Below are 111,971 nucleotides of genomic sequence, written 5' to 3'. Positions count from 1 at the left end.
ATTTATATTCAAGCAAATTCTATATAATCAAACATGAAATTTAGTACAGTGTTTTCGATTCAGGCAAAGCAAATTTTGCTTGCTTGCTTTTGTTCTAGTACACTACACTACTCTGCAATGCATATATCATGCATGCACGGAGATTTTAATTAAGCTTCTCTAAATTTCTGAGCCCACCGAAATTTCGGGAATTTCAAGATCCTCTCGGAAATTTCGAAAGAGATTTGTCATACTTTCAGAAATTTCGGGAATATCGCAATCCTGGCGAACAAAATATTCGACAGAAATCGAAATTTCGGAAATTCGGCCCCGAAGAACTAGCTTTGCGCGAGTGAATTCTGCCGCCGTGCCGCCGGCCGCCGCAGACGGAACTCCTCGATGCTGCTCTCTCGTGTTTCCACCGGCGGTCCGGCCGGCTCGGACGCCGGCGGCGGCGGCGGCGAGCATCGAGCTGGGTCGCCGAAACAGCCCGATGTACCACGAACTTTCCACGAGCGCACTAACAGAATCTCACTGTCACTATAATAGGTATTGATGCCACTAGTTTCTGTGTGTTCTGTGATGGGGAAGTCTTCTTAGATCTAATTTTTTGGGTGTGTGCATTTTATGTAGAGACCAGGGGTGGATCTCAGTTGGAATGTATCATCTTGATGTATTTAACTGAGTCTTAATAAAGCTTCCATTATCTAATAAAAAATAGGGATGTGTTCTTTCCCTAGTTTTCTCGATTTCTACTCTCTCTTTTTCGCATGCATACAAGCTTCCTAAACTGCTAAATGATGTGTTTTTTCAAAAAACAAAACATTTCATATTAATCCAATAAGTTTTTAAGCTAATACTTACTACATCCGTACTAAAATATACTCCCTCCATACCCACAAAACAAGTTGTTTATGACAAGATTGTGTTTATAAAGGAGTGATTAATTAGGGGCTATTCTTCCCTATCTGCCCCTATTAAATGAGGGTGCGGGTGCATTCCATCCAAGAAACGAACAGAGCTCACATGGCTAGTGCAGCGAGGTAGGAGGTAGAGCGCCGGGGTTTGATACCTGGTGGGCGCTTTTTTTTTTTTTCTGATGGCTGATTTTGCATGGGAATTTTGGGACTAGCTATCTATCACATGACAGATTTTTGGATCCAAATCACACAGATTTTAGATTAGTTGGATTAGGCTCATTTGATCACTTGATTAGAAGAGTCTATACATGTATCAACATATATTAATTATATATATTGCATATATTTTATTTGTTAGATCTTTACATTGAAAAAAAATATATCACCAACCCATCTACTAAAAGTTACAGTGTAATTACACTATAGTTACACTATAAATACACTATAGTTGTAACTATAAATACAATTTATAGTGTAACTTATAGTGTAATTACAGTGCACTTACATGTCATATCAACTAAACTTACAAATATAATTTTAGTTATATAGGATTGTAATTTTATATTTTAAAGGAAATAACAAGTACATATTTACTTACACAACATTTTTACCAAAATTACAGTGCACTTACATATCATATCAACTGAATTTACGAATGTAATTTTAGTTATAGGACTGTAACTTTATATTTTATTTCTTCAATCTCTTCACCTAGCCGCAACGACGTGCAATGTATGTACTCATCAATTATGTGCCAAGCTAGATGTTGCTGGCCTCATACGTGCGTGGGAAGGAAACGCATCACAGCCGCTAATTAAATCATGCACAGACTAATCCAAGGGAAGTAAATCCGAGTGATTTCGAGCCAAAAATTTGTCACCAGATTTTTAGCAAAATCGGGAATTTTTGCATGGCGCTCGCCTGGGTATTTTTTGTTTGGGCGCGTATTTCTTGTTCGTTTTCACGGGTAGATGTCGTTTTAGTTCCACCATGCCTATTCGACGGAGTTCGGCACCTCGACAGACTCCAGCGACTCAACGTACTCCATGGCACGACCGAGCTCTGAACCCTAACTACAGCCGGGCGAGCGTGTGTTGCATGCAGGAGACGAAGAGGAAAGATCAAGCGCTAGAGTATTAATTTGTGCCTTGACGCGAGAGCCGACGGGCGGCGAGGCAAGAAATGAGGCGACATGATTAATGATGCCTTAGAGGAAGGATAATAATAAAGCCAACTGCTTACTTATAGTCTATCTATCAGCTCAGTTATATAGTGATTAACTCTTCACTCTAAATATATGGTCCACCTGTCTGTCTCACATATTTTCTTGGTTCCTGTGCCTAAGCTGGCTGTAAACTTATAACTCGCTTCTCATCTCTCTTCTCTCCTCTCTCACCCATCTCAGCATTCAGCCTTCTTATAGCCCTCTATTATACTTACTCTTAAGTGGAACGGACGGCGAGCGGAAGGGCAACGAGCGTCAGGTGCATATACATCCAAACTGCACCCCGCAGAGGAACGACGACTTGTTTTGTGAAAACAGGCCAAGAGCCCAGAATGACTTGTTTTCAGGGTACAGAGAGAGTCACCTACCCTCTCATCTCAACCAATCACAACCATTCTCTTCACTTACTTTTTCTTCTCCACCAATCATAACACTTCTTCAATTATCTATACCTACTTTCTTAGTATCCGTGCCTATCTAAAAAAATGCTTATATTATGGGACGAAGAAAGTATTTGAGTGTAGCTCAATTCTATTTTTTTTTTTGAGAAAATTGTAATCCTTAATTTGTATAGGCAAATTAGCTCAAAGGATACTCTCACTAATTACTATGAAAAATTTAATTACAAGTTCGTCACAAGCCCAAGGCGCGAACACAGGGCGGGCATAGCTTTCTTATCCACCTCTCTCTATCCTTTCCATTAAATTAAGTTTAGAATTTAAGTGTGTGCTTCATATGTATCTAAACTTATAAACTATATGAATGTTAGTGAATCTAGATAATGAATGGAGAGACCAAATCGTCTTATAATATAGAACGAAAGAATAATAATATTTATAAAATATCTACTATTATCGATACCTATATGCATGTCAAAAAAAATGCTTAGGATAAGATTTTATTTAACTTTTAAAACTCTAACAAATAATGACTTCTCAAATACTTACTCCCTCCGTCCTAAAATAAGTGCAGTTTTGCACTATTCACGTTCAACGTTTGACCGTTCCTCTTATTTGAAAATTTTTTATGATTAGTATTTTTATTGCTATTAGATGATAAAACATGAATAGTACTTTATGTGTGACTAAATATTTTTAAATTTTTTATAAATTTTTCAAATAAGACGGACGGTCAAACGTTGGGCACGGATATCCACGGCTGCACTTATAAACAAAAGGTATGTTCGTGGAATAGTCTTGAAAAGTACGATAATAACAACGTAACTTTGGAATGTTTCATAAATTTCTATATTCTAACATAAAAATCGATGGTCAAATTAAAGTTTTAAAATTTCGGCCAGCCTTATCCTAAAGGTTATTTACAAGAGTGGGATATACAGTGTAAGCGCCAGTATTAGGTGACATCGACCACTTTCGATAAAATTTATTGTTAAACTACTTATCAATATAAAATTTATTGTTAAACTACTTATCAATATAAAATTTATTGTTAAACTACTTATCAATATATTATAACATTATGGTTGAAGTATAATTAGTATACTATGACACTGATAGACACGTTATGACATCAAGAATATTTTTTTTTAGCCCGCCACTATATATTTATGAAAAAAAAGTACTAGTTTCCTTTCCTGGTTTTTCCAAAGAGCGGTCAGGCGCATAAAAGGAAGCTCTCGTTTTCTCAAGAGTAGGAAAAAAGAAAGGAGGATTTTGAAACTCTATGGACACAATATTGGGATATATATATATATATATATATATATATATATATATATATATATATATATATATATATATATATATATATGGAAATGAACATGCATGAGATAATCCAAGCTCTTTGCGGTTGCTGATGTGGATGATGAGCCCGAGTGTTGACACAATTAATGGCACTGTCAGCGATTATTCCACAGCTAAAATCTCTTTAAAACAGTTCAAAATATGATCAACTGAATACATTCAAGGTAATCCTATAAATTCTTCCACGAGCGCGAAAAAAATTACACATCATTCTATTAGAAGAAGCAAATTTAAGGAAATTAAGTTTTTACACGACGAACAGCCATATCGCCCAACCAGATACTCTCCCAAACAAGCTCCTAGACGAACTAGATGCAATTAAAATACAAAAACAAATTAAGTAGCAGATTACCATGCCGCGCGCGTTTTCATTCACCTAATTATAATTAATCGCAAGCCAGAAAATCACAACACATATATACTTAATTATGATCCATATTGATATCCAACCAGCCACAAACTCACAAATTAAAGTCTCACAACACAACATCAAAATTTTAAGAGTCGATCCAAAATTATATAGAGTTTTAGACTAATATTAACCAAAGCACATTCACCCCAGATCGATATCTAGAACGAACTTGATGAAGCAACCAAAGACGACGACGATAACTAATTAAGCTTGATCTTAATCCTCGCAACTTAACTGACCGTCTCATCGTCGATCGATATCGATCAAGATTCAAGATCAAGCCCTAGCTGGGGCGAGCTCGCTCGCTCGATCGATCGATCAGTTCATGGCGGCGAGGCGGTCGACGAAGATGGCGAACGCCTCGTCGGTGTCGAGCATGCTGATCCTGACCACCCTCCCGTCGGCGCCGAACTTGCCGCCGCCGCGGCTGATGATCTTGCGCTCGCGCAGGTATCCCTCCAGGTCGTCCACCCCTTCCTTCCCGCAGCGCAGCCACGCGAACGCTGCACCCAAATCAAATCACATCATCAATGGCGAAACAAACATCAGCTAATCATCAAGGTGCAGCAATGGCGGTGTCCGTACGGGGGTAGGCGGAGACGGTCTCGTTGGCGAAGGTGCAGTGGCCGGGGAGCTCGTCGGGGAGGGTGAAGATGCCGGAGGCGGCGACGGCGGCGCGGAGCTTGGCCCATCGAGACACCATCTTGCGGCGGGCGAAGTGGAACAGGCGGCCGCTCGAGTCGTCGTCGTCGTCGCCGGCGGCGGCGGCGCCGGCGGCGCGGTCGTAGCCGTCGGTGATGGCCTTGAGGATCTTGGCGGCGCGGAGCTGCGAGTCCTTGGAGACGCCGATGGTGTTGAGCTCGATGAACTTGCTCATCTTCTGCGCCACCGCCCTGTCCTTCACCAGCGCCCACCTAAAACACACCATCAAATTCAGCCAAAATTTGTTCGAATTTCAAAAGTATTCGTACGATGAAATTTGTGTGTACGTACCCGAGGCGGGTGCCGGCGTGGCCGGTGCACTTGGAGACGGTGAAGAGCATGATGTCATGGGCGGCGGCGCTGGTGATGGGGGTGTACTGCGGCCAGTAGTAGGCGAGGTCGTGGACGGCTACGCCGTCGCCGGACTTGAGCACGGCCTCGCGGATGCCGCCGTCCGGGTTGCTCGGCGAGCAGACGAGCTCGACGTAGGTGTCGCCGTCGAACATCTTGGCGTCGCCGGCCCACCTGTACAGCCCCGACTTGAGGAAATCCGTCACCGCCGGGTACGACTGCGCCCCGCCACGCCGCATCCACACAACACAAAAGATATATTGTGTCAAACAAAAATAAAGATTAAATCGTGTCAAGATCAATCGTACTTCCTCCGTTTTACAATGTAAGTCATTCTAACATTTCCCACATTCATATTGATGTTCATTAACATTCATACTTCCTTCTAGATAAATATATGTCTAGATTCATTAACATCAATATGAATGTAGGAAATGTTAGAATGACTTACATTGTGAAACGGATGGATTATTTAACTTTACCATTTCTATCATATCGAGTTGGTAATATCAGTCTATCTTGTTGATGTATTTCTTTTAAAAAAAATCGCAACCACTTAGATGATATGCGAACTATGAGAGAATGTCACCTCTCGAGAGTTTAGAATAGTTTCCCTATCAAGATCAATCAGAAAAGAGTAATTTTACTATATTTGAGAATGTAGTTAGAGGTATCACATTTACTAGCATAAAACTTATATTTGTACTTATCAATTTTTAATGTGAAATTTAATTAGGTACTTCTCAAAATTTTTAATGTGAAATTTAGGTATCTCAAGACACTTTCTCGAGGAAGAAATTTTATGGATATTGAGAAAATACCTCGTAGTACCTAAGTTTTACACTAGAAATAAGAATTTTGGTACCAAGTTTTATAAAATAAAACTTGGCACCTCCATGTACTTTCTTAAAGATATTAAATAAAACTACCTTTCTCAAGGACACTAAAATTTCTAATTAGAAAACGAAAAACTACCTTTTTCAAGGATGAATATACCACTAGAAAACATGGCATCTCCAAGTACTTTTCTAAAAATGATAAAACTACCTTTTTTCAAGAACTGTAAAATTTCTCATCTGGAAAAGGAAAAATAAATTTGATTGGAAGTGATGAAATCGGATGGATAAATTAATTACGGAGTAGTATGGTGCGGGGGAGACGACGTTCATGGGGGCGGAGGGGCCCGGCGGCGAGAGGGCGTAGAGCGCGGCCTGGAAGAGCTGGGTGGATCCGGTGCCGACGAGCACGTGGTAGCCGTCGGCGACGGCGTTGCCGACGAGGCGGTGGAGGCGGCGCACCTCCCGCTCCAACCCGGGCTCCAGGAACCAGCACAGGCTGCCCACGTCGGAGAAGTAGCTCATCGTCTGCCACCCCGGGATCACGATCGTCGCCCTCTCCCCGGCGCCGCCGCGCCAGAACGCCTCGTACATCATCGGGTCGCCGCTGCGCCAGCCATCACCAAAGAGATCAAGATCGGAACAAAACTCACTCGCCACGCCACGCCGCGCCACGCCGCGCCGCGTCGCGACGCGAGGCGTCACGTGTACAGTGCCATGCATGGACGAACAGGTGGTCGAGATCGATCGATCGATCGATCCACCGGCGGCGGCGGCGGATCAGGCGAGAACACTTACTGGTCGAGGTTGATGATCGAGTCCTTGGTCACCGGCGGCTTCCCGGAGGACGGCGCGACCTCCGCCTCCGCCTTCTTCCTCGCCGCGGCGGCGTCGTCGCCGCCGAAGTATCTCCGGCGGAGGTAGAACGCGAGCGCGGCGAGGTTGAACGCCACGGAGGCGACCACCCCGAGCCTCCCAGCCTGCGCCGCCATCCCGCCGCCGCCATCCTTGCCGCCGCCGCCGCCCATCGCCGCCATGACCAACTCACACTCACTCTCTCTTCTCCTCTCTATTTATAGATGGGGAAGTGGTTGGAGACTGGAGCTGAGATAGGGGTCCCCTATTTATATCTAAATCGCGTACACGTTTCTTCCTATTTTTAGCAAGCACGGCGTCGCCGGCGCCGGAATATTTTCGCCGACAAGGCTAGCGGCGGCGGCGGCGGCGGCCGGAGGAGATCTCGCCGGCGAGGGAGCACGTGGGGGGAGCGAGCGTTTCGATCGAGATCACGAGGAGCATGGAGAGTTTGTTCGATTTGTTTGGTTGCCCCGGATTAAGGAAAGAAAAGAACTCCATCGATCGTTAAACCTCGGTGATTAAGGTTAATGACAGTGCGCATCATGCAATAATGGCATGTGTACTTGATTTATTTGGAAATTTTAAAATTGGAAATTAGAGTTGGTGTAAAAAGTGTATATAGAAACTGGTTTTATTTGGAAAATTGGAATGCAGGCACAGTCATGCAGCCGGGGTTAATTAATTGGATCTTGTTGAGTGCTAACCTGTGTTAGAGGCGATGACTGCATGCATGTTTTTGTTTGGAACTTTTCTTTGTTTAGATTAGCATATGACTCAGATCTATTCGCGTGGATAAGTACAATTGCCATATTTTAACTTAGGCCCTTATTATATATATATTGGAAGAAGAAATTAAAATAGCTGCATATGCAAGAACAATATACAGAGAAAACTCTATTAATTTGATCTCCCTGAAAGATTATGCATATTATTGTTATAGAAACATTAGTTTTTTTTTCTTGATGAAATTTATATATCGAATCTTAGACGTCGATTGATCGTATCAACAACTTACATTTGCTTGGGTTATTAGTTTTTTTACGAGGAGCAGAGGTAGAGACGTAGAGTTGCATAATATGGTGAAAAGAAACGTGTGAGTATATCTATAAATGGTTTATAGTTAAGCAGATATAGTGAAAACCGACAAACAGATGTCGCCTCGTGCACTTTCCATAATTGGAATAATTAGAAAGAATGATATGTTCTTGGTTGGGGAGCTGTAACGTTCATTACGTACGTTACGCGTTTAACGTTTTGTATATTGGAAAGTAACCTATATTATAAGGTGGCATGCGTTTGATTTCCTTAAATTATACTAAAATAGATTGACAACCCCCATCGAAAGCGACAAAAAAAAACCGTTCCACAATTTCTAATACAACAAAAGCGCGGGAAAGAATAGAAAGAGTGGGCTTACTCTTACATCTTGTAATTATAAAACCTCTACATATATGGTCTCATCCCTATGCAAATAACCTTGGGTGGTTTTTCCATCGGTTCAGTGATGCTAGCAACCATCTATGAAATATTTTTATTTTGACAATGCATTTAGCAATGTATATATGAATTGAAATAGTCTGGCACCCAATTATCTACTAAGATATATGGGATAATGGTTTTGTTTGTTCAAGGAATAAATATCCAATATGGAGTGATAAAGCGGGTAAAGACATTGCACATTGCGTGACATAATTTATACAAGCTTCCAAACAAAACAAAGTGTAATCATCTTTCAGCATAACACCACCACTTAAATATACATGTGTTATACAAAACATCAAATGTACCCAAGAAGAGTCTGAAACGAAACGATATAAAGTACTATTGTGGGATAAGTCCATTTGACAATTCTAAACTCTTCACTTTATCTAAAACTCACCCCTAAACATAAAAAACACGTATTTGACAACACCCCCGCCCCTTGTCCAATCAAAAAATGGTTGGTTAAATATTGCTAAGTGCTAACCTGTTAGGTGGAAATGACTGCATGTTTTTTTTATAACTTTTCCTAATAAGCTATTCGTTAGATTAATTAGTATGGATTGGTTAGACTCGATATATTTGCATGGATAAGTACACTTGCTTCTTTTAACTTAGCCTCATTGGAAGAAGAAAATAGCTGCAAGAGCAATACATAGGAAAACTATTTTGATCTCTCAAGCACTAGAAATATATTGTTGTTAAGAAACATGAGTTATTTTTTTCTTAATGAAACATCTAGAATCTTAGACGTCTATTGATCAGATTAAATAACATAAATTGGCTTGGGTCATTAGTTGTTTTTATTTTTTACAAGGAAGAGCAGGGTTAGAGTTGTAAAATATATTTTTAAAAAAATGAGCATGTGAATATATAAATGAGCGGGTCATATAGTTAAAGCAGATATGGTTTGACGGTTCATATAGTTAAAGCAGGTATAGCGCAAATCGACAAATGGTGGGTGCCATTCATGCACTTTCCGTAATTGGAAAGAATGATGTCCTTAGTTGGGGGAGTTGCACGTTCGTTGCATTATGCATTTTTAACGTTTTGTATATTAGAAAGTAACCTAAATTATGAGATTGTGTGCGTTTGATGTCATTAAATTATGCTAGAGTCACTTGACAACACCGTCGAAAGCGACAAAAAAAACCGTTCCATAATTTCAAATGGAACAAAATCGTAGGAAAAGAATAAAAGAAGAGTATGCTTACTCTTGCATCTAATAATTATAAGATCTCTGTATATATGGTTTCATCCCTATGCAAATACCCCTTATGCACTTTTACCATCGGTTTTCAGTGATGCTAGCAACCACCTATGAAATAATTTTATTTTTAAAATGCAAGTAGCAACATATGAACTGAAATGTCTGGCACCAGATTATCCACCAAGATGGGAATTTATGGTTTAATTTGTTTATTCAACGAAAATAAATAGTAAATTGCAAATTGCACATTGCGTGGCATAATTTACATAAGTTGTCAAACAAAACAAGTGTAAAGCATCTTTGAGCATAACACCACTACCTAAATGTACACGTGTAATAGAAACATCAATCTGTACAGCAGAAGAGTGTGAAATGATGAAGTACGTTTGTCACACCCACAACTGTACATATCACACTTTCCCTGATCCTCGGCCTTTCTTTTCCATCAGATCTAGCTAGCTAAATTCTAAGCTTATAATGATCAAAACATGGTGTTGGTAGGGAAGCACCGATCGATGTAATGCACATATGCGTCTTCCATGTAATCGAAAAGATCACCGTGTTTGCGCTCTTAAAAAATCAAATGAAAACGGCTCTCTGGTTCCAGATTTTCAGATGTTGTGTGCGTATACGTCTTCTATGTATCGAAAAGATTATTATGTTTGTGCTTTTAAAAAATCAAATGAAAAAGTCTCTTTGGTTCCGGATTTTCAGTCCAAAGTTCATTAACGTTATATAACATGTCGAATGAAGTATTTAATTTATAGAAAAAGATCTCGATATACCAAAACTTAAAGTTGGTCCCGTTTGTCGATGCTTATTAACTATGCATACAAGTCAAAAAAAAAATTTCTAAGTTTCACAAAAACAAACTACTTTTTATTTGGACAGTTTTAAAGCCAAAAGCCATATATGATAGCAGCTTTTTTCGCTGCCGTTAAGATTGCTTATGCTTGCAGTTTTGTACTTTTGCATAACTCAAAAATCAAAGGCATATATATATACTTGGCGAGGTTGCTTCTCGCGTTTCAAATTTCTTAATTTTTGGCAGATAGCAGCTGGCCAGATTTTTGTGTTGGTAATCCAAAATGATGTAATAAATAACTAATAAAACAAGATGAAGGCAGGGAGAAATTCCTCCTCTACGAATTTAAAGTTACAACTAGGTCGCATCCGGTGGGAAATGACTCATTCCTAAGAAATTTATACATTTCAGTTAAGCTTACTGATGTAGAAAAGCCAAAAAAGAAAAAAGACTAACCCCCTAATATGTGCAAAAATTACGCCTAATTCGGAATGAAATAGCCTATGCTGATTAACCTTGCTAGTGAGAAATGTTACTAGAGAGAACAGTACGCATTGAACTTAGTCAGACCATCTAGATATAAACTGAGATGATGGTATGACCGCCATGAAGCTCAGGTGTTTGGAGTTCTTCACAAAGATTTGCTGCCCTTCAGAAACAGGTGATATTCCTTGAGCATCATCTCCCCGCCATTTACAGGGTCAAAGCTGTATCTGTAGAAACTGAATGTGCCAAAAAATTGTTGTTGTAATTAGTCGAAAATATTTCTCAGAAGACAAACCCATGACAATGCAATATTCAGCAAATAATTAATACATCATCAATATCTAAATAAGGTTTATGCTAGTATTGCACGGACTACTTCAGTCCAACCTACTTAACTGATGCTATCCCCTGTCTAACTACACAATGCTATGGCATTTTAAACAATAACCCCAATAAAATATAATCCACAACATAAACAATCAACACCAAAAGAAGTACATATAGGAAGGCAGAAGTTACAGATCCAGATTGACTTGAACGAGCATGATTGCTCAATAAAAAAACAAAGAAAGAAACAGGGAACTGCTTACATTGCATATTTCTTTTGTTATTTTAATTTGAGTAGCAAATTGCCAAAAATAAAAAGTTATGGTGTGCACAATCATCGTTTGAAGAATCTGCAGACTGGATCTTTTCAATCCCTTTTAGCAATATGAATTAATTCCCAACATGCTTATCAGATTTTACCAAAGAATATTGACATTATTTTGCTTAGACATACGTTTCTTGGGGGACGTTTGAATTTAGTAAGCATGTGAGTTTCACCGACAAGAAGGCCCCACATGTCACTGATAGAGGTGGTGGCCATCACCACTACTACCTTTTAAAGTAGTATAGATAGTCTTTGAGATGTGACTTTTATCATTATATTTTTAACTTTACATCACTGGAATTTATATAGGTTGCAATATGACAAAAGTAATTCTTCGTGACAAAATCTAGCTTTGATAAAAGTTATTCCGAGTTTTCACATATCTAGCTTTGGCAGTTTTAAATATTTTGATGTTTAAAAATTAAATATTTTTAAAACTTGGAATGTTAGAACAAACAAAATGTCTAAAACCCATTTCTTAATTATCCTCTGTTGTCTTTTGTAAAGAAAGAGTACCTGCCATCAAGACCGATCATCATTACAGTGTCTTGATCTCCAAATGCCATAATATACCGCGTGATTTCTGGTAAACGGAACTGAGCAAAAGACCATTCTGAACTGAAGTATTTCGGCAGAATCCCTGTAAATTTTCAATGTATATAAGGAATTTGAACAGGAAATACAGATGGAAGAGCAAAAAATATGTATCGTCAACCCCCATGCAGAAGATAAAATTGAGTTTCTTTTCTCTATCGGCTCGACTTTAAACTCTCAAAGCCCACATGCCAATATAGTTAACAAAGAAATAGTTTTGTTCTTTGTGTAGTGTATATGAAACACCCCCTATAGTAATGGTTGGCAAACTGTAGCAAAGTATGGCTAGCAACCAAACACCCCCTAAAGTAAACAAATGAAATGGGATCGTAATTTGTAAAGTTGTCGCGGCCATGTTAATGGTATCATGGTATTAGCACACAAGAAGGGGACTGTACCGCATTACCAATTAGAATCACAGTACCGAGCATAAAAGAAGCTATCAACTTTGTTATGAGCTATAAGATGCTAAATACATACATGTCCCAGAACTGAGACAACACAAGTTTTCTATGTAAAATGCTTTTGCAAGGAAGTTTCACCAAAAAAAAAAAACTAGTGAAGACAATATTTGAATAACTGACAATACTGTATTTTAAAATTGATTGAAATATTACAAAGAGATAACTTACTAGCCCATAAGATTCAAACCTTAATCAACTAACCTTTCATGAAAGACAGGGATGAGCTCGTATTGGATCCAATCTTTGTTTGTGTAACTGGAACCGTAGAACCATAGTTGCAATTGTCATTCACCTGTGCACCTGCAGTTGCAGACTCCCCCTTTTTTGCATCCTCCTCTGCATCTTTCACCCTCAGACTGAAGACATGCACCGTTCCTTTGTCACTGGACACTGCTAGCCACTGCACATTTGGTGACAGTGCAATGCTATATATCTCAGCTCTGTCAAGTCCTCTCCGCACCTAAATAGCAAGACAAGTACATTACTGTTTTTTTTTAAGGTAAGTACATTACTGGTTACTGCTGAACATTTGTAAATTACATAGACTATAGCAAGGAAACATTTTATGAGATCCAAAGATATAACAATGATATAACAAAAGAAACAAAAGATTATTTTGCAGCGCAAACAAAAAAAAAACAGCCTCACCTCCTGCACGCAGGTGCCGTCCCTAGTGTTGAATATCCTGATCAAAGTACCCCTAACACTGGCAGTAGCCAAGAGTGTTCCATCCAAGGCCATTGTCATGCACGAAAGGGGCGAGTCATGAGCAGCAATGAACCTGGTCTCCTTCAACCCGAAATGCTCAATGAGAACCTGCCCCTTGGACGTCCCAGGGCAGGCGAAAACGGAGGCGTTTGCGTGATGAGACAGGCAGCACAGCCCATTCGGGTTCGACACCGTCCTAGCCTGGTAGAACAGCCTCAGGTCCTTGAACCTGTAAACATTGATGGTCTTCTCAAGAACAACCACAAAGTAGTCCTTGGACAGCCTGACGGCTCGGATCTCGCTTGTGAAGTTGTACTTGTGGATGCGGCGTTCGTTGTAATCGTCCCAGAGCTGGAGCATGGTGGGTGGGAACTCGGTGTTGGACTCTGCACCTGCCAATCCGAATATGCTGGTGCGGAACAGCATCTCGGCGATTCCAATCCCTCCATTGGGGCCAAACATCCTCCTCATGGTCTCGTGGAAGGGCTTGCAACTGAAGACCCTGAAGCCATTGGTGGTTGCTGCAATGAAGCAGCTGTTGTCCTGGTTCCAAGAAACCGACAGCAACTCCACCCCACCGTCATCACTGCCAGATGCTTCTTCAACATAGCCCATAGGTGAAAAAGACTGAAGATTATGGCACGCAAGTGAGGTTAATCACCAAGATTCTGGCAGCAGAAATTGCCCCCTTCTTTTTTCAGAATTCAGAGTGAACCAATTGCTCCTGGAACAGTAGAGTAGAACTACGGCTTGTTCAGAGCACAAGAACTGAGCACTGTCGAACAATTATGCTCCTCAAGAACCTAAACCATATACATATAGAAAACATCATCAAGATGATACAAAGCTAAGGAAAGCTATCATGTACGTATAGAAAACATATCAAGGCCGTGTTTAGATTCAAAATTTTTTCGTCAAACTTCCAACTTTTCCGTCACATCAAATGTTTGGACACACGTATGGAGCATTAAATATACACAAAAAAAACCAATTGCACAGTTTATCTGTAAATTGCGAGACGAATCTTTTGAGCCTAATTACGCCATGATTTGACTATGTGGTGCTACAGTAAACATTTGCTAATGACGAATTAATTAGGCTTAATAGATTCGTCTCGCAGTTTACATGCGGAATCTGTAATTTGTTTTGTTATTAATCTACGTTTAATACTTCAAATGTGTCCATATACGTCAAAAAAAAATTGGCACATGAACTAAACACATGATAGAAAGCTAAGGAAAACGAGCACTAAATCAAGCAGAGATGGCCCTGAAATCTAAGATTTGATCTATGTAATAAATAACATCAGTTGCCACTCCAATACTCCATAGTCAATCCATACACACTACAAGAGATTAAAACCAATGCCTCGCCGCAAGAGCGCAAAAAGCAGGGGAAAAATCAGCCGCCGACGGCCGATCAACACCCCGCAAAAGAATCAGCCAACCGCCAAACCCAGAGGTTAACACGACGGGAATCAAACCTAACCGAGAGGGAGAGAGAGAGGGAGAGGAAGTAGGGGCACGTACCTACCTACCAACCTGCCTCCCGCCGCCGTGGGATCGGGAATGCGGAGGCGGCGCGGTCGCCGGCGGAGTCCGGGGAGCTCGAGCTATCGACGGAGGAAGCGAGCGGGAGTTTGGGCGGGGCGCGCGCTCGCGGCCATGGAGCGCTAGATGACGAGCGATGCCGTTCCGCTTCGGTGTTCAACTCGGGTTTGTTTGGGGTGGTTTCGTTTCGTGTTCGGGTTGTGATCCGGGTTCACTTCACACGGCTCCATGCAAATCGGTTCGGATTTCGGGAAATTCAAATTTTCTTTTTATGAGATCGAAAACACGAACCACTCGATCCTTCGATAAGTTTGACAAGAATAGACTGGATTTTGATTTTTTTTTTTGACAAATTTATGCAAATTTCATCGATTTTTATTGGGGTTCAGATTTCGCGAAATTCAGATTGTTTTTATGAGATTGAAAACACAAACCACTCAATTTTTCGATAAGTTCAACAAGATTAAAATGAATTTTATTTTTTTGGTAAATTTATGCAGATTTCATCGATTTTTATCAGGGTTCGGATTTCACGAAATTCAGTTTTTTTTTATGAGATTGAAAACATGAACCACTCGATTTTTGGATAAAGTTCAACAAGATTAAACTGGATTTTAAAATTGTTGACAAATTTATACAGATTTCATTGAATTTTATCGGATAATCAATGGATTTCATGATTTTCGTGAGTGAATTTTGATCTACTATCTGGATTATAAACATTGTCGTGACCGTAGTTTTTTTTTTTTTTTGCGTGATCTGTTTGAAACCAAGTATGTTTTCCGTAGTTCCGTACCACTTGTTAGCAGAAACAAACAATTTGTAGATAAACCTTTTATATACATATATTCTTAATAATTCAAAACTAAATGCTGTAAAAAGTCACAAAATCACATTTAAAATTTAAATTTTGGTTTATACGCGTAAGGATAGGCGAAACAATAGCACACAAACAATTCGGCAGGTTAATTACAGGAGTACACGGCTTTGCAATAAGTAAAGAGGATGAAAAACGGGAAGATGAACATTGCTGATCAGATATACACGATGCATCCGATATTTAAGAGTATGTATGTATAGATGAAATAAGCAGCAACTGATTAGCGACACGAAAGTCATCTGATATATATTTCAGATAAAAGATGTTCAACACAAGATAGCTTCAGACAAGGCGATATAGCACCAGACACTTGGTGATTCAGGGTTCAACAAAGTGATATGATCGCGTCTACAAACAAACAAAAAGGTCCGAAATTTCGTTTCCCACAGATAAGATTTCGTTTCCCACAGATAATATGGATAGATATATCTAAGCGGCTGAGAGGAAGGCCTTCCCGGGGGCACGAGCTGAGAGGCGACCATGGCAACCAAGTAGCTGCACCATAGAGACAGTATTGACAAAGATTAGATTATCCGCAACGATGCATACGAGAACAATTACAATAGCAACTGACAGGTCATAAAACAAAGCGAAAAAGGATTTTAACAAAATAAGTTACTCATCCTGATAGGACCCAAGATAAGCATTAGTTTAGAAACAGTGTGTTTACCTTAGCATTGACACCATCAGGCATGATTCTACCCTCGCTCTTGAGCCTGACGTATTCATCGCGGCTGAACTTGGTGAAACCCCTGAACAAGAAAGTGCAAGTTAGGAACGGAACACGATCTTATGGTACTCAGAGCACATCAGAAATTTAGATGTACTCTTATGCATCACCCTGTTTGATACTTACCACTTTCTACTCTCAATGATCTTTTGGCGACCAGGGAACTTGAACTTGGCACGACGGAGGGCTTCGCTGGCATGGACAGCATTGTTGGGCTTGCACCGCACAGAAAGGAGGACCTGGCCAATATCCACCCTAGCGCAGGTTCCCTGTGGCTTCCCGAAAGCACCCCTCATTCCGGTCTGGAGCCTATCTGCCCCGGCACACGAAAGCATCTTGTTGATACGGAGCACATGGAACGGGTGAACCCGAACCCTGAGGTGGAAGGCATCCTTTCCTGCAGACTTGGTCATGTACTTGTTGCACGCGATACGCGCAGCCTCAAGAGCCTCACTGGTGACATTCTCCTTCTCCCAAGAGACGAGATGCACACAGTGGGAGAACTCATCCACACCCTTCTTCTTCATCCCGACATCATAGATCCTGATCTTGGGGTCAGGTACACCACGGCAGTACCTTGACTTGGGGTACGGCTTGTTCTTGATCTGGCGATAGCACCTCGCAGGTCCTAACCAAGGCAAGCCACAAAGTCAAGTTATTTACTTAGAAACACCCTAAAGCACCTACAGCCCCATCACTGTTAATCTAAATACTATTCATAATTGATCGATGAACAAGCAAATAGTGAATATAGAAATGGTCATGAAAGAAACTAAATCCATTACATTAATCCAAATAATCATAATTGATCGATGAACAAGAAAATAGTAGATATAGAAATGGCCATGAAGTAACTAAATCCATTACAGGGATTCGCTTCAAACAACAAAATCACCACAAACAAGCCATTTCTAGCTAGGAAAAATTTATCTACATCTGCTAGCTACATCAGAATAGTTCATTTAGATTCACAGAGAACCACTAATCATATCATACTACCATTATCTGTGAAAATCAAAGATCGGTATAGTTCCCCCAACAATATTCACATCCATATTAAGTCCAATATGACTCCTTAAAGGTTGAGTAAGCAAACTAACGAGATATGCAACGAAACAACTACAAAATCTATCTACACCTAAATTCATCAAAGCAAAACACAGATCAACACCGGGAACAGCATCAATCCAGCAGCGCCCAGCTACTATGGATCTAAACCAAACGCCCAAAACGCGCCTGAAATCAGGGAGCCGCGGCGACCGATCCAGCGCAACCGTGGAACAAACAGCAAGACAACGAGCGGTAGAGCAGGAAATGGTTAGACTTACTCCTCCCCATGGCGGCGGCGGCGTGCGCGCGGCGGACGGCGGCGGGAAGAGGCGGGGATGTGCGGCTAGGGTTCGGAGGAGCGCGGCGCAGAGGCTTATATAGAGGAGAGGGGGGCTGTGGGGTTTGCGTCACGCGTGACCGATGGTGGGGATTGCGTGTTGGGCTTGAGGAGCCCATGGAAGCCCATTGCCATTGGGCCACCTCTTCCTCTCATTATTTTTTTTTCTTTTCGTTTTTTATGGGAGCGGATATTGCTGGTCAGAGTCCACTCGGCTGTGTTCTCATGTTTCCAACTCATTTCTGTTTTTTCGTGCCTACATTTCGGTGTGTTTTAAAATATTTTATAGAAAAATTACTTTAAAAATCTATAAAATAATTTTCTAGAGTTTTTTATATAATATTTAATTAATTATGCGCTGATTCATCCTATCATTTTGAATATTAGGGTATGTTCCCAACCCATACCTTCTAATACAGCAAAGTCATCAGTTGACAGTAAAATGTTAATTTTTTAAAAAATATATATGGTTTATTCAAGATTTATTTATTTATTAATGTGCATCATATAGCAAAGTGTGGAGCTTATATAACTCACCGTTTATATAACTCATATAGAAAGTTTTCACACGAAACGCACCGTTTAGCAGTTTGAAAAGCGTGCCACGAAAATCTTCATCTTCATCCAATTATCGTTGGAGAAACGAACGGGACCTATGTATGCTTAGAACATATATACTTAATTCAAGGTTTCGATCATCTTTTAAGTCAAAGCTCTCTAAGTTTTGATGAAAAACAAACTAACACATACAACATCAAATTAGTTTCTCTTGTTGTTAGTGTATTTATTTGATATAGTAGGTGTTAATTTATTTTTTATAAAGTTAGTTAAAGTTAGAGAGTTGTATGCGAGTGGGTCCCACCTGTCAGTGGCACATGAAGTCAGAGGAGCTCCTTCTAGTAGCTAGGCCCTGTTTAGTTCCCACACAGAAATTTTACACCCTATCACATCGAACGTTTGAACACCTACATGAAGTATTAAATATAGGCTAAAAAACTAATTGCACATATTGTGACTAATTTACGAGACGAATCTTTTAAGCTTAATTGCTCCATGATTTGACAATGTGGTGCTATAGTAAACATTTGCTAACTATGGATTAATTAGGCTTAATAAATTCGTCTCGCTGTTTACTGATGGATTCTGTAATTAGTTTTTTATTAGTGCCCGAACACCCCATGCAACATCCTATGTAATACCCGATGTGACATGCTGAAACTTTACACGCCTGGATGTAAACACCGCCTTACACCGGAGGATGTATTGGATTACGTTACCCAAAATCTCAGACGAATCCAGAACAAGTTTGAAAAAAAAGGAGAGTAATGTTTACGAACAGAATATAGAAGTGCAGTGCAGCATATAGCTTTGGTTTGTACACTTATTTCGTAGCAAAAAATGTTGGCATGTTGATGGGAATAGAAGGTTCTGACTTAAAGGCGTATAAAAACACGAAAAGAAGAATTTTTACGCAAGAAAACTGTTACAAGTATAATCAACGGTGTATAGTCAACAGGTATTTGGTCTTACTAGTATATTGGATTGGATGTGTGCGTCACTGCACTCGTGGATTGGTGGCCAATCTCGCGATACTTTGGCGTAGAGGCGCGCGCACTCCACAAATTCCGCTGTGCACACGCGCCAAAAAAGAAAAAAAAACAATTTCTGGAGGCGGAGGAGCCGGTCGTCCAACCCTTGCGGGGTCCGGTCGAGTCACGCGGCCGCGGCTGCGTCTCCGCGTCGCCGTCGTCGTCGTCGTTTCCAGAAACGCACGAGTCGAGCGGAGAATTCCACGAACCGTCTCCTCCTCCTCATCCTCTTCCTCTCCCTCTTCTCCACTGCCCCCGCACAAATCAGCTCTACTTTCCAAACGAGGCGGCGGCGGCGGCGGCGGAGGAGGATCAAACCCTCATTTGGTGGTGTTTTTTTTTTTTGCTGCGTTTAATCAAAGCCTCTATCTCTCTTCGACCGCGGGGAGATCCGGGGTTCGATTGTTCATCTCCTCCTCCCCCTCTCGTGCGGGCGTCGGAATCGATCCACGCCCCGCCCGCCCGCTCGCTCTGTGAGCCCAAGGTAGATTCCTCCTGATCCGTGGCCTTCTTCTGCTCCGACGATTCGGCGTGCTTTCTTGGTTTGCGACGTTTGTGGGGGGAGAGGGTGGTGTTCTTGGGGGGTTTGGGGAATTTGTGGGGGGGGGGGGGGGGGGGGAGACATGGCTCTTCATTTGTACCCTACTCTACCTTCCATTCCATTGGGTTCCATGGCGTTGGGATTTCGATCCTTGAATGGTGGTAGTTGGGAGAAGTAGTACTGTCATCATGCTTTTTTCTTAGTGGATCATCGGTGATAGTTTGTGGAACAAGAATTATTAGCAGAGATAATAGAGTACTTTTGGGCATTCCTCATGCTCCTAGGAGAGACAGAATTCGTCATCTCTGTCTTTTGTTTTCTGTGAATTATCCATAGGCAAGATTTCCTTCCTAGTATTTATTCTGGTAGGGATCATCCTATGCTAGAATGTCTGCGAGTTTTTTTCACTTGAATATATGATATCTTGTCCTATGCATTTGGTGTCCATTATCGCTTATGATCTATTGTTATGCCTTACTCAGACTTTAACCATGCCTTCCTAGATTTTAGTTTTCTCGCAGTGCCTTCATAGTTTTAGTAGCTCTTTTTCTGATAGACCATGACATGTTTATATCATTGTTTAGAGGACATTTTGCTCAGTGCTGTGCTAGCTCTGTTGGCTCAAGTTCACAATGGGAGGTTGTGTGGGCAAGGTGAGTCTTCTACAATCATAATTGATATTCAGCGGTTCATCATGGCTGTTAAATTTACCACATATATTGATTTGCGATGTTTCTTTTGTTTCTTTTCATTTGTTCAGGGACGACGACATATTGAGGAAGACAAGCTTGATTTCAAAGGTGGAAATGTTCATGTCATAACAAGCAAAGAGGACTGGGATAGGAAGATTGAAGAAGCAAACAAGGATGGGAAAATTGTAAGCAAGCTAACAATTTGCTCAATGGATTACAAATATATCTTTTGGTTCTTATGTTGTGCATTGGTTGGTGATCTATCAGTTTGCTTCACATTATACAACTTTATGAAGTTGATATCTATGCACTACTTATCACATGGTCCTTTCTCCTTTTTTTTTCTTTTAAAAAAAAGAAGTATAATTATCTAATGAGATTGAGAACAGACTGAAATCTGGATGAGAGTGAAAAAAAATCAGATATTCCAGTTATTAAGTCAGAAATGATCCATGAAAACTGCATTCAGATATTCTAGCTATTGCCCTGTGCAAAAAGTTGCCATTTCTTAGCATTCCCTGTTTTATATAGCTTTCTGTCTTTAGTCAATGTAAGATCCTTGTGTGGAGTAAATCATTTCTAGTTGTGCTGAGTGCTGACGTGTAGAACTGTTTTTTCCATTGTTCTAGTTTGTTTTTAGAAGATTCAAACCTCATTTAGGACTGTTTTATGTTGGTTTTGTTTCTCATCCAAAACAAGTTAAACAACATTATGCTGTACTCCCAGTTGTTCTGAATAGCACTTGCATGCTCATCCACTTAGTATTTCCTTTTTTTTTTCCAGCAGGATTTGTTTTGCTTATTTGTAGGATGCCTGTTTGTTTTTTGGCAATACAGACACAGCATTTACGACTCATCTGCTTTAGATGAACATTTTGTTGTTGGCTGAAATCTCGTAACAAGATAAAGTTATGAAAATTCTTGATGCAAACTAGTACCTTTGGCATACTCACTGTTTTGTTTTGTAGGTTGTGGCAAATTTCAGTGCTTCCTGGTGTGGACCATGTCGTGTCATTGCACCTATTTATGCTGAGATGTCAAAGACTTATCCTCAACTCATGTTCTTGACAATAGATGTTGATGACCTAATGGTAATTCTAACAGTTTGTTTGGTCAAATCTGCTACTGAAAAAATGATAAGTTTCGGTTTTTTATGAACCAAGAAACCCCTTATGTATGTGATGGCAGTCATTTTATCAATAGTATCATTTACCTGTATAACTGATTGTGCATCCTCACTAAATGCCATCGATTAAGGTTTATAATCAAGAATAGATTGTGTACTGAGTTCCAGATGTGTTGAGTTATTTGTTGAGGGATATCATACCCAAAGCATGACCTATCATCCTACTTATGGAGTTATTGCTGTCGACATACCATGAAAACTCTTGAAAAAAATAGTTTGTTTGATGTCTCTGTATTTTTTTTTTGGTAAAGCTCCTTATATATTGGAAATTATCATATAAAGGCTAAACACATGTTGTGCCTGCACTGTTAGCATTATAGTATTATAAAGAGCTTCTCAACACTTCTAAAATTAAGTAAACGGATGTAGCTTCTCACTTAGCATATCTATAAGTTAGTGTGCATGTTGTAATGTTCTTCCGATTTAACAACTCTCTTGTATTCTCTGCAGGATTTCAGCTCATCATGGGATCTCCGCGCAACGCCGACCTTCTTCTTCATAAAAAACGAGAAGCAGGTTGACAAGCTTGTGGGCGCCAACAAACCTGAGCTCGAAAAGAAGGTTCAGGCACTTGCTGATGGCAGCTGAACTTTATTATAGCGCAACGGCTAGAACTGAAACGAACTTGGCTTGTCTGTCCGGTCAAGTTTGTGTCCATGTGCTCCCTTGCAGCTTCTAGTGTATAGTTTTGGTGTCTCTGTTCAAACCATGTTTCTTTTTCTTTCTGAATTTTGCCCATGTGTCTGGCCACACACATATGCAATCTGTGAACTAAGAAGTTGTGATGTGTTCAGAGCTGTAACATAAGAGTAATGTACTAGAGTAGTTTTAAAAGACAGTGATATGGTTGTATTTTGAGCTATGAAGTTGTGCCAATAAATGAGTGGGTTTTTAAAGTGACTCTTTAATGATTCCTTTACTAGAACCGAACTATTTGTCATAAAATTCCCATGAAATTCAGTTTTTTCCTGACGAACGGACCTCGACGTTCAGACCTCAGAGCTACAGAATTTGACAGAAAATCTTTCTGATTTTCAAACGTGGAGCTCAAAGGTTTTAATTTCTGGAATTCGATATATATATGCTATCTTATAAAAACATACACCTGGGAACAAAAATTGAAGTTTTAAATTGGAAAGCATTTGGGAACCAAAGAAAAAAATTGAAGTTTCAAATTTAAAACCAGATGCCTCTCCTAGTTGTGTGCTACTACTTGGATGGCATTATCCAATTGGAGACTTCGAAAAATGCGAGTCGGACTCAGCAAATGAGGGATCCAATGACCGGCCTCCGCCGCAACGCACGGCCGTTTCGCCCCCCACTCCGGCCTACCGCCGCCCCAGGAAACACGCCGCACGCGCCACGGCCATCCGGGCCCCACCACCAGCCATCACTAAACCCTGTGCTTAAATCAATTAATTAGACCTTAATCACCCAGTGTTAATCCCACCTGGCACTCACAGTGCGCGTAAACGGGCGTGTCCAGCTCAGCACCAGCCGTTCCAAAATGTTTCGAAATCCCAAGCCGCGAGAGAATTGTCGTCTCGAATCCCAACCACGACTAGACGGCGGCATTTCTGTAAATAAAAAAAATCAATTAACGAGACACAGTGGTACTCCTTCGGTCCCATTTTAAATACAGTTATAGTAGTATTTCTGTTTCTAACGTTTAATCATTCGTTTTATTTAAAATCTGTTTATATAAAACATGAATATAAAAAAATATGATAAAACATGAATAGTACAACGAATCTAGAATTAGATGTGACATATTCTAATATAATAAATTTGAATAGAGGTATATCCAGATTTATAGTATCCGCTTTTTATTTATAGGATGAAAGAAGTATAACTTGGTTTTTTAAAATTTTCTTATAAACACTTTAAATAAGACATACTATTGAACCGACGCTATATTTCGTAGCTATATTTAAAATTAGAGGGCGAGGTAGTAGAAGAAACCGACGCTTTGATGGGTTTTGGGCTTTTGTGCTGCTCTTTTTTCGTAACTGGCTCTCTCCTCCTCTGCTCCACTGCTGCTCCGCCTCTGCTCGTGTGAGCCCCCAGCCTCCATTCCTGCCTGCCTGCCTGCCTCCTGCTGCTCCTCCCCGGATCGAAATCGATCTCTCCTCTTCCTCCTCCTCCTCCTCTTCTCCATCTCTCCAGATTCCACAAGCCACGCAGGATATGCTGCTCTGATTGATCTCTCTCCACGTCGGGGTAATGATCTCTCTCTCTCTCTTTTTCTTTTTCTTTTTTTTTTCTTTCTTCGTGTGTGCGTGTGTGATCTCCGGTTTGGTTCTTGGTGCCTGCTGCTATAGTCTACTAGTCTACTGCTACTTACCTTTTTGATTGTTGGGAGCGGGGATGATGGGTTGTGTGTTACTGTACCTGATCTGCGGGTTTCTCGTCCCGTTTCGCCAAGATTTTTTTTCTCGTCCCCGGCCGCGAGTTCGTGCTTCTTGCGGTCGTCTGTTGTTGCCTGTTGGGTGTTCGATCTATGATTCGCGAGGAGAATGAGTGGCGGTTTGTGCTTGTGTTGCAGTGACTGTTTCTTTTTTTTCTTTTTTTTTAAATACTATATTCTTTAGGGAGACCTGCGATTGGGGATCGTACAGAGGTTGATGCTATGTTGTGCGTATAAATCCAGTAAAAAGTTACTAGTTGACTCTTTTCAACCATTTTTCTGTATAATTTATATGATCTGAATGGCATCGATTCATCCATCTGTTGTTCTTATTACGCATGTCACCTAGTAATGAATGTGATCTCAGTTTCTTGAATTCAATGTTTATTTTTTCGGCTTGTTTAGAGCAGATAGATTTATTTGTTCTTGGATTAAAAAAAGGAAAAGAAAAGACCAAGCAATTCAGTATTCGTATCACGAATACGGGTTTATATGTATGTTGAGACTTAGGAATCTCTGAACCTGAAGTGCAAATGTGCAATATATGTTTGATCAAGATTTTCTCTTCCGCCGTAGACCATTTAATCAATTGTTGTCTCAATAAAGTTGGCAGATCATAAGGTGGTGACACTTTTCATCACTCGTCACCTCTTGATGCGTCTATCTAGGTGTAAGACTGATCAATGCATGTGTTGTGGATCCCCGGCCTTCAATAATATTGAACTGGTCGGTCCTGTTTATCACTTCTTTGGTGGATAGACATCGACAAGAACATTTTTTTGGTTGCAAGCTTGTGACATCTTGCTTGAAGCACAGAGTTTTGATCGATGTGGGGCAGAATTTGTGTTGCCCATTCTTCTTGTCTGGAGGGAGTTATCCTGTTGCCTGACCTACCTATCAGCAACACGCCTGTAGTTGCTGTGTCTTTTGCAGTTGGACGTGTGATAGATAACCAAGTGCCAGCCAATTTTATTGTGCAAATAAGTTTTTGACGATTTTGTAGTTGCAAGATTTGACCAACTTTGACTCCTCCAGTTTTTGGAGTATGCAAATGCACACCTTATATTTTCTTATCTATATTGACTTGAGAAAGACTGGGTTATAGAAACACATGATTTGTTTGTTACGGATGCTGTGTTATTTTTACACTCCTTATATAAAATGTATTTATTTTCAGAAAATAGTTGTACAGTACACTGGCAATTTACTTTACTATAAATCTATTATTGATCAGTTTGAAAGACGTTTCTTATATATTATTCGATTTCTAATATAGTGAAATTCTCGAAGTAGTATGTTCTTTCTATTTCTAAAAGAAGAAACATCACTGTCGTTAACTAGTACATGTTATTATGGGCTTTCCGACAGTGACACTGATAAGATCATGGATGATATGATACTTTTGCCTCCTCCATAGCTGTCAATGGTGTGGTCCCTGCGTTTCTGCATCTAATTGTCTAATTTTGCATATTGGACATCTTCATTAGTAGGATATATATTGGCATTCTTTGATAGGATTTAGCATTCTATTATACAAAGTGTGCAAGACCTACTCTTCTGTTGTCTAGACCATTGGATAATTTTATTTTCCCCTTTGTACATGCAAGTCGCTTAATGGGAGCTGAATATCAGAACATTGTTTTATTAGCAGTTTACATTTCTGGCTTTCAAGATCATTTAGTACTGACTATTGCCCTTTTTGTACTCCCTCCGTTTTTTAATATATGATGCTGTTGATTTTTTTTAGATACGTTTGTCCATTTGTCTTATTCAAAAAAATTATTTAATTATCATTTATTTTAATGTGACTTGATTTATCATCAAATGTTCTTTAAGTATGACTTAAATATTTTTATATTTGCACAAAAAATTTGAATGAGACAAATGGTTAAATGATGGTCGAAAAGTTAACGGCGTCATATATTAAAAAAGGATGTAGTACTAGATTACATTTTCCATGAATGTTGAAATGAATCAATGATTAATTTGAAATTTTGGGTCACTGACGTCTGCTTTAAGTTTGTACTACAGATAATGTTCCTGCTTTTTCTATCTTATTCTCAAGTGTATGTGCATTTTTCTCATTTCTCACTTGTTCTTGGAAATGCAGTCAGGTCTTCACCCTTGAGGGAATTTTCATTATCTTATTAAAATGGAGAAAATGCAAAAGACGCAATCAAGGAAATCCAGCTCATGGTGGTGGGATAGCCATATTAGTCAAAAAAGTTCTAAGTGGCTCTCCGATAACTTAGAAGGTAAGGAATGAGACCATAATCTTTTTCTTGTCTTACATGCTGGAATAAGAACATACTTCGTTTGCTAGCCATGAGATTTGTAAGATCTTGGTCATGATGGTTTCAATATTAGTCTCCAATTTAACTAGGATGCTAGTTATTTATTTCCTGAACATAATTATTCTTTTAAATGAACAGTGATGGAGACACAGATAAAAGAAACGCTGGAGCTTATTGAGGAAGGAGAAACCTCTGCAGAAAAGGCTGGGGTTCTTATTACTCACGTACAGAACTTTCAGCAGATGTATCGTGTTCTTGCTGAGCGATATGGCAATGTGACTGGAGAATTGCGCAAAAATATCCCATCATCTCTGCAATCATCTGTCTCCTTTGGCATCTCAGAATCAGATTCTGAGGCACAGTCTCCTTCATCACCAGAGCGTGACTTGCAAGAGAAGATGTCACAAAAGCAAAAACCGCGATCAGATTGCTTTGATGTTTCTATTGGCTCTGGTATGAGTTCTGACATATCCAAGAAGGGGAGTGATGGGTCTTCATCATCTTCAGAATCTGATTTAGAGCTTGATGAGGCTAAAGAAGAAAATGGCAATAGCATTTTTTATGCCCTAAGTCAAAAAATTATTGAGCTCGAGGATGAGCTTCATGAAGTAAGGGGTAAATTTGATGCTTCCGAGGAAAAGAACATGCGTTGCCATTGTAATTTTGGTGCTAACTCAGAACTGTCTGAACATGAGGAAAAGCAACAGGTTTCAGATGTGGAAACCAGTAGCCTTCAGAAGGATCTTGATGAAGTCAAAAGTGCAAAGGAAGCATTGGAAGCTGTTGTATTGGTGAACAAAGATGAAATTGATAGGCTGAAGGAATCAATGGTGTCGGCAGCCAAGCAGTTTGAAGTTGAACTTGCACATCGTGATACTGAAATTGATAAGTACAAGCAGGAGCTTGAGGTACTTTCGGAGAAGTATCTACATGATATATCTGCTCTTGAGGCTGAAATTGGAAAGCTCCAGGGAGTCATCAAGAACTTTGAAGATGACATTGCAAAAATATCACAGGAGAAATTGCTGCTCGAGTCTCGAGTTGAAGAGCTTGAGCAGTCAGTCAACAGCTCAAATTATTCGGTTTCTGAGATGGTTAAGCTGCAAGAACTAATGAAGGATACACAAGCAGAATTAGAACAGGTTTCACAGGAGAAAGAAGTGCTCAGAGAACGTGTTCTTGAATTTGAGCAACTTTTTAGGGACTTTGAGAATTCAGGCATGGAGGTTGCAAAGCTACCAGAAACCATCAAGAACCTGGGAGCCCAGATAGAGGGAACACTACAGGAGAAATCAGTACTCCAGGACAGGATTAAGGAGCTGGAGCAGGTTGTCCATGATTCATTGCAGAACCATTCACTGGAGAAGTCCTCTCTGAGTGCTGAGCTTTCAAAATTATCCGAAGCCAATGCTTCTCTTGAAGCCAAGTTGGCATCCGTGGAGGCAGAGCTCAAACAAGTTTACGACGAAAAGGCTAATGAATCCCTCAACAGCGAGAAGGAAATCTCCAGGCTGAATCAAGAACTGGCCAATGTAAAAACCGATCTGGAATTGCTGTTATCCGAGAAACCCCTGGTGGACAACAAATTAACCACTCTACTAACTGACATCACAACTCGGGATGAAACGATGAAGCAGATGGATGATCAACTGAATCAGCTTCAGCTTGAGCATTCCAAGCTAATGGCACAGGCCAATCTCGCCCGCAAGTCCCTGTCAGAACTGCATGCTCGGGTATGCGAGCTCGAGAAAGAGGTAGAGATGCAGAAGCTTGTGATCTCTGAGAGCGCCGAGGGGAAGCGCGAGGCGATCAGGCAATTGTGCTTCTCACTCGAGCACTACCGCAGCGGGTACCAGGAGCTGCGGCAGCTGCTGCACGACCAGAAGAGACCACTGGTGATGGCAACATGAACCAAAGCTAGTGATCCTGATGCCATCCTTCTCGGATGCTTTGTGGATGTTTTCTGTCAATGGCAATGCATTGCTTTCTTGTGTCTCTCTCTCTTCTACCAGTAGCTTTGCTGCTGCTCTAGAACTTGTGCACTGTTGCTTCTTCGGCTACTAAGAATTCTGTGTTGCGTTTTGCAATGTGATGGGATAATCAATATCGTTTCTTGTGTACTCTTGTTACTCTGGTTACTGTCGTCAGGTAATGGGCATAGTGATGTCTATCAATCTACATTGATCTTTGAAAGATGATATGAGTATCAGCTGTCAACTTTGTCAAATGTGTGGATTATCCTTGTGCTTTCCAATCCAATCAATGATGAGTTTGACAAGGCAGCAGGCACTTTGTTCTCTGATTTGATTCTTTTAACCTGTATTTTGATTCTCGTACGTTGTTCTTTTGGGAATGTTTCTCTTGTATTGTTGAGCAAAATCAACTAAAAAAGTGTAGGACGTGTGTGCCCAATCAACAATTATGTCATCATGGGTTTTTTTGGGATGTGTTGTCTGTTTCTTTTACTTTCTTTCACTGCCCTCAATTTTAACCTCACACTATACTGTTGTTTCAGAAGATAATAGTAGCATCTAATCCGATGCGAGGTTAAAGACAATGGGATTTCTCAATTTGCATAATCAGTAAGACAATGAAAAAAAAAGAGATTTTCTAACTTGCATAATCGTTTAGGTCAATACCCTTTCCTTTTTTTTTTTCGAAATACAGAAGTCATGTCATGTGGGAGGGCTGCAGTATAGCCGACCTCGTCGTAGGAACACAAGGGCAGACTCGACAGCGATCGTGGAGTAGGTTGCCTTGTTATCATCTTAGAGATAAGGCAGGTATAGTTAAATTAGAATTTTAATAAATCAGGATTGAGTTAGATCGAGTTTGTAAGGGAATAGGAATTGAGTTGTTTAGAGAGTCGCGACAATATAAGAAGTTGTAATCGTACTAAGGAAACTGGAATGAAGAATTAGGCCCCATTTGAAACAAAGGAAAAACAGAGAAATTTCAAAGGATTTACACCCTATGGGAAATAATCCTATTAGTCCCTTTGAAACAAAGGATTGATTCCTACCAATTCTTTTGAAATTCCTATGAAATGGACTATTGTAGAGAAATTTTGGAGAAAAATTAGCATGAGGTCTTACCTCATGTTTTCTTCTTTCCGTGTCTTGAATTCCTACGTTTTTCCTGCGTGACTATCAAATGGTAGCTTTGAAACTTTCGTGTGTTTTCAAATCCCGTAGGAATCCAATGAACATGACATTATATTCCTACGTTTTTCCAATTCCCGTGTTTTGACAATCTTGCGTTTCAAATGGGCCCTTAAATCAATCTCTGATTCTCCCTATATCTATCCTCCCTCAACTCCCTGAACCCATCAACCATGCGAGCCCTTTTCTCTATTTTGCACAATTCTTTCTTGAGAAAACCTTGTAGTGTCGTGCAGGATGGTCGTCCGTATTGATTTGCTTGGCGTTGGTGTTGTTGGCCTTTGCGGGGATGTGATGCTGCAAAGTCAAAGACTGAGGCCCATCGTTGTGGAGTCGGAGTTGCTGTGTCATTATGCCAGGTACAACAACGATGACACAGGTTTATGGTGAAGTCAGAGCTCCTGTGTTACTATTGTATTTTGTCGGGCTGACCGAAGGAGGTCATCCAATGTAATTAAGATGGAGGAAAAAATGTTTACAAGAAAGTTTTTCATCGACAGCGAGCTATTGAGGAAGGATGTGCACCAAAGCACACGCACCGACACCACATGCCAACCACATAAACACAAGCTATAGAGAGGAAAGTCGAACGCCAAACTAGCCACCGTATGCTAGACCGGTCGCCGCTGGGTATACAACAACACCACAGAAAGGATGGCATGCGTTCACTGTGAAGTCGAAGATGTTTTGTCACTAATGCACAAGCCTGACAAACGATGACATGTGTTTGGGTCCCATCGATGGCCTGATGTTAGTGGCCTGGTGTTGGGTTGTAGTTGTGCGTGCTATGGCTTTGTCTAGCTAGCAGTGGTGGTGTTTGTTGTCTAGGCTTTTTTACTCTCACTTATTGAAATATAATTGATAGCTCTTCTCCCGGTTTCATTTAGAAAAAAGGATAGCAAAAGGTTATCAGTTTGATCACTGCAAAGTGCTAATTAATCCAATTGTTGTAGGCAATAATCTCAGCAGCAGCCAAACTTTGGATAACAAAATGGCATGGCCACAACTCACAACATTTGGATTACAGAAAACATTGATGCTATTCTATAAACTAACATCATTCTCAGAACATAAACTAACCAATACAATTAAATAAATTTGATTTTAAGATTTTAAATATTCTCCAACTTGTAAGAGTAGTACACAATACACAACATATAAATTTGATTTTGAGATTTTTTTAAATAATCAATAGGGACAAATAATCAGAAGGATGGCATCAGACCTTTTCACTAACAATCTCCACCCTTGAAATAACTTTTAGTTTAAGAGAATTCTTTCACTCTAATAACTCATATTTGCTCTCAACTATGTGCCCAGGGGCGTAGTCAGAATTTTCTCAAGCCTAAGGCTTAACTAGTGTAATTTACATAATTTTGCCTTTATCTTACACATTTTGGGGTTTTGAAATGTAATTTGTAATGGATATCTGGCTAAGGAGTAGGGTTGCAGCCCTACTTGCCGTACTCCTATTTCCACCATTGGCGGTGCATAACTCAACCTTGTAGTAAGAAAACATCTTTTTCTTTTTCTTTGCCATCAAGGGATGCATTTAAATTTAGAATTAATTGGATCCATGCTATTATAACTTTCATACTTTTGAAATATGCATGCTACTACTATTAATCCATTTGAAGTCGTACAGAGCTCAGAGCCATTGTTATTGGTGAACTCGTGCCACCTCGGTCACGATCTCCACGCCAAAAGTTGTGGCGTTGAGATGTTATAGCTCATTGCAATTTGGGTTGTCACTGAGGTGACAATTCATTCTGCAATAAGTTTTTCAAAATAGTCTAATTGTCAAATTTTCAGCCGTTTGTTCCCAGCCCTTAATTCTAATCTTGCGCAAACTAGATTGTTTTAGAAGATAATAGTTGCATCCAATCCAATGTGAGGTTGACCATGCGATTTTCAACCTGCATAATCAGTATTTCAGTAAGACCATGACAACAATGCGATTTTCTAACTTCGTTACTTACTCCCTCCGTTTCAGGTTATAAGACGTTTTGACTTTAGTAAAAGTTAAACTGTTTTAAGTTTGACTAAGTTTATAGAAAAAGGTAGTAACATTTTCAACCCAAGACAATTTATTATGAAAATATATTCAATTATTGATTTGATGACACTAATTTAGTATTATAAATATTACTATATTTGTCTATAAACTTAGTCAAACTTGAAACAGTATGATTTTGACCAATGTCTAAACGTCTTATAATTTGAAATGGAAGGAGTAAATAGTCATTTACGATAATAAATGACCATCAATGATGTTTAGGACTGTATTTTATCATGCTTTTAAAAGTTTGACCAGCAATGATTTCTTAGTTTAGAAAAAAATGATATAAGTAGATTTCCTTGAAAAATATTGTCATAATATCATTAATTTAGTATATTTTAAAGTCATTCTGATATTAAATTAATGGCCAAACTAAAGTTCCAAGAGTTTCTCCAAATCTTTTTATTTGACTAGAGGAAATCCTATGTACACCCTACATGAAGCAAGAAGGTTGATATCGTGCAGGTAGAGAACTTCTGAACATATGCCTTGACTTGCTTTCCACCCTGGAAAAATGATCGCTTTTTTCATACTCGATCTGTGCCATCTATCAAACTTACTGTTGTTGGCAAGTACTTGAGATCTGCCCATGTGTCACATGAAACTTGTTTGCATGCTAGAATTAAAATCAGTTTCAGCAAATGCATGACTATGTTATTATTTAGGAAGAGCATAATTAGGTGCCCGTGTCCTCATATATTAAGAATAAATTACACAAAACCGTGGGTACAGTGATTCAAGTTGTACAAAATCATAAGGAGTATTGTCACGTAGCATATAGCCCCGGTTACTATGATGCTTTCACTAAACCACACAATTGACCAATTTAACGAAAATCCAACAAGTCGGTCTACACAAGTTCTCTCATCCACTGTACTTATGTCAACATTTAAGAGTTTCATGTCACATGTTCAGATTTAAATAGAATTTGTTAATATTGTTGTTTTGTGAAATACTAATACCATAATACTTGGGGTTATATGTAAATATCAAATTCCCCACAGTTTTATGCAAGTTGGATCACAATACTGGAGATTTATGCAATTTACTCATATATTAATTGATTAAAGTATAAAAGCAACTTCTACAGCTGCATTCGATGGATGAAATTCTAGGTTAGTTTAGGGGCACACAAAATGAAACATACACTAACGTATAATTAATCAAGTACAAGCAATTATTACAAACTTTAAAAAAGATTTATTTAATTTTTTAAAGAAAATTCTATATTTTCTTTTTTGCAAAAATGCATAGTTTGTAGTTTGATAATTGTTCTAACGGAAAACGAAGACGAGGAAGTTGTAATTTGGAGTTAGAGGATAGAACGAAGCGTAAGTAGTTGCAGACTTGCAGTTCTGTCCGCTGCCAACTTAATTATACGAGGACACAAAAGAAGAAACTAACAGTTGACATCTGTGGACCATTGTCAGTATGATTGGGCTAGTTAGTTAGACACTACTGCCTCAATACCTCATGCACAACCATTGTTTGACCAAGAACAAAAGAATCATTTTGGACCTAAGCTGAAGTATTATATTATTTCCGCTATTATGGATTAATCATATTCATGAAATCTAATATAGAGGTCTGGTTTTTACCAATCCATTATCTAAAAAACATTCATGAAATCTAACGGAATATTTTCATAACGCGTTAAGGCCACTTGTTATTTTCACCAACGAATGAAAAATTGTAATTTGAACTCAATTATTGAACAGATCCAAATATGTAGTCCCAAAAACTGAAGCTTTTGGTATGAAAAAACAATCGGAAAAGGTACTAGCATCAACGAGTTTTTGCTTGCAGCACATGGAAGGCGTCCTTTTTCCTAGCTGGACAGGGTATCGATGCAAAATTTCTCACATGTCAAAGGGCCAAAAAGCTAGGGCTTATGAGAAGACAACCATTCACACTATACCAAACCCCAATTCTTTTCCTCTTGATAGGCCAAACCACTTTTCTTGCATAATAAAAAGGACCACCAAACAGCACATTTAGCAAAGCAAAGGAATAGAATTAGCAAAATAATTGATCCTTTGCATCTATAAAGCTTTGCCATCACATTGTGGTTACAATGCTAATATGATGGTTGTACTTTGATTAACTCCCCAAGTATAAAAATGAACTGTAGTTACCTCACCAAAACATTGTTTATGAGGCACATGATCTGCTCCGGTACTATCACCAAACAAGCCTAAAACAAAGAGTACCATTGGATCTATGACCAGAACCCCATAACTTCACTAGAGAAACCTCTCATTTGATAAGACAGTAATTACGAAAAACTACACTACCCCACCATCCGATGATATAGATTATGCCGATCTAACTGTCAGAAGTGTTCTTCATGTATGGATAGCCATGTCTTTTTTTTTAATCTAGCTTTAAATGTTCTAAAATTTAGGCAGGGTCAACTGATCCACATGGTCTTTTGATTTCTTCTAGTTGGCTGTTCCCCTGTCTTCCTCCCATGGAAATGACCCCAAGAAGAAAAACTAAAATGAAGTGAACTAACCAATGGGGGCTACCTACCAACCTATTTGTTGTCTTGTGCTCCTCTATAATTAGACCCAGCTTTCAAGCAAACTACTCTGGTCAAAGTCCCATAATAGTCCAGAGTTGCATCAGATGATCATAGTTTGGGGCTAAGCACAATTCTAAACAATATTTGCATGTTCATCCCAAAGAAAAGAGAATTCACAATTGATTTGGCCAGTGTTTATGATAGTTCACTGGTTTTGAATTGGACTATTTTATTTACAGGGAATACTAACACCCTGATCTGAGTTCCTGCTTGTTCTGGTGGAGATTGGAACACTGCATTTTTCTTTTCAAGGAAGAGGCTGCACAAACTGACATCAGGGAATCCAGGCTGGTTTATAAACTGACACTATACATTTCTTTGCATGTGTTCATAGCCCACTAAGGCTCTATTTTTAATTTAGGCCAAGATAATGACCTCACATAACTTTAAGGATCCTAAAACATGAATAGTATATGGTTTAGTATTGATAATAGGACCATCCCATCGTTGGCATGTTTATAAAACTGTTGCTGCCTTTGATTTAACCTTTTACAACATTTTATTTTTCCCCAGGAATTTTATAATATTATATTGATATATAGTAATAAAATTATTATACTATAAAATGATTTTTAGTGACAGATCTAGCAACATTTAATGTCAACGCTAAAGCCAATAAAAAGTTATTAGTAGAATGAATTCAAATACTATCAATGAAAAAATGTTAAAAGAAGCAATGCTAGATCTATGTGGTTGTTTTGTCAATAAGGGTATGAAATAAGTCCAGAATGATTTTATTATAGCAAATAGACAAGACATATTTCTAGTCAAAGTAAAGTGTAAGTAACACATAACCATAAACGACAAAAATGACACAAACTTTATTAATCATGATAAAACCGATAAACGAGTGAAACAGAAAACTGTTCAAGATATATTTTCGTCTCAACGGTTAACTTTGACCCTCCTGTTACATATTAAAGGCAAACACCGCAACACGAAAACAAATCATCACCCTATAAAAAAGTCTCCAAAATCCTATAAAATTATATATTGATATAGTAATAAAACTATTATACTAATTTATTTACAGATCTATCAACAATAAATATCAACGCCAAAACCATAAATTCAAATAATTCAATTAAAAATTGTCAGACGAAGTAACGCCTAGCTCAACCAAATATATCTCATCACAAATTTACCGATAAGAGTATGGAATAAATCTAATATAAATATATAATGATTTAATGTAGCTATACGTTCAAATCGATAAGATGCATTATGTCGCTAGAAGCTAAAAAGAAGTCAAAGTACCATATTGTTGTTTGTGAGTGGCACATACTTTATTTAATAAAACAGACAAATGAGTGGAATAGAAAGCCATCCAGATATATATTACCGTTTCAACATTTAAATGTACCCTTCTGCTATATATTAAAGGACAAACACCGCAACATGAAAACAATAAAATGTTTTCGATTGGATGAATTCAAATTCTATAAATAAAAAAATGTTAAAAGAAGCACGCTTAACTCAAATGCACGGATCTACATCATGGTTTTATCAACGAGAGTATGAAACAAGTCATAATTAAATGTAGCAAATCGACAAGATGTATTTTTGGTCAAAGTAAAGTCTAAGTTACAAATCACCATAAATGGTATGGTATGCACTTTATTAATTAATCATGATAAAACATCAAATAAGTGAAACAAAAAACCGTTCAAGAAATATATTTATCCCGTTGATTAACTTTGACTCTCCTGCTACATATTAAAGGCAAACACCACAGTAAAAAAACAAACCATCACCCCAAACATTAAAGAAAAACTTCCAAAATTTTGGAGATAAAAGTCTCAAAAGGTGGGGACTATTTTTGGTGAGAAGAAGAAATAAGGTTGAGCAGGTCCACCAGCCCAACCCTTCAAATGAACCTCACAAAACCATAAGAAAATGCCAGACATTTACTCTCAGAGTCAATAGCTTCCACATGTGAAAGCCCCTCTATCTCTCACACCCTTCTTTGTTAGAAGAAGCAAGCCTCAAGTTATGTCGCTAGAAGCTAAAAAGGAGTCAAAGTAACACATCGTTGTAGTGGCACGTACTTTATTAATTACGACAAAACCGACAAATGAGTATACATAAAGCCGTCGAGATGTATATTACCGTTTCAGCGATTAACTTTGACCCTTCTGTTACATATTAAAGAAGAAACATCACAACATGAAAATAAACCATCATCCGAACATAAAAAAAAACCCTCCAAAATTTATCTTAGAGAGAAAATACTCAATGGAAGGAAAAATTTTTAACGAGAAGAAGAAAAGAAGCTCATCAAATCATAAGAAATATTTTGGGTGTTACATCGAACGTTTGACCAGATGTTGGAAGGGGTTTTCGGACACGAATGAAAAATCTAATCTCATAACTCGCCTTGGAAACCGTGAGATGAATTTATTAAGCCTAATTAATCCGTCATTAGCACATGTTGGTTACTGTAGCACTTATGGCTAATCATGAACTAATTAGGCTCAAAAAATTCATCTCGCGATTTCCATGCAAACTGTACAATTAGTTATTCATTTTATCCATATTTAATACTCTATGCATGTGTCAAAAATTCGATGTGATGTTTTTAGGAAAAAAAGTTTTAAGAACTAAAGCAGGCCTCACAAAACCATAAGAAAATAGCATGCATTTACTCTCAAAGAGTCAATCAATAGCTCCCAAATCTGAAAGCCTCTCTCTATCTTTCTATCCATCTCTCCATTCATTCATCTCTCTTCATTTCCAATCCATCTCATCACCGACGACGCGAGAAGAGGGACGACCTTCCCCCATATAAAAACTCCACCTTTGTCTCCTCCCCTCCCCCCTTCCCTCCCATCCCCCGATTCGCCACCGCGAATCCCACCACCCCCCGCAGATCTCCGCCTCGGCGCCATTGCCCACCCTCCACGCCCCCGCCAGATTCGCCCAGATCCACAGCCGGGTAAGGCCTCGCTCGATTTCTTGGGTTTCTTGGGCTTCTTGCCTCTCCGATGATCGAAATGGGATCTCTTCCCGCGTGCAGGTGCATCCGGCGGCGTGGCTGGGGCGCCCTCGATCGGGAAGCTTTGATCTTCGTACCCTTTTTGCGGTGGGCGGGCGGCGGGCGGCGGAGGAGGAGGAGGAGATGGGTGTCGGCGGGGAGAAGTTCCAGCTGGGGACGGTGGGGGCGCTGAGCCTCTCCGTGGTGTCATCCGTCTCCATTGTCATCTGCAACAAGGCGCTCATGAGCTCCCTCGGCTTCAACTTTGGTGGGTGTTGGGAGATCTGGGCTCTTCTTTTCCTTTGCTTCCCCCCAAGCTTCTTGATTGGTCGCTTGCGATTCGCGTAGATCTGTGATGCTCTGCGAATTTCGTAGGGGTTGTTTTCAGCGAGGATTGCTTATTGATTTATGTGCTTAGATCAATTGTTAGATTTTTTTTTTTGTAGTGTTTGATTTTTGTGAATTTGGCCGTGGTATTTAATTTAGAGATGGGGAGAGCATCATTGTAGAGATAGTGGTAGGATAAAATGTTTCTCGAACTCATGCAGTTCTGGTGAAGCTTTTGAACAAAAAAAATTTGCTAAGAGGAGTAGTGAATATGAAACTTTGATGGTTTTGATGGTGTGGATTAGATTCAATTGTTTATACTAGTGCAGTGAACAAGCTTTAGTAGCACATCTACCAGGTTGCTTGACGCAGGGGAGTAATATCCTTGTTTGATCTGGTGCTGCAATTTGAATTATGAACTCATGCACTGTATGTGGAACTTATTGTCAAGCTTGACTTGTGCCTTTTTTGTGCAGAACATAGGTTGACTTGTGTTGATTGTAGCCTCCTTTTTCACCTACCATTTTCTGTTACTTCTTTTCTCAAATGCATTGCAATGTATTAGTGTTTGTAGAATTTACATGAATATAAATGACACTAACTGTTTTTCCATACATGGAATTGTATTTTGCAGCCACTACCTTGACGAGTTGGCATCTTCTTGTCACATTTTGCTCCCTCCATGTAGCATTATGGATGAAGTTCTTCGAGCACAAGCCTTTCGACTCGAGAACTGTCATGGGATTTGGAGTGCTCAATGGCATCTCCATTGGCCTCCTCAACTTGAGTCTTGGTTTTAATTCTGTTGGATTTTACCAGGTACAAGGTTTGCGATCTTCTTTACGTTGATTCTTGTACCGGCCAGAATTTCCTAGTTAATTCACTGCAGTCCTGTGCTTATTGGGTGTCTGGTACAGTAGTAAACTAGTAGTGATACTTATTTTTGACCCTTGGTACAATGATAGCTAGAGGTACAGGTAAAGTAAATATCTTCTTGTTGATGTGTTGCAGTTTTATCTATTGCTGTTTGTACAATAAACTTATTACAGAAGGCTTTTATTACAGCACAACATTTTATTGCAAGCATTTATTGCAATTTATGTGCCCTTTCTTCCACACTAATCAATCCACCTAACTTATGCCGAAATGTCCTTTATGTCTAGATGACAAAGCTGGCTATCATCCCATGCACTGTTATTTTGGAGACTCTTTTCTTCAGGAAGAAGTTCAGGTTTGTGTTTTATACCTTTGTGCGCCCGTGTGATGATGTCTTGAGCTAACCCTTGTCTGAATTGACACTGTAGCCGGAGTATCCAACTGTCCCTTTCAGTGCTCCTCTTTGGTGTCGGCGTTGCAACAGTGACTGATCTGCAACTCAATGCTGTGGGATCCGTATTGTCCTTGCTGGCAATTATTACAACCTGCATCGCGCAAATTGTATCCTTCAACTTCAGCCCTTATTTTCCTCTTCCCAAAAAATGAAATTTTATGCATAATCACCCTGTAGTGAGAAAGTAGAATTTTCATACACGGTCAGGCTTTTATTATCATCTTTGGTCAGTCACACTTGATTCTGGTTTGAGTATTCAAGTAGGCAATACATCTTGTTTACATTTGCAATGTTAGATAACTCGATATTTGCCAACAGTATCTCTTGCGATGTCGCTCCCCTTCTAAATAAACAGAAGCTACTAGTGTAACTATTTTTTTGTTTTCCTTTTGATCACTATTATGGATCACAATTTTGTAGTACTCTATTTTGTTGTTGGTTTCTGTCATCCTTAACCAGCTATTAGATGACAAACACTATCCAGAAGAAGTTCAAGGTTTCTTCAACCCAATTATTATACCAATCTTGCCCCTATCAATCACTGACCCTCTTCCTTATTGGTCCATTCCTTGATGGATTTTTGACTAACCAAAATGTATTTGCATTCGACTACACATCCCAAGTTGTGGTAAGCAGTGAAACAACTTTCGAAGACTTACTTTGACCTTGTTTTATCTGATTCTGATTTTGCCCTTGTTTCTTATGCAGTTTTTCATTGTATTATCGTGCTTGATATCTGTCTCAGTGAACTTCAGCACTTTCCTTGTGATCGGAAAGACTTCTCCTGTCACTTACCAAGTCCTGGGCCATCTTAAAACATGCCTAGTACTGACCTTTGGTTATGTTTTGCTTCATGACCCATTTAGCTGGAGAAACATACTCGGCATCCTAATTGCAGTAGTTGGAATGGTCTTATACTCATACTTCTGCACATTGGAGGGCCAGCAAAAAAACGCCGAAGTCTCCCCACAACAGGTAGCTTCCAGTCTGAATTTTATTGCTTGCAAATGGTTCACCATTAGTTCTGGAATCGTTTCAATTGTTCCCACATATCTTATCAGCTCTTCAAAACGCCATATATTACAGGCGAAAGAAGGCGATTCGGCTCCTTTGATCTCAGACTCTCTGAGCAAAGTTGAGAACGGAGGTGGAGTGGTTGATGATGAGCCTCTCAAGGTACCGATGTGGAGCTCAAAGTACTCAAGGGCGTGAAAATACCTTCCTTCTAGATGGTGGCATTATACAGGATTCAATTTGGTAGGCGGATAGTAGGGTTGGAAGCCAACCCAGATTGTAATGAACATTCCAGTTACATTTTTGGGTTTATTTAACATTACTATCTAGTATCTACTAGCAGTAAAAGGGTTCTTGGGAAGATTTTACCTTCAAGATAGCAGATCTGCCTTGAAACTTAGACAACAGATATTGTATGAGTGTATCTGGATATGCTCCACATCTTTCTCACTGTAACTTCCTATGGGAACATAGATCCACAGATAGACTTCATTCTTTTGTACCAAAGATCCAGAGAACTAGAGATCTGCAAGGTTCAAGTTTGTGACTGTAAGTTTATTTTTACTTTGGACCCAGTGATGGAGCTTTTGTATATTTAGGACCAAGTGCAAAGAGGGGTTCTTTTCCAACAAGTTTTCAATGCAATAACATGGAACAATTGTTCTCTTCAATCATGTAATTTCCCATGTTCAAAACAATATTTTTGGCTGAGTGAATCGAATGCCGCATGAACCGATTATCCTTTATGTCTCGCGGGTTTTCATGACTGGTGTACAGACGATGGCTCAACATTTTATATCTATCAGAGGATGTAACCATCAGAGTAAAATGAAGTCCTAAAATAAGTTTATCTTATATTTATACACGAATCTGGATAGAGATAAGTATGTAAAAATGTTCATGGTTTTGAAAAACACCATTACTATTTAACTATTTAAAATCATGTCACTGTTGTTTCATAGTTATATGCCACTTCTTGACTCTTCTGTACACTTAATAGATTTTTTGGACCAAATTGCCCATCTTCTTATTCACCCCATCTCCCTTGTTCATCTTTTCACCGAAGATGTTCATCCCCACCGTCGTTGTCGAGGACGACGATGGCTGTACCCAACGCCTGTGCTGCGCGAACATCCCTAGCGACGAGCCCGAGCCGGCGTGGCTAGGGCGCTAGACGCGAGGCTACCAAGGCCAGGGAAGACCTCGACGAGGCGGCTCCAGTTCTAATTCAATATACCCTTCATCCCATAATATAAAGCATGATCAAATTTGGCATAATCTTCTCATATACTATAAAGTTTATTGCAACAATTATAACCATCTTAAAATAAATTTAAATGTCAATTCAATTATATTAATTTTAGCAAATAAAATTTAACTTATATTATAATAATTGTTGGTTAAATGTTTTTAAAGTTGAATTTTGGAATGTGTGCGTGCCTTATAATATTATAGGACAGAGAGAGTAATACACTTCTGCTCACTTTAGCTTGCAGTTCGGACAGACGCATATATAAACTTTTGGGACTACATTTTCTTTTTAATGAGGCAGCTGCGCGCTTACCAGATCTATCAAAATAGTGGAAAGAGCGGCGAGAGTAAGCAGAGAGAAGAAAAAGAAAAAAAAAACTATCGAGAGATGTAACCACCGTAAAAGTAGAGAAAGAACGAGAGCAAGTTGATTGTGTTTATGCACTGATGATGGATTTCTCTGGACTGATCAAGATGGCCCAAACAAAATGAGAGGCTTTATTGGATGAATAAGTTCACTTTGACTCGCTTAACTAGTGGTCGAATCTTATTCATATCCCTGAACCATAATACCAGATATCTTGACTCCTAAATTATTAAAATCGGTGCAACTTGACTTCCTCGACTGTTTTAGAGGACAGTTCCGTTGACACAGCGGTGTTGATTTGGTCTTCACTTCACGTGACGTTGACGTGGTATTAGAATTAAAAAAAAAAACTAGGTGAAACCCCGCGCATTGCTGCGGGAATTTAGTATGATAAAAAAATAACGTGTAATATAGTTAGATAATATCAGATTAAGTAAATTAATATGGTTTATGATCATTTAAACTTAAATTATAGAATGGTGATTCAAACGTGGAAAGTAAGGTGGTATGACCTTATAGAAGAAGAAAAGTAGTGAGATAGCTTGGACCGTAGATTAATCATCTAAAGGCTAAAAATAATTGATGTGATACGACTTAATTAGAGGAAAAAAGGAGAAAGATAATTTAGACCATAGATTAATCATTTAATCACTAAGTGAGGATAAACTATATAAGTATATAGGATATCATAAAACATAATAAAGATATACATTAAAACATTATGTGAATTATGTTGGATGATAATTTTTAACATGTTTGTATTTGAAAAGCTCTTAAATTATAAAAACTATAAAGATATAGCATGTTTGCATGATGTTTAAATGTGATGATTGTTAGTGGATGATGATGTGGCATCTTGTTAATTAGTGGATGATGATGTGGCATTTTGTTAGTGGATGATGATGTGGCATCTTTGCATGTTAAGCTTAAAGAGCTAGTGGGGGATAACTTTATAGTAAGATAGGATATGTGTGGGACTCATTTGTCATTCACACAAAAAAAATATTATAGGGCCCACGTATCATTCTCTCTCCTTCCCTTCTTCCTCCTTCTCTCCTCCTCCTCCTCTCTCTTTCTCTCCCCCTTTCTCTTCACCTTAGCCTGTACGTGGGGAATGGGGGCCGGATCGGTGGCGGCGAGCGGTGACCCACGCACGCCAAGGTCGAATCTTGCCAGTGCGTGCGTATGGTATCCCATTTGGACAGGATGATACCTCTCGTCTGAACGGACCTACCAGGTATCAGGCGATATATCTAAGATATCGTCCCGTTTGAACGGGATACCATCATGAAACATTTCCCTATTTCATATGTATATAGAAAAAAAAGGAGGCACATTCATCTAAAGAAATCCAATTCAAAAGGCCTTCTCTCATTATTTCAGGCCCAACGACCCAATAGCCTTAAAAAAAGGCCCAAAATCAAATTTACCTTAACTTCTCTCCTCCCCATTCCCAATTCCGTCTCCTCTCGACAGGAGGACGCGCCACCGCCGCCGCCGATGCGATTAGTTCTAGTAGTTAGTAGTTTAGTACTCCCTCCGTTTCACAATGTAAATTATTCTAATATTTTTCATATTCATATTAATGTTAATGAAACGGAGGAAGTACTTTAATCTAGACATATATAATACGAATGTGGAAAATGCTAGAATGATTTACACTGTGAAACGGAGGAATTACTTCCATATGTAGGCACATTCAATTTGTGTCATTCTAATCGTTGCTGTAAGCCTGTGAACCATTATTAATTGCAAGTGTTTCTGCTTACTTGCGAAAATGACAGGTTGCAACGCTCTGCCTGTCTGCCTGCATCTTGCTAGGTGAACGTGTCCTTTCAAATGCTATATCGTTGGGTAGCTTGAACAATACTTCACACACAATTCAGTGTCCATATGTATTGTTGATGGATCTATTCTCCGGTGAAATGCATTGTTAGGCAACTTGAGCATTTTCGTCATTAGGAACTTCTGACCACTCCTCTTATTATGGCAGTTGGAACTTCAGTTCAGATGGTGCTTTATTCAGTACTCAGTTGTCTTCCTGAGTTAATGACATAACAAAATCCCTGAATTTTAATTTCACCTTTCTTTTCTTTTTTTTTCTGGAAGCAAGTCTCATTCTTTGCTGTTGTGGTTTTCTGCATTATTCTGTCCCCTTTGGCGTTGGCCTGTTTTTGTCAGTCACAACAGTCATGACATACAAAATGCACCAGCAAAAGGGTGATGTCTATGTGGGTTGCTTTAAGTAGTTTAGCGTTTACCTCCCCATCCACTGATCCACATTGTTTTCTACTGTTCTACAGCTCTACTTTACCTACACAGGCTTTTTTTTAAAGGGAGTATATAAGCTTTGGCATGGTTTAGTTCCCAACTTTTTCTTCAGACTTTCAACTTTTCCATCACATCAAAACTTTCCTACACACAAACTTCCAACTTTTCCGTCACATCGTTTTAATTTCAATCAAACTTCTAATTTTAGCGTGAACTAAACACACCCTTTGTCTCGTATGTACAAAGGAGTCCTTACGTAATAAGTTTTTCCCAAAATTCCAAACTCCTAAAGTCTAAATATATACTCCTACTTTCACCCATGCTCTCGCTTCCTCCTTGATCTTAGCTAGGATTGATGCCACTGTTAATTGCTGCTTTGTAACAGAAAATTCTTACATTACGTCCGTACCATACTTCCCAAGATACCAGAATCACTAGAGTTCTAAGTGGTTGGTGAGTGTTATTGAGGAGTACAAGATTCCACCAGTGTTCGATAAACTTGTTCTTCTGTGCAGCTTCAGTGGCCTGTTTGGATGGAGGCTAACGTTGCCATAACTCGATTTGCCATAACTGTGGCAAGCCACACAAAGTGTGGCCAACAATTTGTTAGCCACAACTAGGGCAAACTTTGGCTAGCAAATGAGAGTATGACGCGTGGGCCAATGTGTTAATAAAGTGTGGCTTGACTCAACTGCTGCACGCAACCAAACACTAGTCTAAAAAATTGTGGCACGCCTAAGGTTTGGTGTGGCAAACTGAGGCCACCAACCAAACAGCCCCTTTAGACCATGTTTAGTTCAAAAAATTTTCTTCAAACTTCTAACTTTTTCATCACATTAAAAATTTCCTACACACATAAACTTTTAACTTTTTCGTCACATGGTTCCAATTTCAACCAAACTTCCAATTTTAACGTGAACTAAACACACCCTTACAGAGATGAAACTGTACACTGCTTGTTCCTTTGACTGGTCTATCATCTATTGAAGGCTTGAAGCAGTATTCTTGTATGGCAAACTAGCATGTGCTTTGTTTCTTGCTCCAGATGCAACACCATTTTACCCCCCTTTTTTTCTGTGAGAATTGCGATCTGGGCTACTTCAAAACTGAAAGGTACTAGTATGCACATCACATGCAGGTAGTGTTTTCCTGAAGAAACGTGTCCCTTTCCGTGCTGATGCAACGCAAACCCTTTTCTTCCATCAGAATTCTTCTTTTTTATTTTTTGCCTTCTCGGTGTTGGGCTGTTCGTCCGTTCATGTCGCGGATTCTCCCACCCTACCGACCCTCTTCTCCACCAAACACGATTGCTTGCAATTTGCAAATCTAACGTGCGGGCGGCAGGTCGATCGATGCAAAGCGGCAGCCGCAAACCGGTGAGACCTCGGAGAGGACGGGGTACATTTCGCTTGTACAAATGTTTACCAACTAAAAATAAAAAAGAATTTATGAATAGAACTTTTATATACACATTATTTTCGCGACAACGGCACCCTAGGCGTGGCGACGGCGCGGCGGCCGAGTGGAAGTGCGGCAGTGCGAGGGTCCGAGCAGCAGCGTGGCGGCCGCGTGACAGCGGCCGCGGTGGTGGCCGGCCAAGGGCGGTGGAGCGGCCTCCCCGATGGAGGCGCGGCCGACTGCTCGGCGGCAGGGCGCTGCGACGGTGACGCTGACTGTGCGGTGGCAGAGGCCGTCGCAGTAGCGTCGTTGCAGGTGCGGAGCTCGTCGTGGCGGTGGCGGCTGTGATTGCGGTGGGAGGGGGCACGGCGGTGACGACCGTGGCTGAGGTGGGAGGAGGCATGACGGCCTCGGATGGCTAGCTGAGGGCGTGGCAGACGGCTGCATCTGGCCGCGCGGCAGCGTTTGAAGGAGGGGTCAGAGACTGGCTTGGTGCAGAGAGGCGCAGCCGATGGCAGCGGAGGCCGGCTCGGCGCGAGAGGCGTAGGCGGTGGAGATGGAGGCCGGCTTGGCACGAGAGGCGCGGCCGATGGAGGGAGGCCGGATTGGCGCGAGAGGCGCGTCCAATGGAGGAGGCCGGCTTGGCGCGAGAGACGCGGCCGGCGGTGGAGAAGGCGACCTCGGTGCGAGGAGGAGCTGTCGGCGGATGTGGTGCGGTCTTCGGCGCACGAAGGCTGGCCGCGCGGGGGAGGGGGGCACTGTTGCAGTGGTCCCACATGTCGGCAGAGGTTGAGTGGTGGTGGAGCATCGATGCATCAACCGTGGATTCGCGGGTGGTGAGTAGCGGGTGAAAATTCAGCCCGGCCTTGGCCGGACCGACAACGATGGTTAATTATCCCTCCTAAGGGCATTGTCATGCTGTCTCAGCCCTCAAGGGTGGTTGCCGGACGAAAGCCCTATCTTAGCTTCTTTGAGCCCCGACGGACGACGGTGACGGTTTTTCCGTCGCTTCTCTTCTTGAAGGCGTCGTTTTTGGTATCCTCTAGCCAAAGCCTCTCGACTTTGGGCGATCTCGTTTGTGCTCTTTTGTTAGTCTAGCGGCAGTCGGTCACGCTTAGCAGCGGCCGGTCCGGTGTTAGCCTTCTCCTGGAGTTGTGTATTGGCACTGTCAGTGTGGGGGTGGTGGTATATTTTTTTTCCTTTTCCTGGTTACGACCCTCCAGGGTTGTAATCTTGTAATTTTTTTTCTTGCTCTATCAATAGAATCTCACACCGTCTCGTGCGGGTCGTTAAAAAAAATTATTTATGATTCAAAATTAAATGTTGTAAAATAAACTTCAATAAAATCTCACAAAGTTAACTGTATAAATTTAAAAGTTTAGCTTATAAAAGCAGAAAACAAATGATAGGACTGGACGAGTGATCGCGAAGCTTTTTCTTTGAAAGGGAGTAGGGTAAGTAAGGCTGTGTTCGTTGGTTGTGGTCTTGGGGATGAAACTAATCCCTCCGACACATAAAACGAAGCGATTTATTAGCGTATAATTAATTAAGTATTAGTTTAATTTATTTTAAAAAATAGATTAATATGATTTTTTTTAAAGTAACTTCCGATTTGGAAAACGTACGATTTCCGGAGGATATGAGTTGGGGAATAACACAACCCCGATCGCTCGTTGGCATCACGGCGGCAGGTTGGAGATCGCCGTTGTGTAGCTGGACCACGGAGGAGATGCCCGATGCGTTTCTTGAACTCCATGATTGATCATTGAACCCCACGACCCCCCCTGGGCCCACATGTCATCTGCCCACTGGCACCATGGCCCCACATACCATTTGTCCATTGTTGCCATTTTGTCATGGTCACCTGTCTCCTCTCTCTCCCTCTCTCTCTCCGAGTCCGTGCAGCAGTAATGGCATGGCAGATCTGGGCCGTTGATCGAGATGTCAACAGCCCTGCGGTGGGGCCGGCATGAGACAAAAACAATTCAACCGACGGTGTGGACTGTGGATCCGAGGGGAGAAGAAGAAGAAAAATAATGGGAATCAGGCGAAGCTGCCTGCTTGTACCTGTAGTGTACTGTTCGTCCGGTAGTGGGGGGTGGCCCACATGTCATTGGCACTGGTTAGGCTCCCTACCAACCTACCGAAACCACCACACCAGGTCAAACAATGACCAAAATATTAGTAGTACTACACGTGTAGAAGCAGGACGAAATGGGCCGATAGGAGAGCCGGATCTCCGAACGTGGACCAGCGCCAAAATACCACCCCCACACCACACGCGAACCGACGAAATGCAACATGACCTAACCCCCTAAGTACTGTTTAGTACTCACTCCGTCCTGTTTGGATTTGATATATCCTATTACTATAAATCTAAATCTAGACATGTCAGATTTACAGTAGTTCTAGGATCATCACATCTAACCAAAACTTACTATATTTTGAGACGGAGGAAGTAAATCACCACTGGAACAATAAATTTCTCATTGAAAACAAGCACCGACTACAAACGGGAAAAATCCAGTTTTTTCCTTTTAAGTCACCCCTGGAAAATTTTTGATAAGTTTGCTACCATCGAATTTCATGTAATCTCTAACTCCTACTGTTTGAATATATTTTTTTAATTAATGACAGCTGAATCGAGGGTTGACAAAACGTTGGAATTTCGTGAAAATCGACCGGTTTTCATAAAACCACTATATCACGGTTTATGAAAACCGATCTGTATTAGCCTGTTTTTTACCATGTTGATTGAAAGTCATCGGTTTTTATCGATTTTCTGTTGGATTTCGGTGAACCGGTGAGAAGCGATTTTTACTGGTTGAATCTCAAGATTGATTTGGACATAATTACCACATCAAATGTTTTTTCAGATATACTCCCTCCGTCCCATAAAAAACCAATCTAGTACTGGATGTGACACATCCTAATACTACGAATCTAGACATATGTATGTGTCACATTCGGTTTTAGATTTGTTTTTTATGGAGCAGAGGGACTATACCATAATAACAGTTTTTTTTGTGAGCTGTGAGGGGGCGGCCATGTCGGGGTGCATCAGCAGACGGCTGGCGGTGACACGAGCAATTTAACCGTTGCTTTGCCGATTAGTTGTTGTATAGTAGCTCTATTGCTGAATTTTTTTTCAACTAATTGCCTTGAAAGGCACTTCATTTTTTTTCCTACGTGTCTTTTTTCTATCTGACCGTGTATACGCACTAAATTTAACTATTTTATTTTTCTTATAAACACAGTAAAATAGTAAACGCTCATAACACACGCGCACTCATTCATATAAATGCACACAACCTATCTTTTTGAGCATCTTTCAAAGATTGAGTCGGCATATCTTGAGATTAATGAAGTCACCACATATACATCGTCTATCACTGAAAGAGTAACTAGACACAAATACAAATACCCGTATTAATCCAGATGGATTGATTTCACCACGAGAACCTAACGAGTTGAGTTACATCCAGTTCGGTTTCTACTGATATTAAGTATGGATCCATCCTATATTTTTATTGTGAATTCGCTATTGGTCTTGGCATAACGTGGACCTTAACCTAAATTACTTTAATTTAATTATTATAATCGTGCCAAGGGTGGAACGAAAAAAAAAAACTGAAAATCTCAGCGTTCATCGAGGATCTTATATTTATCCCCGTCTCCGCGCTCGTCTCGGCTCCTTCTTTGCCCACTTCCTGCCGCCGATTTTGCATCTCGCGAGCAGAGCAGAGCAGGGCGCGCGCGCGGCTGCTTCCGCCACATCCTGGTAAGGATCCAGATCCTCTTTTCTCATCCACTTTTATCTCGAATTTGTTTGCGTTAACCCTTAGCTTCTCCTTCTAGATCTGGAAGCAGCTTTTTTCTTTAACCTTGATGATACAAGTAGTAGCAGTTTGTTTTTTTTTTCCACAAAAATATGTTGGATCCGCCCCTTGTTACGCGTTTCAGTTCGGTTTGTGATACGAGGATTCGATTTTATTTTATTTTTATGTATATGTATAAGATGAGATTAAGAGAGTAAATGGTTTGAGGTTTCAAGAACCAGATTGATTGTTGAGTGTTGTTGGATTGATCGTCGCAGGGGGTGGAATGCTTGCCAAGATGCAGTCGCGCAGATGGATCTTGGCTTACCTTCTCGTCGTTCTCGTGAGCCTGCACGGTGGTGCCAATGGCTTCTACCTCCCGGGCACATTCATGCACACCTACACCCCTAACGAGGTGATCTCAGCCAAGGTCAACTCGCTCACCTCCATTGAGACCGAGTTGCCCTTCAGCTACTACAGCTTGCCCTACTGCAAGCCCCCGGAAGGCGTCAAGAAGAGCGCCGAGAACCTCGGCGAGATCCTCATGGGTGATCAGATCGACAATTCGCCATACCGGTTCCGAGTCAACGTGAATGAGTCCGTGTACCTATGCACCACGGACCCACTCACCAAGGAGCAGGCCGAGCTGTTGAAGAAGCGGGCGCGAGATCTGTACCAGGTCAACATGGTCCTCGACAATCTGCCGGTCATGCGATTCACCGAGCAGAATGGGGTGACTATCCAGTGGACCGGATTCCCGGTCGGGTACAACCCGATGGGGAGTAACGAGGATTACATCATTAACCATCTCAGGTTCAAGGTCTTGGTCCATCAGTACCAGGCGCAGGGTGATGTTGTGATCACCAGTGAGGATGGCGTTGCCATGGTGGAGTCAGATCGCAAGAGCGGATTCCAGATTGTTGGCTTCGAGGTTGTGCCTTGCAGTGTGAGGCGTGATCCTGAGGCGATGTCCAAGCTGAAGATGTATGACAAGGTTGATTCTGTCAAGTGCCCATTGGAGCTTGAGAAATCTCAGGCTATCCGTGAGAACGAGAGGATTACATTCACCTATGACGTTGAGTATGTAAAGAGCAACATTAAGTGGCCATCAAGGTGGGATGCATACTTGAAAATGGATGGTGCCAAGGTTCACTGGTTCTCAATCATGAACTCAATGATGGTTGTCTTCTTCTTGGCTGGTATCGTGTTTGTCATATTCTTGAGGACTGTCCGTAGGGATCTGACACGGTATGAGGAGATGGACAAGGAGGCTCAAGCTCAGATGAATGAGGAGCTCTCAGGATGGAAACTTGTGGTTGGTGATGTCTTCAGAGAGCCTTGCTGCTCAAAGCTGCTATGTGTTATGGTCGCTGATGGTATCCAGATCACTGGTATGGCAGTGGTTACAATTGTCTTTGCTGCTCTGGGTTTCCTCTCACCTGCTTCAAGGGGAATGCTCTTGACCGGAATGATCATCCTGTACCTCTTCCTTGGAATTATCGCTGGATATGTCGGTGTCCGTGTTTGGAGGACAATCAAAGGAACCTCAGAAGGGTGGAAATCTGTTGCTTGGCTGACCTCCTGCTTCTTCCCTGGCATTGTTTTCGTTATCCTGACCGTGCTGAACTCCATCCTGTGGGGCAAGAAGAGCACTGGAGCTTTACCTATCTCACTGTTTTTCACGCTCCTGGCCCTGTGGTTCTGCATCTCAGTTCCACTCACACTTATTGGAGGTTTGCTTGGTACACGTGCTGCAAGCATAGAGTACCCTGTCCGTACCAACCAAATTCCACGAGAGATCCCTGAGCGCAAGTTCCCGTCATGGCTGCTTGTTTTGGGTGCTGGAACATTGCCCTTTGGCACCCTCTTCATTGAGCTTTTCTTCATCCTGTCTAGCATTTGGTTGGGGAGGTTCTACTACGTCTTTGGCTTCCTATTCATTGTCCTTTTCCTGCTGGTCATAGTCTGTGGTGAGGTTTCTTTAGTCCTAACCTACATGCATCTTTGTGTGGAGGACTGGAAGTGGTGGTGGAAAGCCTTCTTTGCTTCCGGTTCTGTCGCCTTCTACGTCTTTCTATACTCCATCAACTACCTCGTGTTCGACCTTAGGAGCCTAAGTGGACCGGTCTCAGCAACGCTCTACCTTGGCTATTCCCTGATCATGGCCCTTGCCATCATGCTGTCTACTGGTGCTATTGGCTTCTTGCTGTCCTTCTACTTCGTCCATTACCTCTTCTCATCTGTTAAGATTGACTAGAGGCACCCACACTCTTGCTGCAATAGGATCACCTGAGCATGGTGATAGTTATCCCTTAGAAACATATCACACAATAATATTGAATTGAAAAGAAAAATGTAAACATGGCAACGCCCATGGCTTTTGGCCCTGATTAATTCTATCATTTAGCATAGCACAGTTTCTTTAAGTTCATGCTTATATTTTGTAGGCATGTCTGCAATGTTTCAGCTATGTTTTTTGACTTTGTAATACTATAATGTTTTGTTTTCTCTGGGCATTTGTGAGCAGCCTTTGTTGGAACACTTTGACAGATATTCAATATTAAAGAGCTATTCGATTACAGTCCTTATGTTTCTTCCCCTGATATTATACTGTTGAATGCTAGGTAACTGCTACTTGTTATGCTGCTTCCGCTTGCTCTGAAACTTGTAACGAGATAATGCTGTTGAGCAATTTTCTCGATAAACATGTATGTGTCTACATGAGTTGTTGTCAACCTTGCCGCTGTGAATACTCGTTTTCTGAATTCTGAAGGTTGTAATCAGGTCACAGTTTTTCAATTAGTTGCCACATGTTCTGACGTACTCTGTGACATGGACACATGGTTCACTGTTTCTGGTAAGCTGTAACAGTTGAACAGCATACACAGCTTCAAACCCCTCCAAGCCATGATTCCTTGAATAATTTATGCAGCGATCAGATATGGCTGCATCCTGTATTCCTGTATTCTGTTCCCTGTTCATGGTCTGCTTACAGTATTCTGATGTTCTCTTTCCATTTGGTGGATAATGTACTTGCATTCTTTCTTTGGTGTTGTATTCTTTTGTGAGAAATATGTACATCTACACCTTGTTATGTTTGCTTTTTTTTTTCCTGGTGCTACATTTGCATTCTCTGTTGTCCGGTATTGGATCAAATAGAGTAAAACATCAAACTGCTACATCTGACCTTAACGCACGGCTCTCCTAATTTACATATATTCACAGTTATATTTGTTGTAGAAGTTTAATTTGAATTTACATGTTTATATAGTGATGTATCTCATTAATTTATCTTGTTAATTCTTTTTATGACTAGACATGAAAAGAGAGGGATGTAAACACTTTTCCCTTTCTATCATTCCTTGCCTTTCTTGGCAAAGGTCTAACTACGGCTTTATTAGTTGTAATGCAGTCGTAAGATGCAGAAAAGATGTTAATTAATTAACAAGGTTGGTTAGAGTTGAAAAGATGTTAATTAATTAACAAGGTTGGTTAGAGTTTATTTTGTCTAGGTAGTAGGCACTGGATGGTGATGTTGTCTTTGTCCTTTAGTAATCGCAGTTATCAGAAGGTAGATCACTGTTCAGTTAATACAGTCGTAACCAGTGATACTAGAATGTGCCAATACTTAGTACAAAGATACTAGAATCCTTTTCTCATGGATCTAGCATGTGCCCATAATTTCTTGTATGCTTGGGCAATGTTGCATTTGTAGTTTCTGTTTTTTTTTTTAATAAGATCAGGAGACAGACAACTAAATTATTAATTAAATGGTTCATACTGTGCATGTCAAACTATCAGGATGACCAAACTTGATTAACTTGACATAGTGATTCTTACAAGCAGAAAGCAATACGCCATAGCAGTTTAATACATACTTCCTCCATCCTAGAAAAACCCAAAAGTTATTGGTTTTTTCTAGGACGAAGATTTCTACAAGGAGCATAAAAACACACAAAAAAAAATGCATCAGACAAAATCATCACGCAATACATCAACTGAAGTGAGTTAGTGACAGTCGGACAATAGTTTGCTAAAAGTACCATTCTGCCAAGGGAAAACCTAATGTCCATTTCTCTTTCCTCTTTTCATGTCATAATAATAGCTAAATCGTTTGCAATGTATGTATTTATACAAGAGAATGCACTGGCTTGTTTGAAGTTGAAAGCTCGCCCATGAAATTTGACTGCCAATTCATTGGGTATCTACTGACAGTTTTCTGATCAATGGACAGACTAGTGGATAATTTTCCAACTCCTTGTAGAAAGATCACTCAACCTTTGCAAACCCTCCTTCCGGTAGACTACTGTCATTGACTGCTTCTCGCACAAATCTACAAAAGCAAAATGGTAGTGTCAAATAACACGGTTCAGTTCCAATTGAGTTAATCCATCCAACGCCACTATTGTATTCTTTAATGTTGCGACCAAAATGGGAGAGAGCAGTACATCTCAAGGTAACTAAGCTAGCATGATTATGATCAATACAGCTTTAAAAGATGATTTAGAAATTGGGTCAGTGTTCAACCTACAAAACCAAAAGCATGCAGGATGCAAAAGATTAATGAATTCTCATTATTTTTGTTCTACGTAGCCGTGAATAGTTCAGTCTCAGCCTATATACAGAAAACTAACTGAAAGGTGAAGAACAAACCTTGTTAACTTTTCCTGAGATGATTGCAGGACGTAGATTGCAAGGATGAAGGATAGAACAAGCCCTGCATATATAAAAAGAAGCTATTTTAGGACACAAATATGAAAGCCATTAGAACTAGAAAACTATCACACTTTGCTATATCAGCATAGATGGCATCAGAACATAAATGTTCCGTTCATGATATAAGGGAAATCCCAAGAGTAGTATAGCATGGCAAACAAATGCTATTTGAGTTAAAACGAACTCACCAGATCCAAACAACACATAGAAACCTCCAGGAACATCTATCTCCGATTGCTCCTCCCTGAATGAAAGTATCATTTCAAGTCCTTGAATCAATTTCACCCTAGTTTGTTATGGTAAAGATCTCTTTGAAAGGTCATAATATTTTAAGTTACAAAGTAAGTTTTTACCATGTATATCTAACCAGAACATATTTTGGCCAATTCTGTTGATCCCAGAAATTCTTCCTTATGTCAGGATGATGTTCAACATCTGGATAACAAAATGAACATTGGCTAGCAATTAGGGAAATCGAGAAACAAAACAACAAAATCAGCCTGTGAATATAAATAATTTACTAGGTGAAAGAGAAACCACTCTAAAAATGATAGCTATCCTTGAAAAAGTCTAGTCTATTGGAAATTTGCAACATAAGTTATGTGCCCTTATACAGGGCCCGAATATTGTTGCGGTACTGGTAGAGAGAGAGAGAGAGAGAGAGAGAGAGAGAGAGAGAGAGAAGTCAGGAGCATTTGCTGAGCACTCCCAAAAGGGCTGCTCAATTAACACACCATCAGTTCACTACCAAAAGGTAAACAAAGTTGACTACTTGACTACACTAAGATAAATCTTTAAAGATTCCCCTAAACTCAAAAAGAAGAAGTAGCATGAGCATGATGCTGACAATGAGTTATATAAATGAACTACGTTCAGGAAGACAGACATGCAAAAGAACATAACATATTAATGAAGTGCTGCTACACATGAAATGTTTTGTTACAGAGTATTTGGCAATCATATATGTACATGATACTGCTTGCATGAAAAATAATAACAATACTAAATATGATAGAATTATATATGTTTAGACATATGCAAAAAGATATATCACGAGGACAGGTGATAACAATACATACAAATGTGAGGCATGTCCACTACTTTAGCCGTGACACCAAGTAAATCATTTCCAGAGTATTTCTGCGTAATCAAAGGTAGATCATATTAAGCATAGAGACAAGTCTTGCTAGAAAGGTATATAGAAACTATTAAGCAAGGACTCACCAAATGGAAATCAATCATTGGAACTTCAGAGCTTTTGCGATTTATGACATAAAGCCAAGGAAGGTGGAACTTTTCGTGACCAATTTGAAATGTTCTACAGTGTCAGAATCAGGTAAGATTGTAAAACACATATCCAGAAACACACTCATATACAGGTTGTAAATCTCATATGTTCATAACATTTCCAACCTTACTACCATTTACTCTTTTAGTTCTCTACAACAGTCAATTGAACTAAAAGTCAGTTCGTCTTAACCTTACAATGAGTATTATAACCTAGCACAAACTATGCAGAACACCATACCTTCTGAATTCTCTCTCTCAAAAATGAAAAATAACAAGAAAAAGTTTTAACAATGTATGATTTCAGTCACAAGATTCTGGTGTCACAAAATGATCACCGATTATGATGATAACCTTCAAAGTCATGCCATACAGCTTACTGGACTCACTGTTCTACTCAAACATTGTAGAACAGAAGTATAAATTTATCATCTAAAACATGAAGAACAGCAGAACATCCTACTCACATCTTGTAAGGATCTGCACCGGTGAACCCAGTCGGCTTGGGGATCGGCATCATAACCTGCACAAGAGAGACCAACCCACATCACCAAAACCACTCCCCCACACACATGAAACGAATCATAGATCTCGACCCTCTCTTTTCAAGAACAGACCCCCCTCTCTCACCTCATGGTTGACCGCGAAGGACGGGCAGTGGCGTCCCACCACGTCGAACCACACCGACCTCGACTGCAAACAAACAAAAACAAAAAAACCCACCTCGCAGATCAGATCGCGCCAAAGAACAACACAAATCAGCCTCAGAATCCGAAGGCTTTGCTCACTTACGCCGTGGTACTGGCCGGAGCGGAGCATGGGGACGATGTCGCCGGGGCGGTAGGCGGACGCGAGGGGGATGAGGAGGGCCGAGGAGTAGAGGAGGAGGAGGAGGAGGCGGTGGTGGTGGGCCGCGGCGGGGCTCCGGCGGGCGGCCATGGCGGCGAGGTGGTCGCCGGAGTTGGGGGTGGAGGGTGAGATTCGGGGGTTCGTTTTGGAGAGTCAGATTTGGCGATGCTTATTGGACTTTTGGCTTCACTAATCTTGGCCCATTATTCAGCCCAGTAATGATGCATTTATTAGGGATTTTGGCCCAATTGATTACTGGACCTATAAACATATGGAAATTCGGTTCTGTTTGTATTTATATTTTTTCTTGTTGAGGTAGGAAATGAACCTACGAAATTTGTACGACATAGGCAGCAGGAAGTTACACATTTTGATGTTTAACTTTTATATCATTTAGCATAGTTTTTCTTTTACCTCTATATGTATATTTCTGAAAAAAAATATAGCTATATGTATCACATTTTTTTTACCTACATCACACTTTCATAACATTTGAAATTCATTATATATATATATATTTTTTTTCAAATAACAGAATAGACAATGCTGAGCGTAGATTAGCTGGTTAGGTTTTTTACGATGAAACCTTTAAATCCTAAACTTAATATAAATGCTCGTATTTACAGCTAATTGTTCTATCAGTGGTATGTGATGTACTCGTCGACAAATCACATGTGATGACTTAGTCAACCTTAAAATATGTTGCACTAATCCTCATAAGTGCTTATAAGGGTACAGCACATATTTATAGGAATGAGTACGTGCACATGTATATAAAGGGTTCTTGGTTGTTGGAAATTGCTTTTCATTATTTGGTACTCCGTCTGTTTCAGGTTATAAGATTTTCTAGCACTGCCTATATTCATATAGATATTAATGTATCTAGACACACATATGTCTAGATTAACACACACACACACACACATATATATATATATATGAATGTGGTCAATGCTAGAAAGTTTTATAATACGAAACGGAGAAAGTAGTACAAACGATTAATTAAAGTAGCTATAGTTTACATAGGGCGCTAATAGAAAACCGTGCAATACAACTTCATAAACCACCTGATGTTAGTACACATGTTTGGCCTCCTAAGTCGTCCTATCATAGGTAAATATGTTATATATTTGGAACGGCTACCACAGGTAGTAGAGTTTAAAAGATTCTTTGACGTTTGAGTGGTTTTAGACTTTCAGCGGAAGATGCTGAACTATGTTCCTTTTACTTCATAGAATATTCTATATTTGACTGCATAGAGATTGTGGATGCGGTTGAAAGTGTGGTGGTGCTAAAGATAGATGAGGGCATATTTGATGCTGACATCCCCTACTTCCATAATTCACTGGTGGATACTATGGCATAAGAATTAGACCTATCATAGTCATGTTTTTCATTTAGTTTATGAGAAGATGAGGTTATCGAATTTAGAAAATAAACTAAAAATCGGAAGTTAGAAAAACAAACTTTTCTATATTCTCAAACTGCTTTTCAGAATCTTTAACTCTTTCAATCAGGCTTTTAAGCTTAGTTCGAAAACTCATTTATTTTATTTAACTCTCTCGTTAGCTGAGAGTAAACTGCTAAACTATTTATTTTTTACAAAAGTTATTTTAAAATCATTTTTCTAATTTATAATGATCAATACTTGATTAATGACATGTCGTTAATGACTGCAAGTAGAAAGCTACCGCCAAAATCACGATCGAACTAAGCATAAGCCTTAGTAGTCATTAGTACTCCCTCCATCCTAAAATAAGTACAATTTTACACTGTTTATCTCTAACGTTTGATCATTCGTTTTATTTAAAATTTTTTTATGATTAGTATTTATATTATTATTAGATGATAAAACATGATAGTACTTTATGTATGACTATTTTTTTTTAAAAAAATTTAAATAAGACGGATGGTCAAACGTTGGACACGGTTACCTACGACTGCACTTATTTAGGAACGGAGGTACTACACCGCAGGTACTTAATATGTCATTTATTTCGAATGGTTTTCTAGATATATACTCATAAAAAAGTCCTTTTATATCTACTTTAACCCTTACGAGCGGCAAGCTTTGTGACAATCGAGAGAACACCTCAATTTTTTTTTAAAAAGGTAAAATGAACTGTTTTTCCAAACATTAATTTTGTTTATAGCTGATACACAACTCTTCTCTCCCACAAAAAGTGGAAAAAAAAATTCACAACTCTTCATCCTAGAATAGATTAGGCTATTGCATGGACAAACCATTATCCAAAGAAAAAAAAACTACCGAAAAAGTATAGAAAATCCACTTCTTAAGCTTTTTACTAGTGGCTAGTATGATTTTACAAAGGCTGATGTAAAAAGAAAAAGTTAAAAAATTAACGTAATTTCAGGTCTTATTTGTGGTGCAACAACCATTCAACCAACACAGCTAGCAACAAGAGTAGAAACAAAAATTCCCCTCCTATTTTCTACCAATCCCCAGCCATAAAAATTAAAACGAGAAAAAAAAGAAATAATCCCCACAAATAATAAATGGATAAATAAAATCGAAATAGAAAAAGAAAAGAAAAATCCAAAAATAAAACCCCCTCCACTCCCATCCCGTTTCTTCCTCTTTCCCCTTCTCATGGAGTCGTGTAGCTTCCGCACCGCCGCCTCGCCATCGCCATTCCCCTCGCTTCCCTCCTCCTCCCGACAAGCGCCACTATGCTCCAGCCTCCGATTCCCCGTAAGAAGTTCCCTCCTTTTACGGCGGGTTTATGGAAACTTTTGGGGTTTTTTTTTCTGATGTTTTTGTGATTTTTTCTTTGGTTGTTGCAGAGACCAAGAAACGGGAGGATGGTGGGGGTGCGGAGGAGGGCGTCCGGATTCGAGGCCTTCCCTCCCCTACCTGGTAAGGTGTTCGTCGAGGAGGTGAGCTTTTCTTGGTTTTTGTTTGATTCATGGGTGTAAAGATAAGAGTTTTCTTGGTTAATTTCTTGTTTGGTTTCAAGAACTCTGGCTTGCCCTAGGTGCAAATGTGGTATTAACTTCGATTGGGGTTGGATTTTCTCTGTGCGACCTCCGGATTAGGCAGGGATTCAGCTTGCTCTGATGCTTCTTTAGAATACAAACTGCGCATCTTTGGGAGAAATTAGTGCCATTTATATGGTTCATGGGTTAATTTCCATCTTTTCTTATCTTGGTTGTACTAATAGGGTAGAAAGTTAGCTCATGCTTCTTCCATTTCGGAGCATTGGCGAGTTTCCTCTAAAACAGAGCAAGTGACTAAGTGAGTTTCATTTGAGTTTGATGGTTCCCTTTGGTGAATTATCCCCAGTATTGCTGTTCTTGTAGTTGGTGGGTTCGAGGATGTAGTACTCTTAGCTAAGGAGTAGATTTTTAGTTCTGTTGCTTGGAATCTTGGTAGTCAGTTAATTACCATATTCATATGCTTGGATCACTTATGACTAACATTTCTCAACGTTCCCAAGCTATGGTTTATATTGTTCCATTACATGATACACTCTTCGAGGATAAGAGCTGTTTACCTTTCATTTTTGTAGGCCAGGACTAATTAGATGTGCATTTGTTTTTTAGGAAATTGGAGCTGAATATGGGCAAGGTTTTGAGACATTTAGGATGGATGGACCACTCAAGGTCGATGTGGTGAGTATACGTCATTTAACTTACATCGCAATTTTTTCTATATCTAGCATCCTGTATTACTTCCTTAAGTTACATTTTATATAAGTTTCCTTTCATTGTTTCAGGATTATCTGAACGAAAAATTGCAAGAATGCTTCCTTCAAAGGATAAGACATGCTATGAAGCCAGATGAAGCATGTGGGCTTATTTTCTCATGGGACAACGTAATTGTGAGTTTTTCTTTTTTGTTCTTGTGCTAGTTTGTAATAGTGCAATGTCTACTAGCCTACTAGTGATATTTATTTCTTCTAAGTGGCACATTAGGCCTTCTCATCTGCAGTTACTCGTTGTGATGATCATTCAAACAAATTCTACCTTACGTGTTAATAATTTAAAATTTGTTTCTGTTTCAACTTCATTACGGGATGCTTTGTTTTTCTGGTTTGAACTACACTGGTTGATTGGTAGAGAAGAACAAGAGTCAGCTTCCTTAAGTCCATTCTTCTCAGTAGTTTATAGAGCTGTTACAATGGGGAAACACCTTTAATCACCTAGGTGGACATCCACCCATTTGTTGCATGTCAACTAAATGGGTATGAAAAAAAATCAAAAAAAATTGACAAGATATATTCATATGTAATATATCACCCCACAAACATGCAAGTTCAAATTCGACTTCTACAAGTTGTAATAAAAATAACAAATCAAACTCTGATTAGTATACGTATATTCACAGTTAAATTTGTTATTTTTGTTTCAACTTATAAAAGTTGAATTTTAAGTTGCATGTTTTTGTAGTGATATATTTTATATCAATCTATCTTGTAAATTTTTTTGAAATTTTTTCATGATCATTTAGTTGACATGCACTAAATGAGTGGACGTCCACTCAAGTGATTAGAATCCACCTCCGTTACAATGCCCATTGTTGCATCTATAATTGACTCAGATTTGTCATCCTCTTCTGTTCTCTTAGGCTGATACAGACTCACTAAAGTTGGATGCCTGGAGACAGCTTGCTTTGGAAGAAGGTATACCTTTAAAATAAAAATACAGTGTAAAGTTTTATGAAACATACTATTCCTATAATGTTATTGTATGGGTCCTTTTCTTTTTTCCGACAATGCAAACTGTAGAAATCATTTTCTTACTCGTTTAAGTTCATATTTTGCCTTCACATTCAGATTCTCAGTGGTATATTGTCTGCAAGGTCTGAGGAGCACATACATTAACTTACTATAAATATAAGATTCTTATTGTGCAACCTTTTATGACTTCTCATTCAATTTTGACTGAATAAAATCGGTCTAAACTACTTATTTGTCATTGAGGTTTGTGTTTACCTCACTGCCAGGGATGCTACCTTGATATTGCTAATAAATTTATTTCATGCAGGGAAGGATATCCCAAATGCTGGTCATCTCCAAAAGAGTATTCTTCATGGTGCTGCTGACCATGTGCTTAGAAAGGTATGAGTTTTCTTTATACATACGGAAGGTCTATGTTTTAGAGTTGATACCATGCTTGCATCATCAATTAGCTTTGGTACTTTTTAGTAACACTAATTTGCCACTGAAAGTTATTTTGCTGCAAACAAAATAATAATAATAAAAGCATACTCTTTGTTGGGCACATTCTTTCTATTGTGCATATGGCTTTCCTTTTGCAATTTGCACCCAGTGGCAACTCTACTTGTCCTTATTCAGGTTTTATATTGGGCAAAAGATGAAAGTCAAATGGAAAGACTGAAGGCACGGCTTATAGAGTTATACTACGAAAATCTCTTCAAAGTAATTATTTCTACGCTTCTTTTGGGATAAAAGATGGCTTAAATTATACATAATTGTTTCTGATTAAGTGTGTTCATTTCATTCAGCTTGATACACCAGTAAATGGATTGCGGGAATGGTTGGATGCTGTCCAGACAGCAGGCATCCCTTGTGCTGTCGCATCGTCCCTGGATAGGAGATGCATGATTGAAGCTTTGGATCGAATGGAACTAAGCAAATATTTCAAGGTTCTTTTTTTATATCATCCTAATTCCCAACTTTTACCAAAACATTATTTTCTGAAATACATTCTTCGAATACGATGTATATCAGAAGTTAATTTTATTCATTCCTCCTTTATATTGCAGGCAATTGTGACTGACGAGGATGATATGGAGTCAATAGCACATAGGTTCCTCTCAGCTGCTATGAAGGCATGTTTCTGCTCCACTTCAAAATATTTAGCTGTTTTCAAGATATATCGCTCACATGTTTGTCAAATCTGTTGTTTCTCACCAGTTGGATCGGAAGCCCTCAAAGTGTGTAGTGTTTGAGGATGACCCGAGAGGCGTAACCGCTGCTCACAACTGTACCATGATGGCAGTTGCACTCATTGGTGCTCATCCTGCGTATGTAGTTCTCTCCTTTTTTTTTCTTTTTTTGGAATAATATTCTTTGAAATTAGAGCACAGTTTTTTCCGTTGCTTTCAGATCTTTCTGTTGAACTACATAGCAAATCTTGGCTACTTACCTGTGGAATATACATTTTGTATGACATGTAGGTATGAGCTGGTACAGGCGGATCTCGCCATCGCAAAATACAGCGAGCTCTCGGTGATCAATCTCAGAAGGTTGTTTGCTCATAAGGGGTTAAGTTTCATGGACTTGCAGAAGCAGATCATCGAGAGGTCACCTCCAAAGAGGAAGCTGACAGTAGACACCATCTTCTAATGAATTCTTTACCTCCCAATACTGAAAAAGAGAAAAGAAAAAAGCACCATCCTCCTTACTGTGCTGTGTATATAGCATTCCATGTTGGTTAGATTACATAGAAAGCTGATGTTAGATGATCTGTTGTTGCATACCTCCATTCTGGATAACTAGTTGTAAACTGATGTTTACCCATTTTATTCATGATAAATACCAGTCTACCAAAACAAAGGCCCCGTTCGAATGTCATGAAAATGGTGGATTAGATTTTGGATTAAAGTGGCACGTTTTTTAAACTGCTAAACGGTGTGTTTCGTGCGAAAACTTTCTATATGAAAGTTGTTCTAAAATATCAGATTAATCCATTTTCAAGTTTGTAATAATTAAACTCAATTAATCACACGTTATAACCATATCGTTTTGCGTGAAACACTTAATCTTCATCTTCAGATACAGACATATTGGATCCAAGTACTGCAAATGAAATGCCGTCGAGGGCTTAAAACATTTTCCCCCAAATACAAAGCACACCATACAAAGCCACAAAAACATGCTAAGGTCCAAATGCCTGCAATATAACTATAGAATATAGATAGATCAAAAGGAAGGAGATTCAGTTTCAAATTTGATACGAACCCCTTATTATTTGCAAGCAGGAAATTAAGATCTAAGCAATTACAATTTGTTCTATTGCTTCAGTTGAATAAGATGGAATACATTTGTTCTATTGCTTTTAGATTTTCTTTTTGTTGAACTGTACCACTAATCTTTGCTTCTTACTACCATTTTGCACTTGCTGAAGCAAATATTCCAGAGGTCGCCTCCTAGCAGGCTAGGAGGAAGCCTTTTTGCAACCAAGGACAACTTCAGACTTCTGTGCTAACTATTACCTAACATAAACATAGCCATGTAACTGTAGGTATTAGGATTTCATAATGTACTGTGTCAGCTGATAGTAGACAAGACAACCAGCCCCATTATTTTGCTTATACTAATCCATATGGCTTATTAGCAATAAAAAATAATTTGTGAGTATACATGTCCTTAACGATTCAAAAACAAATATTGTAAAATAAACTACAATAAAAAAATCAACTTCTTTTGACTTACAAGCATAACATAAGCGAAATGATGCGGCTGGACATCTTCTAGTGAATTCTTACCCCCATTGCCGCCTAAAAAAACGAAGAATTCCTATGAGCTTAGGCTGTATATATTCATTTATGGATATAGAGAACGGATTTCTATCCAATATAAAAAAAACACAATTCCATGTCGTTTAGATAACATATTAACATAGCTTGACTTGCTGATGCTAGATGATCTGTTGCGTAGCTCCATTCTGGATGCAGCAGTTGTAATTGTATGGATGGTTTACAGGGAAAGATCAACTGCTAGAACCATGCTGCTGCTGCTGTTGACCTGTTGTAATAAGCTGACATTAGCAGATGATCCATTTATTCATGATAAATACCAGTCTTCCAAACACAGACATGGACATGCTTCACAAATATATGTATTCTTAAGTGTTCGCAGCTGGTATGGCAGACGTACGTAGTATCATGCTAATGCTAGCAGGACAGAAAGCAGACAGAAAGAGACTGAAAGGCAGCACGGCAGTTGAGCAGAGTTATATTCCTGTTGACAGTAACAGTTAATTTTGGGATAGTTTGGATGAAAAGGGATTAAGCAAACACTTGGGTCTTGGGCAAAGAAAACAAGGAAAACTCCTGTTTTTTTTTTTCTTTCTTTTCAGCCACAGTATCCGTTCTCTAGCTCCGAGCCCCCTGTTTCTCCGACACCAGTTTTCTTTGCCCAAGTATTTTCTCAGACACCTGAATGTTTTTGCTCTCTCCCACCTCACCAAATGTTCTCTAATTTATCCTAAATATTTAGCTGTCAGTAGTTTGGTTCTGCTTTTGAATCTTAGCGTAGGATTAATTGAGTTTTAATTATTAAAAACTTGAAAAATAGATATATTTGATATTTTAAAACAACTTCATATAGAATTTTTTTTTTCACAAAACGTATCGTTTAGTAGTTTGAAAAATGTGCTAATCGAAACCGAGGTAAAATCTTCATCTTGTAATGTCATACCGGGTCGATGGCGACTGCTGCTTCAAGAAGAGCATCAAAGCGAAAAATAATTCATTTTGCGAAGAACAATCAGTAGTTGATAGCTGAGTTAGTAATAGTATTAGGCAGCTTCTCTTTTCAACTCTAGTGAGACTGTGACATGAAAAATTAGAATTGCAGAGCAGGTGAAGTCGTGAAGATGCAGCAGAGTACATAACACAATGGCGTTAATCATGTTAGGATTCCACATTCAGAGAGTGAGCTAGAGCACACCATTTATTTTTGCGCAGCGATCATCGATGGATAGACGGCGGATTCGGCGAGATGTGGAGATCGAATCTGTCGCCGACGACTCTGCCAATTCTGTCCAGGTTAATCTCTCTCTTCTTAGATGAAAATTGCATGCGATTTACTGTTGATGATGAGTATGTTTAATGGTGATTAGTTCATTGAATAATAGGCTTATTATCAATTGCATGGTGACATGGTGTAGAACATCAGGCTGGTGATTGACATCGGCGACAGGACGATTCAGGTCCCTCTCAATGGCCACACCGTCGCGCAGAACATCGGCCGTCAGGCTGCCGCCGCCGTCGCCGGTGATTCGTCAGCCGGCGGTGTCAGTGAGAAAGCAGGCGGCGGCGGCGAGGAGTGGCTGCAAGAACAGGACGGCTTGTTGTGCATGCGCGGGTGGCTGATGGCGGTGGCCACGCTGTTCGCTGCCATGGCGTTCCAGGCGGCGCTGCAGCCGCCGGGGTGGATGCCGAGGCCGCGCGACTGGTTCGCGGCGCTGCTCGCCGCCGACCCGGCGGCGGCCGCTGTCACGAGGGACCAGGCCGGGAAGGCGATGCTGTACCTGATCGTCAACACCTGCACCTTCGCCACGTCGCTCGCCGTGCTCTTGATGCTGCTCGCCGTGGGCGGCGGCGGCGGCGGCTGCGCGTCGAGGAGGGTCACCGCGAGGCTGATCGCCAACATGATGACGGCCGTCGCGCTGTTCGCCGCGGCGACGTTCGCGCTCTGCGCCGCCGACGACTACCGGCTCATGGCGTTCGTCGGCACCGTCGTCGCCGTGTACGCCGCCGTCACGGTCGTCTTCGTCAGGTGCAACCTTGCTCTGCCGTTCCGGAGAGGCGGCGGCCATGGTTGTTATAGCTGGGTGCTAAGATTGTAATAAGACCAGATAATACTGGGCCGGCCATGCGTTTGATCCAGCCATATACACGCCGGCGCAACGCACAATAACGAGTTTTGTACCACATGGAAAATTTACAGCGGTGGAGAGCCGCATAAAAGAGGACGCGGTCGTGTTGCTCCCGCCGAGCTTTGTTGTGCGAGCTTGTCACCCCAGCTGTGGGGGGCGGGAGTTGGCAGGATTGGCCGATGTTGGGAGGATCGAGGGTATAGATAAGATATCCCTCCTCCCTGGTCTCGTTGGGTTGTTGAGGCACAAATGCTAATTCTATTTGTCCGGACTAGGGGGAGGACTATAGGTGTCATCAAACCCCAGGCCTGCGTTGTTTAACGTCGGTGGCCTCCTGGTTGCTTTAACGAGAGAAGCCCACGGTCGTATCCTGTCCAAACTTCTCCTTTTTTTTTATGATGCTATTTTTTTTTTTACTTTTCCCTTCAACTAGCAAGTGTATCCTGTCCAACTCTCCTCTTTTCTTTTTATGATGCTATTTTTCTTTTACTTTTCCCTTCAACTAGCAAGTGGGGTGAAGATGACAATTAGAATTGCAGAGCAGGTGAGGTGAAGATGCATGAGCAGAGTACAAAACAATGGCGTTAATTATGTTAGGATTCCACATTCAGAGAGTGAGCTCGAGCACATCATTGATTTTTGTGCACAGATCGATGGATCGATTGATTCTGTCGCCGACGACTCTGCCAATTCTGTCCAGGCTAATCAACTCAGCTCAAGTGCTTGCAATTTACTGTTGATGAGCATGTTCAATGGCGATTAATTAGTTCATCAGGCTGGTGATCGACATCGGCGAGACAGGACGATCCAGGTCCCTCTCAATGGTCACACCGTCGTTCAGAACATCGGCCGTCAGGCTGCCGCTGCCGTCGCCGGCGGTGTCAGTGAGAAAGTCGGTAGTGCTCGGTGGTAGCGGCAACAGCGGGGCGGCTTCGGCTTGTTGTGCATACGCGGATGGCTGGATGGTGGTGGCCACGCTGTTCGCCTCCATGGCGCTCGAGGCGGCGCTGCAGCCGCCGGCGTGGATGCCTAGGCCGCGTGACTGGTTCGCGGCTCTGCTCGCTGTACCTGATCGTCAACACGTGCACTTTCGCCACGTCTCTGGCCGGGATCCTCATGGCTGATGCTGCTCGCCGTGGGCGATGGCGGCGGCGGCTGCGCGTCGAGGAGGGTCACGGCGAGGCTGATCACCAATTAACACGATGACGGCCGTCGCGCTGTTCGCCGCGGCGACGTTCGCGCTCTTCGCCGCCGACGACTACCGGCTCATGGCGTTCGTCGGCATCGTCGTCGCCGTGTACGCCGCCGTCACCGTTGTGTTCGTCAGGTGCAATCCTGCTCTGCCGTTTCCGGGAGGCGACGCCGGCCATGGTTGTAGCTGGGTTTCAAGATTGTAAACGCGTCTATGCAAAATTGGGTCATTGGCTTTGTATCCAAACCACACAAGGACACATTGATTCTGCAAAATCACGATGAGACGAAACATAATAAGACCGGATATGATAATTTACTGGGACTGCGGGCCGGCCTGTGTTTAATTCAGCCACAGCCCATATTATTACACGCGTAATGCATAAGAACAATGTTTTGTACCATATGAGAAATCTACATCGGTTTAGACCAGTATAAAAGAGGACGCGATCGAGATGCTCCCGCCGAGTTCGGTGGTGCGAGCTTGTAATCCCAGCTGCGGGGGTGGGAGTTGGCAGGGTTTGGCCGTTGTTGGGGGATCGAGGTATATAGGAGATATATTTCTCCCCCCGGGTCTCGTGCCGGATGCTAGCATTCTATATCGACTTTGGCCCAGGAGGATTGTGGATGTTCATCCAATTGAACCCAATTGAGGCTTAGGTTGCAACTAGTTTGTGAGTACCTTGCGTTGTGTTTCGGGTCGGCCCTTGAGCCGCCTAACGAAAACGTATAGGTGTCTCCCTTTCTACTCACGAGAGAAGCCACGGCTCTATCCTGTCCAACTCCTTTTTTTGTTTTAAATTTATGGTACATTCTTATTTTCGCGCCCTTTCCACTGACGGGATTATCCACGGATTTGATCCGAGGATCGACCTAATACTAGTGCATGAAGCGACAACTCATGAAGTTTGTTAAGTTGTAACCGACTTCATACAAAATTTTCAACACAAACTTGAATTTGTTCCATAAACGAACCACCATGTACCTAGATTTGAGCAGCTAGCAAGCCTGAAAATATATTTTCATAAGAGTACATTCTGTTATGGTGAAACAAAAATGTTTTAGGAGGCGCATTCGCAAGTATTTGGTTGTGGTATGGGTAATTATCTGTTTTCATATATTTGGGAATTCTATGCTTCATAGAAAGCTTTCCAATAAAGATTGGAAAGAAGTAGAGGAGAGGTTTAAAAAAAACTATATTGTTGGAAGAGCAAATTATTATCTGCAGGTAGTAGGCCAACTTTTATTAATTCAGTGATGAGGAGCTTACTAATATTTATGTTGACCTTTTTATGATCCTTGGGGAATTTAGAAAACAAAACTTGATTATAATATATGAAGATTTTTTTTTTGTCAATGTGGATAGGGTATTATAAACTTGGATGTGCAAACTAGATGTTTGCTCAGCAAATAGTTATTCAAATCCCCTCTTTCTATAAAACTAATGCCTACTAAACATCTAAAGCTTAACATGCAAGCATAGTATTTATTAGCACTCCTGAAACCTACATGCAAGCATGCCACATCAACCCATTAAACACACAAAACTCAACATGCAAGCATATAGTACTTATATCTATAATTTATTTCATTCCAAAACTAAACATACGCATGCTAATTCATTATTCTTAAATCATTTTCATAATATTTCAATCCAAATCATTTTGTCATTTCTCCAATATCTAACATATCTCCCGCAGCAAAGCGCAGGGCATCATCTAGTCAATAAATGATGAAGGGGTATGGCAAAATATCCTTAGAAACAAAACTGATGAAACAAAACTATTTCTTTAGTTGAAAAGAAATCAAGCTATTCTCACTTTTTGTTAGGTTCGATGAAGGTCAAACATGAGTTCATCTTTAGGTTCTTTTCTGTTAAAAAATGGAACTCAAATTCGTTTAAGGGAGATGTGTGTCTTGGACGGAAAAAGCCTTAAAGAGCAGTATCCAATGCTATAGGAAAAAGTTCGAATTACCTCTATGAACTGTTGGGTGAGTACGAATTACTCTCCTAAACCACAAAAACATACGTTCTTCACCCTCAATTTTTCATACCAAACGAATTATCCCCTTGACTCGCTCTGAAGCGGTTTTGATCCTACGTGACGCACACGTGTCAGTCCTGTCAACATAAAAAGAAATAATTAAAAAAGCAACATGACCCACATGTCAGTTATGCTTCTTCCTCTCTTGGTCTCCTCTTTGCTGACTCATCTCGGTCGCCGTCGATCTCTGCCCGCCGCTAGCCACCTCACGGGCCCTAGCCCCAAAACCAAGCCCTTGTCGCTTGTCGTTTTCGTCACCGCCGCCGAGACCTGCCACACCCGAGGCCAGAGCTTGTTGGGAGGTGGCCATGGTGGCGGGAGAGCCGGTGCTCGCGGACAGACTTGAGAGCAGAGAGGGCTTGGAGAGAGGTGGAGGTGGCCAGTGGGTGCGCCGAGGTTGTCACGGTAGTAAAGGGAACCACCTAGCGATGGCCACCCGTGGAGGCTGCCGAGGAGGGCCACACCAGGTGACAATGGGGAAGAGGTACGGGGCCTCAACGCGAAGATGGAGGGCCAGCTAGAGGCGACGCGACAAGGAGTCATCCTCACCCCATGAAGGGAGAGCAAATCCAACGTGTTGGTGAGCACTCGTCGATCTTTACCGCTTTGTGCTACGAAAGGAGCGTCACATCCCCCACGACCGACGCCGAGACAGCCAGCGATGCCATGGCCCACCACTGAGGGTAGGAGGAGGATGCTGCCTGTGCCGTGGCGACGAGAGTGTGGTAGGATTGGGATGGCGGGAGGCGGCTGTGGGCATTTATTATGAGCACAGAACAATATAGAAGTAGATACTGTTGTAGCCTTCACGCAAGGGTATTTCAGGGTACCGTATCCACTAGGAACATGTGTGTACTAGTCTTCGAGTTATATTACCCAAGGACACAAGATATATGGTAGGCGAGGATAGAGAGGATTCCTATGGTTACTTATCTTAATTTAATTTAGGGTGAATAGCCAGTTTAGTCCTTCAACTTTTGCTCAGAGGTCAAATTAGTTCTTGATGTTTTATATTGTCCAAATAAATCCGTAAATATTATCATACGGCTTAATGTGGTCCTTAGACCTACTTAAAATACCATGTGGACATGCCACATCATTCATGCATATAAAGTTAACATTTAAATGTCCATTTTAACCTTACATTTTTTATAAAAAAACAAAGGGAAAAACAAGAAGAAGCAATCATAAAACAAAGGTAAATGCCAAAAAAAAAAACCAATGCTACATCTTTTTGCCAATGGCCAAAACTTTTTTTTGTTTTTTTTCTCAATATTTTTTTTATTTCCTATGAAAACGTAAGGGTAGAATGGATATTTAAATATTGAATTTGCATGCATAGATGATGTGGCATGTAACATGGCATTTTTAGAGGGTCTAAGGACTATATTAAATCACACAACGGACTTTAGGGACTTGTTTGGACAATACAAAATGTCAAGGACTAGATTGATCCTTAAGCGAAAGTTCAAGGATCATGTTGGTTATTCACCCTTCAATCCTATATACTTATACATTTGATCCCCACTAACTAGAATTTCCTGCCCTCTTAGTGATCCACGTCACCTGTTTTAATGGCAGCCATCGGATAGCAGATCACTGGCTCCTCAAGGCACCTCTTAGTTTTCCTATCTCATCGCATGCGTGTGATGAATTAATCAAAGAAGCCCACTAACGTTGAAACATCGGATGTCCCGTTAATGCTGAATCATTGTGGAACCTAAGCTTTTGTGACAACACGCTGCATGCACATCGAGAGCCTTTCCTCTTCCACATGCATGCATGCACTAAATTTTCTACCGTAACTGAAAAAGTAAGGTGGACAGTCATTCTTCAATTTCCATGTCTTTATATTCATCTTCTGAGATGGGCATCACAGATTCATGGGTCGGATCAATATGCATGATCGGCAAACGGATTGTAGCAGTTCCCGTCGTTTTCTGAAGGAATGGAAATGGCCATCATGCGATTCATGACCAAAGTTTGCTCCATGTAGTTTCTCCATTTGGTCACTGCCACCTGAATCCAACCGTAAGTTCATGTTACCACTTTCGTCATCCCCTCATTGCCCATGATCATGCTTTAGCCATGTCAGCATACTAACATGCATTTGTTGTGTTTACTTTTTTCCCCTCATATCTATTGTTATTTTGTACCGTTTAAGTAGAAGGGGGTGCAGTTCAGTTTTTTCTCAGCATAATATTGATGCAATGTGTTTGTTAATATTATTACAATCTTGCAGGCTACACACACTATTGTACGATTGCATTTGTTTGTTATATAGCAGTTTAAAGAAACATGCGTACATATCAACTACTCCCTCCGTAATCGTAAAGGAAGTCGTTAAAATTTCTATAAAAATATTTATTGAAAAGTGATATATGTATACTTTTATAAAAGTATTTTTCAGGACAAATCTATTCATATAATTCTTACATTTTTAAACTCAACAACTTGAGAGTTATTCATGATTCATATTCCCACGGTTTGTCTACATTGTCCTAAATGACTTTCTTTACGAGTACGGAGGAAGTAGTTACTATCAAGCATTTAGCCTACATTTTATTTTTGAGATTTTTCGTATTTTATATCTTCGCTTGAACTTTTCTTCTTTCTTCATGTGATTATTCATTCTAATTTTATAGATCCAATTGCTCTTAAATTTTCGCAGCAACGCGCGGAGTATCGTCTAGTTTAAGATAGAACTCTGTTAATTGCTTCGGGCACCAGCTTACCCCCAGTCTGCCAAAGAGATTCTGGCCTACAGCTTTATGATATATCAGAATATGGTGGATTACAAAGGTCAGAGAGGGTAATCACCACTTGCCGCTTACCTTTACAACTCATGGAGCACCCTTAAAAAAGGTAATATTAGATATCACGTTTATGCTATTAATTACAGCCCTACAGGGAGAGAAACCGCTTACAACAGGTCAACCTTTAGCTGAACAGAGCAGGGCAGTTGCAGCAGAGTTATGTGTTCACAACACTATCCTTATTAGTCTTCTTGTTGCCAGTAAGGGTTTAGTTAATCTAGGGACGGATTGATGGAAGGTGATTAGGATAATTAAGTTCCTAACCAACCTAGAAATTCGTAATCAAACACTTAAGGCTAAGGGAATCAGAGGAAGCTGTATTGATCGTAGTGGTGCTAATTAATTTTCAGCTACCTAAATATTCTGGCCCAGCGGCGGATCGAGGCAGCTCCCGGGTCTCTTGTTAATTTTACACCTCGCTAAACCTCACTAAATCATTTCTAGAGAGTCTCGTCTTAATTAGTATTTTGCTGCTAGCAGTTTGGTGGCTGGGTATTGGTCAGCTACTCAGCTTCTCTAGTCTTGCCAATTCTAGCGAAACTGTGACATGAACAACTTAGAATTGTAGAGCAGGTGAAGATGCATGAGCAGAGTACATAACAATGGCGTCGTATACAAAACCGTAATCAATCACCCAAGGATTGTACATCTCGTCGATCTATGCAGACAACTACTCCTGCCAATTCTGTCCAGGTCGGGTAATCTCTCTCTCTTATTCTTAGCTGCAAAATGCATGGAATTTACTGTTGATGAGTATATTTAACGGTGAGTAGCTCATTCCCTAATTAAGCTAATTATGTTTATTTATCAATCTGGACACGTAGAGTAGAACATCGGGCTTGTGATTGACATCGGTGAGACGTACATGACCGTCGTTCAGAACAACGGCCGCCGGGCTGCCGCTGCCGCCGCTGCCGTCGCGGTCGCCGGCCGCAGGGACACGTCAGCCAGCCGGCGGTGTCAGTGAGAAAGCCGGTGAAGATGGCGGCGGCGGCGAGCAGTTGCTGCAACAACGACCGGACGGCTTGTAGTGTGCATGCGCGGCTGGCTGATAGCGGGTGCGGTCATGCTGTTCGCCGCCATAGCGTTCGAGGCAGCGCTGCGGGCCGGGCCTGCCTTTAAGCCTATCGGAGACGCAATTCGTATAGACAGAAACGAAGTTTTAATTTGTACCATACAGAAAATCTACAGCGGTTTAAACCCATATAAAAGAGGAGACGAACGAGTTGCTCCTACCGAGCTTGGTGGCACGAGCTTGTCACCCCAGCCGGGGGGGTAGGAGTTGGCAGTGTTTGGCCGTTGTTGGGGGATCGAGGGGGTATAGGAGATAACTCTCCCCCTCTCGTGCACGGATGCTATCATGATGTTACATCCGGTCTTAATTGAGTTACTATTGGTTGAGGTCCCTACGTTCTAGGCTGGACGGCCCTCGTGCCGCTAGATTATGACGTCTAGGTGACTTCCTTGCTCACTAAGAGAAGCCCTACTGCCTATGCTGCCAACTCCTCTTTTTTTTTAAGCACAAATGCTGATTAACTGTTTTTTTAAGCACAAATGCCATTTTAACGGCCCTCGTGCCACTAGACTATGACGTCTAGGTGACTTCCTGTTCACGAGAGAAGCCATACTGCCCTATGCTGCCAACTCCTCTTTTTTTTTTAAAGCACAAATGCTTATTAACTGTTTTTTGTAAGCACAAATGCCATTTTACCTTCTTATTAACTGTTTTATATTATAAGTCGTTTGATTTTTTTTCTAATCCAAATTTATTATGTTTGACCAAGTTTATAGAAAAACATAGTATTATTTTTACCTTCTTATTAACCGTTTTATATTATAATTCGTTTGATTTTTTTCCTAATCCAAATTTATTATGTTGACCAAGTTTATAGAAAAATATAGTATTATTTTCAACATAAAACAAACATATTATCAAAATATATTTAATGTTAGATTGAATGGAACTAATTTGATAGTTTAAATGTTGCTAAATTTCAGATCAGTTTACCTTTAAATTAAAACAACATTTACTTCCCATAGCCATGAGGTGACAAGGAAGTTTGGCCAGTTAGAAAAAAACATAAAACTACATTTACCTCCCTTAACTACGAGGTGAGTTTGATTAAAACCCGGTATAAAGACAGCTAACTATTAAAATCGGATCAATTTATCTTTCAAGGAGGATTGGCCAAAGTTAGAAAGAAACTAAAACAACATTTATGTGGGACCCACATGTCAGGGTGCTCTCTTCCCTACCTGCCTTGCTTCCACGGTCTCTGTGTGCTCTCTTGATGCAAGCATGGACTATAGAGGCAGAACGGAGACGAAGGCGAAGCTTTTCGGCGATGTGCATGGTGGCCGTGCTAGGTGGAGGAGGAAGTGGAGGCGGTGCTCGATGTCGGGAAAAAGTCGAGGCTCGACAGCCTTCCGAGGTCTTCCCCCATGCTGTCCCAGGTCAGCCCTGACATGACGGACGCTGGCCACTCTCGTGCGGGTTCCACTGTTGTTCCTCTTTACGACCTCGAGTCCGAGCTCCTGCGTCGAGCCCGCCCATGTCATCGTCCCTGCGACACCACTAGGTCGGCATCTCACCTACCAAGCTCGGACCCTAGATCAACAGCCGCCTATGCTTCTCGACAACCGCTGTCACTGATGCCACCGGTGCCCCACCGCACAATGGATTTCTCCTTGATAGTAGCGACCTCTCACCTACCTCTTCCTCCCTCCCTCCAGATTTGCCACTATGGTTGAGCTTGTGCTTGTGACTCACTCATCGAGTAGCCGAGTTCACCACCACCGCTTCCTCGCTCCTCAGTTACAGTGTGTTCGCTCACCTCCGCCGTGGTTCGGCAGAGTACCCTCTAGCCTCTAGAGCCTATGGCTTGCTCCGACTACCCACACCACGCCACGCTATAGCTCGCGTCCCTCAGTTCACCGCCCGCTCCCTCCCTATCGAATCTGAGGTGCTGATGGATGGCCATGGCCAACACTTGCCGGAGCTCTTCCTCCGCTGGTGTCTGGGACAACAAAGATAGAATGGGGAATGTTGTGGAGAGTGGAGCTTGATAGGTGTGGCCAACGAGTTTTTTTAAAAAAATTTTCTAGGTAGATGCCACGTAGATCGACAAGTCAACACTATGTACTAGGTCAATATCTACCTCATCCAAAATTGTTGTAAAAACTGGGGGTGGCAATTTTCCCGTTGGGTCCGAGGACCCGTCCCTATGGAGCCGGGACGGGGTAGTACTCTTACCCGCGGGTGAGCGAGGTAGGGACCTAATAACAATCCAAATGGGAACGGGGATTAAAAGTAACCCACGGGTGATCCGACAGGGCCATGTGTTGGGAGCTACCTCTTTAAAATATCCCATTTCAAGAGAATAGGCCCCTCTGGCCTATTCTAACTTCCCCACATAAAACCTCCTAAATCCCCTCACCCTCTCCCTCACCCGGCGAGGCGTGACTGCCACCACGCAGCTGCGGCAAGAAGGCTGGCCACAGTTGCTCCTCTGCGCTGGATCCCCTTGACACCAATTTTGACTCTTCACCGCGACGCCGTGCCTCCTATTCGTCATGCCGCCACGCCTTCTCGTTGGTCGTTGACTCGGCGGCGTGCCTCCTTGTCGGCCGCCGACTCTTCACGGCGCCGCCTCGCCTCCTCATCACTGAGTCGCCTAGACACCGCACTACCAGCCGCCATCCAGCCCCTAGCCAACTTTGCAGCCCCTGATGTGGTGTTCTATCTTTTATTGTGTTGAACATATTTTGGTGCTCAATTGATTTCATTGTGAGATGGGGTTTTCTAGCTTGTATTTGTAATTAGATCTGGCTCTTTCTCTAGTTTCAAAATATGTATTGTTTATCCTAGTTTGTTGTGTTACTATTGCTCATTGTGTTTGTTGATTCGAGGAAGATTTGACTCTGTGCAGGGCCGCGGATGAGGATTGATCAATTTCGCCCTGTTCATCCCTCTGGGGCTGGGGTCGGGGAAACCCGCAGAGGAGCAGGGCGGGGATGTTCATGTCGAACCCGCCCCGTTGCCATCCCTAGTAAAAACCATCGAGAGAGTTAATTTGCATTGGTTTTAATAGTTGAGGGAGTCTTATATCCGGTTTTATGGTTGAGGGACGCAAATCAAACTCAGCCTATAGTTGAGGGAGGTAAAATGGAATTTTTTCTTTTTGTTACTATGCTGCATTGGACTTCGGCCTAGGAGGATTGTGGATGGCATCTAAACCCAGCCCAATTGTGGTGATAGATTGCCTCAACAGACAAGCCATGGCTCTATCCCGCCCCAACTCCTCTTTTATTTTTATGATTTTTTCTTTTAACTAGCAAGGTCTGGTAATGGTTTCTTACAAAAAAGAATTCCATGTTAGATAACCTAGCTCTGATGTTAGATGATTTGTTTGCTTACTTCCATTCTGGAGGGCTGTTTTATGCAGCTGCTGTATGGATGGTTTACATGAAGAGAAGTGCTACAACTATGCTGCTGCAGCGCTGCTGTTGTTTTAAGCTGACATTGGTACATTGCCCATTTATTCTTGATAAGTACCAGTCTACCAAACAGAGACATGGTCATGCTTCTGAAATATGTTCTTTTTGTGTGTGTGCGTTTGTGCAGCTAGTATGCTGCCATGCTAGCATATAGAAAGAAACTAAGGTCCCCATCGGTTGGTCTAGTCTTATTATAAGCCATAACGGTAGGGGTAAAAATGGTACAGAAATTTCTGAGATTTCCCGGTGCCGTTTCTAGTTTACACCGACCGTTTCAGTCGGTATCGGTAACTGGCAGTGGTGGAAATGGAAATAGTAATATCTTCTGGAAATGATAGCAGAAATGGGATGGAGGTTTTTCCGACCGTTTTGTCGGTAACCTTATTTGTACGGTAATTTCCGTCAAAATTCCAAAAAAAATTCCGAAAGTTCTCTAGCGGCTCAGCCTGCCCAACCCATCGGAAGCTCATGAATGAAGAAAGTCTAGTAGGCTTGCAGCCCATAAAAAGGGGAAGTGACCAGGGAAAATGTTGCTAACCCTATGACGTGGCAAGTGGATTTTGTTGATTTTGGTCTCCTCGACTTATCGATATTGAAATATTGTTGAACTTTGTTTATATTGTTCGTGAAACTTATTATCATATCATTAATCATCATATAACAATGTTATGTGGAGTGTGATGATGCAAGAATAAAGTTAAAAAGTCATTTACATGCATAGTTAAATGTGTGCTATGCCACGCTCCGTTGATTCCGACATGAATTTCAACTTCCGACCAATATCGATATATTTCGTTCCGACGGTCCCGTTTCCGATATACTGATATTACCGATATCGTTACCATTTCCGGGTCTACCGTTCCGATTCCGTTTTCGAGAAAAATATATGAAAATGGTAATAGGGTTTTTCCGACGGTTTCCGACTGTTTTTATCCCAACATAACGGCTTATTAGCGATTAAAAATGATATGTGAGTAAAACGTTTGTATATATGTTTTTAGTGATTGAAAAGCCAAAGTTGAAAAAAAACTATGTTGAAAAAGAATCAAAATCAAATTCAAAATCAAGTTTTAAAATATAAAATTTGGTTTTGACTTATAAGCCATAGGCAAACGATGAGGCCACAAGGCAGTTGAACAGAGTTCTGTCGACACCACAATCCTATTTTTGTTGACAGTAAATGTTAATTTAGGGACGGTTTGAGTGTACGAGGGTTAGGCTGAGTTCCTAATCCAATTACAAATACCTATACAAACACTTGGGTGAAGGGAATCAGAGGAAGCAGTAATGACTAATGACCAATGTGGTCTCTAGCTCTGTGTCCCATCTTTTGTGCGCAATCAAAACACCGTATTTGCACATTTTCTGGCAGCCACCGGAGTTTGTTCTCCTACTTCACCAAATCTTCACCTACTTCATAATTATTCTGCTGTTACTAGTTTGGTATTCCTTGCCAAAACTGCAATATCATATCTAGCTAAACTAGCTAGACTATCACATGAAGTCGTGAACAAGTTACAATAGCAGAGCAGGTGAAGTACATGCTGAGGTTGACCTTTGGCAGAATGAGAAGCTGTGCCAAACTGTATTCAGTCATCCGAGGTCTGCATATCATCGACCGGCGGCGGATTCAGAGAGAAGTGGAGTCTGGAGAGCCAATCTGTAGCCATCAACAGAACAACTGTCCAGGTTAATCTCTCTTTTCTTAGCTGAAAGATGCACGCAATTTACTGTTGAGGAGCATATTCAAGGTTGATTAGTGTATTGATTAGCGATACGTCAGCCAGCGGTGCCAGCGAGATCGAAAGCCGCCGGTGGCTGATGCCTGATGGCGATGACCACTCTGTTCGCCATCAGGCACAGGCTTCGGTTTGCAGCCGGTCTCCTCCAAATCTTTTTCCGTTCCAGGCGGCGCTGCAGCCGCCGGGGTTGGTGCAGGCCGGGCCAAGACGCACAAGGTTTAAGCACAGGACAAGTTTTGTACCACATAGAAAATCTACGTAGCCTTAGACCCGTATAAAAGAGAATGCGATCGAGATGCTCCTGCTGAGTTCGGTGGCGCGAGCTTGTCACCCCAGCCGTGGGGGCAGGAGTTAGCAGTGTTTGGCCGCTGTTGGGGGATCGAGGATAGAGGAGATATCTCTCCCCTCAGGTCTCGTGCACGGATGCTAGCATCATAATCAATGGAGTTGCCACTGGTTGAGGTCCCTATGTTCTAGGCTGGACGGCCCTCGGTGCCGCTAGAAAATGACGTCTAGGTGACTTCCCGCTCACGAGAGAAGCCCTATGCTGCCAACTCCTCTTTTTCTTTTTTAAATTGACGGTCCTAATCTTTTTTGTAAGGAATTTTTTTATTAACTATAGCAAAGAAAAATTTGACCATATTTATCATTTAATACACGATATTCGATCGGCCGGTAATTTGACCATATTCTTGAGGTCCCTATGTTCTAGGCTGGACGGCCCTCGGTGCCGCTAGAAAATGACGTCTAGGTGACTTCCCGCTCACGAGAGAAGCCCTATGCTGCCAACTCCTCTTTTTCTTTTTTAAATTGACGGTCCTAATCTTTTTTGTAAGGAATTTTTTTATTAACTATAGCAAAGAAAAATTTGACCATATTTATCATTTAATACACGATATTCGATCGGCCGGTAATTTGACCATATTCCTTGTGCCGCTGGACTCTAACATCTAGCCGACTTCCCGCTACTCATGAGAGAAGCTACGACCCGATATTGCCAACTCGGGATCGAAGGTATAGGAGATATCTCTCCCCCAGGTCTCGTGCACGGATGCTAGCATCATAATCAATCGAGTTGCCACTGTTTGAGGTCCCCACGTTCTAGGCTGGACTCTAAAATTTTGACCATATTTATCATTTAATAAACTACTCGGTGTCGACATTAATACGACGCAAACCAAATTAGAATATATATATATATATATATATATATATATATATATATATATATATATATATATATATATAGCTAAAAACCAGCAACGATCGGAAACGGTACCTCTTAAACGGAAATGATACTTGGCCGACGGTAATTTCCGTGACCATTTTTACCCCTAACTATAGCAAGGTTAAAAGTTTGATCATCCCGTAAAATTTGTTAGTCTTCCCAAATTGATTATCATGTAACTTATCTATTTATTTATTTCTGCATTAGTAAATGGTATCGTTGCATGCCATAATTTTTTTTATATATGCAGGAGTAAATATGTCGTTTCATGTCTATTCGTTTATCTGTGTAGGAGCTGCATGCTAGTGAGTCTGTATGCCAACATGCATTTTTTATTAGCTATAGCAAGGTTAAAAGTTTGATCATCCCCTAAAGTTTTTTAGTCTAACCAAATTCATTATCATCTAATTTGTATCTATTCGTTTACTTGTGCATTAGTAAATGATATCGTTGCATGTCACACTACTACAAACAAGATTTTTCCAAACGGGCATTTTGATTTTTTCCGTGTGGTTGTCCTGCCCGCCTGAAGCCCATCGTCTGGGAAAATCGGCATTTTCGCATGCGGGCGGTCCAACCACATGGGATAATCGATTATCCTGTGCGGTTGTGTTATATTGACTGCACGGAATCAAAAACAAAAACAAAAATAAAATAAAAAAAATGAATTCGGTCACTCGCTACCACCGCCGCGCCCGGCTCGCTGCCGAGTGTTGGCAGTCGTTATCGAGCAGTTTCGACCGTCAATATTACAAAAATAGAGGAGAACTAGTGATGCTTGCAATGCATATAAATGCTAGAGTAATAATATTCCACTAGTATCAGGTTGTTAACGACCAAATTTGGTAATCTAAGTATCGGAGATGAAGATAGGATCGGAGTGTGATCAAAGATGGAAATCGGAACAGAGCAGAAATTAGCTAAAGTCTGAATCGGCTGCGACCAGGATCGGCAGAGTCCAAGTTGGACAAGGTTAGCCGATTGAGCCGAATCTGACAATATGACACGGCATACGTTGTCGGGTTGAGTTGACATGCTTCATGAGGATTGCCACGCATGGATAGAGTCCTGAGAAGGCAATTGTATCTATTAATTAGGATATTTCATGTAATTTCCTTAGAGATATGTTTGGGCAAAAGTCTGCCGCAAAGACTTATGGTATCTTAGAGTTTGTTAGAGATGCGAGTTGTGTTCGACATGGACATATTTTGTAATCTCGGGTATAAATAGACCCCGAGTCCCATGTAATAAAAATAACACACGTTCAATACAATCTCGGCGCATCGCCACCCTTTTACTTTCGTTTTGTTTCGACGAGTTCTTGCTTTCGGGTTGAGCTGCATCGATTTCGATCTTCAATTAGAAGTAAAACTTGTTATGGCGGCTTGCGTTCTCAGGATTAGTGCTTCCATCTTTATGATACTCTAATCTTGTTTATGTAATTCGTCGAGTTATCATATATCTTATATAATCTCTGGCAATATCGCTATCTAACGTCTAATCGGCTAACGTCTGTTAATAGAAGACAACCGATTAGGTTAAATATCGACGTGCCAACACGTTTTGTGGGAGTCGTTATCAATTCATCAGACAACATCAAATTGATGCATAATATATGCTTGGATTATATGACATCAGACATTTAAGATATCGGATTACACAATATTCTATATTTTATTTATCTATGGAATCAGATAAATAATCACATTTTTTTAACACACCCATCAGAATGCAGATTTCAGAACCCCTAACACGCCATATGTATTTCAGATAGAAAAATACATTGTACAGATTACAAAGGGATATCAATTTCCTTGCAATTTGAACAACAAAAAAAGGTGTCAAATTAGAGCTTATAGCATGTGCAGTACAATCCTTGCATACTCTTAACGTTTTACAGAGATTAAATATTTCAGATTACAATACACCATCCTCTTTTCTTTTGAATTTTTTTAAAGATAATGACCATCCTCTTTTGATGCATTTACAGTCCTTTCAGGTAGTACATGTACATATCCCTCTTTTGTATTTTTATCAGAAACTAGAGAACCACCATCATACAAAATTCAGTTGTAAATGAGAAGTGCACAGGTTCTGCTTTTATCCGAAACCTGAGTATCAGGAACGAGAACCCTCTTCGTCATACTGCAATGTTCTCTCTAGTGCCAAAGTTTGTGTTCTCAGGCATGCGTAGTTCCTCCAATTGGTCATTTCCTGAAAGTAGCACAAGACTAGTTAGGTTGATGCATATAGCTTTCATACTTGTTGATTTCATAACAGCTCGGGTAATGCACACGATATCATACCAGCAAGCCCAATCGCATCAATCAATGGTGAGAGATCTGAATATATGATACTGCATTGGGGACGAAATAAATGCCCCGGCCAATAGTATATGAAAGCGCTAGCAACCACATTCACGGCGGACGGTGGCGGTGGCCTCCTGCTCGAGGATGCAGATGGCAGGGATGATGGGCGACGAGCCGGCGATTACACCTGTGGAGGCGAAAAGCGGCGGCGGCTCTCAGGCGGTTGAACGAGGAGCAGGTGGCGGACGCACCCGACGCTTTCCGGCGGCGGACGAGAGAGATGGCAGTTGAATCACGACTTCACGAGCACCATCTGCACCGGGGCTGCACAGGCTTCGGTTTACAGCCGGTCTCCTCCGATTTTTTTTTCCGTTCCAGGCGGCGCTGCAGCCGCTGGGGTGGTGCAGGCCGGGCCTGCGTTTAAGCCCATATAAGACGTGCAAGGTTTACACACAGGAGAAGTTTTGTACCACATGGAAAATCTACGTAGCCTTAGACCCGTATAAAAGAGAATGCGATTGAGGTGCTCTCGCTGAGCTCGGTGGCGTGAGCTTGTCACCCTAGCCGTGGGGGGCGGGAGTTGGCAGTGTTTGGCTGTTGTTGGGGGAATCGAGGGTATAGGAGATATCTCTCCCCTAGGTCTCGTGTACGGATGCTAGCATCATAATCAATCGAGTTGCCACTGGTCGAGGTCCCTACGTTCTAGGCTAGACGGCCCTCGTGCCGCTGGATAATGACGTCTAGGTGACTTCCCGCTCACGAGAGAAGCCCTACCGCCCCCGCTGGATAATGACGTCTAGGTGACTTCCCGCTCACGAGAGAAGCCCTACTGCCCTATGCTGCCAACTCCTCTTTTTCTTTTTTAAATTGACGGTCCTAATCTTTTTTAGTAAGGAGTTTTTTTATTAACTACAGCTAAGAAAAAATTGACCATATTTATCATTTAATACACGACGTTCGATCGGCCGGTAATTTGACCATATTCCTTGTGCCGCTGGACTCTAACATCTAGCCGACTTCCCGCTGCTCATGAGAGAAGCTACGACCTGATATTGCCAACTCCTCTTTTGTTTTTTAAAATTGATGGTATGGTCCTAATTTTTATTAAGGAATTTTTTATTAACTATAGCAAGGAAAATTTTGACCATATTTATCATTTAATAAACTACTCAGTGTTGACATTAATACGACGCAAACCAAATTAGAAAAAAAAATATATATAGCTAAAAACCAGGAACGATCGGAAACGGTACCCCTTATACAGAAATGATACTTGGCCGACGGTAATTTCCGTGACCATTTTTACCCGTAACTATAGCAAGGTTAAAAATTTGATCATCCCTTAAAATTGGTTAGTCTTCCCAAATTGATTATCATGTAACTTATCTATTCATTTATTTCTGCATTAGTAAATGGTATCGTTGCATGCCATAATTTTTTTTATATATGCAGGAGTAAATGTGTCGTTTCATGTCTATTCGTTTATCTGTGTAGGAGCTGCATGCTAGTGAGTCTGTATGCCAACATGCATTTTTTATTAGCTATAGCAAGGTTAAAAGTTTGATCATCCCCTAAAGTTTTTTAGTCTTACCAAATTCATTATCATCTAATTTGTATCTATTCGTTTACTTGTGCATTAGTAAATGATATCGTTGCATGTCACACTACTACAAACAAGATTTTTCCAAACGGGCATTTTGATTTTTCCGTGTGGTTGTCCGGCCTGCCTAAAGCCCATCGTGTGGGAAAATCGAGATTTTCGCGTGCGGGCAGTCCAACCGCACGGGATAATCGATTATCCCGTGCGGTTGTGTTATACCAACTGCACGGAATAAAAAAAAACCAAAAATAAAATAAAAAAACAAATTCGGTCACTCGCTGCCGAGTGTTGATGGTTGTTATCGAGTAGTTTCGACCGCCAATATTACCAAAATAGAGGATAACTAGTGATGCTTGCAATGCATATAAATGTTAAGAGTAATATTATTCCACTAGTATCAGGTATACTAACCTTTTACAGAGAATGACCATAAAGTGGAGGAGAATCGACATTAAATCAGATGATAAATCAATCGGACCATGTCGAGAATCAGACTTATGAATGAATGGGCCAAGAACTCAGAATTGACATGGTGAATTGGGCCAAAATTCATAAGTCTACAAAGTGAAGCAATGGAGGAGGCCGCCTGCCCAGTTTGGGCCAGGTTGGGCCGGCTCCTGGTTCGGCCGAACCTCCCTCTCCACCGTTGAATGTGGGGTTTGGTAGGGACGCTCCAGATTTTCTCCTGATGGCGGTTGCGGGATACTTCAGACATTTCGCAGCGGTTACAATTGTCATACCTGCCTATAAAAGGAGCTCACTCTCTTCACTTCAACACACACCTCAACCAAGAGCTCTCTCATTTCTCTCAAGTTTAGTTTAGTAGTATCTAGCTGGTGGAATAGGAATAGAGTAGAAATCAGGAGTCCGGAAGTCTTCAGAAGAGTTCGGGTATGGCTCTAGTAGCTTTTCTCTTCTTTTTTATAAGCCTTGTACTTTTATTAGAATACTCTTCTGTATACATTTATGGTATTGAAATACTTTCCGAGTATATGAATGCCTACTTTACATTATGTTCATGTTATACTAAATATACGGCTAGCTTATGTAGGAGATGCTTTGGTGTGGGTATAATGTTTGCATATGCAATTACTCTATATCATGACAATGATATTAGAATAGTATATGGTAGTTTAGACGTGGTGTCTAGATTACGGGATATCATTATTTGGGGTTATATGTTGCGGATGAGAGGTGGGCCGCTGATGATGACAGCTCAGTACGGGTATTCCTCCGCGCCTGTATATAATCCTAAGTTAATTCCCTGGGGAGGGTATTCCTCCGTATTTAGCCCCGGTTGTATGGTCATGACGGGCTGTCGTAAGGAACTCGACAGTCAGGGGTGGCTTCTCGAAGTACCAGGAGGGCATCGGATAGAGGGTATTAGCTAGTATATCGGTTAACTAGAATATATGTATACTATGTACACTAGAAGTATAGGAATAGATTTTCTTTCTCTTTTCTTTCCACTTAGCTAGATAATATATTATTAGAATGAGTAGTTGATGCTTGTGTGTCACTCTACCCTTGGATTATCTTAATCCCTACTTAGAATATGATTATCACAAGTAATATATAAATTATTAGTCAAGTTCTCTCTACATGATCTTCCCACGGGATAAAATAAATACGATACACTTGGAATACTCTCGGGTGAAATGCTACAATAGTATATCCGTGCGCTTGCGGATAAACTCTGTAATCATAATATACCAGGAGTATTTCTGTGCCATTACTGGGAATTATATTTCTAGTAATGTCGTTAAGAAATACCAACACCGAGCCGCCGCCTCGTCGACGTCGTCATCTGGGTCGCCGCCGCGCCCGGTTCACCGCCTCGTCATCGTCGTCGTCGTCGTCGGTCGTGCGCACGCTGCTCCTGGCCGCCACCGGGGAGGGGAGCGATCCGTGGCGGGGGAGTGCAGCCGGTCGCCGGATTCGGGCAGGGACGGCCGCTGCCGCCAAATCCGTGTGGGGACGGCCGCTGGCCCGTCGTCGCCCGCCCGCCCGCCGGATGCGCCGCCCATGCGCTCCCGTCGCCACCGGGGAGGGGAGGGGAGGGGAGGGGAGAGGGATGGGAGGAGCCGCGGCCACCCGTCGTCGTCCGCCCGCCCGCCGGATCTGCCGCCCGCGCGCTCCCGTCACCGCCGGGGAGAGGAGGGGAGGGCAGCCGGTTCCCGCGCCAGATCTGTGGCGGGGGGAGGCCGACACCCGCCGTATCCGTGCGGGAACGGCCGACACCCGCCATATCCGTGTGGGAACGGCCGATGCCGTGTGTCGATGCAGCCAGGGCGCCTGCCGATGCCGCCGCCATCGATGCCGCCGCCTTCGCCTCCCTTACCGAGGGCGCCGGTGTCACCGAGGAGGAGGGAGAGGGAGATGGGAGGATGGGGAGGAGGAGAGGGAGAGGGAGAGGGAGGATGGATGGGGAGGTGGTGGGGAGGGTGCATTAATGGCAGCGCGCGCCTGTGACGGGAGAGGATAAGGGTGAGCGCGTGGGGTGGGCTATTTTCGTGTGCGGGTAACTTAACAGGCTTATTTTCGCGTGCGGGCCTATTAAGTGGCCCGCACATGAAAATAGATTTTCCTGTGCGGACAACGCCCTGATGCCTGTTTTTCATTTTTCTGTATGGTTGCACTTATGGGCCGCCTGGAAACAAACTAGTCTGGTGTCCAGGAAAATCTTTCGTGTAGTAGTGTCATGTCCATTCGTTTATGTGTGTAGGAGTAAATGTATTGTTACATGTCTGTTCATGTATTTGTGCATGAGTAAATATATAATATTGTTGCATGCCCCACATGTATGCTAGTGTACGTTTGTCTGTCCACATGTATGCCTCACGTAACACCTTGATCGATGATGTTTAATTTCAGATGTAAGGATGTTGTTTTCCTCAGTCTCTTGTAAATATAATGATTAATTTGGAATGAAGAGAATATTACTCCACTTACAGTGGAGAGGACGACTGCTTCGGAATAATCACATATATGCAAATTTCCTGTTGTTTGTAAGACTGCCCATCTTGGTCAAATTCATATCCAAGGCCGAAGGCTCAATCTCCAGGCTAGTACCATCCCTGTTATGTACATCCGTTCTCAAAGGGATAAAACTTTGATAGTGGTGAGTTTTTAACACTAACACTACCGCTAGCTAGTATTTTCTTTATGGGTTAATTCGATACATGCCAATACAACTTCGCTTGTTTTGGAAAATGTCGCTCCAATTCGTAAAATTGGAACAATGCAATCGTAAATCTCTATTGAAATCAGAACCATGCCATGCTATATGTCTGAAATGCATATTAAATTGTTTGTTTCCTACTGTATTTTAGTATGGACCAATATACCCCTATCTCTATAACCCGGTTTTCTCCCCATCCCTGCTCGTTTGCTAGCAAGGCGTCAGTGTAAGCTAGATATCAACGTGTCGGTGATGGAGCGACCAGCTTCAGTGGCGAACCGAGCAGCAGAGGTGGCGTGATGACGCTCTCTCTCGTGGTCCGATCTTCTGGTGAGAGGATAACTCTCGCTTTGATTGACTACAACGTTTGTGACGTACGTGGCTACCAACCAGAACAAGTCCAGGACGCTATTCAATCACTACACCACAAACGATGTCGTAACAACCGTGACGCGCATTTGATGATCCCTGCAATGCAAATGAGTGAACACTGTAAGAACAAGATAAGATGCAATCTAAATATTGCGAATAGGTAATTAAGCACAAAGGAATAGTTAAGATTGAAGTGGTAGATCTAATCATCCCGGCAAATCAACACACGAACTATTAGGAGATCTGAATCTATAGTGGCCGACTAATCGAGGGAGGACTAGACAAGGTGCATAGCACTTGGCAAAATTCAATTAAACAAAACCCAATTGTTTTGGAGGGTGTACAAAGCTATTTATAGAGGAAAATAAATTTAGGGTTAAGTGCTAATTCGTGGAGATGGAAGGAGACACCTCCAAGATGGGCCTAGTCTATTAAAGGCTCAAGGCCCAAGTTTGGTTTTAGCAACAGCACTTTTTTGTTTTGACAATCCCTGTTGACTCGGAATGAATTTGGATATGAGACCAGATGTGTTTGAAAGGTTACGAGATAGTTTTGCATCAAGTCCAAGATCACCCAAATCAAAGTTGTCATGAAGGCGCTAGGTCCGTTTGAAGTCAGTGTTGTCTCCGAAGGCTGAAATGAATTCCAAAAATCGTTGGACTTGAATATATTGCAGAGCCTCCATTCATCCAATATATTCTTTGCAATGCTTTATATTTCTCATGCTTGGTTGTATGCATATACTTGATGGCCATATCATGGCGGTTGTAGACGGAGCAGCAACGAGGGCTGTGACGGAGAGAGTAGCAGCGGTCGTGTCAACTGCATTATCCAGTGGAGAAATGGGCGTCGACGACCGAACAACCATCGTTGATGGCGGCGCAAGTAGCAAAGGCGGGGACCGCGGCGGTGCGAGCAGCAGCAAGAGCGGCGGAGCGAGTAGAACCACAATAATAGGTACTTGGAGTTGCATACACTGAAAGTCTGAAATGCTCTATAATTACTTGCAGGTTGATAATAAAAACAAAAAACAACCTCAGATCTCGGAATTGCCCATGGAGGAATACAAGTGCGCTAAGAGATTAACATTGTAGTTGCAGAAATGATAGAACAAGAAGCCCTTGATAAATTAGAGCAAACTGGTGGGAGCCTAGCTGGAAGCCCCTATAGATCAGCAAAATCTAGTGCAACATCAAGATGAGGATGACGGGTGAATATACTATTGTTAGCGGCGGTGTTTGGCAATTTTCGTTACTAAAGACCGGGTCAAAGGAAGATTTCACACCGTGATTTTAGAAGATTTGGTTGGTAAAATTATCCAAGTTTTGGTAAGCTTCGGAGATAAGGAGTCTTGTAATCTCTATAACATCCTCCCTATGCCCTAAAATATAGTAATATGATGTATCATATCTAACTAAAATATCTTATATTTTGGGACGGAGGAAGTAGCAAGTAGATGAAAAAAAAGCTCTGAGCTCGTTACTTAGATCGGCTTGTACCGAACTCGGCTCGGATCGACTCAAATTCACAATCATGATTAATGAGCTGAGTTGAGCTGTGGGTTTAGCTCGTGAGCTGATCTAGCTCCTCTAGAATCATCATTTCAAAATACAAGCAATTCTATGGACGAATGTAGACAACTCTCTATCTAGTGAGAAATACTTATATTTGGAATACAGGGAATGCAGAGAATATGGACGATCACTGTATCATATATGTATATAAATATATATGTATATAAATATATATATATATATATATATATATATATATATATATATATATATATATATATATATATAGTAGCTCTACTATACGAGAGCATATCCTATGCACACAGGCCCTCGCGTGTACACACCGTGTACACCAACTAAAAATTATCACAAAAAATTCTAGGAAAATTCATACATATACTTTCAATAGTATTACATCTACGTGCAAAGTCGCATCTTCAAATTCATTCTACATAGAGAATAACAAAAAAGATAAAATTCTGACAAAATTGCAACCTTAAAACTGTCAGATTTTTTTTTGTTACGGCTAAAATATAATGAATTTGACGTTAAGATTTTAACCCTAGGTGTAATACAATTGAAAGTATGTGTATGATGTTTTCTAGATTTTTTGGTGATATTTTTTAGTTGGTGTGCACGTGTGTACACGTGAGTATACACCCCTCCCCTAGAATAACTATTCTACACCCCCCTCCCCCCTCCCGTCCGTCCCCACCTCCCTTTCCCCATCCCACGCGCGGCCCCTCCTCCCGATCCGCTTATTCTACACCCCCCTCCCCCCTCCCATCCGTCCCCACCTCCCTTTCCCCATCCCACGCGTCCCCCTCCTACCCCCTCCCGTCCGTCCCCACCTCCCTTTCCCCATCCCACGCGCGGCCCCTCCTCCCACCTCCCTTTCCCCATCCCACGCGTCCCCCTCCTACCCCCTCCCGTCCGTCCCCACCTCCCTTTCCCCATCCCACGCGCGGCCCCTCCTCCCGATCCGCTTATTCTACACCCCCCTCCCCCCTCCCATCCGTCCCCACCTCCCTTTCCCCATCCCACGCGTCCCCCTCCTAGAATAACTATTCTACACCTTATTCTACACCCCCTCCCCCCTCCCATCCGTCCCCACCTCCCTTTCCCCATCCCACGCCTCCTAGAATAACTATTCTACACCTCTCCCCTTCTCCCGATCTGCCTCTCTCCCCCTCTTTTTTCGTTTTTCTAACTATTGTTTTTCTCTCCCTCCTCTCCCCCCTCTTTTTTCCCCCTTCTCCCGATCTGCCTCTCTCCCCCTCTTTTTTCGTTTTTCTAACTATTGTTTTTCTCTCCCTCCTCTCCCCCCTCTTTTTTCCCCTTCTCCCGATCTGCCTCTCTCCCCCTCTTTTTTCGTTTTTCTAACTATTGTTTTTCTCTCCCTCCTCTCCCCCCTCTTTTTTCGTTTTTCTAACTATTCTACACCTCTCCCCTTCTCCCGATCTGCCTCTCTCCCCCTCTTTTTTCGTTTTTCTCTCCCTCCTCTCCTGCCTTTTTTCTTTTTCTCCTGATCCTTCTCTCCTCCCTCTTTTTTTGTTTTCTTTTTTTTTTCTCTTCTCTCCCTTTGCTTCACCTTGAAAGAAAATTAAAAATTAAAATGATAAACCAAGACTTGAACCCATGATCTCATGTTTCATAGCAAACTCTTCTAGCCAATTTTCCTTATGATACTATGTGATTTGATCATTGTTTGCTTGCTTTGTATGTATGTCCCTGGAAGACTATAGCCAGAAAAAAGAAAATACAGCCACACCACGTATCTACGTCTGATCCTACTGTTAGAACAAAACAAACACACAACACACTAGAGGAATGGGTCTTCTAAACGACGCCTCCAAGGAGGGAACGACGCCAAGCGTGCCGCCGTCGCTCGTCCTAGATCTCCAGGACATGGTTTTCACCTAAAGAACCCATTGGGAGAGGGGAGGAAACACAACAACGCCCCAAAGGGAAAGCGGCACCCGCAGGCGTCACCATTGCTGGCCCGGAGGCTAGATTTTCACCCGAGTTTCTACACTCCCGCACTAAAGAGCATGTCAGGTTCAAGCCGCCATCGCAAAAAGACAAATGCTGGAGGGAAAAACGTCGTAGGCTTCAATGCTGCCTTCATGACGCTACCGTCGTCGCCGCCTCGACCGACTACCTGTGTCAACAAGCCGCCGGTCGCATCATCGTCGCCTTCATCCTCCACCTGTAGTAGCCTCGCCGCCACTACGCCCATCGGACTGGCCAACCTCAGTCACCGGCCAAGGTTGAGCCATCCACCGACCGCACCCCGCCGCTGGGCAGCACGCCTCTAGCCCTTTGCCGTCGAGCACCAGAGGCTCCCCCGCCGCTGTGCCTCGCCGTCCTCCGCCGTGGCCGACCGCTTCACCTTGTCGCGCTGACCTCGGTAGCATCGCCGTACCGGCCTCGCCGCGGTGGCTGCTGCCAGCACTGACGCCTCCTCACACCACTCTAGGCGTCATCACCGTCACCCTTGTCGCACTACCGCTCTGGCCTCGCACCCCGCCGCGCTGCAGCAGCCTCCGCCGCCAAGACCGCGCCTCGTAGTCACCGGCTTACCCGCACTTCGGCCGGATCCAACCAAGGGATGGCCAGATCCGGTGAAGACAACGCCGGATCTACCGTTCGCTGCCTCTCCCGCTCCTGAGAGGGGGCGCTGCCACGGAGAAAGCCCCGCCACCGCCATCATAGCTCGCCCGCCGGCTTTCCGGCGGCGAGCTCCGGCGCAGCGGCGAGGTGGGGGAGGGGGGCAGAGGGAATGCGACAGCGCTTGGGGCTTTTGCCCCCCCCCCCCCCCCCCCCCCCCGGCGTGTTGGCAGCACATGGGCGACGTGGGGGGGGGGGTGTTAGCTCTGAGTTTCATGTGAGCTCTCTCGTTAGCCACCCTATCTAGCACATTCATGTGAGCTCTCTACAGAACTAATTCCTCTTTGATTCTTTTTATTCCACACCCCAAATCAACATTGGGCGACCAGGGCGAGCAGGCAGCAACAGAGTTGTCGTCACTTCATGGTAGATAAAAAAAAACATAGGATGGAATTCTGCTTGTTGTCTGTCACTGTGACGCAAGATGGAGATGGGCGAGAGCGAGCTGCGAGCGGAGCGCCGTCGGCGGTCAGGGACTCAGGGTCGCGCAGACTCCACGCTCGTGCCGTCGTCGCCCGTCGCGGTGATGCGATCAGGGAGAGAAAGCGTCAACATCCGCCAGACCGAAGAGGAAACGACGCGTGCGACGCCTCGCCCTCGATGGCTCGATCTCGATGATATCGCGTCTTACGGTGTTACCAACTTACCATGTCATCAGGGTTCCAGTTCAAGAGTTAACATAATGTACTCGTATTTACGGTGACTTTTCTTGTAGTGACAGGCGACATATATACTTATGGTGTTCGCTCGGCAGGTCTGACTCCGTGTGATGTCCCCTCCTGGCTGGGCTGCCCTCTCTCCCCCATATCGTGGCAGCTGGCTCCAGGATTGGTGGTCATCCTCCAGGGTATGTTTACCTGAGCACCTCCATAGCGGCTTCGACTCCTTGGTACTCCTAGTCTCCTGGCAGCTGTGGAAGGAACGAAACTCCAGGGTTTTCGACTCTGCGCTCGCTTCAGTCGCAGTGGTTCTGGAGTCCATCCGCTCGGAGGGCCAGCTGTGGTCTTTAGCCGGGGTTGCTTTTTTTGGGATTTCTTGGGAGTGTAGCGTGGCTCTGCCCCCTCCCGCTGTTTGGAGTTGCGATTTTAACCGTCGTAGTAGTTCCTAGCTTCAAGTCCCTCCCCCCTTAGGCATAAGCCAGTCTGGCTGATTGCTTTGTGTAACAAAAACTCTTTTCCTGCTAATATATTGACGTGCAATTCTTTTGCGCGTTCGCAAGAAGGTGCCTAAAGAGATTGAGTGGGTGCGCAAGGTGTTTGTTACTGCTTGGTGCTTGCGTTGCGTTTGTACATGGCGATCATACGTCATCAGCCACCTGCGCTTGCATGTCCTCCCGGGTTGCCTCCGCCGCTGCCTCGATCGGCGGCGAGTCGGCGGGAGCACTGTTAGCGGCGGAGGTGGCCGTGGCGAAATCGAACACCCGGGCGCCTGGAACGGCACGCGGGCGGCGACCGTCATCGGCCACCCGCGCTTGCATGTCCTGCTCCTCCCAGTACTCCCTGCTAATTGAGTATCCATCGATCAAAAAAAGTTTAAGGGTGACGCAGAGAGCTTGAACATGAACAGAACCGATCGATACTACCCTCTATTACGCCATGATTCTGCTGTTTCGACTAGCTCCTCCCAGATCGATCTCTTCCTGGTGAAAGATTTTCTCAGCCGACTCATGATCAGTCGAACGCTCAACTGAATGTTCAGGTTTCGCAGAAATTGGATGGAACGAGATCGATCGACGAAATCAGCAACAACACCAAAAAAACGGTGATCACGAACAGCGCGGCAAACATGCAAGGTCACTGGCGGCGCGCGGCAGATAGCCAAACAGAGTCAGGATATGTACGCCTGCGTCCGCAGGATGCATACGCATATATATACACCGGCTAAATTAAAATTTAGTACCACATGGAAAAACTACGTTGATTGAGACCCATATAAAACAGGGTGCGCTCGGGTTGCTCCTGCTGAGCCTGGTTGCGCGGGCTTATCTCCCTAGCTTTGGGGGGGCAGGAGTTTGGTAGGTTCGGCTACTAAGGGATCGAGGGTATAGATATTCTCTCCCACGAGTGCTTGCTATATGGATCGAGGTATAGATATCTCTCCCACAAAACAGCTCTAACTACCAACTCTTTTTTTTACCCCCTATATGAAAACATGGCTCAAGATTTAATTACTTAATTACTTGTTAGTTTATACTACTTCTCTTTTTACTATATCACATCGTTGATTTTTTGACAAATATTTAACATTCAACTTATTTAAAATTAATTTGATGATAAATAAAATAAAATAAAATAAAGGAAAAAGTACGAATTACCCCCACCACTATATGAAAACATGGCTCAAGATTTAATTACTTGTTAGTTTATACTACTTCTCTTTTTATTATATCACAGCGTTGACTTTTTGACAAATATTTGACATTCAACTTATTTAAAATTTATTTGATGATAAATAAAATAAAATAAAGGAAAAAGTACGAATTACCCCCTGAACTATCGTGGTCGACCGAATTACCCCCCGAACTCAAAACCAGATATTTTACACCCTCAACTACTAAAACCAGATAAATAACCCCCCTACTCAATCTCTGGAATGGTTTTGATCCTACGTGGCATACATGTGGCATTCAAGTCAGCAATCCTTTAAAAAAATCCGGTGGGGCCCACCTGTCATATTTCTCTCACCTCTTCTCTCTCCTGTCTTGCTCAATCCGCACCCCCCTCTATCTCCTCCCGGATTCATTCCCTCCCCTCACTAAAGCACGCAGTGGTGGGGCGAGCGGGCGGCGGCGGCGGGCGCGGCTGGGCGAGCGGCAGCGGCAGCGGGCGTGGTTGGGCGAGCGGAGGCGGCTGCGAGAACAGCTGGGCGAGCGGCGGCGGCTGCAGATGCTAGACTCGCCGGCGACCTCCGCCACGGGCCCCCACCCTGGCACCACCGCCCACCATATCCACCCCTTGTCCACCTCCACCATGTCGAGGTCCACGTTCGTCTTGGTCCGCCTCGGTGTGTGGGCGAGCGCCTCGCCGCCGTCGCCCTCACGCACCACTGGGAGCAGCAGCACGATCGTCGCCTCAGCAACCTCGCCGTACATGAGCTGCATGGGCACAGCGGGGCGCGAGGCGGCGGCGGCGGCGTTGTCGGCGTCTTCCTCCTCCTCCCCGGCGGCCTTCCTCCTTGCGCGGTCGAGCTCCAGCTCCACGCGCGCCCTCGCAGACTCCATCTCGACCACCTCCAGGGCGCGCTCCAGCTCCGCCACGGAGTCCTCGGCACCTCGACGCCGCTCGTCGCTGGCCCTCGCGCGTCAACCGCCCGCGACACCGCCCCTCACCTGCCCTCGCGCGCCGACCGCCCGCGACGCCGCATCCCGCTTGCCCTCGCCCGCTGACGGCCCACACCGGCCCTCGTGCGCTGACCGCGACGCCGCACCCCGCCTGCCCTCTCCCGCCGACGGCCCGCGTCGCCGGCCCTCACGCGCCGACCGCCTGCGCCGCCACCCCCCCCCCCCCCCGGCCTCCCCTGGTGTGACGGCGCCAGAGAGAGATGGGAAGAGGAAAAAAAAAGAGAGGAGAGAGTATTACAGGTGGGACCCACCATGTTTTTTTTAAAAAAGAAAATGCTGACTGGGTTGCCACGTGTATGCCACGTAGGACAAAACCACTCTGGATTGGGTCGAGAAGGGTAATTCGTCCGGTATTGAAAGTTCAGGATGAGTAATATCCGGTTTTCAAGTTAGGAGGGTAATTCGGTTGACCGCGATAGTTCGGAGGGTAATTCATACTTTCTCCTAACATAAATACATTTTTTTAGAATAAGATAAATGATCAAACATATCTCAAAAGGTCAATGATGTCATGCATTATAAAAACGGAGAGAGTAATTTCTTACTCTGTTTTAAAATATAAATATTTATATTTTTTTAGCAAAATCTTAGTTAAGGATAATATTATATTTAAGTCATCAGGTACAAATTTAAAATATTCCTAAAATGTTTATATAATTTTTGGAACCGACGGGATGCAGAATAACATTCAACATAACAAATACTACCAGGAGTATTTTCCCTGAATTATTTATTTCAAAATTAATATGCTGGCGGCATGTTGTTTCCATCGATAATTTGTTATGATGTTGCTGTGATATAGGAGTATGTGTCAATTTTCAGCAGGCGTCGTTTCGTTTGCTCTCTTCCGCCTTGCCGCCACCCGAGCAGGCTGCCATGTGCCAACATCCCGTGTGGTTGTGAAGAAGGCAGCGTAGGGCTGTAAAGTGGCTGGTGCCACAGCGATAGTGAGCGTTGGCTAGAACAAGGAGGAGAAGGATGGTTGAAAGCGTCCGTGCCGCTGTGAGGATACAGACTGTTGCTGGCATCTCGACTTGGCATCCTTACGTCGGGAGGGGCCAGATCAGCGCGGCGGAAGTCACCTCGTACATCGATATGTAGCGGCCTAAGTGAGGGCGAGTCGATGATGGCATAAATGCCTCCGGATGTTAGCACTATTGGGAGCTCGCTACCGTCGGGTTGGAGGTCAACTCCAACATCGCCAAGGTGGTCGATCTACGCCGTCAACATCCTCAGTGACGAAGCGCGTTCTTATGGCGTTGGTGGCTCCAACAAGAATGGAAGATATGTCATGCCCGTTTGTAGTGTAGGCGGTGGCCAGAATGGCTGTGTCTGGCATAATAGCAAGATTCGGGGTCTCTTTGGTGGCCAAGGCAATTTTAGTGAGGAGCGACTTTGAAAAGATAACAAAAGGTTGATTCGTAGTGTCAGCAACATCTAGCCTAAGTGCAACTAGATCTGAGGTGTTTGTGCTAGAATCCGTTTGGGTAATGGCAAGTTGAGTCAGAGGGCTTTTCTTCTTCAATTGGATGAAGTTGGTGAGCAAATGCACTAGGGGCCGAGAGCCACTGTATTTTTGGATCCGGTCTCATTGGTAGGGGCAGTGTGTGGTGAAGGAGCTGATCAAAGGCATATTAAGAGCAGTGGAAATTTCAGTTGACGAGGCAGATTTACCACAAAATTCTTAATTAGTAGAAACCGCATAAGTAAAGAACAAGTACATTATCAAAGATTGGATGTCATCCAGCCCAGCCCAATTTGCTGTTTGTTGGGTTCCCAATGCGGTGAGAGGCCCTACATACGTCTCCTAATTTTGTGCGGAATGTGCTATAGGTAGTCCCATTTAGAATTATTTTTAAAAACAAATGCGACACAAAATTGATTGGAACTCCAATTGTTAGTCGTTTCTATCAATTAAGTTGATCGGAACTCCAACTGTTTATTTAACGTTTTCTACAGGCTAGGTGCTAAGTCTGATAGTGCCTGTCAACAAAAGATGCATCATTTGCCCACTGCTAAAAATATCCTAGTATGGACACCTCATAAAATCGACACATATAAAGCATTTCCTATCCATCCTGAGATTATAAATCGTACAAATAAATATTTATATGTGCCCTTCTTTTAAAAAAGTCGGCACATATGAGGTTGCCATCGTATTTGTGCCGGTATTTTTAAAAACCGTCACATATGTGTAATTGTGTGTACCAGTTCTTTGGAAAAAAACCGACCATGGGTCGAAGACAAAAAGGATATCTACCTCGACTAGCTTTCTCGTCAAAGACCTCCCTCACCCCACCACCTCTATCCCTTATCTCCATCTCTCCCATCCTCCTCCACTACTTTAGCGACTATCCTCTGGGGTGAATTCGATGTTCCTGTGATGATTTTGTGATCAGGAGTTGGAGAAGGAGCAGTGGTGGCCGTTAACGGAGCCGATGTTGTACACAACCAACCGTGTAATGTTTCAGAGAATCAGTTACAATTCTGAACTGAACATTCTTCAACATATTTGATTATCAATCAAGCAGAAATGTTAGAATGGAGAATCTGAACCTCAACTTGGACAGAACCGACATCCCCCGTAGTAGAGTCATTGTTGGCGATGGGCTCGATGAGACCCACAGCTTGTTAATCATGCTGAGCCATTCGTCCTCCGTGCACAATTAGTAGTTGATGCTCCGGCCTCTACCCTAAGAAATTAGTTTCACATGTGAAAATCGATTTTCACGTACGGACTTCTTAATTAAGGGTCCGCACGCGAAAATAGGAGGCCAATTTTTACATGTGGATGTGAAAACGGTTTATCTGTAAACTGAATAGCTCCTCGTCCAAAAAATCGTTTCTCTACTAGTGGATAGTGCTAAGTTTGATCAAGTTTATAGAAAACTATGGTAGTATTTTCAACATAAAACAAATATATTATCAAAATATATTTAACGTTAGATTGAATGGAACTAATTTGATATTTTAAATGTTGCTAAATTTCGTATCAATTTACCTTTCAAGGAGGTTTGGCCAAAGTTAGAAAAAAAATTAAAATAACATTTAGCTCCCTTGACTATGAGGTGATAGGGAGGTTTGGCCAATGTTAGAAAAAAAAATTAAAACAACATTTACCTCTCTTAACTATGAGGTGAGTTTGATTAAAACCCTGTATAAAGACTCCTAACTATTAAAATTGGATCAATTTACATTTTAAGAAGGTTTGGTCTAAGTTAGAAAAAAATTAAAACAGCATTTTATATGGTATCCACGTGTCTGCAGGGTGCTCTCTTCTTACCTGCCTCCCTTCCACGGTCTCTGCGTAGAATGAAGAGGCAGGAGCAGAGTACGGAGTACATAACAACGGCGCCGTGTACCAAACTGTAATCAATCGTCCAATGTCTGCTCATCATCGATCTGTACGTGTAGAGATCTCGATGGACCGGCGGCGGATTCAGAGAGAAGTGGAGAATCAATCTGTGACCAACGACGTTACCAGTAGTTTTCTCCAGGTTAATCAGATCACTTCTTCCGAAATTTTGACAAATTAATCCTCTAAGAAAACTTATTTCAAAAATAGACCGTGTCAAAAACTTATTTTAAAAATAGGTCACCGACTCAGCGCCGTACATACTGACGCTGATGTATAACTCTTTCACGTCATACATATTGGCGCTGACGTTCCATCCGAGGTGGCAAAAAATTACCAGGTTGTAAGTGGTGAGTTGTTGGCAAATATAAACTAGAATTCAATACTGCATGTATACTACTGGTGGGGTGGTTAGATGCTAATTCTCTCACTGCATAGACCACGGTTTGAGTCTCTCGCTTGCACTTTTTTCAATTGTTTTTTTCATTTTTTTTCATTCACCAAGTCCAACACTTTTGATACTACACATTTTCCTTGGAACTCCTTTTATATATTTTAAGTATTAAATGCTATATACTACCTGCTCTCGTATTTTTATTATGGTTTTTTATCCTAAGTATGGAAATATGTACTATATAATATATGTTGATATTTACCTCCTAATGTTTATTTAAAAATTATCATGTCTTATGTTTACGTAATGTTCTTGTTTTAAACATAAAACATATGAAATGCTAAATGCTGTATACTATCAAAATTTTATCAACATCTTTCCCTTTGATGACTATAAGTATTAATGCTATACAATATATGTTCTCACATTTTGTTGTTTCTAATTTGTAAGACAATACAATATTTTATGAATTAGAAACTAATAATATAGTATACATAGTATTGTAATTAAAGATTAATATTAGATATTTGTATTTTGTTTTTATTAAAATATATATAATAATTTCAAATATATATATAAGTTAATTATACTTAATATTTTGTAATATATAAGAATTGGTTGTAAAAAAATAATCAAAAGATTGCAGAACTTGGGACTCGAACCGTGGTAATTGAGGTGAAAGAATTGGCTTCTAGCACTGGCACTGGTGGAGAAACTATCTTTGTCGGTCGACCAAATTCCACAATAGTCCCGGCAATAAAAACCGGGACTAAAGATTATCTTTAGTCCCGGTTGAAAAGGTTAGAGCTACTTTTGATCTTTAGTCCCAGTTGGTACATCTTTAGTCCTGGTTAAAAAACGGTAGGTGATGTCAAAGCCCTCTAATATCTTTAGTCCCGGTTGGTAACACCAACCGGGACTAAAGATCGGCATGTGGGATTGAGGCGCGGAGAGATCGAGGCGTGTGGGATCAAGATACATATCTCCTCCTCACCTCCTCCCTCCCGGTTCTATATCTCTTCTTCTCCTCCCCTTCTCCTCTCCACCGATATCCTCTTCTCCTCGCTATCTTACACGCGGAGGATCCTCTCCTCCTCCCCCTCCTCTCCTTCTCCTCCCCGATCTCCACCAGTGTAGCCACCACACCAAGGAAGCACATATGACAGATCCGATCCAGCAACCAATTTTAGATAGTAAATAGCTCAGCACCAAACTGAATGGCGCTGACTTCTTCTGACCTGGCCAATTTTTGCCACCTCGGATGAAATATCAGCACCAATATATATGGCGCTAAAGAGTTACACCTCAGCGCCAATCTCTATAGCGCTGAATTGACGGTCTATTTTTATAATAAGTTTTTAGCATAGTCTATTTTTGAAATAAGTTTTCTCAAAGGGTCAATTTGTCAAAATTAAGGTTCATTTTTAGCTGAAAGATGCATGCAATTTACTGTTGAGGAGTTTATTTAAGGTTGATTAGTTTGTCGATTAAGCTAATTATGTTTATCACTGCACCGTGTATGCATGTAGAACATCAGGCTGGCGATTGAATTGGCCGGTCGTCAGGCTGCAGCGGCGGTGGCGGTGTCGGTGACGGCGATTCGTCATCCAACGGTGTCAGTGAGATCGAAAGCCGCCGGTGGTGCTGGTCACTGCAACAGGTTCCGGGCTTGTTCGCTGTGACCACCCCTGTTCGCTAGCTGGCATGGCGTTCCAGGCGGCGCTGCAGCCGCCGGGGTGGTGCAGGCCGGGCCTGCGTTTAAGCCCATATAAGACGCGCAAGTCTTACGCACAGGAGAAGTTTTTATCACATGGAAAATCTACGTAGCGTTATACCGGTATAAAAGAGGACGTGATCGAGATGCTTCAGCTGAGCTCGGTGGCGCGAACTTGTGACTCTAGGTGCGGGGGGCGGGAGTTGGCAGTGTTTGGCCGTTGTTGGGGGGATCGAGGGTATTGGAGATATCTCTCCCCCCACGGATGCTACCATCATAGATCCAAGTTGTTGGGGGGATCGAGGGTATTGGAGATATCTCTCCCCCCGGGTCTCGCGCACGGATGCTACCATCATAGATCCGACTTTGGTTGAGGTCCCTACGTTCTAGGCTGGACGGCCCTCGTGCCGCTCACGGATGCTACCATCATAGATCCGACTTTGGTTGAGGTCCCTACGTTCTAGGCTGGACGGCCCTCGTGCCGCTTGATTATGTGATGTCTTAGGTGACTTTCCGCTTACGAGAGAAGCCCCACTGCCAATACTACCAACTCCTCTTTTCTTTTTAAAATTGATTATTTTTTAATTAACTAAAGCAACTTTTCTTTTTAAAATTGATTGGCCTAACTCTTTTAGTAAGGAATTTTTTTACTAACTATAGCAAGGAAAATCCTCTTTTCTTTTCAAAATTGACTGTCCTAATTTTTTAGTAAGGGATTTTTTTACAGTCTCAGGTGACTTTCCGCTTACGAGAGAAGCCCCACTGCCCAATACTGCCAACTCCTCTTTTCTTTTTAAATTGATTATTTTTTAATTAACTAAAGCAACTTTTCTTTTTAAAATTGATTGGCCTAATTCTTTTAGTAAGGAATTTTTTTACTAACTATAGCAAGGAAAATCCTCTTTTCTTTTCAAAATTGACTTGTCCTAATTTTTTAGTAAGGAATTTTTTTATTAACTATAGCAACTTTTCTTTTTAAAATTGACCGTCCTAATTTTTAGTAAGGAATTTTTTTATTAACTATAGCAAGGAAAAAAAATCATCTTTTCTTTTTTAAAATTGACTGTCCTACTTTTTAAAATCGAATGTCCTAATTTTTTAGTAAGGAAATTTTTTATTAACTATAGCATGGAACAATCCTCTTTTCTTTTGAAAATTGATTGTTCTATTTTTTTTAGTAAGGAATATTTTTATTAACTATAGCAAGGTAAAATTTGACCATATTTATCATTTAATAAACAATGCTCGATCAGCCGGTAATTTAACCATATTCCTTGTGCTGCTGAACTATAACATCTAGGTAACTTCCCGCAACTCATGAGAGAACACACGGCCTTATATTGCCAACTCCTCTTCTGTTTTTAAAATTGATGGTATGCTCCTAATTTTTAGTAAGGATTTTTTCTTATTACCTTTTCTTATTAACTATAGCAAGGAAAAATTTGACCATATTTATCATTTAATAAACTACTCAGTGTCGACCTTAATACGAAGGAGAGCATAATTAGAAAAAAATATATATAGCCAAAAAGTAGTAACGGCCAGAAACGGTACCCTTTATACGGAAACGACACTTGGTCGATCGGTAATTTCCGTGACTACTTTTACCCCTAACTATAGCAAAGTTAAAAATTTGATCATCCCTTAGAATTTGTTCATCTTCCCAAATTGATTATCATGTAACTTATCTATTCATTTATTTTTGCATTAGTAAATGGTATCCTTGCATGCCATTTTTTTTGTTTATGTTTGAAAGAGTAAATTTGTCGTTTCATGTCTATTCGTTTATCTGCGTAGGAGTAAATAATATCGCTGCATGTCTATGCATTTTTTTATTAGTTATAGCAAGGTTAAAAGTTTGATCATCCCATAAAGTTGTTTAGGTCTTACCAAATTGATTATCATCTAATTTGTATCTATTCGTTTATTTGTGTAAATGATATCGTTGCATGTCATGTCTATTCGTTTATATGTGTTGGAGTAAATGTATCGTTACATGTCTGTTTGTTTATTTGTGCATGAGTAAATAATATTGTTGCATGCCCCGCATGTATGCTAGTGTAAGTTTGTCTGTCCACACATATGCCTAACATAACACTTTGATCGATGATGTTTAATTTCAAAAGTAAGGATACTTTTTTCCTCAGTCTCGACATCATTCGTAAATATGCAGATCAATTTAGATTTAGGGAATATTACTACAGTGGAGAGGATGACTGCTTTGGAATAATCACATATATGCAAATTTCCTGTTGTTTGTAAGACAGAACACATCTTGATCAAATTCAAATCCAAGGCCGAAGGCTCAATCTCCAGGCTAGTAGCCATCTGGAGCCCGGCTTGGAGCTCGATCTCCCTCTTGACAATTGTAGTTCCACCATCGAGCAGCGTAGCGTGCGGTGGACTCGGCCTTCGGAGAGCAGCGACGACGATGGTGGCCTCGGCCTCTCCGGTGCGCGGCGGCGGCTTAGTGTACTTTTCTTTTTATTCAATTTCTGGGGTGAATTAATGCGATGTTCCTGTGATGATTTTGTGATCGGGATCAGTTGGAGGAGCGGTGGTGGCCATTAACGGAGCCGATGTTCTACACAACCAACCAGTAATGTTTCAGAGAATCAGTTACAATTCTGAACTGAACATTCTTCAACATGTTTGATTATCAATCAAGCAGAAAAGTTAGAATGGAGAACCTGAACCTCAACATGGACAAAACTGACATCCCCCGTAGTAGAGTCGTCATTGTCGATGGTCTCGATGGGATCCGCAGCTTGTTAATCCTGCTGAGTCGTCGTCGTTGTCGATGGTCTCGATGCTCCTCTACCTAAAAAATCGAAGTTTCACTAGTCCACTCTGAATGTTCTAGGCTAGGTTCAGCTACCAGTTAAAGGATGACTGCTCTCGAGTCTTGAGTATATGCAAATTACAGGTGTAAGTTAAAATGTGAGTCTCGCTCGTTTCTTAACACATATGTGAGGGTAAAACTAACAGAATAACAATCATATTTTGTGTTGGTCGAATCTCGAATGTGACATTCTTTTAGTGCTCTTACTGTGAGATTGATCAGAAATCGATTTCCCTCTCGATGGGGCTGAGTTTATGGTTGCGCACTACTGCACTTGTGCTCATCCATTGATTTTCTCTTCCTTGTAGCCTTCTTCCATGACGCCTGACGAGTTTAGTTATCTTGAACTGCATTATTCCTACCTGATGTCGGACATATTTAACGACCATTATTTTCTATTGATGCTTCCCATTGTTCATAACCCAAGAGGATTTCAATATCTTAGTATTTGTTAGTTGTTGGTTACTATTGTTTATCAACTTCTGATCTCTCTAGTTTAAGAATGCTTAGAAGGTTTCTGCATCTCTACGTTAAGAAAAGAAACTTCAAGAATCACACATGAACTTAAACTTAATTTTAGTTCAGACAAAAACCTAACTTATGCTTCATGTAACAAGTAAAACTGAGAGTGCTCTCTGCTGGTTACCAATTAGTTGTACCAAGAGCAATTCCCACGAAACCCTAGCCGCCACCAGCAGAGCTTGCTGCTGGCTACGACGTACGATTGGATCTTTGAGTAGCCGACGCGGCAGAGTATCAACTGCGCAGGGAGGCAACAACAGCTTAATTTGATTCTGGTTTATCTGGTTTCGCAGCTGAAATTCGATCGACGAAGTCCGCGAGACAAGACCAAACGGTGATCAAGAACAGCGTACATAAACCATGCAAATTAAATCACTTCGCGTGCAGTGGTGGAAACCAGAGATTTTAGTACCATATTGGAAAATTAGGTTGGTTGAGGCCCACATAAAAGAGGAGGGGCTCGTGTTGCTCCCGCCGAGCTCGGTGGTGCGAGCTTTGTAACCCCAGCTGCGGGGGGGCGGGAGTTTGGCAGGTTTCGGCTGTGCCTTGGGGATCGAGGTAGCGATATCTCTCCCCACCGGGGAGCCCCAATCCCTTGGGTGCCTTGCATAGGCAGGCTGCAACGGGAATAACACATCAAACAACCAGCATCCTTGCAGGTTCTCCCGTCCTGCTTTGCGAGGTCCGGTCAAACGGCCCCCACCTGCCAACACTCTCTTTTTTTTTTTTGGTTTATATATTTCTGATAAGGCCCCACCTGCCGCTGCAACAAACGGTGATGTTTGAGAGAAAGAATTATGCGTAAGCTTCTTTACTGAACATGTTTTAAACATATATCAGTATCAATCAAGCAGAAACGTTAGATTGAGAGAGAGAGAGAGAGAGAAAGAGAGAACCAGAACATGAACAGAGGTTTCTCCATGCCATCTACGACTTGTTCATCCTGCTGAGCCATTTTGTTTGAGCGCATGTATTTAGTGCGGTTTATTTGACGGAATAGTGGTTCGGTACTGCGCCATGCATGTGCCATGATTCTATTGTTTCCACTAGCTCCTCCTGACGATGCCAATTCTCAACTGAATATTCGGGCTTCGCAGCTGAAATTACATGAAACGAGATCGATCGATGAAGTCGGCAACAAGACAAAAACGGTGATCACGAACAGGCACACAGCGCGTCAAACATGCAGGGTCACCGGCCGGCCGCGCGCGGCGGATGGCCAGCAGAGAGTCAGCATGTGCACCAGGCACCGGCGTGTCCGCACTCCGCAGACTGCAGTGAATCAATTTTTTTAGTACCACATGGAAAAACTACGTTGCTTGAGACCCATATAAAATAGATGCGCTAGTTTCGGCACTTGCCGAGCCTGGTTGTGCGAGCTTGTCACCTCAGCTGTGGGGGGTAGGAGTTTGGCAGGGATGTTTAGCATCCTCTCCGACTTCATCACAGGAGGGAGGTTGGGTGCAGTCCAGCCCGCCCATAGGCCGGGTTGCCACCGGTAGAAAACCCTTGTTTCTCAATCCAGGTGTCCGGCCGGCCCTGTGCATTGGTGATAACATCAAGGTCTCTCCGGACATACGGGCCTGCCAAACTCCTTTTATTTTTCTTTTTTAAAAAAAGAAAATTATACACCACAGGATTTTTGACATCGAAATATCACCATTTACAATCACATCTTGAATTTATGAGTTATTTATCCATAGTATAAATATTACTTCTATGTAAGTATAGATTTTTAAATTTTGATATAGGAGTATGTAAAATTTGTTAACGGTATGGTTTTGAATCATACAATGGAAAAGTGGAGGAATAGAAAAAACAAAGGATTTTGATAGAAATGCAAATGCAAAACTGAAGACAAACGTAGGAAAAACGCAAGGCCCTAAACCAACACATACGTGTGGTTTCACGTGGGATACTCTGGACCGCTCTAACAAATAACCATGCATATATCTACCACCGTTGGGACAGGTTTACTATTCCGGTATGCATAAATCGAGGGTACCAAATTAAATTTCAGGAATTTTGGATATTTTTGAACTGAAAGAAAGAAAATTGAATGAATTAAATTTTGCTAAATTCACAAACAAAAATATAAAAAACATCGGGTGAAATAGTTTCTGAATGGTGGGGTATGATATTTTGGAAATTTTGAACCGAAATTGCGAACCGTCCATGAGGACGTGCATTAATCGTCCCTACTAGAAATCTAAATTTGCCAGAGCGACACTGACATGTAATGGAGAAATTTCAGCCAGCGGGTATGTATGCATGTAAAGACTGGACGCACCATGTACAAATTAATTGATTAATTCTGTCTGAGTCAAGGGGCTAGGATCGAAGGAGGTTTCATGCATGTAAGAACACCAGCTAATCGGTGGAAGCCCTGGTGATTGACTGACTACTGGCCATGACTGGCTTGACAAAATGTAAACGCCCATTGAATAATTGCAGCTTCACTGGAACCTGAACTAGGGTTACTTGACTTGCCCTGCTGATCAAATTTGAGTCTAGACTACGAGCTACTGTGCCCCGTGCCTGCCTAGCTACTTGCCTACTTCAAGTTGCCAGGTTGGTACTCATGTCCTAATCATCAACCTGAACTTGACCAGCAGCTAGCTCGCCATCGTCTTCGCTGTCAACACAAGTTGCATCTAAGAGCCTGTGTTCTCATCAACCGGCTCTTTATATATGTTATGTTCTGCGGCACATATGCAGACTACTCGTATCTATACTTCTTCACTTCTTCTCTACATTCACCCAACACATCCTCCTCTCTTCTCTATGACTCCACTAATCAACATATCTCTCGGCCTTATTCTCGTCTTCCTACACAGCACAACTACAATCTGTGCTACAAATGATGTTCTCAGGGTAGGCCAAGCGCTCACCGTTGGCGACAAGCTGGTGTCAAGAAACGGCAAGTTCACGCTCGGCTTCTTCCAGCCAAGCAACTGTCAGTAAGTCCGGCAACATCATCTCCCCCAATTGGTATGTTGGTATATGGTTCAGTAACATCTTGGATTTTCCTAATGTATGGGTTGCTAATAGGGATAAGCCAGTCACTGAACATCAGCTCAATCTAACACAGCTGAAACTATCTAGAGATGGCAATCTTGTCATCTCGAACAATACCACTGGATCCATACTCTGGTCCACTGACATTGTCAATAGGACATCATCAGCCACCACCATGAACAACACTACTAGTGTTGTCCTTTCGAATGATGGAAACCTTGTGGTAGGAAGCTCATCGGATGTGTTGTGGCAGAGCTTTGACAACCCATCAGATGTTTTGCTTCCTGGAGCCAAGTTTGGGTGGAATAAGCTCACTGGTTTTACTCGCCAGATCATCTCAAAGAAGAACCTGATTGATCTGGGTCTTGGCTTATACCGTGTTGAGCTTGGCAGTAAAGGGGTTTCACTTAGGCGCCGTAACCCCTCTATAGTTTATTGGTCTTGGTCATCGGAAAAATCGACAGATAAGTTTATGCTTATTTCATTACTAAAGCAACTGATAAACATAAACCCACATATTAGAGGTCGGATTGATATCAAACATGTTGATAACAATGAAGAGGAGTACTATACATACACATTGTTGGATGAATCATATTCCATATATGTCGTGTTAGATATATCTGGACAGGTAGAGATAAATATTTGGTCGCAACTCACACAATCTCTGCAAAAGGTATATGCCCAGCCTGCTGATCCCTGCATCGCATTCGGTACCTGTGGGCCTTTCACAATTTGCAACGGTATTTCACGCCCATTTTGTGACTGTATGGAAAGCTTCTCTCGGAAGTCACCTCAGGATTGGGAGCTTGATGATCGAACGGCAGGATGCATGAGAAACACTCAGCTGAATTGTGGTAACATGACAAGTTCGACGGACGTATTCCATGCCATAGCTCGTGTAAGATTGCCCTACAACCCCCAAAGTGTGGACAATGCTACCACTCAGAGCAAATGTGTGGAAGCTTGTCTTAGCCACTGCTCTTGCAATGCCTATTCCTATGAGAGGAGCAGATGCTCTATTTGGCATGGAGATTTGCTTAGTGTAAATATGAATGATGGCATTGATAATAATTCTGAAGATATTCTTTACCTTCGCCTTGCTGCAAAAGATTTGCCAGGTTCGGCAAAAAACAGAACAAAACTAAATGTTGGTGTTGTTACAGCTGCAACCATTACAAGTTTTGGATTGGTAATGCTCATTCTGCTCTTACTGATTTGGAGGAACAAATTCAAGTGTTGCGCTACACCATTATATGGAGGTCAATGTAGTGGTGGTATTGTAGCCTTTAGATACCACGAGCTGTGCCATGCTACTAACAATTTCTCAAAAAAGCTAGGAGGAGGTGGCTTTGGTTCTGTTTTTAAGGGAGTGTTAAATGACTCAACTACTGTGGCAGTGAAAAAGCTTGACGGTGCTAGTCAAGGAGAGAAGCAATTTAGGGCAGAAGTGAGCTCAATCGGATTGATACAGCATATCAACCTAGTTAAACTGATTGGTTTCTGTTGCAAAGGTGATGAGAGGCTGCTTGATGTCCTTCTATTTCAGAGCAGTGAGACTGTCTTAAATTGGACCACTAGATATAACATTGTAATTGGAGTTGCTAGAGGACTATCCTACTTGCATCAGAGTTGTCACAATTGCATCATACATTGTGATATTAAGCCAGAAAACATACTTCTCAATGCATCATTTGTTCCTAAAATTGTAGATTTTGGAATGGCAACATTTGTAGGAAGGGATTTTAGCCGAGTTCTAACAACTTTTAGGGGAACCATAGGATATCTGGCCTTGGAGTGGATTAGTGGCGTTGCTATTACACCAAAAGTTGATGTTTATAGCTTTGGTATGGTATTGTTAGAAATCTTATCAGGAAGGAGGAATACAAGTAGAGTATATATTGCCAATAGTAATCTTGTTTCTTATTTTCCTGTACATGCTATTACCAAGCTTCATGAGGGAGATGTGCGAAGTTTGGTTGACCCAAAGTTACATGGTGATTTTAGTCTTGAAGAGGCTGAAAGAGTTTGCAAAGTTGCATGTTGGTGCATCCAAGACAATGAGTTTGAACGACCGACAATGAAAGAAGTTATTAGGGTTCTTGAAGGACTACAGGAGCTAGATGTGCCTCCGATGCCAAGACTACTTGCAGCAATAACAGAATGCTCCAATGTGTCTCAGTGTGATAGTACGTTCTTAAGTAATTTGTAGTCAATAATAATATTTGTTTCATAAAAGGTTGATGTTTTGACCTGATTGGAAGGAATAAAGGAATGCAATCTTGCAAATGCCAAATTGTGCCGCCACCCTATGTTGTTGCCTCAGCCGTCGGCCTCCCCTCCGGCCATATCTAGGAGAGGGAGGGAGGGGAGGAGAGACTACGGTTGCCACGCCCTCTGCTGCTGCCTCAGTCGCCACCTCCTTTGTTGCCTCAATCTCTGTCCTCCTCACCTCTAGCTAGATCTAGGAGGGGAGGGGAGGGGAGGGGAGGGGAGGGTCACCACCGCCGCCCTCTGCTGTTGCCTTAGTTGTCGCCCTCCTCCCCTTTGGTCAGATCCGGGAGAGGGAGGGAGCGCCGCCACCGCTGCACCCTCTTCCACTGCCGCCACCTTGTGCTGCCGAAGACAAAGAGCTGGGTGAAGGAGAGAGTGAGAGTGAGGGAGAGAGCAGAGAGATGGAGAAGATGAGTAAGGGAAGAGATGGAGAAATGAGTGGAGCCATGGAGAAGAGGGGATCCTCGGTTGTGCGATCTTTTAAGCTCCCATATATTTTTTTTCAAACAGCGCGCTACTGCACTTCTAATAGATCCACGTACAAAAATACAAGCCGCCTGTAAAAACTGATTTTTCAGGCGGGGCTACAGCTATGGCAGCTCTGTTATTTTTCCAATCGGTTTATAGGTTAAAATTTTCAAGACACTTTCTCTTTTAATTTTAGTTTTTTTATTTCTTATTTATCTTTTTAGTTCTAATTTTCATGACACCTTCTCTTTTAATTTTAGTTCTCTTTTTTTATTTTTATTTCTCTTTTTAATTTTAATTTTCATGACACCTTCTCTTCTAATTTTAGTTATATTTAAATTTTAATTTTCAAGACACTTTCTTTTTTTAATTTTAGTTTTGACGACACTAGCCTAAATTGATAGAAGACATTTTCTTTTTTAATTTGAATTTTGACGACGCTAAATTTATTAGAAGAACTCCAATTTATTTGTTTATTTCTCTTTTTAATTTTAATTTTCATAACACCTTCTCTTTTAATTTTAGTTCTCTTTTTTTATTTCTCTTTTTAATTTTAATTTTTCACCTTATCTTTTAATTTTAGTTTTGACGACACTAGCCTAGATTGATTGATAAAACTCCAATTTCTAATGCTCATCTTTTTTTTATTTCTTATTTCTCTTTTAATTTTAATTTTCATGACACCTTCTCTCTCAATTTTAGTTCTCTTTACCTTTTAATTTTTAAGACAATTTCTTTTTTAATTTTAGTTTTGCCGACACTAGCTAGATTGATTAGAAGAACTCAAATTTATTTTTTTATTTCTCTTTTTAATTTTAATTTTCATGACACCTTCTCTTTTAATTTTAGTTCTCTTTTTTTATTTCTATTTTTAATTTTAATATTCATGACACATTATCTTTTAATTTTAGTTCTCTTTAAATTTTTGTTTTGACGACACTATGAACTCCAATTTCCGATGCCCCTCTGTTTTGTTTCTTATTTCTCTTTTTAATTTTAATTTTCATGACACATTCTCTTTTAATTTTAGTTCTCTTAAAATTTTAATTTTCAAGACACTTTCTCTTATAATTTTAGTTTTGACGACACTATCTAAATTGATTAGAAGAACTCCAATTTCTTTTTTATTTATTGTTTCTCTTTTTAATTTTATTTTTCATAACACCATTTCTTTTATTTTTATTTCTCTTTAAATTTTTAATTTTCAAGACACTTTCTCTTTTAATTTTAATTTTAGTTCTGATCTAGATAGATTGATCAGAAGAACTCTAATTTCTTATTCATCTTGGTCTTTTGATCGTGGGGTTGCGCACAACAGCAAACGGATCAGCCGAAGAAACGTTCCAGGGCAGCCCGCCTTGTCTCTGCGAGCCGCTGCGCCGGAGGGGATCAGAAGCCTTGCCTCTGCGAGCCAGACGGCGGCGTTGTGCAACAAGATGCCTCAACTACGACGATGATCGGCCACCTAATGATCGGTGGCGAGGATTAATTACATGGATGGTAGAGGAGGACACAGCTTTCAACCCTAGCCCAGAGGCTGCATATGCAGATGGATGCAGTACGAGAAGAATTTTGCTACGTCGAGTTTGGAGAATTCTGCAAAACAACAGTCCTCACGAAACCAAAAGATCAAATAGTCCCACATTGAAAATTACAGCGCCCGACACTACATAGAAGAGGACGCAGTTTGCATCTCTCCTGAGTTGGCAGGTTAGGTATTGTTGGAGCGGATGCGAATAAATCGCATCCTACCTTTGGCCCAATTTAAGGGTTAGCCCAACGCAAGGCCGACTAGAAAATCGAAGTGTCTAGTCAGCCTATATATATTTATTATCTATACCTACTGGTAGTTTTTTCGTCCATCGTTTTTTCTTCCGCACGTGGTTTTTTTCTCATGCGCGGTTTTTTTGGCCGGTTTTTTGTCCGAGTCCTGTTTTATTTTTAGGCGCGGTTTTTTTGTCCGACGGTTTTTTTTCGCGTGCGGTTGCTTTTGTCCGATTGTTTTTGGCGGGCCTGGTTTTTCCCCACCACGTCTGATTTTTTTTGGTGGGCCTGGTTTTTTCCCACCGCTGTTTTTTTTGGGAGGATTGAATAACAAATAGTACTATACAATTACATGGCTCAAGAATTACAACCTAGGAATTACATACAGAATCCAAGAATAAGAATTACATGGCCAAGTAGAATACAAACATCTTCTCAACCTATATAAAGAAACTGAAAACACAAACAAGACTCATATGTACACACAATATTTGGTGTGGATATTTTGTCAACCAAGCTCATCACATGCTACACAATCTGGTCAAACATGCCCTGTTCAATTAACTGGTACAACATGACAAAGGAGGCAAGAAGATAGGGAGCGATATGCACAGATGACTGATGAGAAGGAAAAAATACTTAAAAAATGCCATGAAGCCTATAAACGCAAGAAAACTTCAAGTGCTCTTGCAAAGGTGAAGAAACAGGATCAATCAAGCTCATCACACTCTACACAATCCGGATAAACCAACCATGTTCAAATAACTAGTATATCATGGTTTTATATCTCCACTATATCTACTAAAGTTATACATTATATGCCTACAAATATGTTTTAATACGATTTAATTTCAAATAAACATGAAAATGGTACGGATGATTTCACCCCTCCATTAGGCGAGTTTGAACAGCATATGCAGAACAACAGAGAGCAAAACAGTTCCTACAAAATCTAAGTAATCATACACAGGTACATACAAACCGAATCATCCCAGAGTTTGCAGTTCTACAATCCTATATTAAGGACAAAACTAACCCCAATCTAGGCAGACATAGGACTTGAGCACCCAGATAAACTGAATCAGAGATGCTTTACAGGAGATGAAAATCTACGATGTTTAGATAACTGATAAGTTTACACCTAGATCAGAAACCCCAACAAGCAAGAACACACATCCATATTCCCCAGGCCCCACATGCACATACACACACAAAATTATGTCTAAACATGTAACCAATAAACTCAGAAAATGTTAATCAACCGAGAACACACCTGAAATCTTTAGTGCCACCACTCGGTTGTGCTCTGCTCGGTCCACCTTCGTCCACCAGCTTGAACCCTCCTCTCCGGCAGGACGGACAGTTAGCAAAACAGACATCTTACCTGCCAGTAAGCAACAAGATTACTCCTATGCAACA

At 41.6% G+C, this 111,971-nt stretch overlaps 10 protein-coding genes and 2 pseudogenes across 12 annotated transcripts; 8 read left to right on the top strand and 4 right to left on the bottom strand.

Annotated features, from left to right (window-relative positions):
* Positions 1 to 4,182: 4,182 nt before the first annotated feature.
* On the bottom strand, positions 4,183 to 7,260 carry LOC127774429 (tryptophan aminotransferase-related protein 1). The gene is made up of 5 exons (XM_052300672.1): positions 6,987 to 7,260; positions 6,489 to 6,795; positions 5,293 to 5,570; positions 4,885 to 5,213; positions 4,183 to 4,802 (listed from the first exon to the last, which is right to left on the bottom strand). Exons 1-5 carry the CDS (start codon positions 7,223 to 7,225, stop codon positions 4,618 to 4,620), a joined length of 1,338 nt encoding a protein of 445 aa, XP_052156632.1. The 5' UTR covers positions 7,226 to 7,260; the 3' UTR covers positions 4,183 to 4,617.
* Positions 7,261 to 10,818: 3,558 nt separating this feature from the next.
* LOC127774569 (autophagy-related protein 18d-like) lies at positions 10,819 to 14,231 on the bottom strand. Its single transcript, XM_052300832.1, has 4 exons — positions 13,385 to 14,231; positions 12,938 to 13,196; positions 12,195 to 12,318; positions 10,819 to 11,262 (listed from the first exon to the last, which is right to left on the bottom strand). The coding sequence occupies exons 1-4, from the start codon at positions 14,057 to 14,059 to the stop codon at positions 11,172 to 11,174; spliced, it is 1,149 nt and encodes a 382-aa protein (XP_052156792.1). The 5' UTR covers positions 14,060 to 14,231; the 3' UTR covers positions 10,819 to 11,171.
* Positions 14,232 to 16,094: 1,863 nt separating this feature from the next.
* On the bottom strand, positions 16,095 to 18,054 carry LOC127774774 (60S ribosomal protein L10-2). Its single transcript, XM_052301066.1, has 4 exons — positions 17,933 to 18,054; positions 16,731 to 17,232; positions 16,545 to 16,626; positions 16,095 to 16,369 (listed from the first exon to the last, which is right to left on the bottom strand). Exons 1-4 carry the CDS (start codon positions 17,940 to 17,942, stop codon positions 16,304 to 16,306), a joined length of 660 nt encoding a protein of 219 aa, XP_052157026.1. The 5' UTR covers positions 17,943 to 18,054; the 3' UTR covers positions 16,095 to 16,303.
* A 1,604-nt stretch (positions 18,055 to 19,658) lies between these two features.
* LOC127774839 (thioredoxin H4-2) lies at positions 19,659 to 22,894 on the top strand. The gene is made up of 5 exons (XM_052301129.1): positions 19,659 to 20,064; positions 20,706 to 20,774; positions 20,882 to 20,998; positions 21,781 to 21,903; positions 22,449 to 22,894. Exons 2-5 carry the CDS (start codon positions 20,754 to 20,756, stop codon positions 22,584 to 22,586), a joined length of 399 nt encoding a protein of 132 aa, XP_052157089.1. The 5' UTR covers positions 19,659 to 20,064; positions 20,706 to 20,753; the 3' UTR covers positions 22,587 to 22,894.
* Positions 22,895 to 23,959: 1,065 nt separating this feature from the next.
* On the top strand, positions 23,960 to 28,877 carry LOC127774134 (protein NETWORKED 4B-like). The gene is made up of 3 exons (XM_052300417.1): positions 23,960 to 24,218; positions 26,516 to 26,660; positions 26,838 to 28,877. The coding sequence occupies exons 2-3, from the start codon at positions 26,558 to 26,560 to the stop codon at positions 28,607 to 28,609; spliced, it is 1,875 nt and encodes a 624-aa protein (XP_052156377.1). The 5' UTR covers positions 23,960 to 24,218; positions 26,516 to 26,557; the 3' UTR covers positions 28,610 to 28,877.
* An 8,432-nt stretch (positions 28,878 to 37,309) lies between these two features.
* LOC127774688 (UDP-xylose transporter 3-like) lies at positions 37,310 to 40,894 on the top strand. 2 transcript variants are annotated; one of them, XM_052300973.1, is made up of 8 exons: positions 37,310 to 37,438; positions 37,520 to 37,745; positions 38,439 to 38,623; positions 38,968 to 39,035; positions 39,109 to 39,241; positions 39,601 to 39,762; positions 39,843 to 40,109; positions 40,221 to 40,894. In XM_052300973.1, the coding sequence occupies exons 2-8, from the start codon at positions 37,622 to 37,624 to the stop codon at positions 40,344 to 40,346; spliced, it is 1,065 nt and encodes a 354-aa protein (XP_052156933.1). In that variant the 5' UTR covers positions 37,310 to 37,438; positions 37,520 to 37,621; the 3' UTR covers positions 40,347 to 40,894. The 2 variants fall into 2 exon arrangements, with proteins under 2 accessions (XP_052156933.1, XP_052156934.1); XM_052300974.1 differs by having other exon boundaries at positions 40,196 to 40,894.
* An 8,155-nt stretch (positions 40,895 to 49,049) lies between these two features.
* LOC127772570 (transmembrane 9 superfamily member 12-like) lies at positions 49,050 to 51,834 on the top strand. Its single transcript, XM_052298503.1, has 2 exons — positions 49,050 to 49,216; positions 49,532 to 51,834. Exon 2 carries the CDS (start codon positions 49,540 to 49,542, stop codon positions 51,508 to 51,510), a length of 1,971 nt encoding a protein of 656 aa, XP_052154463.1. The 5' UTR covers positions 49,050 to 49,216; positions 49,532 to 49,539; the 3' UTR covers positions 51,511 to 51,834.
* Positions 51,835 to 53,206: 1,372 nt separating this feature from the next.
* LOC127772573 (uncharacterized) lies at positions 53,207 to 56,273 on the bottom strand. The gene is made up of 9 exons (XM_052298508.1): positions 56,049 to 56,273; positions 55,887 to 55,949; positions 55,724 to 55,779; positions 55,194 to 55,287; positions 55,049 to 55,109; positions 54,323 to 54,404; positions 54,158 to 54,213; positions 53,907 to 53,970; positions 53,207 to 53,586 (listed from the first exon to the last, which is right to left on the bottom strand). Exons 1-9 carry the CDS (start codon positions 56,193 to 56,195, stop codon positions 53,523 to 53,525), a joined length of 687 nt encoding a protein of 228 aa, XP_052154468.1. The 5' UTR covers positions 56,196 to 56,273; the 3' UTR covers positions 53,207 to 53,522.
* A 2,398-nt stretch (positions 56,274 to 58,671) lies between these two features.
* LOC127772571 (5-amino-6-(5-phospho-D-ribitylamino)uracil phosphatase, chloroplastic) lies at positions 58,672 to 62,647 on the top strand. Of its 2 annotated transcripts, none has more exons than XM_052298504.1 (11): positions 58,672 to 58,818; positions 58,911 to 59,003; positions 59,670 to 59,738; positions 59,843 to 59,947; positions 60,694 to 60,748; positions 61,113 to 61,186; positions 61,424 to 61,507; positions 61,594 to 61,734; positions 61,855 to 61,920; positions 62,006 to 62,115; positions 62,269 to 62,647. In XM_052298504.1, exons 1-11 carry the CDS (start codon positions 58,717 to 58,719, stop codon positions 62,435 to 62,437), a joined length of 1,068 nt encoding a protein of 355 aa, XP_052154464.1. In that variant the 5' UTR covers positions 58,672 to 58,716; the 3' UTR covers positions 62,438 to 62,647. The 2 variants fall into 2 exon arrangements, with proteins under 2 accessions (XP_052154464.1, XP_052154465.1); XM_052298505.1 differs by having other exon boundaries at positions 58,674 to 58,818; positions 58,911 to 58,983.
* Positions 62,648 to 64,749: 2,102 nt separating this feature from the next.
* Positions 64,750 to 66,062, top strand: LOC127772572 (uncharacterized). The gene is made up of 2 exons (XM_052298507.1): positions 64,750 to 64,863; positions 64,986 to 66,062. Exons 1-2 carry the CDS (start codon positions 64,792 to 64,794, stop codon positions 65,664 to 65,666), a joined length of 753 nt encoding a protein of 250 aa, XP_052154467.1. The 5' UTR covers positions 64,750 to 64,791; the 3' UTR covers positions 65,667 to 66,062.
* A 154-nt stretch (positions 66,063 to 66,216) lies between these two features.
* Positions 66,217 to 67,093, top strand: LOC127773388 (uncharacterized; annotated as a pseudogene).
* Positions 67,094 to 105,812: 38,719 nt separating this feature from the next.
* On the top strand, positions 105,813 to 108,258 carry LOC127773387 (G-type lectin S-receptor-like serine/threonine-protein kinase At2g19130; annotated as a pseudogene).
* Positions 108,259 to 111,971: the final 3,713 nt, after the last annotated feature.

The sequence above is a fragment of the Oryza glaberrima genome, chromosome 5 (genome assembly GCF_000147395.1).
Source record: "Oryza glaberrima chromosome 5, OglaRS2, whole genome shotgun sequence".
In the NCBI taxonomy this organism is placed as follows: domain Eukaryota; kingdom Viridiplantae; phylum Streptophyta; class Magnoliopsida; order Poales; family Poaceae; genus Oryza; species Oryza glaberrima.
Note: the sequence above shows the minus strand (reverse complement) of the source record. Positions and strands in the feature narration are given on the sequence as shown.

Excerpts from the sequence above, each read along its gene's own strand:
- LOC127772570 (XM_052298503.1), top strand. The coding sequence starts at position 49,540 with ATGCTTGCCAAGATGCAGTCGCGCAGATGGATCTTGGCTTACCTTCTC.
- LOC127772571 (XM_052298504.1), top strand. The coding sequence starts at position 58,717 with ATGGAGTCGTGTAGCTTCCGCACCGCCGCCTCGCCATCGCCATTCCCC. Across the intron at positions 58,819-58,910 it reads GCTCCAGCCTCCGATTCCCC|AGACCAAGAAACGGGAGGAT; the intron begins GTAAGAAGTTCC and ends TGGTTGTTGCAG. Across the intron at positions 62,116-62,268 it reads CTCATTGGTGCTCATCCTGC|GTATGAGCTGGTACAGGCGG; the intron begins GTATGTAGTTCT and ends TATGACATGTAG.
- LOC127774569 (XM_052300832.1), bottom strand. The coding sequence starts at position 14,059 with ATGGGCTATGTTGAAGAAGCATCTGGCAGTGATGACGGTGGGGTGGAG. Across the intron at positions 12,319-12,937 it reads ATCCCTGTCTTTCATGAAAG|GGATTCTGCCGAAATACTTC; the intron begins GTTAGTTGATTA and ends GAAAATTTACAG. Across the intron at positions 11,263-12,194 it reads ATGATCGGTCTTGATGGCAG|TTTCTACAGATACAGCTTTG; the intron begins GTACTCTTTCTT and ends TGGCACATTCAG.
- LOC127774688 (XM_052300973.1), top strand. The coding sequence starts at position 37,622 with ATGGGTGTCGGCGGGGAGAAGTTCCAGCTGGGGACGGTGGGGGCGCTG. Across the intron at positions 37,746-38,438 it reads CTCCCTCGGCTTCAACTTTG|CCACTACCTTGACGAGTTGG; the intron begins GTGGGTGTTGGG and ends TGTATTTTGCAG. Across the intron at positions 39,763-39,842 it reads ACTACACATCCCAAGTTGTG|TTTTTCATTGTATTATCGTG; the intron begins GTAAGCAGTGAA and ends TTTCTTATGCAG.
- LOC127774774 (XM_052301066.1), bottom strand. Across the intron at positions 16,627-16,730 it reads ATCATTGAGAGTAGAAAGTG|GGGTTTCACCAAGTTCAGCC; the intron begins GTAAGTATCAAA and ends TTTCTTGTTCAG. Across the intron at positions 16,370-16,544 it reads CTGATGGTGTCAATGCTAAG|CTACTTGGTTGCCATGGTCG; the intron begins GTAAACACACTG and ends TCTATGGTGCAG.
- LOC127774134 (XM_052300417.1), top strand. The coding sequence starts at position 26,558 with ATGGAGAAAATGCAAAAGACGCAATCAAGGAAATCCAGCTCATGGTGG. Across the intron at positions 26,661-26,837 it reads GCTCTCCGATAACTTAGAAG|TGATGGAGACACAGATAAAA; the intron begins GTAAGGAATGAG and ends TTAAATGAACAG.
- LOC127772572 (XM_052298507.1), top strand. The coding sequence starts at position 64,792 with ATGGATAGACGGCGGATTCGGCGAGATGTGGAGATCGAATCTGTCGCC. Across the intron at positions 64,864-64,985 it reads ACTCTGCCAATTCTGTCCAG|AACATCAGGCTGGTGATTGA; the intron begins GTTAATCTCTCT and ends GACATGGTGTAG.
- LOC127774429 (XM_052300672.1), bottom strand. The coding sequence starts at position 7,225 with ATGGCGGCGATGGGCGGCGGCGGCGGCAAGGATGGCGGCGGCGGGATG. Across the intron at positions 6,796-6,986 it reads TCGATCATCAACCTCGACCA|CGGCGACCCGATGATGTACG; the intron begins GTAAGTGTTCTC and ends TGGCTGGCGCAG. Across the intron at positions 5,214-5,292 it reads CACGCCGGCACCCGCCTCGG|GTGGGCGCTGGTGAAGGACA; the intron begins GTACGTACACAC and ends GGTGTGTTTTAG.
- LOC127772573 (XM_052298508.1), bottom strand. The coding sequence starts at position 56,195 with ATGGCCGCCCGCCGGAGCCCCGCCGCGGCCCACCACCACCGCCTCCTC. Across the intron at positions 55,780-55,886 it reads CCTTCGCGGTCAACCATGAG|GTTATGATGCCGATCCCCAA; the intron begins GTGAGAGAGGGG and ends TCTCTTGTGCAG. Across the intron at positions 53,587-53,906 it reads TCTCAGGAAAAGTTAACAAG|ATTTGTGCGAGAAGCAGTCA; the intron begins GTTTGTTCTTCA and ends TTGCTTTTGTAG.
- LOC127774839 (XM_052301129.1), top strand. The coding sequence starts at position 20,754 with ATGGGAGGTTGTGTGGGCAAG. Across the intron at positions 20,775-20,881 it reads TGGGAGGTTGTGTGGGCAAG|GGACGACGACATATTGAGGA; the intron begins GTGAGTCTTCTA and ends TCATTTGTTCAG. Across the intron at positions 20,999-21,780 it reads CAAACAAGGATGGGAAAATT|GTTGTGGCAAATTTCAGTGC; the intron begins GTAAGCAAGCTA and ends TTTGTTTTGTAG.